This window comes from Zea mays, chromosome 5 (assembly GCF_902167145.1).
Source record: "Zea mays cultivar B73 chromosome 5, Zm-B73-REFERENCE-NAM-5.0, whole genome shotgun sequence".
NCBI lineage: Eukaryota > Viridiplantae > Streptophyta > Magnoliopsida > Poales > Poaceae > Zea > Zea mays.
The window spans coordinates 94,374,277-94,518,455 of NC_050100.1; the positions used below are offsets into that span (position 1 = coordinate 94,374,277).

General features: G+C 46.2%; 1 protein-coding gene, 1 long non-coding RNA gene and 1 other non-coding gene across 20 annotated transcripts; 1 reads left to right on the plus strand and 2 right to left on the minus strand.

The window, feature by feature from the left end:
* Positions 1-78,184: 78,184 nt before the first annotated feature.
* Positions 78,185-105,870, minus strand: LOC118472037 (uncharacterized). 18 transcript variants are annotated; one of them, XR_004849523.1, is made up of 6 exons: positions 104,537-105,806; positions 101,051-101,169; positions 92,554-92,767; positions 92,357-92,476; positions 91,852-92,283; positions 88,636-89,110 (listed from the first exon to the last, which is right to left on the minus strand). It is a non-coding gene; the product is annotated as an uncharacterized lncRNA (long non-coding RNA). The 18 variants fall into 18 exon arrangements; XR_004849529.1 differs by lacking the exon at positions 88,636-89,110 and having other exon boundaries at positions 90,742-92,283; positions 104,475-104,637; positions 104,744-105,870; XR_004849526.1 differs by lacking the exon at positions 88,636-89,110 and having other exon boundaries at positions 90,742-92,283; positions 104,537-104,637; positions 104,744-105,834.
* LOC100285564 (dihydroflavonol-4-reductase) lies at positions 89,837-92,806 on the plus strand. Its single transcript, NM_001158455.2, has 6 exons — positions 89,837-90,080; positions 90,268-90,425; positions 90,555-90,740; positions 90,858-91,213; positions 92,115-92,274; positions 92,381-92,806. The coding sequence occupies exons 1-6, from the start codon at positions 89,972-89,974 to the stop codon at positions 92,450-92,452; spliced, it is 1,041 nt and encodes a 346-aa protein (NP_001151927.2). The 5' UTR covers positions 89,837-89,971; the 3' UTR covers positions 92,453-92,806.
* On the minus strand, positions 105,298-105,416 carry MIR156d (microRNA MIR156d). Its single transcript, NR_121016.1, has one exon. It is a non-coding gene; the product is annotated as a microRNA MIR156d (primary transcript).
* Positions 105,871-144,179: the final 38,309 nt, after the last annotated feature.

Sequence of the window (144,179 nt, forward strand, 5' to 3'; positions counted from 1 at the left end):
TGGGTTCCGACCGTTGGAGCTCTGTCTTGTGGGCCCGCCTGGTTGTCCGGTGGTGCACCGGACAAGTCCTGTAGACTGTCCGGTGTGCCACCCGCGTGTGCTCTGTCCTCTGCGCGCGCAGGCGCGCATTTAATGCATTGCAGTCGACCGTTGCGCGCGAAGTAGTCGTTGCTCTGCTAGCTCACCGGACAGACCGGTGTAACACAGGACAGTCCGGTGAATTTTAGCGGAGCGGATTCCCGAAGCTGGCGAGTTCAGAGTCGCTCTCCCTTGGGGCACCGGACATTGTCCGGTGGTGCACCGGACATTGTCCGGTGGTGCACCGGACAGTCCGGTGAATTATAGCGAAGCGCCTCTGAGAATTCCCGAAGGTGAAGAGTTCAGCTTGGAGTCCCCTGGTGCACCAGACACTGTCCGGTGGTGCACCGGACACTGTCCGGTGGCACACCGGACAGTCCGGTGCGCCAGACCAGGGAGCACTTCGGTTGTCCCTTGCTCTCTTGTTTGAACCCTTTTCTTGGTCTTTTTATTGGCTTATTGTGAACCTTTGGCACCTGTAGAACTTATAGACTAGAGCAAACTAGTTAGTCTAATTATTTGTGTTGGGCAATTCAACCACCAAAATCAATTAGAAAATAGGTGTAAGCCTAATTCCCTTTCAATCTCCCCCTTTTTGGTGATTGATGCCAACACAAACCAAAGCAAGTATAGAAGTGCATAATTGAACTAGTTTGCATAATGTAAGTGCAAAGGTTACTTAGAATTGAGCCAATATAAATTTTCATAAGATATGCATGGATTGTTTCTTCAAAATTTTAACATTTTGGACCACACTTGCACCACATGTTTTGTTTTTGCAAATTCTTTTGTAAATTCTTTTCAAAGTTCTTTTGCAAATAGTCAAAGGTAAATGAATAAGATTTTGCGAAGCATTTTCAAGATTTGAAATTTTCTCCCCCTGTTTCAAATGCTTTTCCTTTGACTTAACAAAACTCCCCCTCAATGAAATCCTCCTCTTAGTGTTCAAGAGGGTTTTAAGATATCAATTTTGAAAATACTACTTTCTCCCCCTTTTGAACACAATAAGATACCAATTTGAAAATCATTAGTTTTAAAATTAGTTGGTGGTGCGGTCCTTTTGCTTTGGGCTAACACTTTCTCCCCCTTTGGCATGAATCGCCAAAAACGGATTTTTTTGAGTGAAATATAAGCCCTTTCTAACTACTTTCTCTCCTTTGCCAAAGAAAACATGAGTGAAGATTATACCAAAGACGGAGATTTGCTCGGAGCGACGGCGAAGGATGAGTTATGGAGTGGAGTGGAAGCCTTTGTCTTCGCCGAAGACTCCAATTCCCTTTCAATACACCTATGACTTGGTTTGAAATCCACTTGAAAACACATTAGTCATAGCATATATAAAAGAGACATGATCAAAGGTATATTCATGAGCTATGTGTGCAAGACATCAAAAGAAATTCCTAGAATCAAGAATATTGAGCTCATGCCTAAGTTTGTTAAAAGTTTGTTCATCTAGTGGCTTGGTAAAGATATCGGCTAATTGTTCCTTAGTGTTAATATATGCAATCTCGATATCTCCCTTTTGTTGGTGATCCCTTAAGAAATGATATCGAATGGCTATGTGTTTAGTGCGGCTATGCTCAACGGGATTATCCGCCATGCGGATTGCACTCTCATTATCACATAGAAGAGGAACTTTGGTTAATTTGTAACCATAGTCCCTAAGGGTTTGCCTCATCCAAAGTAGTTGCACGCAACAATGACCTGCGGCAATATACTCGGCTTCGGCGGTAGAAAGAGCTACGGAATTTTGCTTCTTTGAAGCCCAAGACACCAAGGATCTTCCCAAGAACTGGCAAGTCCCCGATGTGCTCTTTCTATTTATTTTACACCCTGCCCAATCGGCATCCGAATAACCAATTAAGTCAAAAGTGGATCCCCTAGGATACCAAAGCCCAAACTTAGGAGTATAAACTAAATATCTCAAGATTCGTTTTACGGCCGTAAGGTGAGCTTCCTTAGGGTCGGCTTGGAATCTTGCACACATGCATACGAAAAGCATAATATCCGGTCGAGATGCACATAAATAGAGTAAAGAACCTATCATCGACCGGTATACCTTTTGATTGACGGATTTACCTCCCGTGTCGAGGTCGAGATGTCCATTTGTTCCCATGGGAGTCTTGATGGGCTTGGAATCCTTCATCCCAAACTTGTTTAGAATGTCTTGAATATACTTCATTTGGCTAATGAAGGTGCCTTCTTGGAGTTGCTTCACTTGAAATCCCAAGAAGTACTTCAACTCCCCCATCATAGACATCTCGAATTTTTGTGTCATGATCCTACTAAATTCCTCACATGTAGATTCGTTAGTAGACCCAAATATGATATCATCAATATAAATTTGGCATACAAACAAATCATTGTCAAGAGTATTAGTAAATAAAGTAGGATCCGCCTTTCCAACTTTGAAGCCATTAGTGATAAGAAAATCTCTTAGGCATTCATACCATGCTCTTGGGGCTTGCTTGAGCCCATAAAGCGCCTTAGAGAGTTTATATACGTGATTAGGGTACTCACTATCTTCAAAGCCGGGAGGTTGCTCAACATAGACCTCTTCCTTGATTGGTCCATTGAGGAAGGCACTTTTCACGTCCATTTGGTAAAGCTTAAAGCCATGGTAAGTAGCATAGGCAAGTAATATACGAATTGACTCAAGCCTAGCTACGGGTGCATAGGTTTCACCAAAATCCAAACCTTCGACTTGTGAATATCCCTTGGCCACAAGTCGGGCTTTGTTCCTTGTCACCACACCATGCTCGTCTTGCTTGTTGCGGAACACCCACTTGGTTCCTACAACATTTTGATTAGGACGTGGAACCAAATGCCATACCTCATTCCTTGTGAAGTTGTTGAACTCCTCTTGCATCGCCACCACCCAATCCGAATCTTGTAGTGCTTCCTCTACCCTGTGTGGCTCCATAGAGGAAACAAAAGAGTAATGCTCACAAAAATGTGCAACACAAGATCTAGTTGTTACCCCCTTATGAATGTCGCCGAGGATGGTGTCGACGGGGTGATCTCGTTGGATTGCTTGATGGACTCTTGGGTGTGGCAGCTTTGGTTCTTCATCCTCCTTGTCTTGATCATTTGCATCTCCCCCTTGATCATTGCCGTCATCTTGAGGTGGCTCATCTTCTTGATCTTCTCCTTCATCAACTTGAGCCTCATCCTTAGTTTGAGTTGGTGGAGATGCTTGCGTGGAGGAGGATGGTTGATCTTGTGCATTTGGAGGCTCTTCGGATTCCTTAGGACACACATCCCCAATGGACATGTTCCTTAGCGCGATGCACGGAGCCTCTTCATTACCTATCTCATCAAGATCAACTTGCTCTACTTGAGAGCCGTTAGTCTCATCAAACACAACGTCACAAGAAACTTCAACTAGTCCTGAGGACTTGTTAAAGACTCTATATGCCCTTGTGTTTGAATCATATCCTAGTAAAAAGCCTTCTATAGTCTTAGGAGCAAATTTAGATTTTCTACCTCTTTTAACAAGAATAAAACATTTGCTACCAAAGACTCTAAAATATAAAATATTGGGCTTTTTACCGGTTAGGAGTTCATATGATGTCTTCTTGAGAATTCGGTGTAGATATAATCGGTTGATGGCGTAGCAAGCGGTGTTGACCGCCTCGGCCCAAAACCGATCCGAAGTCTTGTACTCATCAAGCATGGTTCTTGCCATGTCCAATAGAGTTCTATTCTTCCTCTCCACTACACCATTTTGTTGTGGCGTGTAGGGAGAAGAGAACTCATGCTTGATGCCCTCCTCCTCAAGAAAGCCTTCGATTTGAGAGTTCTTGAACTCCGTCCCGTTGTCGCTTCTTATTTTCTTGATCCTTAAGCCGAACTCATTTTGAGCCCGTCTCAAGAATCCTTTTAAGGTCTCTTGGGTATGAGATTTTTCCTGCAAAAAGAACACCCAAGTGAAGCGAGAATAATCATCCACAATAACTAGACAGTACTTACTCCCACCGATGCTTATGTAAGCTATCGGGCCGAATAGGTCCATGTATAGGAGTTCGAGTGGCCTGTCAGTCGTCATGATGTTCTTGTGTGGATGATGAGCACCAACTTACTTCCCTGCCTGACATGCGCTACAAATCCTGTCTTTCTCAAAATGAACATTTGTTAGTCCCAAAATGTGTTCTCCCTTTAGAAGCTTATGAAGATTCTTCATCCCAACATGTGCTAGTCGGCGATGCCAGAGCCAGTCCATATTAGTCTTAGCAATTAAGCAAGTGTCGAGTTCAGCTCTATCAAAATCTACTAAGTATAGCTGACCCTCTAACACTCCCTTAAATGCTATTGAATCATCACTTCTTCTAAAGACAGTAACACCTACATCTGTGAAAAGACAGTTGTAGCCCATTTTGCATAATTGAGAAACGGAAAGCAAATTGTAATCTAAAGAATCTACAAGAAAAACATTGGAAATGGAATGGTCAGGAGATATAGCAATTTTACCCAATCCTTTGACCAAACCTTGATTTCCATCCTCGAATGTGATAGCTCGTTGGGGATCTTGGTTTTTCTCGTAGGAGGAGAACATCTTCTTCTCCCCTGTCATGTGGTTTGTGCACCCGCTATCGATGATCCAACTTGAGCCCCCGGATGCATAAACCTACAAAACAAGTTTAGTTCTTGACTTTAGGTACCCAAATGGTTTTGGGTCCTTTGGCATTAGACACAAGAACTTTGGGTACCCAAACACAAGTCTTTGACCCCTTGTGCTTGCCCCCAACATATTTGGCAACTACTTTGCCGGATTTGTTAGTTAAAACATAAGAGGCATCAAAGGTCTTAAAAGAAATGTTAGAATCATTTGATGCCTTAGGAGTTTTCTTCTTAGGCAATCTTGTATGGGTTGATTGCCTAGAACTAGATGTCTCACCCTTATACATAAAAGCATGGTTAGGGCCGGAGTGAGACTTCCTAGAGTTAATTCTCCTAATTTTGCTCTCGGGATAACCGGCAGGGTATAAAATGTAACCCTCGTTATCCTGAGGCATGGGAGCCTTGCCCTTAACAAAATTAGACAATCTTTTAGGAGAGGCATTAAATTTGACATTGTCTACCTTTTGGAAGCCAATGCCATCCTTGATGCCAGGGTGTCTCCCACTATAGAGCATGCTTCTAGCAAATTTAAATTTTTCGTCTTCTAAGTCATGCTCACTAATCTTAGCATTAAGTTGAGCTATGTGATCATTTTGTTTCTTAATTAAAGCTAGGTGATCATGGATAGCATCAACATTAATGTCTCTACATCTAGTACAAATGGAAGTATGTTCAACGGTAGATGTAGAGGGTTTGCAAGATTTTAATTCTACAACCTTAGCATGCAATATATCATTTTTACTTCTAAGGTCGGAAATGGAAGCATTGCAAACGTCTAATTCTTTAGCCTTAACAAGCAATTTTTCATTTTCAATCCTAAGGCTAGCAAGAGAAATGTTCAATTCTTCAATCTTAGCAAGCAAATCAACATTATCATTTCTAAGATTGGGAATTGAAACATCACAAGCATTTGAATCAACCTTAGCAATTAAACTAGCATTCTCATTTCTAAGGTTGTCAATAGTCTCATGGCAAGTGCTTAGCTCACTAGATAGTTTTTCACATTTTTCTACCTCTAGAGCGTAAGCATTTTTAACCTTAACATGCTTCTTGTTTTCCTTGATTAGGAAGTCCTCTTGGGTATCCAAGAGTTCATCCTTTTCATGGATGGCACTAATTAGTTCATTTAGTTTTTCTTTTTGTTGCATGTTGAGGTTTGCAAAAAGGGTACGCAAATTATCCTCCTCATCACTAGCATTATCATCACTAGAGGACTCATATTTAGTGGAGGATTTGGATTTAACCTTCTTCTTTTTGCCGTCTTTTGCCATGAGGCACTTGTGGCCGACATTGGGGAAGAGGAGTCCCTCGGTGATGGCGATGTTGGCGGCGTCCTCATCGGAGGAGGAGTCGGTGGAGCTCTCGTCGGAGTCCCACTCCCGGCAAACATGGGCATCGCCGCCCTTCTTCTTGTAGTACCTCTTCTTCTCCTTTCTTCTCCCCTTCTTGTCGTCGCCCCTGTCACTGTCACTAGAAATAGGACATTTTGCTATAAAGTGACCAGGCTTACCACACTTGTAGCAAACTTTCTTGGAGCGAGATTTGTAGTCCTTCCCCCTCCTTTGCTTGAGGATTTGGCGGAAGCTCTTGATGACGAGCGCCATCTCCTCATTGTCGAGCTTTGAGGCGTCGATTGGTTGTCTAATTGATGTAGACTCCTCCTTCTTCTCCTCTGTTGCCTTGAATACAACTGGTTGTGCTTCCGGCGTGGAGGGGCCATCTAGCTCGTTGATTTTCTTCGAGCATTTGATCATCAATTCAAAGCTCACAAAATTCCCAATTACCTCCTCGGGAGACATTAGTGTATATCTAGGATTTCCTCGAATTAATTGAACTTGCGTAGGGTTAAGAAAAACGAGGGATCTTAGAATAACCTTGACCATTTCATGGTCATCCCATTTCTTGCTCCCGAGGTTGTGCACTTGGTTCACCAAGATTTTGAGCCGGTTGTACATGTCTTGTGGCTCCTCCCCTTGGCGAAGTCGGAAGCGACCGAGCTCCCCCTCGATCGTTTCCCGCTTGGTGATTTTGGTCACCTCGTCTCCATCGTGCGTGGTCTTTAGCGTGTCCCAAATCTCCTTAGCACTTTTCAACCCTTGCACCTTATTATACTCCTCTCGACTTAGAGAGGCGAGGAGTATAGTTGAGGCTTGGGAGTTGAAGTGTTGGATTTGGGCCACTTCGTCCTCATCATAATCTTCATCCCCTACGGATGGTACCTGTACACCAAACTCAACAACATCCCATATACTTTTGTGGAGTGAGGTTAGATGAAATCGCATCAAACCACTCCACCTAGCATAATCTTCACCATCAAACGTTGGTGGTTTACCCAATGGGACGGAAAGTAATGGCGTATGTTTAGAAATGCGAGGATAGCGTAGGGGGATCTTACTAAACTTCTTGCGCTCATGGCGCTTATTAGAAGTGACAGACAGCGTGTCGGAGCCGGAGGTGGATGACGATGAGGTGTCGATCTCGTAGTAGACCACCTTCCTCATCTTCTTCTTCTTGTCACTGCTCCGACGCGACTTGTGTGAAGGGGATTCCTTTTCCTTCCCCTTCCCTTTGTTGTAGGACTCTCCCGATGGAGCCTTCCCGTGGCTTGTAGCGGGCTTCTCGCCGGTCACCATTTCCTTCTTGGCGTGATCTCCCGACATCACTTTGAGCGGTTAGGATCTAATGAAGCACCGACCTTTGATACCAATTGAAAGTCGCCTAGAGGGGGGGTGAATAGGGCGAATCTGAAATTTACAAACTTAATCACAACTACAAGCCGGGTTAGCGTTAGAAATATAAACGAGTCCGAGAGAGGGCGCAAAACAAATCGCAAGCGAATGAAGAGTGTGACACAAGGATTTGTTTTACCAAGGTTCGATTCTCTCAAATCTACTCCCCGTTGAGGTGGTCACAAAGACCGGGTCTCTTTCAACCCTTTCCCTCTCTCAAACGGTCCCTCGGACCGAGTGAGCTTCTTCTTCTCAATCAAACGGGAACAAACTTCCCCGCAAGGACCACCACACAATTGGTGTCTCTTGCCTCGGTTACAATTGAGTTGTTCGCAAGAAAGAATGAAAGAAAGAAGCAATCCAAGCGCAAGAGCTCAAAAGAACACAACAAATCTCTCTCACTTATCACTAAAGCTTTGTGTGGAATTGGGAGAGGATTTGATCACTTGGGTGTGTCTAGAATTGAATGCTAGAGCTCTTGTAAGTAGTTGGAAGGTGAAAAACTTGGATGACTTGAATGTGGGGTGGTTGGGGGTATTTATAACCCCAACCACCAAACTAGCCGTTTGGTGAAGGCTTCTGTCGCATGGCGCACCGGACAGTCCGGTGCGCCACCGGACACTGTCCGGTGCGCCAGCCACGTCACCTGGCCGTTGGGTTCCGACCGTTGGAGCTCTGTCTTGTGGGCCCGCCTGCCTGTCCGGTGGTGCACCGGACAAGTCCTGTAGACTGTCCGGTGTGCCACCCGCGCGTGCTCTGTCCTCTGCGCGCGCAGGCGCGCATTTAATGCGTTGCAGTCTACCGTTGCGCGTGAAGTAGCCGTTGCTCCGCTGGCTCACCGGACAGTCCGGTGTTACACCGGATAGTTCGGTGAATTTTAGCGGAGCGGATTCCCGAAGCTAGCGAGTTCAGAGTCGCTCTCCCTTGGGGCACCGGACAGTCCGGTGAATTATAGCGAAGCGCCTCCGAGAATTCCCGAAGGTGAAGAGTTCAGCTTGGAGTCCCCTGGTGCACCAGACACTGTCCGGTGGCACACCGGACAGTCCGATGCGCCAGACCAGGGAGCACTTCGGTTGTCCCTTGCTCTCTTGTTTGAACCATTTTCTTGGTTTTTTTATTGGCTTATTGTGAACCTTTGGCACCTGTAGAACTTATAGACTAGAGCAAACTAGTTAGTCTAATTATTTGTGTTGGGCAATTCAAACAACAAAATCAATTAGGAAATAGGTGTATGCCTAATTCCCTTTTAGTAGCAATACAAACAAACATGGTATAGACAAAATTAATATCACACCAAACATAAGGACAAACTCCATAATAATATCCTACGTGATGCTACGAGATCGTGGGATCGAGAACCACTAAATTCGGAGTTACAGTTATAAAGTTATGATTTTCTAAAGATTTAGGAGTTTGGTACAAAAGAAATTAAGTACATAATTTAAATTTATGTTTCATAACAAAATAAAGTTACCAGGAGATAAACAATATTATTATGGATTTATTGCAATTGGAATGGATCAAAAAGGAGTTAAAATGTTCAAGTTATGATTTTTTGAAGTTTTATGGGTGATAAGGGCTAATTTGCAAATACCCGGGATCTAACCGTAATCGAATTAAACCTGAGAGGGATGGCGGGTTTATTTTTCAAAAGGTTAGGGGCTCTTTAGCAAAGTTCCACGGCGAAGGGGTATGGACATCACACAGCCGCCCGATCCGATCCGGACGACCCGGATTAGATTAATACTTTAACCATCCAGTATTGAATCCGGATTGCAGGATTCAAAACCAACGGTCCAGATTTTAAATAGCTGAGAACTACTCGCGTTCACTTCATCGGAATCCAACGGTGCGCGTTCTGCCGGCCGAAACGTTACCCAAGCTATGTTCTTGATCACTGATCGTTCATCCGACGGCTAGAAGCTTTCCTCCCTACCCACGGTCAGCCCGCGGCAGCGCACAGGCCACCAGCGGCGGCGCCATCGCCGACGAACATGCGCCGAGGCAGCAGATCCCCAAACACAAGAACGATCGGTGCTATTTGACGAGGAGATTAATGTGAACACGAATGGGGCACCTACCGGAGATAGACGACGGCGCGCGCTGGCCAAAGCGACCGTGGCTTTGCAGCGAGGTACACGCTCCGACGAGCAATTTGCCCAGTTCCTCCCGAAAGCCGCCACCAATCACGCTGCCGAGACTTCCGCCGAGCTTCACGAAACCCCCGAGCGACTTATCGCGGCCAATGGTGAAGCTTGCCTTGACACCAGCGGTGGTGCTGCTACTCTTCACCCTCACGCTCCCATCTGCTCACCACGACGGCTGTAATGGAAACCGGGGCCATGGCGACCTTTATAGACGTTGGGAGGAGCAAGTCCGATCCGAGAAGATCAGTCACGGAAGAATCCAATGCCAGCTTGCGTTGAGCGGATCTCGGTGAGGTTGTTGCGCCCGAAGCTCTGTTGTGTGGGGAAGAAACGGCTGACAGGAGGGCCCCGTATCACAGCGTCCAACGGATCGACGTGCATGGCCGAAAGGTCACCGACAAGGCGGACCCATGAGTCAGCCTGGCTGTGTGAATCGGCCGCGTAGCAGGGCGTTATGGTGAACTGGGCCGAGCGCGCGTATGGTAGTGGGCCAAGGGGAAATTTCGGCCCAGTCGCAGAGATAAGTTTCTCTTTTCTTTTTTTTTCTTTTTCTATTGTTTTTTCAAATTCCAATTTGATTCAAGCTTTAAACTTAAAATTTCGAAAATACTTAGGACTAGGGTTTTAACATGTTTTTGCATAAGTTTTCATTTATTTCTACTGTGTTTATTTAAATATTTTAAACTACCTAGTTAATGAAAGAAATATCCCACTTGTTTTATCACACATGAGAAATCTTATTGTGATTATATATCTAAATCACATGTTTTAAAGACACAATTACATAATTTTGATACTAAAGTATAGTCTTATCTCATCATATCTAGAGAATATTTCTAATTATTTAATCCAAAAGAAGAGTCTAACACATAAACCAAGTATAATTTAATTTCTAAGTATCTTTTATTTTAATCTTTTATTTAGGCAATATATTTATTTTGGGACATTTTTAATTATTGATGTTATAATTTCCAAAGTGGAATTTTCGGTGTTACATATTTGGCATACAAATAAATGTCCATCAATAGTCTTCGTGAATAAAGTAGGATCGGCTTCCCAATTTTAAATGAATTTGCAATAAGGAAACCTCTTAGGCATTCATACCATGCTTTAGGTGCTTGCTCTTCGTCTTCCTCCAGGCAAATGCCGACGTGTTCGCATGGGAGCCGTCACAGATGCCTGGGATCCCCATGGAGGTGATCGAGCACCATCTGAAGATCCACCCTGACGCCAAACCGGTGAGTCAGAAGCCTCGGAGACAGTCCATTGAGCGGCAAGACTTCATCCGTAAGGAGGTCCGGAAGTTGCTAGACGCTGGCTTCATCGAAGAGGTTCATCACCCAGTGTGGCTGGCCAATCTAGTCATCGTCCCAAAGGCAAACGGGAAGCTTCAGATGTGTATCGACTACACCAGCCTTAATAAAGCTTGTCCCAAGGACCCGTATCCACTTCCACGTATAGATCAAATCATGGATTCTACCTCCGGGTGCGACCTCTTGTCCTTCTTAGATGCTTACTCTGATTTCCATCAAATCCAGATGTCTAGGGAAGATAGGAAGCATACCGCTTTTGTAACAGTGGATGGGCTTTACTGCTATGTCGTAATGCCTTACGGTCTGAAAAACGCTTTGCCGACATTTGTGCGGGCGATGAGTAAGACTTTCGGGGACCTGATTAGGGACAAGGTGGAAGTGTACGTCGATGACATTGTAGTCAAGACTAAGAGAGGGTCGACCCTAGTGGAAGACTTAACCCTGGTGTTTGACAAGCTGCAGGCAACACGCACAAAGCTGCACCCGGACAAGTGCGTCTTTGGTGTCTCCGCATGAAAGTTGCTGGGGTTCCTGGTTTCGCACCGGGGCATTACAGCAAACCCGGAGAAAATCAAAACAATTGAGGCGATGAGGCCTCCGGCCCGTATCAAGGACGTCCAGAAGCTTACGGGGTCATTAGCCGCCCTTAGTCGCTTCATTTCAAGGTTGGTTGAGAGGGCGCTGCCCTTCTTCAAGCTGTTGAGGAAGTCCGGCCCAATCTCTTGGACCGAAGAGGCGGACGAAGCCTTTCAAGAGTTGAAGCAGCACCTGGTGTCCCTACCAATACTGGTAGCTCAAGAACCTGGGGAGCCGTTGTATTTATACATCATGGCGGCTGCAGAAGCGGTGAGCATGGTGCTGGTCGTCGAAAGGACGGCACAAGAAGGCCAGGAACCTTAGGGCTCGGGACCGGCTATAGGGGTCCGGACCGTTCAGAGGCCGGTCTACTATGTCAGCGAGGTCCTCCATGAAGCAAAGGCCAGGTACCTTGAGACGCACAAACTTCTCTATGTTGTGCTTATTGCGTCCAGAAAGCTGCGCCACTATTTCCAGGCACATAGGGTCGTGGTGGTGACCTCCTTTCCGTTAAGGGCCATCCTCCACAACTCTAACGCCACAGGCAACATCGCCAAGTGGGCCGTGGAGCTCGTTGAGTTCTAGCTGGACTTTCAGCCTCGCCACGCCGTCAAGAGCCAGGTCCTAGCTCACTTCATCGTGGAGTGGACACCTCCCTCGAGCGCCCTTGGGGGTCCGGATCCCGATTCGGACCCCACACCTGCGGAGCCCAGGGGTCCGGTCTTCACCGAGCCCCACTGGACACTCTTCTTCGAAGGATCTACCAGTCAGCAGGGTGGTAGAGCCGGAGTGGTCCTCATCGACCCAAGCAGAGATCAAGTGAAGTACATGGTGCAGCTTGAGTTCAAGGCCACCAACGATATGGCAGAGTACGAAGCATTGATCTTCGGCTTGCCGGTCGCCCTATCCCTGGGGATCCACCAGCTCCTCATGAAGGGGGACTCCCAGCTAATCATCAAGCAAGCCCACGGGGAATGTAGCTACAACGAGCCTAGGCTCGTAGCTTACCTCCTCCACGTAAGGAAGCTGGAAAAATACTTCACGGCACTGGAACTGCAACATGTTCCTCGGGCTGACAACTCGGCGACAGATGAACTCTCCAAGAGGGCATCAACTTGGGCACCCGCGCCCGAAGGCGTCTTCGAAAGACGGCTGCTGAGACCCACCGCCTAGCCTGCCGAACTGGGCGAAGGGGGCGAGACTAGCACCTCGCAGCTAGCGGTCCCGGTGGCGTCCCATTTACAGAACCCACCGAAAACTGTGTGTGCTATAGGGGGTCCTGCCAACCTCTTAGCGCCACAGCCAGTAGCTCAGAGTGGTCCCGATGCATGGATCTCCGAGATCCGGGACTACCTGAAGGAAAATATCCTTCCTGGAGATCATGTGTCCGTAGAGCGCATAATGCGGTTGGCTAAACGCTACACGGTGGTAGAGGGGGATCTTTACCGCCGTGGCGCCAATGGCATTCTCATGCGGTGCATCACCCGGGAGGAGGGCCGTGAGCTACTCGCGGAGATCCATGGAGGAGAGTGCGGAAGTCATTCCTCATCCCGCACACTGGTCGATAAGTCCTTTCGGCATGGCTTCTACTGGCCAACCGCCCTCCAGGATGCAGTTGAGCTGGTAAAGTCCTGCAAAGCATGCCAGTTCCATGCAAAGCAGATACACACACAGGCTCAAGCTATGCAGATGATTCCACCCTCCTAGCCATTCGCCGTATGGGGGGTGGATATCCTGGGACCATTCCCTAGGGCCTTCGGCGGGTACCGTTTCCTCTTCGTCACCATCGACAAGTTCACGAAGTGGCCTGAGGCCACCCCTGTGGTTAGCATCACCCAGGGTGCTGTTGTTGCCTTCCTCAAGTCGATCATATGTAGATTCAAAGTCCCAAGCCGTATCATTACGAACAACGGGACCCAGTTCAGAAGTTGGCTCTTCCAGGAGTATTGCGAGGGCATTGGCACCCAGCTCTGCTTTGCGTCTGTGGCTCATCCCAGGAGCAATGGCCAGTCGGAATGGGCAAATGCAGAAATCCTCAGGGGACTCAAGACACACACCTATGATTACTTGAAAAAGCATGGTGCAAATTGGGTCAACGAGCTCCCGTGCGTGCTATGGGGGAATCGGACCACACCTAGACGAGCTACCGGGGAGACCCCGTTCTTCCTGGTCTACGGGGCTGAAGCCTGTCTTCCCCCAGAAATCATTATGGGCTCCCCACGGGTACAGTCGTTTGATGAGTCTATGCAGGAACAGCTACGGCGTGAGGACATGGACTTCATCGACGAGCGCAGATGGCGAGCGGCGATCCGAAATGCACGGTACAACCAAGCGCTCAGGTGCTACCACCAACGGTTCGTGCATAGTAGGGAGCTCAGGGTCGGGGACCTAGTCCTAAGGCGAGTACTGAACCGAGAAGGGCTCCACAAACTCTCCCCCAGTTGGGAAAGACCCTTCAAGGTGACGGAAGTATGCTGACCCGGGTATGTCCGCCTTGCCACAACTGAAGGAGTGCCTCTTCCCAACCCCTGGAACATAGAGCACCTCCGTAAGTTCTTCCCATAGAAGCGAAACTAGGGGGTTGAGTTTTCTTCCTTCGTAACTAGGTTGTGCATATGTGTACATCAATCTGGTGAGCTCCGCCCTCGTAAGCCCGGCCTGTTGGCCTGCACCCACGTATATCAAGTTATAAGGAAAGAATTTACCCCCCAGAGGAGCTTTTGTGATGGTTTTATTCTGCTTCAGTTCACAACCATTACTTTTTATCTAACCCACCCATACAGTTTCCCACCCTTGCTGGTATGATGACATCCGAATTGAGTAGCCAGGTTTGCAGTTTAGGACCCCTCTACAAAGGCAGGGGGTCTGGCAGCCTGGGGGCCAGTTCTAGAAAATGGGCGCTCGCTCCCTGTGGTGGTCCGGAGCTGTGTAGCCGCTTAGCTTGGTTGCGTACCCTAGACTGCATGCTCCACCGCTCTGGGACGGGCACCCTAGTATTTGGAACTATAGTCCTGTGGGTCCGGCAACCTAGGGTCCGGTTCTAGAGAATGGACACACATCTCCTGGGGGTGGTCCGGAGCTGTGTAGTCGCTTAGCATGGTCCCGTACCCTAAGCCTGCACGCTCCACCACTCTGCGACGGGCGTCCTAGTATTTGGAACTGTAATCCAAGGGATCCGAGCATACGGCTTGGCTTCCTAGACTAAATCCTGTAGGTCCTGTTGCATGAATCAAAGGATGGCAGATACCAGACGATGGGTCCTATGGGTGTGCTACTAACACTTCCTAGCCGAAGCTGTGTACTGGTCTAGGTCCCAGTCCAGACTGCATCTTGGGGGTCGGGTCACCAACTAATTTTCCCTTAGGAATACTGGTATCCAGCCTCGACACATCGAGCCTACATCCCAGGGGGGCCAAGTACCAGGGAGGAGTTGGTAACGCCACACACAGTGAGGACAAATAGCATACAGATAAGTGCTAATACTGCTTGATAAATAGTACTCAAAAGTATCTTACAAAACCAAAAATTATTACAAAGCCACTTCCCAGCGGGACCCTTGCCTTCTCTCTGCAAATTCGGCTACTCGTTGTCAGCAGGATCTCGCTGGAAGCATTCGGCCACCAGTTCCATGGCGTCTCGTACGCCCTCCCGAGCGGCGTCTTCAGTGTCGGCCACCGTACCAGCAATCACCGGCTCCAAGAATATGGCTAGGTCGTGGCTCTGGAAGCACGTAAAGATGTACTCGATCACCGCCCGAGAGAGCTTGCCACCTTCTGCCTCCAGGCGGGCGCCAAGAATCTGGTCCAGGCGCCGGAGGCGATAGGCGGCAGAGTCCAGCACCGGGAGCGAGTCAGAGATAGATGACGGCAGCTTCGGCACCGGGATAGGGCTCATCCCTAAAGGCACCAGTATCGTGCTCGCCTCGCCAGCCCATGCGGCAATGCGCTGGACCTCGGTGCGGTGCTCCGCCTGAAGATCCTCGAGAGCCTTCCTGGTGGCCTCCATCGCCTAGGAACCTTGCGTCGCCTGTGCCGCATGGAACTGGCGGACCTGCTCCTCCAGCTCTTTTTCCTTCTTCTCCGCCTCGAGCTCGTGCTCGGCTGTAACGCCCCGAATTTTGAGTTGAATTTTTTTGTTTTTTCTCTTTCTATATCGCTCGCTAAATTCGGGCGTTACCTCTCTTTCCTATTTCTTTTCGCTAGAACCCTACCTATTTCCAAAACTCCAAGTAGAATAGTAATAAAACCCTAGGAGTATTTTATTTGGATTGCTGCACCATGCCGGTCCCTGCATATTTTTATTTGTGAACTAGGTATTCTAGTGGTGAACTAGAGCTAAAATAGGAAAAAGGAAAAATCTTTTCTTTTCCTCTCTCCTCCCTTCCTCCCCTTTCAGCCCAGCTCCCCCTCCCCTTGTGGGCAGCCCAACCGGCCCCCCTCCCTTCCCCCCCCCCCCCCCCCCCCCCGCTGCGGGCCTGGCGCGACGGCCCAGCCGGCCTCGGCGGCCCAGCCGCCTCCTGCTGCCTCCCCCGCCTTGGGCCGAATCGGCGCGCGACGGCCCATCCGCCCTCCCCGCGTTCTGCGCGCGACGCGCGTGTGGGCGCAACCGCCGCCGCCGCCATCCCGGGTGGGCCCCACCCGTCAGCCGTTTCTTTTTCTTTCTTCTCTTCTTTTTCTTTTTCCTTCTTTCTTTCCCCTAACACGACGCGTCTTCCCCGCCCGGCTCGCCCGTCGTTCGGAACCGCTGCCCGCCACCGCCACCGATCCCCGCCTGCGGTGAGCCTCTCCCTCCCCTCTCCCCTTCCTTTCCCCCTCCCTCCCCGTTCCCCGAGCTCGTCGGCGCCCTCCCCGCGCCGTGGGCGGCGCTCGCCCCCGACCCCGTGTTCGCAGCCATGGCGGCCTGGCGGCCCGGCGCCCCGTCCTGGCCCCGTCCGCCCCTCCCCTCGGCTCGGCCAGCCATGGCGGCTCGGCATCCTCACGCGGTGCGGCGAACTCCGCCCCGCCCGCGCGCGCTCGTCCGTCGGCCTCGCCGGCCCGTGCTCGGCACGGTGGCGCTCGGCCCGGCTTCGCCGGCCCCGGCGCCCTCCCGCGGCGCAGCGGGTCCTGCCCCGTCCGCCCCGCCCCGCCCCGCCCCTCCCCTCGGCGCGCCGGCGCAGCAGCTCGCGCGGCCATGGCGCGGCTGTGGCGTGCGGCCCGGCGTCGGCCCCCGCTCGGCGCGCGCGGCGGTCCCGCCCCGGCCTTCCCTGCCTGCGGCGCTCGCCCCCGGCCCCTGCGCGGCCTCGGCAGCCTCGTGCAGCCCCGGTCCCGGCGTGGCCTCGGCGTGCGCGCGGAGCCCCGGCGCGGCCCGTGCACGCACGGTGCCCCCGGCGAGCTCGCCGCACCCACGGCTCGCGGCCATGGCGGCTCGGTCCCGCCCGCATTGGCGTGTCCCGCCCCTGCGCAGCGCGGCCCCGGCCCGGCGCAGCTTCAGCTCGCGCGGCCGTGGTGCCCCTGCGTAGCGCGTGCGCGGTTCGGCCCCGGCGTGTGCGCGACTCATTCGCGACACGTCAGCGCGGCCTTGCGCGTACGTGCTCGCGTGGTGCACGGTGCGTTTGCGTGGCTCGTCGTGCCCGCGACGTAACGCATAGCGCCCTGTCGAATCCGCGACACGATCGTCTACCCCGAGCCACCCGTCTACCCCCCCGTGCATTCCGTGCGTAGTGATCGTGTGATGTAATCAATAAATGGGAACCCAAATTAGAAATCGGTTACGTTAGTTAATTCATGTAAGTAATCACCTACCTCACCTAATGTCATCAGACCTGCATCAGACCTGCAGGAACATGGTACTCTAGGAGTATTTTATTTGGATTGCTGCACCATGCCGGTCCCTGCATATTTTTATTTGTGAACTAGGTATTCTAGTGGTGAACTAGAGCTAAAATAGGAAAAAGGAAAAATCTTTTCTTTTCCTCTCTCCTCCCTTCCTCCCCTTTCAGCCCAGCTCCCCCTCCCCTTGTGGGCAGCCCAACCGGCCCCCCTCCCTTTCCCCCCCGCTGCGGGCCTGGCGCGACGGCCCAGCCGGCCTCGGCGGCCCAGCCGCCTCCTGCTGCCTCCCCCGCCTTGGGCCGAATCGGCGCGCGGCGGCCCATCCGCCCTCCCCGCGTTCTGCGCGCGACGCGCGCGTGGGCGCAACCGCCGCCGCCGCCATCCCGGGTGGGCCCCACCCGTCAGCCGTTTCTTTTTCTTTCTTCTCTTCTTTTTCTTTTTCCTTCTTTCTTTCCCCTAACACGACGCGTCTTCCCCGCCCGGCTCGCCCGTCGTTCGGAACCGTTGCCCGCCGCCGCCACCGATCCCCGGCTGCGGTGAGCCTCTCCCTCCCCTCTCCCCTTCCTTTCCCCCTCCCTCCCCGTTCCCCGAGCTCGTCGGCGCCCTCCCCGCACCGTGGGCGGCGCTCGCCCCCGACCCCGTGTTCGCAGCCATGGCGGCCTGGCGGCCCGGCGCCCCGTCCTGGCGGCCCGGCGCCCCTCCCCTCGGCTCGGCCAGCCATGGCGGCTCGGCATCCTCGCGCGGTGCGGCGAACTCCGCCCCGCCCGCGCGCTCGTCCGCCGGCCTCGCCGGCCCGTGCTCGGCACGGTGGCGCAGCAGCTCGCGCGGCCATGGCGCGCCGGCCCTCCCCTCCCCTCGGCGCGCCGGCGCAGCAGCTCGCGCGGCCATGGCGCGGCTGTGGCGTGCGGCCCGGCGTCGGCCCCCGCTCGGCGTGCGCGGCGGTCCCGCCCCGGCCTTCCCTGCCTGCGGCGCTCGCCCCTGGCCCCTGCGCGGCCTCGGCAGCCTCGCGCAGCCCCGGTCCCGGCGTGGCCTCGGCGTGCGCGCGGAGCCCCGGCGCGGCCCGTGCACGCACGGTGCCCCCGGCGAGCTCGCCGCACCCACGGCTCGCGGCCATGGCGGCTCGGTCCCGCCCGCATTGGCGTGTCCCGCCCCTGCGCAGCGCGGCCCCGGCCCGGCGCAGCTTCAGCTCGCGCGGCCGTGGTGCCCCTGCGTAGCGCGTGCGCGGTTCGGCCCCGGCGTGTGCGCGACTCGTTCGCGACACGTCAGCGCGGCCTTGCGCGTACGTGCTCGCGTGGTGCACGGTGCGTTTGCGTGGCTCGTCGTGCCCGCGACATAACGCATAGCGCCCTGTCGAATCCGCGACACGATCGTCTACCCCGAGCCACCCGTCTACCCCCCCCCCCCCCGTGCATTCCGTGCGTAGTGATCGTGTGATGTAATCAATAAATGGGAACCCAAATTAGAAATCGGTTACGTTAGTTAATTCATGTAAGTAATCACCTACCTCACCTAATGTCGATCAACTGGAGTTAGTCATGATTCGAATTATGCATGTAGCTAATCCGTTTGTTAGAACTAATTGGAATTAAGTAGAACTAAGGCACGTAGCGTCTAATTATTCACCAACCCGTAGCGCGTCTTGGGCATAAGCTTTAACTCTCGCGATACCTTTCCCCGCCTCTTTCTAACCATGGTAAATTCATTACTGTATGCGATATTCTATGCATGTTTCATCTACTTGTTCTCTTGTATGGTGTATTGTTGGTTTCCTAATTTCAATGGATGTATGTATGTATGTGTGCACTCGCATAGAGAACGATCCGGTTGAAGAGCCCGAGGAACTCGCAGGAGAAGCCCCTGAGCAGCAGTCGGTTGGTGGAGGCAAGTGTCCCTTGACCTATCTCTGTCCTATTCATTATTTAATTCACCTCCCGCATTACACATCTATACCTAAGGATTGACTAGCTTTTGTTATCCATGTCCTTGTTTACCTATCTGGGTTGGATTATTATTATTATTATTATTTAGCTTTATGCTATTGCTCAACTCTAATCAATGAACATGATGAGATTATCTATGATACGCTGTTTTCCCTTCTCTTATTATGATGTGGTACTTGTGGTATTCAAGGGGGCTCGAGCGGTTTCTCGAGTGCCTCTCCGTAAGGACCTGTTCTATGGATGACCGCCCGGGAAAACAGTGCAACCATGAGGGTGGAATGGGATGCCCTTAGCTGAATAATTAGAGGATCCGGGGTGTAGTTCGCTTCGCCGTCGTGCCGTCAATGGGGCTCGGTGTATGCGGCTTGCTCTGCCAAGGTTGATTTGTCCCTTGGGGAGGAGTGCGGTACATTTAGGAAACCTAACGGGCGGCTACAGCCCCGGGGAATCTTTGTAAAGGCTACGTAGTGAGACCCTGCCTACTCACCTTGGGAGTGTTCAAGGGTCCGTACAACCCGAGGCAGAAAGGGAATCACGGCTTGTGGGTAAAGTGCACAACCTCTGCAGAGTGTTTGAAAACTGATATATCAGCCGTGCTCGCGGTTATGAGCAGCCAAGGGAGCTCCAGTGATTAGTGGTACTTGATCAGAGATACTTTGGTACAGGTGGCTATGAGATCGATGGTTTTGGTTATGACTATGGTGCTGGTAAGTGGTACTCTTTCCGTTTGGAAAGGAGTGCGTTTGGGTTAATAACGTGGGTTAAACCTAAAACTTGGCCTTTCCTACTAGTAATAATAATCTGACCAACTAAAAGCAACTGCTTGACTTATCCCCACATAAAGCTAGTCCACTACAGCCAAACAGGATACTTGCTGAGTATGTTGATGTGTACTCACCCTTGCTCTACACACCAAACCCCCCCATCCCCAGGTTGTCAGCATTGCAACCACTGCTCAGGCGAAGATGAAGCTGTGGAAGGAGACTTCCAGGAGTTCCAAGACTACGACGAGTTCTAGGCGTGGGTTAGCGGCAACCCCCAGTCGGCTGCCTGTGAAGGCCGCGTTTATCTACGTTTCTTTTCCGCACTTTGATTTATTGTAAGAACTATATGGACGTCTCAGACGTATGATGTAATCGACTAATTCCCTTTTAATACTATTTTGAGCACTGGGTGATGATGTCCATGTTATGTAACTGCTGTGTACGTGAATTACTGATCCTGGCACGTACATGGTTCGCATTCGGTTTGCCTTCTAAAACCGGGTGTGACATCGGCCAGCAGCTCGCCTCGTCGGGTGAGCATTTCCTCCCTGAAGGCGAGATCCTTCTCCTGCCTGGCGAGGTCAGTCTCCCGCCTGTCCAAGGACTCTCCTCTAGCTTTAACTTTCTCCTCAGCGATGGCGGCATCGCTGGCCTTGCCCTCGAGCTCTTGCTGCAGCTCTTGCGGCCTCTCCACAGCCATTGACTGCTAGATCCGCTGCTCTTCCAGGATCTTGTCCAGGGCACTCAGCTTGGCCTAGAGCTCTATTGCGAGGGCCTCCCGCTGAGACACGGCCTCCTCCCTCCTGGCCAACTTCTTCTCCCTCCAGGACGCCTCCAGCTCCCGGGCGTACACCTTCTGGAGGTCCCTTTTGTAATCCTTGCGGTCCCGCTCGAGCTCGGACCGCTCGGAGGCGAACTAGCGGGACGTCGCCTTGGTGCGCTCCTCCAGCTGGGTGCGCCAGTCGCTGAGGCGCTGGTGCTCGGCCTCAAGCGCCTCCCACTCCCGCAGGATCGCCGCTTCAGTCTCATGAAGAGCCTGATGGGCATGAGACAGCACCCGGGGGAGGGGAACTGGCGCTGCTTTGGGCTCGGCGCCGGACCGGAGCCGCCGCCCAAAAACCACCTCCGTATCCTCCAAAGTGGGCGGCGTGATGGAGCTAGACGCACCCCCCGCGTCACCCTCAATGGAGGGGGTGGGCGCAGTTGGGACCTCCTCCGCCGCTGCCGACGGTGTACTCGACAGCATCGCCGTCGTTGAGGCTGCGGTAGCCGTCGGTGCAGTTGCGGCAGCCGGGGGCGGACCGCCGGCACCACTCCCAGCAGATGCCTGCTGCTGAGAGCCAGACCCGCCGGCAGGCATGGAATCTGGCGGAGGAGGCGCAACCTTGGGAGCAGAGGGGAAGGAAGCCCTGACAAGCAAAGTCTGGGTTAAGACCCGTTGGCATGATAAATAGACTAATGGAAAAAAGGGGCTACACTCACTTGGGGCCCTGGACTTTCCAGCGACACTGGAAGCGGGGCGACCGCTGTTGTTGTTGTTGTTGCTGTTGCTGCTGCTGCTGGTGCCCTTGGGGCAGATCACCCCCAGGTGGTTGTGGCGACAGCGGGACCGATGGTGGTGGTGGTTGTGGTGGCGGCGGACCCGATGGTGGTGGTGGCAGCGGACTGACATGCCTCTGCGCGCCCTGGGCCTAGGAGTCGGCCTCCTCGGTCCCACCAGTAGTCCTCTGACGCTTCTGGGAGGGTCCGAAACAAATGACCCGTCGACGCGGCGCAGCCGGCGTCGCCTCTCTTCCTCCGACCCCCTGGCGCCACCTGGGGCGGAGGAGCTGCTTGCAGGTCCCTTTCCCCTGTCCATGGAGCTGGGGGCCGCGGAGGGACCAACACTAGGAGCCCCACTAGCGGGCTGGGGACCCCCAGTCGGTACACCAGGGATCTAGATCCCGCGGAGGGGGTCCCGACTGCCGGTCCGACGAACCACCAAGCCAATCTCATCGAGGGTCGGCAGCGTGGCCAGCACCGCCGTTCGCAGCCCTGGATCATCACAGAGCGCCGGGATGTCCTGGGGGAGTATCAAGGATTTAGGGATAAAGGACTCACCAGTAATCCCCTTCACTAGGAGTTGTAGCTCCTCCCAGGATAGGTCGGTTCCCGGCCCGTGCTGGATCCTGCCGATATCATTCAGGACAGTGAACCAGCAGCACAGGCGCGGCCTCCTCTGCAGCGGCATGACTCGACGCTTCAGGAAGTCGCCGACCACATGCATGGAGGTCAGACCACCGGTTGCCAAGGTCTTGATCCTGTCCAGTACGGGCAGGAGCTCTGGTGATATCGATGGCTTGGCCCTCCAGTGCTTCCGGTCGAGTGCTGGCCCGTCGCTCGGCAGGACGAGGCGGTCGTTGGCCTCGGCGCTGGCGATCACCCTGTCGTTGTGCCAGTTTTCCCACCTTGCGCCGCCGAGGGTGGGGATGTAGGCCACGGCTGAATCTGACCTTGTCTGGAAGTAGTAGGCGCCGAGGTGAACCCTTTTTCAAGGAAACCAGAATCCTCGCTCAAGGAAACCCTTCCGCACGCCCCTCAATCGCCGCAAGAGATCACGCGTTACGGGCACCTAGATCCAGGCAGCCCAGTCTATGACACGGGGGCCCGGGTACACAAGTCATACACTTTGCGAGTCGGATTTCGGGGGCAGAAGGAACGAACCGCCGCACGCGCTCGAATAGCGAACCGCCGCATGCGGTAGCACGCCTCTTCATTTCCACCGCAAGAGACAACAGCCCAGTCTATGACACGGGGGCCCAGACCCACGGGTCATACTCCTTGGGTGCTGAATCTCAAGTGCAGAAAGAGCGAACCGCCGCACGCGCTGGTAGTGCGCCGGTAGAGCACCTCCTCGGGGCCGCAACAGAAGACAGAAATTTTTTAAACCAATGCAGCGGTATCGAGGCGCCCTGCGCGTGGCCCGACAAAACCACCAGGCGTGGGGGTCGCGGATCAGACAGCCGCGAGGATAGATATGGCAGTTGGCGTGACCTAAGGTAGATTGACTGTGGGTGCGTCAGCAGACGCGCTGAAACGGCGTGTCAATCTTCAATCACGCCATGTCAAAGCAAAGTACAAGTTTTGGCCCCACCTGCAGGCTCGCATCCTCCCCTGAGGTGGGCCCGAGGACCACTGACAGTACCCTAAAACAGGGGTACCCCCTACTGCTGTATAAAAGCACAGTGCCCACGCGGCTATCTGTAGTCACGTGGTAAAAAGGCTGTACGTGGGATCGGGCCATGACTTGCCCAAGCGTCGGGCAACTACTCTGGGCCAGCAACAGCACTGACCCCACCACCTAGGCAGGTCCGGTACCGCCGCGTGTCCGGAGAGCTGCACACTCTGGGGCATCACCAGCGGGCCCAGACCCCCATGCGGAGTTGCCAGACCCCTGTATATACAGACCAGGCCTCCGGGTAAGGTCAAGGACCTCCACGGGCGCAAACCGGACCCCTAGGATGGGATCCGGACCCCTCTGTGTGGGGTCCGGGCCGCTCACAGCAGAGTCCCAAGATTCTGGGATAGAGAATACCCAGGCCTTGATCAAGGCCAGGCGGGGGTCCGGAGCTGACACGTGTCTGAACCTTATCGTATACGCTTCTGCTCCCCGCCCAGGCGGAGACCCGATGCTGTCGCGTGGTCTACTGCACGTGACGTAAGCCAACAGGCGGAGCCTGACGTAAGGCCTCTGGGCTACGCGGCCTCGACATTTATTGAGGATAAGGCGTGTCGCCTGTCCATTCCACTGGCAGGCGGTGTGCCGCCTCTGCATTTATTGAGACCTGTCCATTCCGCTGGCAGGCGGCGACCTGTCCATTCCGCAGGTGGCGTGCCTGTCCATTCTACTGGCAGGCGGCACGCCCATACTACCGCGTGCACTACGCTCATCATTACTCGCACGTTACCAAGGAAGCAGCCGCCGCATATCAATACTGCGTGGATTGCGGACATCATGACACCCGGAGATTGCTCAGGCGTTACTTGCATTAGTTACTCCTATAATGTATTCCTTCCATTATGCTCCTGGGCCCACATCTCGGGGCTCATCATCCTTGTATGTGCCCCCCTTGAGCTATAAAAGGGAAGGCACACAACGTTACAAGGCAGACCCTTAGACAGGCTCACAAGCTCTCTCAAGCTGACAGACTCGATACAACACACAGACAGTGGAGTAGGGTATTACGCTCCGGTGGCCTGAACCACTCTAAATCCTCGTGTTCACTCGTGTTCATCGACCATCTAGCAGACAGGCAAAACGCTAGGGCCCCTCCTCATCTTAGGATTTAGGGCGGGTGCGTTCCGCCACCCGGCCGGAGATTTTCCTCTCCGACAAAGACATAGTCAGGATACTTATCGTCCTCGAAGCCGGGAGGTTGTTCCACATAGACTTCCTCCTTGATTGATCCATTTAGGAAGGCGCTCTTGACGTCCATTTGAAATAGCTTAAAACAATGGTGAGTAGCATAGACCAATAAAATATAAATTGACTCTAGCCTAGCTACAGGAGCAAAAGTATCATCAAAGTCCAAATCTATGACTTGGGCATAACCTTTTGCCACAAGTCGAGCCTTGTTCCTTGTCACCATACCATATTCATCTTTTTTGTAGTGGAACACCCACTTGATTCCAACAACATTTTGTTTCAAACGTGGCATCAGGCTCCACACTTTATTTCTCTTGAAGTTATTGACCTCTTCCTGCATGGCCATCAACCAGTCTGGATCTTTCAAAGCATCTCAACCCTAAAAGGCTCAATAGAAGACACAAAAGAGTAATGTTCATAAAAATTAGCAACTCTAGAGCATATAGTAACTCCCTTGTTTATGTCTCCTAGGATCTTGTCCACTAGATGATCTATTTGCACCATTTGGCAGACTCATGGGTGTGGCACTTGTGGACCTTGATATTCATCTTCCTTGTCTTGTTCTTCATGAGCTCCCCCTGATCATTGCCATCATATTGAGCTTCTTGCTCCTCGTCTTGAGTAGGGGGGTTGTGCCTATGTAGAGGATGATGGGTGATATTGTTCTTGTGGCTCCTATGGTCCCACATCTCCAATCACCATGTTCCTTATTATGGTTGTAGGAGCCTCCTCATCATCTATATCATCAAGATCAACTTGCTCTCTTTGAGAGCTGTTAGACCCATCAAACACAACATCACAACTAAAAACTTCAATAACTTTATGAGCAAATTTGGAATTCCTACCTTTCTTTACCAAAATATAGCATTTGCTCCCAAAGACTCTAAAATAAGAAACAATGGATTCGTTACCAGTGAGGTGATCGTATGAAGTCTTCTTGAGGAGTCGATGAAGGTACAACCGGTTTATGGTGTGGCAAGCTATATTCACAGCTTCTGCCCAAAACCGGTCCAACGTCTTGTACTCTTCAAACATGGTCCTCATCATATCGATGAGAGTTATGTTCTTTTATTCCACCATGCACATTCTATTGTGATGTATAAGGAGCCAAGAACTCATGTTTGATTCTCTCCTTCTCAAGATACTCTTCAACTTGCATATTTTTGAACTCTGAGCCATTGTCGCTTCAAATCTTCTTGATTTTTAAGTTAAACCCATTCTGAGCTCTTCTCAAGAATCGCTTTAAGGTCCCTTGGGTTTCACTTTTGTCCTGCAAAAGGAATAGCCAAGTGAAGCATGTACAGTCACCAACAATTACAAGACCATACTTACTCCCAGCGATGCTAAGATAAGTAATGGGGCCAAAGAGATACATATGAAGTAGCTTCAATGGTCTTTAAGTCATCATTATATTTTTTCGGATGATGACTTGTTCCAACCTGCTTTCTTGCTTGACATATTGCACATGGCCTATCTTTCTCAAAACACACATTGGTTAGTCTTAAAACATGTTCGCCCTTTAGAAGATTGTGTAGATTCTTCATCCCAACATGTGCTAGGCGATGATGACATGGGCAACCCATGTTGGCTTTAGCAATTAAGCATGCATCAAGTTCAACCTTATCATTCAGAAAATCTACTAGATAAAATTTGCTCTTTAATACACCCTTAAATGCGACTGACTCGACACTCCTAAAGACCATAACACCGTCATTAGTAAAAAGATAGTTATAACCAGTGCAACATAATTGTGAGACAGACAACATGCTATAATCTAGTGAATCCACCAAAAGTACATTGGAAATCAAATGATCGGTGGTGATAGCAATTTTACCTAACCCCTTTTCCTTCCCTTGATTCCCATCTCTAAAAATAATAGTATCTTGGGAATCCTTGTTCTCGGGATAGGATGAGAGCATAAGCTTCTCACTCGTGATTATCAAGCCTACATCGACTCGGTCCTTAAATGACTCAGACGAAGACACTACATCGAGACTTCCTTCTTGTGCAAGTCACCCGCCCGGTCTCATCTTATAACTTTATAACCAAAAACTTGGTACCTGCCAGAGGTACTCTTTTTAGATGTTGAATCCATCACAATCGTGATGGATTCACCATCATAAGTCTTTTCTTTGTAAAAATTTCCATCCTAGTGTGAAGCAGCACCTTTTAAAAACAAAACATTTTGTTTTCTAAAGCAAGGCTAAGCATCATTAAACTTGTTTGAATAAATTAGGTAACAAGGAATGATATTCAATTTCTCAAGGAAGGAAATGCATCAATAGTTAATCACACAATTCCTATCACCTAATGCAACATTCAAAGTTGGTAAAACTTTAAAATACAAGGAAAGGTAAATGCACGGCTTGCTGTGTGTTGTAGGAGTATCTACATCCTCACCACAGATATCGAAGTAAAAGTTATTTTCCACGGGAGGATTCTTAGTCACAGGAACAACCTCTTCTTCTAATATAGATTCTTCTTCGTGTTCTATACGCAATAATACATATATATGAATGTTTATGCTATGGCATGGATATGCAAATTCATAACAAGAAGATAGTAAGTAGTGTCTTGAATACAACTTTCCTTCATGGTGTTTATCAGCCATTAAGACTTCCTAGCTAGAAACCCTTTAAAGATTAACTTAACTAACCTTCTTAGGATAACAAGTGATGGTAAGTTTACTAAGTTCAATATTATTTACAAAACTACCTCTAACTTACTTGGTATTAAAAATGGTTAATCCTTTAGACTTATTACTGATTTCCTGGTCAAACAGTGTCTAAACAAATTTAAACTTCACTCAAAGTCTATAAAAACATATTAAGTCTACCCAAAAAGTTTTATGATTTTTGGGATTATTAAACTATTTCTAAAATTCTGAAAGGCTTCACTTAAGTACCTTTAAATGCTACATAATTTATGGTTTGAAATAAAAATCTTAGAATTATTTTTATTAAATACTACCTAAACTTAGGAGTCTAATAAAATTGGACCCATATTTTTATCATTTTTGTACTATTTTTGATGATTTTCATAAACTATCGGGGAAAAAGGGAAAACAATGAATAGGGTTGGGCTGAATCCGGGACGAACTGGCCCACGGGCAAGGAAAACACGCCCGCGTCTGCGCTCGCTCGTGCGACTTTGCGCAAAGACCCCTGGTGTTTTAAACACCCAATAAAGAGCTTGTGGCACTGTTCACTATGTCACTGACAAATTCACATAAGTCCTCCTACTTCTATTTCTTCATAGCTTCAGTGCCCGACCGCGCACCGATCGAACACCTGGCCGGAATCGTGCGTACTCATCAATGGTGACTCTCTCCGGCGAGAGCATGTACATGGGGTTCATCCCTAAGTCTACCCGAGCAATTCTCTTAAGTTAACTCGGATGGCCTGACTCTAATGCCTATCTGCCACGACAGTGGCGGAGTCCGAGCTTCGGCGAGCCCGTTCCGTGCTACACAAGTCGGTAGAGTTCAATAAATCGATTGGGATGGGGTGCCCCATCGGCCTTATATAGATGACCAGAGGGTTGTCTCTTTACAAGTTGTGATCTAACTCTATCTGAGTCTGTCCTTTTAATGCGGCATGCATTCCTGCTTATCTGGAGTTCAGTTGCCCTTCATTCGAGTTATCTCCGAGTATGTAACACTTTGTGTATGCTCAAACTAACTGCCCGAGGCATCAGCGCACTCGGTCGTCCGATCTTCGCCTCCCCGTGTCGAGCTCATCTAGCTTGTGTAACGCCCTGAATTTGAGGGGTATAATTTTTCTTCTCCGATACTCACCAAATTCAGGCGTTACTCTCTTTTCTCTTCCCGTTTCGCTCCTTCTTCCAATTTTCAAAGCAGTATAGAGACTGGTGTCTGTATCACGTGCAAACAAAAACATAAGTTGACATGGGTGTTGCATCATGCCGTAGCATATTTCTTTGTCTGATGTTGTGTCTGATCGCGTGTCCGTCTCGTTTCGGTTTTTGATTCGCGATATTGTTTTCGTTTTGTGGTCATGCGTGCAGTGGATCTCCGGCCCGACCGGCGGTCTGGCCCGGCCCGTGGCCCAACCCGCCCCAGCCCGGCCCTGGTGCGCGCCCTCTAGCGCCTCATCCCCCATGCGCCCCCTCTTCTCTCAATCTCATTTTCTTTTCCCGCGCAACAACTTCCCTCTCCCTCTCTTCCACTTCCTTTGCCCTAGGTGTGATCCTGTGGATGGTTTCCGCCGATCGTCGGATCCCGAGGTGAGCTCCCGCTTCCCCTCTCCTCTCCCTCCTTCCTCTCTCCCCGTGCGCGCGGCCCCCTGCCCGGCCCCTCGGCGCGGCCCCGTTCGCCCCTCCCCGCGGCGCAGCTCCCCGACGCGGCCCCCTCGGGCGTGGTCCCCGGCGAGGCCCCGGAGCGCCCCGGCGCGCACAGCGCGTTCGCGTACGCGCGCAGTCCCGTTCTCGCATGTGCAGCCCTAACGTGCGTGTCATTTAAATTCCGCTTGATTAGTTTTAAATTTAGTTTAAATTAGGTGCTGCGTCGCGCGCTTCATCGCGCGACGATTCATTTTAAATTTAGATTATTTAATGTGTTGCGTTGCGCGTTTCGTCGCGTGACGTTTTGTTTTGTATTCAGTTTAAGTGGCGTATGCCGTCGTGCGCTTCATCGTGCAATGCTTAACGTTATTTTCATACTTAATTCAAGTGTTTAGTTACGCGCTTCGTCTCGCGATGATTTATTTTAATTTCAGTTTGGTCTAAGTGTTGTGTCGCGCGCTTTGCCGCGCGACGACTCATTTTATTTTTTAGCTTAGTTCGTGCGTGCTATCACGTGCTTCGTCGCGCGACAACTCGTCCCAACTTCCCGTTTAGTTCGAGTGTGCCGTCGTGCATTTTGCCGCGCGATAATCCTTTTAAATTTACCTTGAATTGTTTATAATAATTAAGCGCGTAGCGTAACTTTATTTTATGCATAGCACAATTGTCAAATTAATATGGTTATGTCTAGGCAAGTACTTTAATCCATAGCTGCTTAACATAATCGCCTTTCGACCATAGCCTCAACTGTTGCTTTCTCTTTCTCGCTTAGTCATAGGTGCGAGCCCTGCGCCGAGCGTCTGCTTATTTGTTGTATTCTGTTGTGTGGTGTATTGTTCTTTTTATATTAAATTTGTGGAATGGATGTTTGAACTCGTATAGATAACGATCCGTTGGCGGAGTCCGAAGGAGTTGCAGGTGAAGACCCTGAGCAACAGTTGGTTGGTGAAGGCAAGTGTCCCTTGACCCATCTATGTCCTACTCATTTTATAATTCACTCTCCGCATTTACACAATTTATACCTAAGGATTAACTAACTTTGTTTATCATCTCCTTGTTTACCTATGTGGGTTGGATTATTTTGGTTTAGCTCTATGCTAGTGCTTCACCCTAATCAATGAACATGATGAGATTATTTATGATATGTTGTTTTCCCTTTTGATTATGATGATGATATTGTGACATTTAAGGGGACTCGAGCGGTTTCTCGAGTGCCTCTCTGTAAGGACTGGTTCATTGAATGACCACCCGGAAAATCAGTACAACCATGAGGGTGGTATGGGACGCCCTTAGCTAAATAATTTGAGGAACTGAGGTGTAGTTCGCTTCACCATCGTGCCGTCAATGGGGCTCGGTGTATGCGGCTCGCTCTGCCTGTCACGGAACCTCCCAAGGTATTAGGCCCACCTACAGTTGTCCTTGTCCTAAGGACCTCGGACACTCATGTAGATGCTCATAATCACTCGACAAGTTCAGTCAACTGTATCATCATCATATTTCCCAAGAGCGCTTCACCCATCACGCAGACATTACACACATAATCGGAGTAAGAATAAGCGGAAGGATTACAATAACATAATTTACATTCATAGAAAATATAGAAAGGGTATTTATTACAACACCGGGTGTCTGAGTGCATAACATATTATTACATATCAGGGAGGTAAAACATCCTCCCACCAACAAGTTTACTGATTTGCCTCCTCCTTTGGCACCACCTTCGAGCAGAAACAACAAAACTCGCCTATTTCATCACCTACAACAACATGGGTTCGAAAACCCTGAGTACGGAGTGTACTTTCACAAGTCTTACCCGACAAAGGAAAATACTCTCAAGGATATGCTGGCTTGTGGGATTCAAGGTAAGCTTATCAAGAATCAATGACTCTATTTGCATAAATGCTTACTAACAGTGGATCCTTAAAAATTCAGTTTTATTATCAGGTTAAGTCATTACCTGTATCTAGAGTTCTTTCTACCCTAGTTCAGGCACTTAGCCTATGCTAACCGTCTTTTATCAACCCTTCACTTTACTGGATTGCTTCATGTAGGGCAGTGACCAAGTCTTCATGTTCGAGAAGTAACGACAATCCGAATCGATTAATACCCAGCTGGGGATCTCCAACCACACGACATACGTAGCACTTAACCCTTGCATATGTAAACTCGCCACCGGGTTTCTCAAGACCAGTACGGGTTCACGCCAACCGAGAGCACATATACACCACCTTCTAGCCTCTTGCCACGGAGGTACACGCTACTCTCGCCATCTCTCTACTCCCATTATGTGGTGGCCTTTCTGGTATTGGTCCGACCGAGGAAAATCTTACCCATGACGAGGCATGTGGCCAGTTAAAAGGTCCTCAATCATCAAGCCTACATCGACATGGTCCTTAATCGGCTCAGACGGAGACACTACACCGAGACTTCCTTCTCATGCAAGTCACCCGCCCAGTTTTGTCTTTATCATTTAAAACCCAAAGTTTGGTACCTGGCAGAGGTACATCTTTTTAGATGTTGAACCCATCACGGCTATGATGGATTCATCATCAAGTCTTTTCTTTGAAAACTTCTCATTCCATACGAAGCATCATATTTTGTTTAAAACAAAAAATTTTGTTTTCTAAAGCAAAGCTAAGCACCAGAAAACTTTTAAGTAAAACAGGTATCAAGGAATGGTAATCAGTTCCAAGGAAGGAAATGCAGCAATTGTTTAGCACTCAACTCCTATCACCTAATGCATCATCTCAAGTGATAAAGAGTTTAAAACAGCAAGGGAAGGGGTAAATGCACCAGGGCTTGCCTTGTGTTGTAGGAGGCTCTGGGTCTGTCCCACAGATATCAAAGTAGAAGTTGTTCTCGATAGGTGGAATTTCGGCTTGTGGGGCAACTTCTTCTTCGACGACCACTTCTTCTTTGTTTTCTATACAAAACAATACATATATATGAATGCTTATGTGATGCTATGAATATGCAGTTATAATAGAAGCACACTAAGTTGTATCTTGAATACAACTTTCATTCACGGTACACACTAGTCACTAGAGTTTCCTGGGTTAGTAGTCTATTAGGGTTAGGCACTTATATCCTAGGAAACTAGTGTCTTAGGTTTGGGACCAAACAATGTACAAAGAATATCAAACTTTACCCAAGGGCTTTAATCATTAAACCAAGCTTACCCAAAAATTTTTATTATTTTTAGAGCTACCAAATTAATTCTAAAATTCTAAAAGGCTAGGTTTAGGCATCTTTAAATGTCAAATAAATCTAGGTTGGGACTAAAAATCTTGGAACTATTTTTATTAAATACTAGATGAACTTAGGAGTCTAGCAAAAATGGTCCCATAATTTTACCATTTTTCTAGAATTTCCTATAAATTTCCAAGCCTGGCAGAAAAAGGAAAAAGGAAAAGGATGAATAGTACTGGGCTGAATTCAGCCCGAACCGGCCCACGTCCAGGCAAACGCGCCCGCACGCGCGCCCGCACAGGCAATCTTGCGCAGAGACCCTCAGTGATTTGAATAACCGGTAAAGAACACCTAAGCAATATTCAATCGTCTCACTGACATGTGCACTTAGACCCCTAGGTTTCTATTTCTTCACTGGATAAGTCCCTGGCTACGACGCGCTCACCCGCCGGCTATCTCTTCATCGGAATCTGTCCTAAACGACGACGACTGTCGGAACTAAGCATCAGATCACCATCCCCGAGCCCAGGCGAGTCTAGTCCATGCCCTAATTGAACTAATCTGGCCCTGGATTCTCCTACCCACGATGATGGCGAACACCAAGGACGAATCGAGGCGTTCCCGACGATTAAGCGCGGTCTAGCTCAATTGGTTGAGTTGACAAGCATCACAAGCATGCGAGAGTGCTGAAACACGAATAAGGAGGGCGAGAGCGGACCTGGAGATGGATGTCCACGGCGCGGCGTCACATGGTGGCGCGGACGACCGATTTGGTGGAAAAACTAAATTAGGGCGCTATGGTGGCTAATCGGAGGCGAGGGTTGGTGCTCTGGCTTCGTAACAACCTAGCGGAGCTAGCTGTGCACTCAATTTATAGCATCCCATAGCGGTGGCTCCGAATTTGGAAGAGGAAAGCTAGCGGCCGGAGAGAGGGGGTGAGTCACTGGCGCGAATTACCGTGGCTTTCACCAGGGCAATGTCTCAGGTGATGGACAGGCTACCTACGGTGATCTACTGCGACGTGGTAACTCTTCTAAGTATGTGGCACGACTACGAAGGGCGACGAATTCCAGTGAGGACACCTCAGTCAATCGCGCGGCAAGTGGCACGGTGAACAATCCGGTGATAAGGCTCCAACTCTTCCCTGCGATGAGATCTTTCACCGCCAGCCGTTAACTTCACACCAGGGCAAACGAATCGCGACGCCGGCGAGGATCATGGTGCAGCGTTCACCGACGGCACGTTCACTGCATCTGAAGATCTTTTCATTCACTATATCATGGCTATCTTCGTCAGTCTGTCTGACCGAGCAACTTGTAGGGCTTTGTTCTCAATTTTTTGTGTGGCAACTCACTAATCCATCTATAGCAAAGTTGATCTCCTACAAACTAGCTTCGATTTTGTTATAGCAACCATAATCAAACACTGACTGGGTCCTACTCAAAATCGCTCCGAAAGTTTGTCCCAGTTCACTGTCAGTCAAAATTCAGATTCAGGGGTGACCGACAGCCTAACTTTAAGTCCATTTATCTCCAATTCCTATACAACACCAATGCTTAGTCACTTAATCAAACTTGTACCCCTAACATAGCTCTATAAGTTTATTGTAATGACTTGGGGCAAAATCTTCATGGATTAGGGAATACAAGGTTCCAAAGTCATCTCAATCACACTGGTTTCAGAGTTAGCCATATGGATGACCTTGTGGCTTTTTCACAAATTAGTCCAATTTGTTCCACATTACTTGAAATTCCTCCAATGTAAAAGTTGTTTAGTTTTTGATATTCTACCACTTTTCTATATACACTTTGGTCCAAAAGTGTATAGAAATTGAAATCACCCTATAGGACACAAACTAGGGTTTCTAGGGTTCTCTTTAGGGTTTTGGGTTCTCTAGGGTTTTTATGCCACTTAAATCCATCACACTTAATCTCTTGTGAACATTTCCAACACCTTTTTGGGGGTAATACTTAACTTGGCCTAACCACACCCTTATACCCCAATCCCAGGGTTAAGTATCCTATTCTAGGGTTAAGAACACTTCAAATCACCACATCACAACTTGTTTTGAAGGTTTTGCCTAGTTGATGCATTCTAGGTGTAACAAACATAATGAAATGTCAATGCATATGTAAATAATAATCAACGCGTGTAACATGCTCGAACAACATCTTCAACATATGTAAATAATAGAACATGAATAGCTTCAAGCAACAATTCTTAAAATGGATTACGAGAATGAACACATTTGACATGGATGTAATCAAGTATAGGACACATAAATCAACCAACGGTATAAACCATCACTATTTACTTGCCTTCACCGGGGAATTTAGACAAAGACCTAAGTACGATCCGGAAGTCCACCACCTGTTTTTGACACACAACTTAGTGCACAAATCCACATAACAAACGCTCATAAACGACACCGCACCTACGCACAATTCCAAACCCGTTGCGAGCGACTTATCTCCCCATCACCTACCAACTGCAGCGGCGCTGCTTGACAATTTCATATCTCTAAACTTATGACAGCAGTGGTAACAAACAAAAACTCCAGAAGCATCTACATAAAATTCCCCACAAGTTTTGTATTCAAATGATAATTAAATTCCAACATCTAAATACCTCCAAACAGTCCATAAGATACCCCCTGCATTCTGTTTTTGGACAGCAACCTAGCCGGGTTCAAACAGCGATATCTCCTAAAATACAGCTCCGAATCGAGCGCATAAGTACTCATTGGAAAGATATGACAAAGCTCTACATGATTCTCACACTGATTACCACTAATCACCCACGAAAAATCCCCAGAAACTAATAGTACTTCTGCTGTTTGCCCACCAACAAAATTTCTGGACATCACCTCTACCGATTCGCATAGGTAAACATATAACCAAATGAATTGCAGCACAAATACATAGATAACCTCAAGATCACCTTGAGTTTCTCCTTCCCTCCTTCCTTCTTCCCACCAATTCTCCACTTGAAAGCTTGCACCAACACGAAGAAGATCCAAACAGGAAAGGGCTGCACATGGAGAGGAGGAGATGGGGGTGGCGGCTAGGGTTGTGGGGGGATGGCAGCTGCAAGAACTTGGGAAGGGGGGAGGGCGGCTGCAAGCACTTGGGGAGAGGGAAGAGGGAGGGGAAAATAGTGGGCTCCCCACCGCCGGATCGAGATCAACGGCCCAAACCGCTCTCACGTCTGTGTTCCCGACCCCCGCGTACAAGTCAAACAAAAAATCTACTGTTTTACTGATGTATGCCTCCTAAAACTCCAAACCCCAGTAGCACGAGACCCAAAAGAGAAAAACAAAGAAAAAATAAACTTCAACTTCTCTGTTTTTTTGAAAATTGGGTATCACAACGCGCTCGATGGAGCGCCAGTACGCTTGGACCACGGTGGACAGTCCCATGGAGTCGTCTGAATCTTCGGACAATGTCACAGGAGATGCAGGAGCGGGCGATCGATCATACTTAGAGGATGCTTCCTCCGACTATTCTGAGTCACCGAAGTGCTCCAAGGGAGGACTTGGAGTGCGCCTGCATTTGCATCGGCGTGGCAAGTCCAACCCCTGCTCCTCCTACCACTACCCATGGTCGGTTGGAAAGGGAGGGAGTGAAGAAGAATAAGAGGAAGAAGAAAGCAAGTGATCAAAGAACAAGTGAAGAGAACAACCAGGGTAAGCAGGCTATTTATAGAGGCCACGGGTGACCGTCCACTTCCTACCTCGTTCGCCGAACAGTCTCAAGAATTCAATAAGCAATTCAAGCCGCCTGAAAATGAGTCCGGCAACAGGCGCCGCTTCGCGTAACACGGCACCGGTTGGACCTAAGTCAACTGCTCATGCAAATGATTACACCTCTCTATCACATCAAGTTATTACTCCAGGACAACGCGATAAACACTCTGCACACCAAGACACCCCTTGGGCACACCCATTGGGTGTGTCGCCCAGAATTTTCAAAGATTTTCTGAAGAAGTGATATCCACAAAATATATGCAATGAATGTATCACGACAAAAGAAGGAGATCAGCTGAGATGGAAGGAAATCCAAATGTGGCTACTGAAGCGCAAGTCTAATCAATAGAAGCATTGAAGCACAGAGCAGGGTGATGTCCAGCTGAGAGCCATCTGCCTCAACTAGCCAGACGTCCAATCCGTCATCGATCAAATTGATTTCAGACCTACCAAGGCATGGACAGATGGCGTCGTTTGAATATCTATTCATAAAGTGAAGGCAAAATGTTGATTTCTAAAGCATAAGATGAAGACCTTTGAATGGATTATTTCTAAAATCCACTCAAAGCTCGGGGGCTACACCCAGTGCACCCAATAGATTTATAGTTCCTTGAAAACAAAACGCTGATTTCTAAAGCATAAGATGAAGACCTTTGAATGGATTATTTCTAAAATCCACTCAAAGCTCGGGGGCTACACCCATTGGGTGCACCTTCGGTGCACCCTATAGATCTATAGTTCCTTGAAGACAAAATGTTGATTTCTAAAGCATAAGATGAAGACCTTTGAATGGATTATTTCTAAAATCCACTCAAAGCTCAGGGGCTACACCCATTGGGTGCACCTTCAGTGCACCCAATATTCTACAGTACCGTGAAGACAAAATGTTGATTTCAAAAGCATAAGATGAAGACCTTTGAATGGATTATTTCTAAAATCCACTCAAAGCTCGGGGGCTACACCCAATTGGTGCACCTTCGGTGCACCCAATGGCAGAATAGAAATCAGGCCATATAACGAACCCATAAACTGGACCAAGAATTTTTGGTTCGATTATTTCAAAATCAACTAAAAGATTGGGGGCTTGTGGGGGACAAATATCCCTCGGGTCCACTAGAAGGCAAAAGGTCCTTGCACCATGCCTGGGGCCGGTTACCCCGCAAGGACATCTCTTCGTGGGCCGGGCAAAAGCTACTAGTGGAATGGGCCGATGCAAGAAGTCGATGGATTCGAGCCTAGATGGTCCGTCAAATCGCGCGCTACCCCATGAATCCGCCTGACTTTCCCGCGCCTGGCATCCTCTAATGTCGGGCGGATTAGGGATGAGTCGGCGGGATTTTTGGGAGATCAGTTCAGTCGGTTCACTATTAGTTAGGAGACATGCGATCATCATGTACGTATGGAGTGCCCCACGGTCGTGTATATAAGGCCCAGAGGGAACCTCATCATTTTCATTACCATCTACCTATCTCATTAGCTTCTCTCCATTCAGGAGACACCGCTTGTAACACACCACATATAGATCCACCCTAGGAAGTAGGGTATTACGCCTCTCCAAGCGGCCCGAACCTGTAGAAAATTCTCTCTCTCTCTCTCTCGTGCTCCCAGCACGAACCATTGAGTTACAATCAACAACACCGTCCTACCCAAAAGCACCGCAAGGGTAACCCTGGGTGTGCGGTCGGACTCTAAACACCGACAGTAGAGGTTACCCTTTTCTGACTTAGCAAGAGCATGTAGCGCCAGTGGGACAGACCGACTACCCCATGTTAGCCACATCCATATAGAGTTCATGACACCAGTTACATGAGTGGTGCAGAGATGATCTGAGTATGTGTTAATAACCCAGGAAGATGACGCAGAAGTAGTATGAGTGAATCGACCGTGAAGTATAGATGATTAGGGTTGGCGAGGTGTGATTCAGAAAGATGCGATAGAAAATATAACTCAGCGAAACATGAGATGCAACAAAGAAGATTTGCCTTAGCTAAACATGAGATGCGACAGAAAATAGTGTCGAGGCAGACCATGTGCCTATAAGTAATTCGAGAAAGTATGCAAAGAGTATAGAATGTTTCAACTTACCGATGTATGTAATGCACAGTTTGAATGACCAGAAATAATATGAGTAATATGAAACCTTGAGCGATTCGGAACTAACCTGAGCAATCTAAGGTAATATCACTAATCCAGAAATAATGATGCCGTAAAAAATAATGATCTAGAAATTAATATGAATGATCTAAAATAAAGCGAGTAGTGTAGAGTTGATCCGAGTAATTCCGACGATCCAGCAATAAACTTAGTGATTTAGAGTCCTGGGTGATCTAGAAATACATCGGGTGATCCGAGTATAATCCGAGTGACCCAATGACTTGGAGTGTTCCAGAAAATAGTTCAATAATAGACCATAGGCATCGAGGGCTTCAGCCTCGGAAAATATCATATATTTAAGACTTGGAAAGTGTTGAGTACTTCAGATTCAGAGACATCGAGGGTTCAGCCTTGGAAAACATCGAGTAATTAAGACTTGGGTCATGATGCGGTTGGTTGATGGTGTGTAGCCCTTCGCCAGCAAAGAACTTGCTGTATTTCTGGAGGAAATTTTGGATCATCAATGGTGCTGGTAGATCGCCTCAGCACTGAAAGGGAATTAGGCTTACACCTTTTTCCTAATTGATTTTGGTGGTTGAATTGCCCAACACAAATAATTGGACTAACTAGTTTGCTCTAGTCTATAAGTTCTACAGGTGCCAAAGGTTCACAAAAAGCCAATAAAAAGACCAAGAAAGGGTTCAAACAAAGAGAGCAAAAGACATCCCAAAAGGCATCCTGGTCTGGCGCACCGGATTGTCCGGTGTGCCACTGGACAGTGTCCGGTACACCAGGACACTCGACGCTGAACTCGCTACCTTCGGGAAAATCAGAGGGTGCTTCGCTATAATTCACCGGACTGTCCGGTGAAGCACCGTACAGTGTCCGGTGTCACACCGGACTGTCCGGTGTGCCAGCGGAGCAACGGCTACTTCGCGCGCAACGGTCGACTGCAACCGCATTCAATGCGCTATAGTGCGTGCCAGAGTCAGAGCACGCGCAGGTGGCGCACCGGACAGTCTACAGGACCTGTCCGGTGCACCACCAGACAGCCCAGAGGCCCCACAAGTCAGAGCTCCAACGGTCGAACCTCAACGGCTGGCTGACATGGCTGGCGCACTGGACAGTGTCCGGTGGCGCACCGGACTGTCCGGTGCGCCATGCGACAGCACACTTCCAACGACCATTTTTGGTGGTTGGGGCTATAAATACCCCAACCACCCCACATTCAATGGCATCCAAGTTTCCCACCTTCAACACATTACAAGAGCTATAACATTCAATTCTAGACACTCCAAAGAGATCATATCCTCTCCCAAGTCTAAAGACAACTCCAATCAATAGTGACTAGTGAGAGAGTGATATTTGTGTTCATTTGAGCTCTTGCGCTTGGATCGCTTCTTTTCTTTCTCATTCTTCTTGTGATCAAACTCAATTGTAACCGAGGCAAGAGACACCAATTGTGTGGTGGTCCTTGCGAGACCTTTGTGTTCCGTTTAATTGAGAAGAGAAGCTCACTCGGTCTAGGTGACCGTTTGAGAGAGGGAAAGGGTTGAAAGAGACCCGGTCTTTGTGACCACCTCAACGGGGAGTAGGTTTGCAAGAACCGAACCTCGGTAAAACAAATCCTTGTGTCTCACGCTTTATTTGCCCGCGATTTGTTTTTCACCCTCTCTCTCGGACTCGTTTATATTTCGAACACTAACCCGGCTTGTAGTTGTGCTTAAGTTTATAAATTTCAGATTCACCCTATTCACCCCCCCTCTAGGCGACTTTCAATTGGTATCAGAGCCCGATGCTTCATTAGAGCCTAACCGCTCGAAGTGATGTCGGGAGCATCCGCCAAGAGGGATCTCGGGACCGACGACAAGTCCGCAAGCTCGGGAAGAACACACTCAAGGGAGTCCGCCCACAAGCACAAGGAGGAATCCTCTTCCTCCATCAAGTCCCATCGGATGGGTGACAAGAAGAAGAAGATGAGAAAGATGGTCTACTACGAGACCGACTCTTCGTCACCCTCCACCTCCGGCTCGGAATCGGCCTCCACTACTTCAAAGCGCCATGAGCGCAAGAAGTATAGTAAGATGCCCCTTCGCTATCCTTGCATTTCGAGACGCACTCCATTACTCTCCGTTCCATTAGGCAAACCACCTATGTTTGAAGGTGAAGATTATTCTATGTGGAGTGATAAAATGAGGCATCACCTAACCTCACTCCACAAAAGCATATGGGATATTGTTGAGTATGGAGTGCAGGTACCAAAGAAGGGAGACAAAGATTACGACTCAGAGGAGGTCGAACAAATCCAACACTTCAACTCCCAAGCCACAACTATACTCCTCGCCTCTCTAAGTCGAGAGGAGTATAATAAGGTGCAAGGGTTGAAGAGTGCAAAGGAGATTTGGGACGTGCTAAAGACCGCGCACGAAGGAGACGAGGTGACCAAGATCACCAAGCGGGAGACGATCGAGGGGGAGCTCGGTCGCTTCCGACTTCGCCAAGGGGAGGAGCCACAAGACATGTACAACCGGCTCAAAACCTTGGTGAACCAAGTGCGCAACCTCGGGAGCAAAAAATGGGATGACCACAAAATGGTTAAGATTATTCTTAGATCACTTGTTTCCCTTAACCCTACTCAAGTTCAATTAATTCGTGGTAATCCTAGATATACACTAATGACTCCCGAGGAAGTAATAGGGAATTTTGTGAGCTTTGAGTTGATGATCAAAGGCTCAAAGAAAATCGTCGAGCTAGATAGCCCATCCACGTCCGAAGCACAACCGGTCGCATTCAAGGCAATGGAGGAGAGGAAGGAGGAGTCTACATCAAGTAGACAACCCATCGACGCCTCTAAGCTCGACAATGAGGAGATGGCGCTCATCATCAAGAGCTTCCGCCAAATCCTCAAGCAAAGGAGGGGGAAAGATTACAAGCCCCGCTCCAAGAAAGTTTGCTACAAGTGTGGTAAGCCCGGTCACTTCATTGCTAAATGTCCATTATCTAGTGATAGTGACAGGGGCGACGACAAGAAGGGGAGAAGAAAGGAGAAGAAGAGATACTACAAGAAGAAGGGCGGCGATGCCCATGTTTGCCGGGAATGGGACTCCGACGAGAGCTCCACCGACGAGGACGCCGCAAACATCGCCGTCACCAAGGGTCTTCTCTTCCCCAACGTCGACCACAAGTGCCTCATGGCAAAGGACGGCAAAAATAAGAAGGTGAAATCTAAATCCTCCACTAAATATGCATCCTCTAGTGATGAAGATAATGCTAGTGATGAGGAGGATAACTTGCGCATCCTTTTTGCCAACCTAAACATGCAACAAAAGGAAAAATTAAATGAATTAATTAGTGTTATTCATAAGAAGGATGAACTCTTGGACACCCAAGAGGACTTCCTAATTAAGGAAAATAAGAAGCATGTTAAGGTTAAAAATGCTTACGCTCTAGAAGTAGAAAAATGTGAAAAACTATCTAATGAGCTAAACACTTGCCATGATACTATTGTCAACCTTAGAAATGAGAATGCTAGTTTAATTGCTAAAGTTGATTCAAATGTTTGTGATGCTTCAATTCCCAATCTTAGAGATGATAATGTTAAATTACTTGCTAAGATTGAAGAATTAAATGATTCACTTGCTAGCCATAAGATTGAAAATGAAAAATTAATTGCTAAGGCTAAAGAATTAGATGTTTGCAATGCTTCCATTTCCAATCTTAGAGATAACAATGATATATTATGTGCTAAGATTGTTGAACTTAATTCTTGCAAACTCTCTACATCTACCACTGAGCATGTCACTATTTGCACTAGATGTAGAGATATTAACATTGATGCTATTCATGATCATATGGCTTTAATTAAACAACAAAATGATCATATAGCAAAATTGGATGCTAAAATTGCCGAGCATGACTTAGAAAATGAAAAGTTTAAATTTGCTAGAAGCATGCTCTATAGTGGGAGACGCCCTGGCATCAAGGATGGCATTGGCTTCCAAAAGGGAGACAATGTCAAACTTAATGCCCCTCCTAAAAGATTGTCTAACTTTGTTAAGGGCAAGGCTCCCATGCCTCAGGATAATGAGGGTTACATTTTGTACCCTGCCGGTTATCCCGAGAGCAAAATTAGGAGAATTCATTCTAGGAAGTCTCACTCTGGCCCTAATCATGCTTTTATGTATAAGGGTGAGACATCTAACTCTAGGCAATCAACCCGTGCAAAATTGCCTAAGAAGAAAACTCCTACTGCATCAAATGATCATGACATTTCATTTAAAACTTTTGATGCATCTTATGTTTTAACTAACAAATCCGGCAAGGTAGTTGCCAAGTATGTTGGGGGCAAACACAAGGGATCAAAGACTTGTGTTTGGGTACCCAAAGTTCTTGTATCTAATGCCAAAGGACCCAAAACCATTTGGGTACCTAAAATCAAGAACTAAACTTGTTTTGTAGGTTTATGCACCGGGGGCTCAAGTTGGATCATCGACAGTGGGTGCACAAACCACATGACAGGGGAGAAGATGTTCTCCTCCTATGAGAAAAACCAAGATCCCCAACGTGCGATTACATTCGGGGATGGAAATCAAGGTTTGGTCAAAGGATTGGGTAAAATTGCTATATCACCTGACCATTCCATTTCCAATGTTTTTCTAGTAGGTTCTTTAGACTATAACTTGCTTTCAGTTTCTCAATTATGTAAAATGGGCTACAACTGTCTTTTTACAGATACAGGTGTTACTGTCTTTAGAAGAAGTGATGATTCAATAGCATTTAAGGGAGTGTTAGAGGGTTAGCTATACTTAGTAGATTTTGATAGAGCTGAACTCGACACTTGCTTAATTGCTAAGACTACATGGGCTGGCTCTGGCATCACCGACTAGCACATGTTGGAATGAAGAATCTTCACAAACTTCTAAAGGGAGAACACATTTTGGGACTAACAAATGTTCATTTTGAGAAAGACAGGATTTGTAGCGCATGTCAGGCAGGGAAGCAAGTTGGTGTTCATCATCCACACAAGAACATCATGACGACTGACAGGCCACTCGAGCTCCTACACATGGACCTATTCGGCCCGGTAGCTTACATAAGCGTCGGCGGGAGTAAGTAATGTCTAGTTATTGTGGATGATTATTCTCGCTTCACTTGGGTGTTCTTTTTGCAGGAAAAATCTCATACCCAAGAGACCTTAAAGGGATTCTTGAGATGAGCTCAAAATGAGTTCGGCTTAAGGATCAAGAAAATAAGAAGCGACAACGGGACGGAGTTCAAGAACTCACAAATCGAAGGCTTCCTTGAGGAGGAGTGTGGGGGGACAGATATCCCCTGGGTCCACTGGAAGGATAAAAGACCTCACGAAAGGCCCAAGGGCCCAATAAATCGTAAGGTCATCCCTTCGTGGGCCTGGGGAGGAACGACCAGTGAAGCAGATTGACATAAGGCCGGATCGGTGCAAGCCCAGACGGCCCAATGACTTCGAGCAAGTAATCACAACAATGACCTGACCTTCCCGCGCTGGAACCCCGTACAACGGAACCAAGCGAGGATGGGTCGGCGGAACTATAGGAAGATAGACTCAATTGGTTCACTATCATTTAGGCGCATACTGTTATCATATCTGCATGTAATGCCCCACGGTCGAGTATATAAGGCTTATGCTATCATATCTGCATGTAATGCCCCACAGTCGAGTATATAAGGCCTAGGGGGCACCCCTTTAGAATGATCGAACTCACTACTCAGCCATCCACCTCAACTCTCTATGTTTCCCGCACTAGAGAGCTCCCTTGTAACCAGTCACATAAAGCATTCTCGCCAGGACGTAGGGTATTACGCATTTCAAAGCGGCCCGAACCTATAAACCATTGTCTATTGTTTCTCGTGCATCCGGCACGAACCATTGAGCTACAGTCGGTAACACCGTCCTACTCCTAAAAAACACCTTGAGGGGCAACCCCGGGTGTGCGGTCGGACCCAAAACACCGACAGCTGGCGCGCCAGGTAGGGGGAGTGTCGCCGATCTAAGCTAGCTCAATGGTCGTCACCTTTCAGCACAAGATCATCCTCCGCCTCGGATCTGTGTTCTGCTTCGAAACTATGTCATCTGTAGCGGATGAGGAAGGAACTTTACATCGCATCGCAGATCTGCCAAGGAGGAAGTCTCCTCCAACAACCTCCGAAAATATCAGGGTGAAGCAGGGAAAAGCGCAACCTCCATCGCTCCGAAAAAAGATCGCCTTCAGCAAGCCAGGAGCCGAGCGCCCGCTGACCCGGAGAATTCCACTGTCTACCTCTCCGACGAAAGAATGGACACAAATCGCAAGGTAGAAAGAAACAAATAAAACCGGGAGGAAGCAAGTTGTTCTTTCTATGCCTCTGCCCTCAAAGGAGAACAGAAAGAAGATCGCCATGACAGCTGCACCATTCTACCCCGACGTCCTCTTCATCGGGAGAGTGGAGTCACCCCCCGTCTCCGACGACGAGCCGACTGCACTCGGAGAGGAACCTCCTCAGCGGGAATCCCACCGACGAAGGAACCAACGCCGAAATATCCGGTGACATCACGAGGCCGGAGAGCGGGACCCGGAGCAGCCTATATCACGAGACGAGGTCTCAGAGATAGGAGAAACTCTGGAGGAACGTGTCTTCAGGGAACGAAGGAATTCCCGACGACGTGATCACCGACGGGCTCAGGAACAAGCCGAGCAGGAGGCAAGGCAACGTCAGGAAAATCCACTCTTCGGGCGCAACCTGAACCCCGACTTCGCCCGAGCCTTGAACACGCCGAGTGAAGTCGGAGGGGTGCTGGCTCGGATAGCTGATGGGCTCCCTCGAACTCCCGACGCCGAGGGCTATCGGCGACTGTTCACTCAGGCAGCCAATCACCTTCTACCTCTCGCTCACCCGCCGAACGATCTACGACATGCCATCAACAGTCGCCGGGATGCGCGGAGCTCCATCAATGCCTCGCGTGAACGACGACACGAGAACGAGATCCGCCGCTGGGAAGAGTACGACAGGGACCACGGCATCCCAGCCTAGAGTCAGACCACTAGGACTGAGTCGGCAACGGCTTTGACTGGCGGTACCACTCGGGGACGGTCGAGGCACCACGACAACCACTCCGCTCCCTAGGACAAACATCATCCCCGATGACAGGAGGACACGTGTGGAGTATCTGCACTCACTCCACGCCTCAGGGCCATTCAATGGCCTCCTAACTTCAAGGTATCCAATGTCGACAAATATGAACCTAAGCAGGATCCAGGAGGCTGGCTGGCCATCTACACCACCGCTGCTCGAGCTGCTGGGGCGACCGAGGACGTAATGACCGCATACTTACCCATTGTCCTCGGGCAAGACGCGCTGCAATGGCTCCGACATCTACCCCGACACTGCATCGACGACTGGAGCGACTTCAGTCGGCGCTTCACCGCCAACTTTCAGTCCCTCTCCGACAAACCGGCGCAACCATGGGACCTCAAATCCATCAAGCGTCGGGGGGACGAAACTCTCCGGTTGTACCTCAAAAGGTTCCAGACCATGAGAAATCGTATCCCCGAGGTCACGGAGGCGGCAGTGATTGAGGACTTCTACAGAGGATCCAACGACTCGGCCTTCGTTCGCACCATATTACAGAAGGCGCCGACTACCTCCGAGCAACTGTTCCGGGAAGCCGACCTCTACATCACCGCCGACGAGTGAGCTCAGGACCTCATCGGAGGAGCGAAGCCTGCACCAACAGCACCACGACACGATACGAACCAGCAGCCCGACAAACGCTGGGAGAAGAGGCCTCACGAAGAAGTTCACGCCGCCGGACCACCCACCTCTCGCGCCTAGGGAGGACCTCGAGGAGGCGAACGCACGCTGGACGACATCCTCGACGCTCAGTGCCCATACCACAAAGACATGCGCCACACCCTTCGGAACTGCAGAGACTTCAATCACTCCGTCAGGCACGGCCGACCCTTCCAACCTCTACCTCCTCCTCCACCGCGGGGAGGACCAGGAGAACCGAGACAACCCCAGCAACAGGAGGAGGGAGGAGGTGGAGCCTTCCTGCGCGTCGACAGAGAGGTCAACGTCATCTTCGGTGGACACGGATCGCAGGAGAACAAAAGACAACAAAAGCTCAACGATCGCCAAATACTGGTGGCGACCACCGGTCCTCCTGCTCCGTACCGATGGTCGGAGCACCCGATCACCTTCACTCGAGCAGATCAGTGGCTCAACTTCGACCACCCAGGCAAATACCCGCTCCTCATCGATCCGGTGATCCGAGAGAGCAGGGTGAAGAAGGTATTAGTGGACGGGGGGAGCAGCATCAATGTCACCTTCCCCCAGACACTCCAAGGCTTGGGAGTTCACCTCAAAGAGCTCCACGAGTCAGATACTCCTTTCTTCGGCATCATGCCGACTGAAGGAAAATACCCGCTGGGCCACATCTACATGCCAGTCACCTTCGGAACTCTGGAGAACTACAGAACCGAGTTCCTAAGGTTCGAAGTGGCAAACTTCGACTGTGGGTACAACGCCATCATCTGGAGGCCTGGATTGGCGAAATTCATGGCCATTCCACATTACACATACATGATATTAAAGATGCCAGGGCCGCAAGGGATCATAACTGTGCGTGCTAACTTCCAAGGCGCCGCAGAATGTTTCCGAGTGGCCATCCAGGCGGCCCTCACCACCAAACCATCGGCGACTTCTTCTGTGCAGGCAAACTCTAAGCCTGAGGAAGACCTCGCAGTGCCTGCGAATGAAGCTCAAGCCGCAACCTCTATGCGGCCGACTGAAGAAACTAAAAGGATCAACCTCGGGTTCGCTGATGAACGCAAGACCGCCATCATCAGCTCCATCCTGGACGACAAATAGGAAAGCGCGCTCGTCCAGTTCCTGCAAGATAACCGAGACGTATTCGCATGGCAACCTGCGGATATGCCGGGAGTCTCGAGAGAACTGGCCGAGCACAAACTGAAGGTCTACCCCCAGGCGAGGCCTATTTGGCAAAAGTTACATCATTTCATGCCCGACAAAAGAGAGGCCATTCGCGCTGAGCTGGCTCGCTTGGTCGCGGCTGGATTTATTAGAGAGGTGTTACATCCCGAGTGGTTAGCCAATCCTGTTCTTGTACTCAAAAAGAATAAAGTGGATTAGCGCATGTGCCTCGACTATACGGATCTCGACAAACACTGTCCAAAGGGTCCCTTCGGGCTCCCTAGGATAGACCAGGTTGTAGATTCCACCGCTGGAAGTTCTGTGCTGTCCTTCTTGGATTGCTACTCTGGGTATCACCAGATTAGCCTGGCGAAAGAAGATGAGGAAAAAACAGCGTTCATCACTCCATTCGGTGCTTTCTTCTATACGTCCATGCCATTCGGCCTCAAAAACGCTGGAGCAACTTATCAGAGAGCTATTCAAACATGCTTAGCCGATCACTGGGGCAAGCGTGTGGAAGCTAATGTGGACGATGTGGTAATCAAAACAGAAAATTCGGAAAATTTCATTGAAGATTTACAGGTGGTTTTCAACAGTCTACGACGATATCGATGGAAGCTTAATCCCGAAAAATGTGTCTTCGGGGTACCAGCAGGAAAGTTACTCGGGTTTATTGTCAGCCACCGGGGAATTGAAGCTAATCCAGAAAAGATCGAAGCTATCATGAAGATGGAGGCACCGCGGTCACAAAAGAAAGTTCAAAGACTAACCGGATGTATGGCAGCCTTGAGCAGATTCATATCCAGGCTGGGAGAAAAAGGCTTACCATTTTATAAGTTACTCAAGAAGGTGGACAAGTTTCAGTGGACTTCAGAAGCACAGGAAGCCCTAGACGCATTGAAAAAGTTCTTGACAACACCACCAGTGCTGAAACCGCCAGGATGGGCCACGTCGACTCAACCAGCTGAAGATTTGTTGTTGTATATCTCTTGCACGACTCACGTGGTGAGCACCGCGTTGGTAGTCGAGCGAGCGGAAGAAGGACATGCCTACCCAGTGCAACATTCTGTTTATTTCATCAGTGAAGTTCTGGGTCCCTCGAAGAAAAAATATCCTCAAGTTCAAAAGCTATTATATGCAGTACTTCTAACTGCACGCAAACTACGTCACTACTTCGACGACCACAAAGTCATAGTAGTCACTGGTTTTCCGATAGGGGATATTCTTCACAACAAAGAAGCCATTGGCAGAATAGCCAAGTGGGCTTGCGAGCTGGGATCTCATGACATTGAATTTCGACCTCGCACTGCCATCAAAACTCAAGCACTGGTTGATTTCGTATCAGAGTGGACTGAACAACAAGTACCAGATAACCCAGAAACTGCAGAAGTATGACGAATGTATTTTGATGGCTCGTTAAAGTTGCAGGGAGCAGGCGCGGGGATCCTCTTTACCGCACCTGGAGGCGAGCACCTCAGATATGCCCTTCAGTTGTTATTTCCAGCCTCTAACAATGCAGCGGAATATGAAGCTCTGATTCATGGACTGAACATTGCTATATCACTGGGCATCAAGAGACTGATGGTATATGGAGATTCTCTGGTAGTCATAAGCCAGATAAACAAAGAATGGGATTGTTCGAGCGATTCAATGGGAAAATACTGCACTGTCGTCCGGAAACTAGAAGATAAATTTGAAGGTCTGGAATTTCACCATGTAGAGAGAGATCGAAACACGGCAGCTGATGTATTGTCCAAGCTAGGATCCAGTCGAATTCAGGTCCCACCTGGAGTCTTTGTTCAAGAAATACCACACCCAAGCATCTCACTGGATCAGGCAGAAGAATGTAATACCTTGAGCCAGCTAGAGTCAGATTCCGATGACTGGAGAAAGCTGATCATCAGATATATAAAAAAAATGAAGAGGAACCAGATGACAAAAATGCAGCCGAGCGCATTGCTAGACAGTCAGCTCACTACACACTCATTGGGGAAACACTATACAGAAGAGGCGCATCGGGCGTCCTCATGAAATGCATTCTCTCATCTACTGGAAAGCAACTTCTGGATGAGGTCCATGCTGGGCAATGTAGAATACACGCAGCATCCAGGACACTAGTCGGGAAAGTCTTCAGGTCGGGATTCTACTGGCCAACAGCAAAAAGTGATGCAGCCGAGTTAGTTCAGAGGTGCGAAGCCTACCAGTACTTGTCAAAACAACAGCATCTACCAGCGCAGCAACTGCAGACCATACTAGTAACCTGGCCATTCGCATGCTGGGGACTGGATATGATTGGACCTTTCAAGAAAGCTCAAGGAGGATACACTCATATACTGGTAGCAATCGACAAATTCACTAAATGGATAGAGTTCAAACCCATTGCTTCTTTAACTTCAGCTAAGGCTGTAGAATTCATACAAGACATAATATTCAGATTCGGAATACCAAATAGTATCATAACTGACCTGGGAACCAACTTCACAAGTTCAGAGTTCTTCCATTTCTGCGAACAAAAGAGCATTCAGATCAAATATGCTTCGGTGGCACACCCAAGAGCCAACGGGCAGGTTGAAAGAGCTAACGGGATGATATTGGAGACACTCAGGAAAAAAGTCTTCGATAAAAATGAAAAGTTCGCAGGAAAGTGGATAAGGGAGTTGCCCTACGTCGTTTGGAGCCTAAGAACTCAACGTAGTCGAGCTCTGCATGGAAATACTCCTTTCTTCATGGTCTATGGTTCAGAGGCAGTACTACCTGCTAATCCCAAGTTTGGAGCGCCAAGGTTGATCTTTGAAAACATAGCAGAAGCCGAGGCTACTAGGCTGGAGGATGTTGATGTACACGAAGAAGAACGGCTGAACACGGTAATTCAATCAGCACGGTACCAACAAACTCTGAGGCGCTATCACGATAAGACCATGCGACATCGATCCTTCGCAGTAGGAGATCTCGTCCTCTGCCGAATTCTAACGGGGGAGAGACGGCACAAGTTGTCACCTCTATGGGAAGGACCATTCATAGTAGCAGAAGTCACTCGGTCGGGATCATATCGCCTCACTCAGATGGACGGCACGGAAATTGGGAACTCATGGAACATAGAACACCTCAGGAAGTTTTACCCCTAGCTGTATTTCAAAAGCTATTGGGATGGCAATGTACTCTGTAAACTAGGAAATATATCATCAATAGAAAGGCTTCAACAGCGCTCAAATTATTCATTGTCGACCTGCATTCTTACTTAACTCAGGGTGACCACTATACCCTACTAACGGAGCAATCAGCTTAAGTCGGCAATGACTTAAGACGGTGCAACATGCTCGCGCGTACTTAACTCAGGGTGACCACTATACCCTACTAACGGAGCAATCAGCTTAAGTCGGCGATGACTTAAGACAGTGCAACATGCTCGCGCATACTTAACTCAAGGTGACCACTATACCCTACTAACGGAGCAATCGGCTTAAGTCGGCGATGACTTAAGACGGAGCAACATGCTCGCATTTACTTAACTCGGGGTGACCACTATACCCTACTAACGGAGCAATCAGCACACTCGGCGCAGCACACTCGGCGCGCATATGGTTACTCATCCAGGGGCGGCCTCTATGTCCCATGAAGAAGTCTCGAAACCATCACGCTGCATTTTACTTCTACAAATGTAGATACTGCTGAATTCTAAACAATAGGAGAACAATAGTAGCATTCAATACTAAGAAAGTTTCCTCTAACAAAATATCCGAGCGCGTTAACCACGCGCTCAAAGCATGCAATGTTTTTCTATTTTGCAACATTCTTCTTAGGAGCAACCGATGAAGAAGGGCGACTTGAGGAATCAGGAGCAGCGTTCACATCAGCCCTTATGTCGTCGGGGACAACCACACCAGGTCTCCTCATCAAGATCCGCCCTGCGCGAATGGCTTTCTCCATAGCTCTGTCGCGCTGGGCCCTCAAAGTAGCGGAAGTTTCTTCAGCAACCTTGACAGCCAACTGAGCGGTCTCTAGCTCCTGGGCGACGGATTTCTTGGAAGCACGCAGTTCCTTGATGACAGCATCTTTAGCCGATATCAACTGCCTAAGGCGAATCACGTCATCCAAGGATTCCTGTAGCTTATAACGATGATTGTCTAACTCCTCCCTGGTGAAGCGATGACTCCTCTCTAAGATGGTCAACAAGTTGCTGGAGTCACGGTATAGCCTGTCAAGATTGTCACGAGAAGTAACAAGGGCACGTCTTTCTTCCTGCAAAACAAGAATCAGCTTCTTCAAACGTCAAGCAAGCAATAAGAACACAGCAAAACAAAGCCCAGATTCACAGGTCACCTTTTCAGAATCGAGCTGAGCGCGGAGAGTAGAGTTCAGCATGTTAGCATCATTCAGAGAAGCAGAAACCTAGGCCAGCTCAGTTTGACTTTGGGAATACTTTTCCTCAAGATCAGAGCACCGCCGGACCAGTTCAGCCTGACTTTGAGAATGTTTTTCTTCAAGAACAGAATATTGCCGAGCCATATCTGGCGAGAAACAGTCAAGCAAAAGGGTTAAAGTAAGAAGCAGTTTAATAAAGTAGCCAAAAGGAAGCAGAAGAGCACTAACCAGCATTCGCCGCCTCTAAGTCAGAAACACGCTGCTGAAGCAGCACCAGATTCCAACGCGCCAGAGACAAAGCTCCTTGTGGAACAGAAGCACCCTGCAACTTCAGCTGACTAGCCATCCCGTCCACCAATGCCTGACATTAAGAACAGATGAGTATAATAACAGCAGTCTATCCGGTGTAAAAGTCAGACTAGGATAAACCACAATACCTGGAGGTTGGAGAAGAATGAGGGGACCCCCAAATCGTGAGAGATCAACTGATGGCTCGGCGAAGGATCACCACCCGGAGCAACTTGCAACGAATCAGCAGGAACCAATTCAGTGGCATCAACAGAACCCAAAACTTTGTCGTCGGGTACACTGGCCTCTAAAGCGACTCCTTTACCAAAGGCTTGGGCTATCACCATGCAACCAGAGTGTGGAGGAGAAGACCCTACGTGAACATCCATGGAAGTGCAAGAGGGAGAACCCGCTCGGACACCCTCGGGGGCTGGGTCATAGTTTGCGCTACCCATTCGAGCCAGATCGTCTCCGGCAACACCCTCGAGGCTGGGTCGCAGCTTGCGCTACCCATCCGAGCCGAATCATCCCCGGCAACACCCTCGGGGGCTGGGTGAGCGCCAACACCATCCTTGAGGGCCAAGTTCTCTGCAGCAGCCACCTCTAAGGCTGAAGGTCCCTCAGTCACTTCCATGTGAGCAGGGCAATCCAAGTCAGCTTCCTGACCCTCAAGACCGCGCTCCAAGGTCGATGAGGCGCGGGACGCTGCTCGAGATGACCCCAACCCGGCGTCGAGCACATCAACACAAACATGCATCGCGCCACCATCTGCCGGCTCTGATAACAGATCTTCTGGAACCATGTCTTCAAGAGTTTGATCAAAGTTCGCCAGAGATAATTCTTGCAGACTAATGAGGGCAGACAAGGTAGGAGAAGGAACACCACTACTTTCCCCACTAGCTACGTAACACCAGTTGTTCTTCCGAATCAAAGGGATTTCGTCCTCTTCTTCATCATCCCCATCAACAACACGGACAGCACACCCATTGGGGTCAGCGTCAGACGGGTCACACCCATTGGGATCAGCGTCAGTAAATTCAGGCACGGGCACTTCCTCAGCAGCAGGAGCAGAAGGACCAGCATCCCGATCCAAGCTAGACACTCGCCGAAGACGTCTCTTCTTCTTTTTCTGCCCATCAGCAGGAGAAACGGGCTGATTGGATCGGCAAGGGCGCTTCGAGCGAACATTGTCAGGCCTCTGAATATCCAAGGCTTTACCAGTTTCCGGGAGAGGCGCCACCACCAATGTTCCAGCAGGAGCGGCATCAGAAGAATCCTCGGCTAACATATCAAGCATGACACTTATCTCTGCATCACTGGGATCCAAAGGCACCTCAAAGTGAACCTACCGTTCATCATCAGGAATTTCTTCAAGCGAAGCAACCAAAGCACTAACTTCTTCGGTAGAGGGTCGCACTCTAAGGCCCAAACCGCCATCACTAGCAGGAGGATTTGACACGAAATGAGTAAAGACCTTGGAAGGAGGCAGGTTCCAGGCCGAGTATGCAACAGGGGCACCAACATTTGATACCTTGCCTCTGAGTATCATTTCGAGCCGGCTCACCAAGCCCACAGCAGGAATTCTTCTGTTGGTGACCCGGGTGGAGTCAGCTAGGCCACGGTACAGATAGGCCGGGTATGCCCTGTCCTTCAATGGTTGAATATTCTTGAAGACAAAGTCAGCAACCACAGCCTCTGCAGTCAGACCCCTCTCCTTCAACAATCCAACTTCAGCTAGCAGAACCCCTGCCTCAGCCACATCCTGGTCTGTGGGGGATTCGGTCCAGCTCGGAGTGCGAACATCCGGCTGTCTCCCTGGCCGTGGGGGGAGAGAATTTCCGTGATTTTCAACGATAAACCACTCCAAGCGCCATCCTTTGATGCTGTCCTTGAGGGGGATGTCGAGATAATCAGTCTTCCTTCCACGGCGCATCTCCAAGCTCGTGCCCCCACCAACTGATGCTGTCCTCCGGCCATCCCAGGGCGACAATGATACAAATATTTCCACAGTCCAAAGTGTGACAGGATGCCAAGAAAAGCCTCACATAAATGAACAAAGATGGAGATTTGCAGAATGGAATTGGGGTTCAGATGGGTCAGATTCAAGCGATAGAAATCAAGAAGACCGCGGAAAAAGGGGGAAATCGGAAGAGCAAGACCGCGGAGAAGAAAAGGAACATAAACAACGGATTCGTGGGTGTCCTCTGTTGGAACAGTGACCCTGTGGCAAATCCGCCAAGAACAGAGCTCCTTCGGAGGAAGAACTCCGATGGACACGAGATGGAGAAGGTCAGACTCAGAAACAACAGACATATGGTTACCTGCGAAAGGCAACTGGTTGTTGGGATCGATGGGGGGAATGACAGCAACGGATGAACTTGATGCTTTCCGCTTGGGCGCCATCTCAATCTTGCTGGCGAGCGGTGCGGAAGCAGTATCGCACGAGCGCAAAGAAGGCTTAGATACAGAAAAGCAAGAACTAGGGCACGGAAAGCAGAGGCGCGCAACAATGCAGTACATATGGGGTTTTCCCAGGCCAGATTGAAAGGGAAATGTGCCCTTGGGCCATTTTTAAGTATTTTGGTGATTGAGTGCCAACTCAAGTGCTTAAATGTGAATTTATGCAATGGATGAATAAAGTGCAAATCAAGAGCAAAGGTATGTTTCTAAGTCTTAGTACATTGGTTTGGTGTACTAATATACTTGTCTAAGTATTGGAAACAGGAAGAAAAAGAAAAGAAAAGAGGTGGCTGTGTACAGCCAAGGGGCTGTTTCGGTCTGGGGCACCGGACTGTCCGGTGGTGCACCGGACAGTGTCCGGTGCGCCAGGCTGCCTCGGCCGAAGTGGCCACTCTCGGGAATTCGCCGACGGCGTACGGCTAAAATTCACCGGACTGTCCGGTGTGCACCGGACTGTCCGGTGAGCCAACGGTCGGCTGGGCCAACGGTCGGCCGCGGATTCTGCGCGCGACACGTGGCCAAGCCAACGGTCGGAAGGAGGCACCGGACTGTCCGGTGTGCACCGGACTGTCCGGTGCGCCAGATCTGCAACAGACAGCAACGGTCGGGTGCGCTGTTTATGGAAATAAATTGGGCACCGGACAGTGTCCGGTGTGCACCGGACTGTCCGGTGCGCCCGACGACAGAAGGCAAGGATAGCCTTCCAGATGTGTTCTCAACGGCTCCTAGCTGCCTTGGGGCTATAAAAGGGACCCCTAGGCGCATGGAGGAGGACACCAAGCATTCCTACAACCTTTCTAAGCACCAAGACATTGATCTAGCGCATTCGATTCATTGTGATAGCATATAGAGCTCTTGTGGAGTTGTGTACTCTTTGAGTTGTGTTGCGAGCTCTTATTGCTGCTTGTGTGCGTGTTGCTCTGATCTTTTGAAGTCTTGTGTGCGTTGCTCATTCCCTCCCTTACTCCGTGCTTCTTTGTGAATCTTAAGTGTAAGGGCGAGAGACTCCAACTTGTGGAGATTCCTCGCAAGTGGGATAAAGATAAGCAAGGCAAAAACACCGTGGTATTCAAGTGGGTCTTTGGACCGCTTGAGAGGGGTTGATTGCAACCCTCGTCCGTTGGGACGCCACAACGTGGAAGTAGGCAAGGTTTGTACTTGGCCGAACCACGGGATAAATCTCTGTGTCTTCTCTGTGATTGTCATATTGTGCAAGATCTCCTCCTTAGCCACTTGGCAATTATTGTGCTAACTCTTAACAAGTTTTTGTGGCTATAAGATAAGTTTTTACAGGATCACCTATTCACCCCCCCCCTCTAGGTGCTCTCAATTGGTATCGGAGCCGTTCTCTTCACAAAGGGACTTACCGCCCGAAGAGATGGATCCTAAGGGGAAGGGAATCGTGATCAACGACAAAGAGAAGGAATCTTTCGTCAACGAGCCAAAAGACGACAAGCCTACCGACTCCGGCTCGGGGCATAGACGGAAGGAAGGGAAGAAGAAGAAGACAAGGCGCATCAAGGAGATCATCTACTACGACGATAGTGATGAGTCTACTTCTTCCCAAAAGGATGATGACAACGACTACAAAAAGACGGTCAATTCGAACTTTTCATTTGATTATTCTCGTATTCAACATAGTTCGAATTCGCATTTGCTTTCCATTCCTCTTGGCAAACCTCCACACTTCGATGGGGAGGACTACGGATTTTGGAGTCACAAAATGCGTAGTCACTTATTCTCTCTCCATCCAAGCATATGGGAGATTGTGGAGAATGGAATGAAATTTGATAGCTCGGATAGCCCTATGCTTATAAATGAACAAATTCATAGAAATGCACAAGCTACTACTGTCCTCTTAGCTTCTTTGTGCAGGGAAGAGTACAATAAGGTGAGCGGCTTGGACAATGCCAAGCAGATATGGGACACCCTCAAGATCTCTCACGAGGGGAACGACATCACCATGCTCACCAAGATGGAGTTGGTGGAGGGCGAGCTTGGACGATTCGCCATGATAAGGGGAGAGGAGCCAACTCAAACTTACAACCGGCTCAAGACCCTTATCAACAAAATAAGGAGCTACGGGAGCACGCGTTGGACGGATCACGACGTAGTCCGCCTAATGCTCAGGTCATTTACCGTTCTTGATCCTCATCTCGTGAACAATATTCGTGAGAATCCCAGGTACACGATGATGACGCCCGAGGAAGTACTTGGAAAATTTGTGAGCGGGCGGATGATGATCAAGGAGGCAAGATATGTCGACGACGCGTTGAACGGTCCACTCCACGAGCCTCAACCCATTGCTCTAAAGGCAACGAGGAGCAAGGAGTCGCTACCTAGCAAGGTGGCGCAAGTTGAGGCGGCCGGGCTCAATGATGAAGAGATGGCTCTCATCATCAAGAGAATCAAGACGGCGCTAAAAGGTCGAAAGGGACAGCCAAGCAAGGCCAAGACCAAGGGAAAGCGATCATGCTTCAAATGCGGTAAGCTTGGTCATTTTATTGCTAACTGTCCCGAAAATGATAGTGACCAGGAGCAAGAAAAAAATGGGAAGAGAGAAAACAAGAAGGTTTACAAGAAGGCCAAAGGCGAAGCACACCTTGGAAAGGAGTGGGATTCGGATTGCTCTTCGTCCGACTCCGACGACGAAGGACTCGCCGCCACTGCCTTCAACAAATCGGCTCTCTTCCCCAACGAGCATCACACTTGCCTCATGGCAAGGGAAAAGAAGGTAATCACTCGTAATGATAATACTTATGATTCTTCTAGTGATAATGAATCTAGTGAGGATGAAATTGATTACTCTAGTTTATTCAAGGGATTGGATAGAACTAAGATAGCTAAGATTAATGAGTTGATTGATGCCTTAAATGAAAAGGATAGAATCTTAGAGAAACAAGAAGACCTTTTATATGAAGAACATGATAAATTTGTTAGTGCACAAAATTCACTTGCCTTAGAAGTTGAAAGAAATGGAATACTTTCTGGTGAACTTTCTACTTGTAATGAAACCATTTCTTCTTTAAAAGGTGAAATTAATGTTTTAACTGCTAAACTAGAAGTAGCAAGTAACTCTTGTGTTGAAAATATTACAATTTGCACTAGGTGTAAGGATTTTGATGTTAATGCTTGTAGTGAACACTTAGTTTCAATTTCAAAACTAAATGATGAAGTGGCTAGTCTTAATGCTCAACTTAAGACTAGCAAGAGTGAAGTTGATAAAATAAAATTTGCAAGGGATGCCTACACGGTTGGTAGACACCCCTCAATTAAGGATGGTCTTGGCTTCAAGAGAGAGGCCAAGAACTTAACAAGCCATAAGGCTCCCATCTTCGTCAAGGAGAAAGGGAAGGCCCCTATGGCTAATAGTGCTAAAAGGAACCATGCTTTCTTGTACCATGATAGGAGACATGCTAGAAATGCTTATAATGATTTTGATTCACATGTTTATGATTCTCATGCCATATTTGCTTCTAGTTCTTCATATAAGCATGATAGAGATATGTGTAGGAGAAATATTGTGCATATGCCTAGGAGAAATTTTGCTCATGTTCCTAGAAAAGTTGTGAACAAACCTTCTACCATTTATTATGCTTGCAATGCTCCCTTTGCTATTTGTAGAAAGGGTAAGAAGGTAATTGCTAGGAAGTTAGGGGCAAAATGCAAGGGAGACAAAACTTGCATTTGGGTCCCTAAGGAAATTTGCACTAACCTTGTAGGACCCAACAAGAGTTGGGTACCTAAGTCCCAAGCCTAAATTTGCCTTGCATGTTTATGCATCCGGGGGATCAAGCTGGATTATCGACAGCGGATGCACAAACCATATGACGGGGGAGAAGAAGATGTTCACTTCCTACGTTAAGAATAAAGATTCCCAGGATTCAAAGGGATCATCCCGTCGACCAAATTCTGGGTGATATTAGCAAGGGAGTAACTACTCGATCTAGATTAGTTAATTTTTGTGAGCATTACTCTTTTGTCTCTTCTATTGAGCCTTTCAGGGTAGAGGAGGCCTTGCTAGATCAGGATTGGGTATTGGCCATGCAGGAGGAGCTCAACAACTTCAAGCGCAATGAAGTTTGGACACTGGTGCCTCGTCCGAAGCAAAATGTTGTGGGAACCAAGTGGGTGTTCCGCAACAAACAGGACGAGCACGGGGTGGTGACGAGGAACAAGGCTCGACTTGTGGCAAAAGGTTATGCCCAAGTCGCAGGTTTGGACTTTGAGGAGACTTTCGCTCCTGTGGCTAGGCTAGAGTCCATTCGTATCTTGCTAGCATATGCCGCTCACCATTCTTTCAGGTTGTACCAAATGGATGTGAAGAGCATTTTCCTCAACGGGCCAATCAAGGAGGAGGTGTACGTGGAGCAACCCCCTGGCTTCGAGGATGAACGGTATCCCGACCACGTGTGTAAGCTCTCTAAGGCGCTCTATGGACTTAAGCAAGCCCCAAGAGCATGGTATGAATGCCTTAGAGACTTTTTACTTGCTAATGCTTTCAAGGTTGGGAAAGCCGATCCAACTCTTTTCACTAAAACATGTGATGGTGATTTGTTTGTGTGCCAAATTTATGTCGATGACATAATATTTGGTTCTACTAACCAAAAGTCTTGTGAAGAGTTTAGCAGGGTGATGACGCAGAAATTCGAGATGTCAATGATGGGCGAGTTGAACTACTTCCTTGGGTTCCAAGTGAAGCAACTCAAGGATGGCACCTTCATCTCCCAAACGAAGTACACGCAGGACTTACTAAAGCGGTTTGGGATGAAGGACGCCAAGCCCGCAAAGACGCCGATGGGAACCGACGGACACACCGACCTCAACAAAGGAGGTAAGTCCGTTGATCAAAAAGCATACCGGTCAATGATAGGTTCTTTGCTTTACTTATGTGCTAGTAGACCGGATATTATGCTTAGCGTATGCATGTGTGCTAGATTTCAATCCGATCCTAAGGAGTGTCACTTAGTGGCGGTGAAGCGGATTCTTAGATATTTAGTTGCTACGCCTTGCTTCGGGCTCTGGTATCCAAAGGGGTCTACCTTTGACTTAGTTGGATACTCAGACTCCGACTATGCTGGATGTAAGGTCGATAGGAAGAGTACATCGGGGACGTGCCAATTCTTAGGAAGGTCCCTGGTGTCATGGAATTCTAAGAAACAAACTTCCGTTGCCCTATCCACCGCTGAGGCCGAGTATGTTGCCGCAGGACAGTGTTGCGCGCAACTACTTTGGATGAGGCAAACCCTCAGGGACTTTGGCTACAATCTGAGCAAAGTCCCACTCCTATGTGACAATGAGAGTGCTATCCGCATGGCGGAGAATCCTGTTGAGCACAGCCGCACAAAGCACATAGACATCCGGCATCACTTTTTGAGAGACCACCAGCAAAAGGGAGATATCGAAGTGTTTCATGTTAGCACCGAGAACCAGCTAGCCGATATCTTCACTAAGCCTCTAGATGAGAAGACCTTTTGCAGGTTGCGTAGTGAGCTAAATGTCTTAGATTCGCGGAACCTGGATTGAATTGTAGCATACATGTACTTATGCTTTTGATCATGTTCCTTTTTGCATTTTGTTGCTTATTGTGGTGCTCAAGTTGTACAAACACTCCCTGGACCTCACAAGTCCATTGCAAAGTGATGCACATGTTTAGGGGGAGATGTGTTACAACTTGATCCTTTGAGACTAACCATATGCTTGAGTTTGCTTGATCTAGTCTCGAAGGAGAATTGAAAGGGAAAAGGTGGACTTGGACCATGAAAGACTTCCACTGCACTCCGATGAGAGGGTAATTACTTCCAAGTTCATCTCATGAACTCTTATTGCCATTTGCTCTTAATTGAAAATTTTGGTGAGGCAATGGGGTTCCAGGGCCAAGATTGATCCCGTTTTGGTGCTTGATGCCAAAGGGGGAGAAAATAAAGGCCAAAGCAATAAATGGATCAGCTACCACTTGAGAAATTTTGAAAAAGTATAATAGAGCTTTTGGTTTGTCAAAACTCTTGTATTGTCTTGTATTGTCTCTTTTGTCAAAAGTTGGCTTCTTGTCAAAAGTTGGCTTCTTGTGGGGAGAAATGTTGATTATGGGAAAAAGGGGGAGTTTTTGAAATCCGTGGTCAAATTTCTTTGGAATGACTCTCTTTATGCTTCAACATGTGTGTTTGACTTAGAGATAGAGATTTGAGTTTGATTTGCAAAAACAAACCAAGTGGTGGCAAAGGATGATCCATATATGCCAAAATTGAATAAAACTCAAAGTTAGTTTTTATTTGAAGTGATTTTGCACTTGTTCTAGTTGCTTTATGTTGTGTTGGCATAAATCACCAAAAAGGGGGAGATTGAAAGGGAAATGTGCCCTTGGGCCATTTTTAAGTATTTTGGTGATTGAGTGCCAACTCAAGTGCTTAAATGTGAATTTATGCAATGGATGAATAAAGTGCAAATCAAGAGCAAAGGTATGTTTCTAAGTCTTAGTACATTGGTTTGGTGTACTAATATACTTGTCTAAGTATTGGAAACAGGAAGAAAAAGAAAAGAAAAGAGGTGGCTGTGTACAGCCAAGGGGCTGTTTCGGTCTGGGGCACCGGACTGTCCGGTGGTGCACCGGACAGTGTCCGGTGCACCAGGCTGCCTCGGCCGAAGTGGCCACTCTCGGGAATTCGCCGACGGCGTACGGCTAAAATTCACCGGACTGTCCGGTGTGCACCGGACTGTCCGGTGAGCCAACGGTCGGTTGGGCCAACGGTCGGCCGCGGATTCTGCGCGCGACACGTGGCCAAGCCAACGGTCGGAAGGAGGCACCGGACTGTCCGGTGTGCACCGGACTGTCCGGTGCGCCAGATCTGCAACAGACAGCAACGGTCGGGTGCGCTGTTTATGGAAATAAATCGGGCACCGGACAGTGTCCGGTGTGCACCGGACTGTCCGGTGCGCCCGACGACAGAAGGCAAGGATAGCCTTCCAGATGTGTTCTCAACGGCTCCTAGCTGCCTTGGGGCTATAAAAGGGACCCCTAGGCGCATGGAGGAGGACACCAAGCATTCCTACAACCTTTCTAAGCACCAAGACATTGATCTAGCGCATTCGATTCATTGTGATAGCATATAGAGCTCTTGTGGAGTTGTGTACTCTTTGAGTTGTGTTGCGAGCTCTTATTGCTGCTTGTGTGCGTGTTGCTCTGATCTTTTGAAGTCTTGTGTGCGTTGCTCATTCCCTCCCTTACTCCGTGCTTCTTTGTGAATCTTAAGTGTAAGGGCGAGAGACTCCAACTTGTGGAGATTCCTCGCAAGTGGGATAAAGATAAGCAAGGCAAAAACACCGTGGTATTCAAGTGGGTCTTTGGACCGCTTGAGAGGGGTTGATTGCAACCCTCGTCCGTTGGGACGCCACAACGTGGAAGTAGGCAAGGTTTGTACTTGGCCGAACCACGGGATAAATCTCTGTGTCTTCTCTGTGATTGTCATATTGTGCAAGATCTCCTCCTTAGCCACTTGGCAATTATTGTGCTAACTCTTAACAAGTTTTTGTGGCTATAAGATAAGTTTTTACAGGATCACCTATTCACCCCCCCTCTAGGTGCTCTCACAGATACCGTTTCCAAAAAGCGCCCAGTCATCACCCGGGGGTTATTTCTAAAACGCTGACGTGCCATGTCATCACTCGGCCGTTATTTCCAAAACGGCTGACGCGGCCCGTTCTAACTCGGCTGTTACCTCTAAAACACCGACGTCACCATCAGTCACTCGGCTGTTACCTCTAAAACGTCGACGTCACAATCAGTCATTCGGTCGTTACCTCTAAAACACCGACGTCACCATCAGTCACTCGGCTGTTACCTCTAAAAACGCCGACGTTGCCATCAGTCACTCGGTGGTTACCTCTATAACGCTGATATCACCAGTAACCACTCGGTCGTTAATTCTAAAAACACCGATGTGGCCCTGCCATCATTCAGACACTACTTCAGAAGCGCCAATGTTGTCAATAATAACTCGCCGTCACCCCAAAAGGTGACAATGTGACCCCGAGTGACTCGGCCACTACCTCCGAGGCACCAACGTCGCAGCAATCGTCAACTGACCGGGAGGCAAAGTAATTAACACAGGAGGAGACGAAATCATTCTTCATAAAAGGGAAGCTACAGAATTTACAAATCAACTCGTTATGAGTTGATGACCTCCCTACTACTACATTACACTTCACTACTCTATACTACTAACTACTACTACATTATTTCATTATACTACTTCTAATCTATACTAACATTTAAAAAAATCAGTGGCATCTAGCCACTGGCCTTGTTGCTGCCCTTGCTGCTGCCCTTGCTGCCGCTGCCATTGCCGCCCTTGCTGCCGCCGTCACCGCCCCTGCCGCTGTCGCTGCCGCCACTACCGTCGCCTCCGTCGTCGTCGTCATCACCGCCATCGCCGCCGCTGCCCTCCTCGAACGAGTCCGAGGAGTACTCCGACTCATCCGAGCCTTCGAGCCCAGAGCGCTCGACGGCGCGGATGTAGGTCCAGACCTCCACGGCAATCCCCTGGGAGTCGTCTGAATCATCAGACGACGCCGGGGGAGAGACGAGAGCCAAAGATCCTTCGGACTCGGAGGAGAACTCCTCCTCCGAGTACTCCGAGTCGCCGAAGTCCTCCGAAGGAGGAGTCGACTCATGTTTGTGCTTGTCACCAGAGCGAGGAGAAGAACCGCTACCTTTCTTACTCTTGCCCATGGTGGCAGTGGAGGGAAGAAGAGGAGAGTAAACAGCAGCAAGAGATGTGAAAAAACCGGAGAAGCAAAGGCACTATTTATAAAAGAAGAAGGCAACCGCTCACCTCCTATCACGGCCACTGAACAGTCGTAAAAATTCAATATGCACTTCAAACCGTCTGAAGACACGTCAGGCGGCTGACGCCGCTTCACGCAACACAACACCCATTGGGACTCCAGTCAACTGCGCGGGCGATATGATTACACCCGCGGTCACATCAAATTACTACTCAAAAGCAGTTTGCTAAAACACTCAGCGTACCAAGCCATCCCTTGCCTACACCCATTGGGGGGGCGCCCAGGAATTATCAGTATATTTTTCAAAACTGTCACATACGTGCAGTGCATGCAATGAATACCTCAAGATAAAAGTGAGATATCAGCAAGGATCAAAGGAAAGCCAAATATAGCCGGTGAAGTACAAGTCTGACCGACAGAAGCGACATAAAGACTAGCCAGGGGACGTCTATCGAACGTCCAATCAGTTGCAGATCAAATAAATTGCACTACCTAGCAAGATATGGGCAGATCATGAACTTGGACTCAAAGACAAAATATACACTAACCTCTAAAGCATAATATCAATAACATAATGCTGACCTCTAAGGCATTCGGCAAAAAGAAAGGATGATTCTCGGAAAAAGGGCATGAAATGAAGACCTTCGAGTGGATTATTTTCAAAAATCCACTCGAAGCTAGATCAAGACAATGCTGACCTCTAAAGCATAAGGTAAGATCAAAACAAGGCTGACCTCCGACAAAGTACAAGTGGAAAATAAAAGTGATTTCTGATAATACTCGAAGTGAAGACCTTCGAGTGGATTGTCTGCAAAAATCCACTCGAAGCTCGGGGGCTACACCCATTAGGTGCACCTTTGGTGCACCCAATGAAGTTCGAAGTCCTACAATACGAAATGCTAACCTCCGAAGCGTGATTCTGAGATAGAACACCAATTTTTGAGTAATAAAAGCAGAAGGAGACAATAAGAAATCGTTTTTACCGGATTACCTAGAAAGCACTTCCTGTTACAAACAAAGACCGCAAGCTGGACCTAGGATCTTTGGGTCGATTATTTCAAAATCAACCCAAAGATCGGGGGCTTGTAGGGGACAGATATCCCCCGAGTCCACTGGAAGGATAAAAGACCTCACGAAAGGCCCAAGGGCCCAATAAATCGTAAGGTCATCCCTTCGTGGGTCTGAGGAGGAACGACCAGTGAAGCAGATTGACATAAGGCCGGATCGATGCAAGCCCAGACGGCCCAATGACTTCGAGCAAGTAATCACAACAGTGACCTGACCTTCCCGCGCTGGAACCCCGTACAGCGGAACCAAGCGAGGATGGGTCGGCGGAACTATAGGAAGATAGACTCAATTGGTTCACTATCATTTAGGCGCATACTGTTATCATATCTGCATGTAATGCCCCACGGTCGAGTATATAAGGCCTAGGGGGCACCCCTTCAGAACGATCGAACTCACTACTCAGCCATCCACCTCAACTCTCTACGTTTCCCGCACTAGAGAGCTCCCTTGTAACCAGTCACATAAAGCATTCTCGCCAGGACGTAGGGTATTACGCATTTCAAAGCGGCCTGAACCTGTAAACCATTGTCTACTGTTTTCTCGTGCATCCAGCACGAACCATTGAGCTATAGTCGGTAACACCGTCCTACTCCTAAAAAACACCTTGAGGGGCAACCCCGGGTGTGCGGTCGGACCCAAAACACCGACAAGGAGGGCATCGAGCATGAGTTCTCTTCTCCCTACACCCCACAACAAAATGGTGTAGTGGAGAGGAAGAATAGAACTCTATTGGACATGGCAAGAACCATGCTTGATGAGTACAAGACTTCGGATCGGTTTTGGGCCGAGGCGGTCAACACCGCCTGCTACGCCATCAACCGGTTGTATCTACACCGAATCCTCAAGAAGACATCATACGAACTCCTAACCGGTAAAAACCCCAATGTTTCATATTTTAGAGTCTTTGGTAGCAAATGCTTTATTCTTGTCAAAAGAGGTAGAAAATCCAAATTTGCTCCTAAGGCTGTAGAAGGCTTTTTACTAGGATATGATTCAAACACAAGGGCATATAGAGTCTTTAACAAGTCCTCTGGACAAGTTGAGGTTTCTTGTGACATTGTGTTTGATGAGACTAACGGCTCTCAAGTAGAGCAAGTTGATCTTGATGAGATAGGTGATGAAGAGGCTCCGTGCGTTGCACTAAGGAACATGTCCATTGGGGATGTGTGTCCTAAGGAATCCGAAGAGCCACCACATGCACAAGATCAACCATCTTCCTCAATGCAAGTATCTCCACCAACTCAAGATGAGGATGAGACTCAAAATGATGAAGGAGAAGATCAAGAAGTTGAGCCACCTCAAGAGGAGAGCAATGATCAAGGGGGAGATGCCCATGATCAAGATGAGGAAGATGAACAAGTTCCAAGGCTGCCACACCACCAAGCAATCCAACGAGATCACCCCGTGAACACCATCCTCGGCGATATTCAAAAGGGGGTAACTACTCGATCTCGTGTTGCTCATTTTTGTGAACATTACTCTTTTGTTTCCTCTATTGAGCCATATAGGGTAGAGGAAGCACTTCAAGATTCGGATTGGGTAGTGGCGATGCAAGAGGAGCTCAACAACTTCACTAGGAATGAGGTATGACATTTAGTTCCACGTCCTAATCAAAATGTTGTAGGAACCAAGTGGGTCTTCCGCAACAAGCAAGATGAGCATGGTGTGGTGACAAGGAACAAAGCTCCACTTGTGGCCAAGGGGTATTCACAAGTCGAAGGTTTGGATTTCGGTGAAACCTATGCACCCGTAGCTAGGCTAGAATCAATTCGCATATTACTTGCCTATGCTACTTACCATGGCTTTAAGCTTTATCAAATGGACGTGAAAAGTGCCTTCCTCAATGGACCAATCAAGGAAGAGGTCTATGTTGAGCAACCTCCCGGCTTTGAAGATAGTGAGTACCCTAACCATGTTTACAAACTCTCTAAGGCGCTTTATGGGCTCAAGCAAGCCCCAAGAGCATGGTATGAATGCCTAAGAGATTTTCTTATCATTAATGGCTTCAAAGTGGAAAGGCCGATCCTACTTTATTTACTAAAACTCTTGACAATGATTTGTTTGTATGCCAAATTTATGTTGATGATATTATATTTGGGTCTACTAACGAATCTACTTGTGAGGAATTTAGTAGGATCATGACACAGAAATTCGAGATCTCGATGATGGGGGAGTTGAAGTACTTCTTGGGATTTCAAGTGAAGCAACTCCAAGAGGGCACCTTCATTAGCCAAACGAAGTATATTCAAGACATACTCAACAAGTTTGGTGTGGCAGAACCACCCGAATTATTCCAGCTTAAGTGCCCATGTCACGCCTTAGGGGCCGTAACACACTTAAATCGGAATAACCCGTCAGTCCTTCAGATCTAGTCTGATAGAGCCACTTAACCAGGATCAAATTCCACAATCTCACTCAATGGTGAGTCACAGAAGAAATACAATAAAACAGGAAACCTCAAATTAAGTGCGGAGTTATTACATAAATCGGAGTTTTTGAGTAGCAAATAAAGTTCACAAAATAAAGTGCAGCGGATAATCGATGTCGTCGGTAATGAGGAAATGGGCAAGGCCTAGCCCACTACTCCTCGTGCTCCTCTCCTGCCGGAGCAACATCCCACTCGACCGTCCAACCCGGTGGCAGGGTGGTAGGCCAAGTCACACCGTCAACCATTTCCTGAATGGTACCTGCAAAAATTGTGCCACAAGCAAGGCTGAGTATACTAATACTCAGCTAGACTTAACCGGTGTGAGAAGTCTACTCCTCTACCTCTAGGCTATGCAGCTGTTTGGCTGAGGGGTTTGGTTTGCCAAAAGCACTAGCTGTTTCTAAAAGCAAACTTTAGCTTTTCCAATTCTATCATCATTAACTTAGCTAGATTTGCTCCTTCTAAGCATACATGGTAACAATCAATTAGTTCAATCATCAAGTTATCTCATGTAACCACATTTCACATCTTACTCGATGCAGTACAAGGAATCAAGCAGTCTCATTAGCTGCGAGAAGCAGACGATTCGAATCGAGTTTTAACCTTGCAAGGTAAACCTAAACACACGGCATGTCAGGGTACTCCGACCCCACACATGACAACCGTCCCCATCGATTCCCCGTTCGCGTCTAGGCCTCACCGCCTTGGCATACAATGCTCCACTGACCCCGGCTGCCGCCGTGCAGTGACCGCACTTGTACCCACCATAGCTAGCATGGGAGACCCAGTCTCAGGTCGCATGAGGGATAAAGTCCACGCCCGGCTTCAATCAGGTACTAGGTTTACCGGTTACCATTTTTCCCGGCATGTGCTTAGTACGTTCAAAAGCTTGACTCAGGTATCCACACATTAATCCTTAATTCAATTTTTCCCGTCTCATGGGCAAGGCATCCTCCCTGGATCCAAGTCCATAGACCAAACATATATCCCATTATCAAGATGAATACAATCAATCCCTGACCTCGCGCGAGTGCTAGAAAAATCACTCGTCTTCTACCGAGATCCTGATTAGCAAGCAGCTACTCGACCTAGCATACTAGTATTCATCTCAAAAAGGAATCCTAAGTTCATGCAACTAGAGGTTTCAAGCAACTCCTACACTTAAGTGCACATTGCAATCCTACAAGCATTAAGTGTAGTAAAGTAGCATATAATAACATGGTTATGCATAAAACCGGGGCTTGCCTTCAATTGCTGGGGCTGCGGGGAGATCCTCAATAGCAGCTTCTGAAGCCTGCTCCTGGTCCTCCTCTTGGACAGGTCCTTGCTCGGGGATGAGCACGTACTCTCCGTCGGCAAGATTACAATCTAATGAATGCAATGCGTAATATATATGCATGATATGATATGTGCTTTTAGAAATTACAACTTTAAAGGTGTATGATCTTTCTTGAGTTAAACAAGGTTAACTTTACTTATGTAAGACCCTTGGGTGGTGTACTTGGTAAATTGGTTTAAACTTAGCTAAGGTAAGTAAATTAAACTTTGGGGTTCCACTGAGTTCCTTTTAAGTCTTAGTGAGAATTGATAGGTACTCAAGTTAGATTTATTGAGGTGGGCTTTATTTCTTCTTCCCTTTTCTTTTATTCACTTTATTGTTTTGGAGTAGGTTTGAACTACAAGTTGCTTTTATAAAATTCTAAAAATTCTGCAAAAATTACAGTAGCTTGTTACTGGTATGTGTTTCTCTGTCTCAAATTTTGGGGATCAGAAAGTGAATAGTTTTCGCTGGACAAAATTATTAAACTCTAGGGCAGAAGGGGTGCTTTGAACTACAACTACTATTTAACAGTGGACGATTCTCCAAAACTTATTTTTGCTGGCTTTTAGGTGTTATAACATGACTTGATACAAATTTCTAATCATTAATACTTTTTAATCATTTTTCTATGGTTTTCTCAAGTTTCTAGCCAAATGGGTGCTTTCTACTACCACTATATTTGAAAAGCATCAAACAACAGAGTTATCATTTTTCTTGGTTATCATTTTGTGCAAGAGCAATCATTCTGAAGTTTGGCCTCTTTTTGCTTAAGGGAAGGGGTGGTATGCATTATTTGGATTAAGTGGTCTTTCTCTTAAATCATTAGCAATAGGTGTGAGTTTGCTTCTTTTTCATGGGTTTGCAATTTTTTCTCTGGTAGTTTATCTCCTCATGGACTTAGCAAAATTTTGGTTGCCCATTATCATATTATTTGGGGTTGTTCATGATTTATTTGGAAAATGCCTTATTATCACTTTGTATTTATTTTCCTTACTTAAAAAGTTGGGCTGAGGTGCTCTGTATTTTTGTAGTGGGGCTCTGGTGGTTGTAAGTCCACTGGATTTTTATTATTCATTTTGGTTATAGTTTTGCCTCTCTAATAATTGATTTTCAGTCTATATAAGGCTAAATAAATCATTTTAATTTAAAACTGGTCCAAATTAATAGTCTATGTATTTTTCCTAGGTTCTCTGTTACATAAGTAAACTAGGAAAAATAATCTTAATCACTGTTCAATAATTTTTAATGCCTTTCTGATTTTCTCTAAGTTTTGGACAAATTAGCTTTAAATGAATAACTACATCATATTTTTCAATGCTGGGGTTCCTACTATTTTTAAACAGTGTCTAAATAAGGTTTGAACATCTACAAATTTTCTTAAGTTCAGCACAGAAGAAAAACTAATTTTCCTTAATTAAACAAGGTTTGGTGGGTTTCTGTTTTTAAATTTAAACTCTAAAATTTAGAACAGAAAGCATAGGGTTTATTATTTTTAAATGATAGTTCATAATATTCAGAAGCTAGCAAAATTGGTTTGACAACTTTTATGAAGATTTCATCAAGTTACAAGTTTTCTAAGTTCTCTGGTCATTTTAAAAAGAATAACAAAATTGGTTTAAATGGAAATCCACTTTGCACTGGGGTCCCTGGCGGGTTTTTAAGTTTTCTTCGCGGATCAGTCCTTAAGCCACTATTCACATGAGTCACTGACGTTACAGAAAACCCCTCGGGTTCTACAAATCCTAACCCAAGGTCCTTCTTCTACCTTAAACAGTAACCGCGGCGGAAGAAAGGGCGGAGGGGCTTACCGGCGGCGAGATTGCTCCGGTGAAGTGGTCGAGGACGAAGGGGAGGTCTCGGGGATCACAACGGTGTGCGGGTCGCCGTCGGAGATGTCCGGAGTCGGTCGGTCCACGCGCGCAGGCGGGGATGCTCGTCGGCGGCGAGGAGACCGGCCTGGTCACGGCGAGATAGTTCAATCAGATGGGTCAGGGAGGTCCACGGGATGCCAGAGAAGACATGAGCGCAAGGAATTGGGCGGAGACTCACTGGATAGCTCGGTCCACACGCGGCGGCGGAAGACCGAAGTCCGGTGAGGTCGATCTCGGGCCTCCGGTGAAGTCCGGTCGGGTCCGAGGGCTTGGCAAGCTTCACGGGCTACTGGCGGAGCTAGCCGAAGCACTGGCTTGCCCAGAGGATGGCTGGAGTGGGCTGGCCACGATGGCCGAAGCTCTGGCGGCAATGGCGGGCGGAATTGAGCTCGCCGGAGCTAAGGGAAAGTGGCTGGCCGGTGAGGGTGAGTGCGGGGCGAAGTGGGGCGCGCCTGGGAATGCTTTATAGGCGCGGCGCGGTGCACGGGCGGTCGTGGACCGGCGAGTGCGCGCGGGCGTGCACTGGGAGGCGCGGTGCGCGAACGGGCGTGAACCGGGGGTGTCAGCCACGGTCGAACACGTGTTCCCGTTGCCTCTGCCCCTGTTCAAGCGCCGATTGGGAGCAAATCTTCGCAAATTTGGGCAAGATCGCTCTGAAGGATTTGTTCACCTGACCAAGTTTTGTCTTTTGTGTATGGACGTCGCGCGGTTTTAGGCTAGGGACAGGGAGTTGTAGCGTCACCAAGGTGCCAGTGTCAGAATGCCTGGTCCCGAGGTCAAGCTGCGCCAAAACCAAGCCAAATGAATTTGGTTTGAGTTCAAACTTTTCCAGGACGTGTTCAAGGGAATTTGGCACGACTTTGATATTTGGATCTCCTGGATTTGAGTTTCGAAAAGCAGAGAACGCAGATGATCTTTGGGAAGAGGTCTGAAATTCAGAAATTCAGAAATCTGAATTTCTCTAAGGGTTCATAGATCAAGGGCTGATTTGGGGATTTATTTGAGTTATTTTGGCTAAGCTTTCTCAACCTTTCTTGTTGCTCAATAAATATACTTTAACTTATATAATTGGCTCAAGTCAAAATTTTAAACTTTTCATTCCCTTTCTCTTATTTTCTTGAATTTTGCTCATGGGGCTCACTTAGGGTTTTTAATTAGGGTTGCACATTCTTACCTTTTTCAAAGACTCAATTGTTTTTATCATGACACTTTTAAGTATATACTTGGTGACTTCTTTATTACTTAAGTTATTTGATGCTCATGCTTACTTTGGTTCACATAAAATAATGGTTCTAGGTTTGGCATTTTAAGAGAAAACCCTAGGTGACACTTGGGGTATCACAGCCTTCCCCCCTTAAAGGAATCTCGTCCCGAGATTCGGGCCAGAGTCCTTCCAGGGTGAAGCGAAGGGTGAGACTTATAGGAAATGGGTGATTATTGTTATTATTAGGGTAAAACTGCTCTTCGAATGTCATTCTCTTTGCAACTTCAGAAGGAAGTCCTTTTAAGTTTTACTTCATAGTTTCTTCATTCTGAATTAAGATCATATTTTTGGAAATTAGGTTCGAAAGGCAGGAGGAGGGGTTGGGGGTGATTACGTACCAGCTTCCTTAGGTAGGCAATCGGGGAAGTTGGATCTTAAGAATTTCTCGGTTTCCCAAGTAGCTTACTCCTCTGAGTGATTACTCCACTGGACCTTGTACATCTTGATCGATTTAGCCCGAGTTGATCTTTCTTTGCAATCCAGAATCTTGGAGGGGTACTCTTGGTATGATAGATCTGGCTCTATCTCCAATTCTGGCTCTGCTATGATCTCGGTCGGCAATCGAACACACTTCTTCAGCTGAGATACATGGAATACACTGTGAATGGCAGACATCTTTGAAGGTAACTTCAGCTTGTATGCCACGGGTCCACATGCTTCTATGATCTCATAAGGTCCGATGTAACGAGGGGCTAGCTTGCCTTTGATCCCAAACCTCTGCACTCCCTTGGTGGGTGATACCTTGAGGTATACAGAACTTCCCACCTCGAACTGGAGAGGTTTCCTTCTTCTATCATGATAGCTCTTCTACCTGGCCTGAGCAGCTTCTAGATTCTTCCTGATTAGCTTGACCTTCCTTTCGGCTTCAGTCACTAAATCAGGTCCAAAAACTTCTCTTTCACCAGGTTGAGACCAATTGAGTGGTGTCCTGCACCTTCTTACATAGAGAGCTTCAAAAGGTGCCATCTTTAGGCTGGATTGATAACTATTGTTATAAGCAAACTCTGCCAAGGAGAGGTGCTTATCCCAGTTCTTGCCACAATCGATCGCACAAGCTCTCAGCATATCCTCCAGGATTTGGTTTACCCTTTCCGTCTGACCATCAGTCTGTGGGTGGTAAGCTGAACTCCTGATTAGCTTGGTTCCCAAAGACTCTTGCAATTGTTCCCAAAATCTGGCAACAAATTGGGCTCCTCGGTCAGAAACAATGGTCCGAGGTAATCCGTGCAAACACACGATCCGGTCAATATACAATTCTGCATATTTCTGAGCCTTATCAGTGGTGTGCACAGGAAGAAAATGTGCCACTTTCGTCAATCGGTCCACAATAACCCAAATTGAATCATTATGATGAGAGGTGTTGGGCAGACCCACAATGAAATCCATGCTGATGTCGTCCCACTTCCACGAAGGTACGGACAGTGGTTGCAAAGCTCCAGCTGACTTCAAGTGGCTTGCCTTTATCCTCTGACAGGTGTCACACTCTGATACATACTGGGCTATCTCCCTCTTCATTCTGGTCCACTAGTACAAAGGCTTCAAATCATGGTACATCTTGGTGCTTCCCGGATGCATAGAGAATTTGGAGAGATGAGCCTCATCCAAAATTTTCCTCTTGAGATCCTGGTCCTTAGGAATCACCAATCTGCTTTTGAACCATAACACACCCTTCTCATCTTGGCGGAAACAATTATACTTCTCAACCTTCTGATGGAGATTCTTTTTGATAATCTGCACTCCTTTGTCACTGAGCTGGGCCATGATAATCTGGTCTTGCAAAGCTGGCTCAACAGAAATGTGAGACAAAGAACCAGAAGGAATCACTTCGATTTGCATCTTGCTCAACTCATCACACAAGGTGTTTATGCGAGAATCCATCAGAATACAATTGCATTGCAACTTCCGACTCAAGGCATCTGCTACCACATTAGCTTTTCCTGGATGATAATGTACCTCCAGGTCATAATCCTTGATCAGCTCTAGCCATCTTCTCTGCCTCATGTTGAGATCAGCATGAGTAAAAATGTACTTAAGGCTCTTATGATCAGTGAAGATGTTGCAGCGGGTTCCCATTAGATAGTGCCTCCACATCTTCAATGCATGAACCACTGCTGCTAACTCAAGGTCATGAGTGGGATAGTTTTGCTCATGAGGCCTGAGTGCTCTTGAGGCATAAGCAATGACTCGGTTGTCTTGCATCAAGACACAACCTAGCCCGGTGCCAGAGGCATCGCAATACACATCAAAAGGCTTGCTGCTGTCGGGTTGCGCCAATACTGGTGTTGTGGTCAGATGCTGCCTTAATGCATGGAAGGCATCTTCGCACTTCTGACTCCACACAAATTTGACTTCTTTCTTCAGCAACTCAGTAATAGGTTTCGCAATTCGAGAGAAGTCCGGAATAAACCTTCGGTAATAACCAGCTAATCCCAGAAAACTCTGAATCTGGCGAACAGTTGTGGGTGGCCTCCAGTTCATTACCTCTTGCACTTTATCAGGATCAACAGCTATTCCAGCCTGAGAGATAGTGTGACCCAAGAATTTGATTTCCTTTAGCCAAAAATCACACTTGGATAACTTGGCATAAAGGTGGTGCTCTCGTAGACGTTGAAGCACTACATGCAAATGCCCGGCATGTTCTTCTTCGTTCTTTGAGTACACCAGAATATCATCGATGAAAACCACCACGAACTTGTCCAATTCCGGCATGAAAACAGAATTCATCAGATACATGAAATATGCTGGTGCATTTGTCAGCCCGAATGACATCACCAAGAATTCATATAGCCCATATCTGGTTGAGAATGCCGTCTTCGGAATATCACTTGCTCGTATTTTGATCTGATGGTAGCCAGAGCGAAGGTCTATCTTGGAAAACACCTTGGCCCCGACCAACTGGTCAAAGAGAACATCAATACGAGGCAAAGGATACTTGTTCTTGATAGTTACCGCATTAAGAGGGCGGTAATCTATACACAGCCTCAAGCTTTCATCCTTCTTCTTCACAAACAGTGCTGGACATCCCCAAAGCGAAGTACTTGGGCGAATGAAACCCTTATCCAGCAACTCTTGCAACTGCTTCTTCAACTCTGCCAACTCAACGGGTGGCATTCGGTAGGGCCTCTTGGAAATTGGGGTCGTTCCCGGTTGCAACTCGATGGCGAATTCAATATCCCGGTCCGGTGGCATTCCTGGCAATTCATCAGGGAAGACATCTGCATACTCACAGACCACTGGGATCTTCTTCAGGGGTAACTCCGTCATAGAGAAAGCACATGACTGAGTAGAACCCTGACTAGGCAGAATCAAAGTGAAATTCCCGCAGAACGGAGAATTAACTTCCACGGTACGACTGGCTACATCAAGCACAACTTGGTGCAAGGTCATCCAATTTTCTCCTAGAATAATGTCCACATTTTCCAATCCCAACACAAGAAGAGTGGTTTTGACAATGTGACTTCCCAGTTGAATAGGCACACTTTGGTTTAATTGATTAGTTGCAATTTTACCCCCAGGTGTGACTATCATGAATGACCCTTTTGAGTGAGAGAATGGCAGTTTGCATTTATCACTGAACTTTTGGCTAATGAAACTATGAGATGCACCAGAATCAAACAGAATTAAAGCAGGTTGATTATAAACTGAAAAGGTACCGGTCATGATAGGAGCTCCTTCAGGTACTTCCTCCAGAGTAGTGAAGTTGAGCTTCCCTTGCCTGACTTGCACCTTCTGCTTTCTTCCCTTGTCTTGATTTGGTGCTGGCATCTGCCTCTGCTGGTTCCTGGGACAATTCTTGGCATAGTGGCCCACATTGCCACAAGTGAAACACTTGTTCTCATTGCCCTGGTGGAACTGCTGCTGCTGCGGAGGCTGATTGTTCCTTGGGGCGGGAGCTGGGTAGCGGTTAGGTGCCGGCTGCTGCTGCTGCTGAGGTGGCCTGATCACCCATCTGCCTGCCTGTTGCTGAAAACCCCTGCTCTGATTGTGAGAAACAATCTGGAACCTCTGAGCCTGAGCGGATGGTGCTGCCATTGGTGCCTTTCTCTTCTTCTCTGCCCGGTGAGCAACAATGCAATCCTCCTGGGAGATGGCCATATTGACCAACTCATTGAAGCTATCAGCCCGGACAGTGTTGAGTCGTTCCCGCAGCTTGGTATTGAGACCCCTGCGGAAGCGATCCCTCTTCTTTTCATCAGAATCAGCATGATACCCTGCATACTAGCATAAGTCATTGAAGGCTTGTGCATACTGCAGTACCATGCGGGTTCCTTGATTAAGGGCCAGAAATTCATTCAACTTCCGATCAAGAATGCCAGCTGGGATGTGGTGTCCTCTGAAGGCAGTCTTGAATTCCTCCCAAGATACTTCACGATCAGCGGGGAGCATAGCACGGAAGTGGTCCCACCAAGTCCGAGCTGGGCCGCGAAGCTGCTGTGCGGCGAAACGAGCCTTGGCCTCATCAGGGCAGTCTCCCGTGAGGAGGGGAAACTTGGACTCGACGACGCGAAGCCATACGTCGGCGTCCAACGGATCCTCTGCCTTGGTGAACAAGGGCGGCTGCGTGCTCAGAAACTCCTGGTATGTTGCCATAGCCGGAGGTCGCTGATGCTGGCCTCCACCATGCTGCTGAGGGTGGGGCTGGCGCTGCAAGAGCTGTCGCAGAATCTCATTCTACTGGGCCATCAGCTCCTGCACTGTGGGAGCTGGAGGAGGTGGCGGGGGAACCTGCTCGTTCTGCCCGCGACGCTGCCTAGCTGCCATCTAAAAACAGAGATTGTCGCCATTGTTATCCCAACTCACAGTTTCGAACGGCAAGATATCATCTCATATGGAAGTAAAAATGCCATAATCATAATATTAGGTTCGAAATGAAGATAACATGGTGACAAAAGATCCCACAGATTTCAAAAGTTTACAGGGTTACATCAATTAGGGGAAAGTACCCATAAGCCTAGTCCAAAATGTGATATTTCTAAGCTCGCATAGGTTTCTATCCGCCTAAAAGTGTCGAAGTGACTGCTTAACCCTGAGCGGTGGAAGCGACACTGGATACGGGTGAAGGAGGCATCGCGGAGGTAGTCCCATTGGCACCAGGGGCTGGTCCTAGCTCCTCGGGAGCCTCTTCTCCCTCGCTTCCTGCTTCATTGGCCTCCATCTCCAGGTGGTGCATGTCCAAGTGGTCATTTGCCTCTTCGAGTTCCCTCTGCACATCGTGAAGCTGGTTCTCCAAGACATCGATAGTGTTGCCTCGGATCTCCACCTGCTGCTCCAAGGTGGTGATGCGCTGGTTCAGCCTTTCCACCTGCAGATCCTTCTCCACCAACTCCGTGGATAGGTCGACCACAAAATCTTCCCGACTGTCGAGAGTGAGCTTGGCAGTTTGAGCGGTGTTAGCAAGAAGTGCCATAGCATCGCTCTGAAGGGCCTGAAGGCGGTACAGCGCACTCATGCACTAAACAGTGACCCTCCCAACCAAGTCAGGATGCATTGCCCACACATCCTTCACATGGCTCACGCGGTTACACCACATGGGATCATCCTTCTTCTCAGCAGGGAAGAGTCCCAAGGGGTGCATCACCATCTCCAGGGGATGGTAGCCACAGAAAGTCGTTAGAGTCTTCATGGCTGCTGCCTCAACGGTGTCGTCCGTCCTGAGTCCAATCGTCTCAGAGTCAAGAGAACGCCAACCCGGCTGAAGGGGATGAGCCTCCAAAGTCAACCAGACATGACAACGAGGTACCCGATGCTCCTCATACAACTGCACCGTGTACAAAGGGGGCGTAGGGTAACCGGCGGAGTTAAGCACTTCCCACAAGATGGAAGGAAAGCCATCGCGCGAAAGGAAGTCAGAACTGAAACGAGAGTCTCCTCCACTGGCGGGGGTGGGTGAATTCATCTACGGAAGGGAATCAAAGATAAAGATTATGGTGGAAGGAAAAAGAAAAAGAGAGCCCAGATGGTTTTAAGAAAGGGGGTTAGCTCAAAATTTTAATTCCTCTTTATGTTTTATAATGCATGCATGCTGGAAGAAACGTCGCCTCTCAAAAGAAAATAGGGTGCTTTTTAGGGCATCCTTAAAATATAAGTACTGGCCCACGGGGCCTAATTAATTAGCCACCTATTTCTCCCTCTATGCCTAAGGCCTTTCGTCTTAGGTCTAGCGGTCTAGTCCTGACGATCTGTAGTAGTTTCTAGGCAAGTTTTAGATTTTGAAAATTGGTATTCATGGTTTATTGTCCTTCTCTGTGGTGGAATTTGCTCCGATACCAGCTGTGGCAGAACCACCCGAATTATTCCAGCTTAAGTGCCCATGTCACGCCTCAGGGGCCGTAACACACTTAAGTCGGAATAACCCGTCAGTCCTTCAGATCTAGTCTGATAGAGCCACTTAACCAGGATCAAATTCCACAATCTCACTCAATGGTGAGTCACAGAAGAAATACAATAAAACAGGAAACCTCAAATTAAGTGCGGAGTTATTACATAAATCGGAGTTTTTGAGTAGCAAATAAAGTTCACAAAATAAAGTGCAGCGGATAATCGATGTCGTCGGTAATGAGGAAATGGGCAAGGCCTAGCCCACTACTCCTTGTGCTCCTCTCCTGCCGGAGCAACATCCCACTCGACCGTCCAACCCGGTGGCAGGGTGGTAGGCCAAGTCACACCGTCAACCATTTCCTGAATGGTACCTGCAAAAATTGTGCCACAAGCAAGGCTGAGTATACTAATACTCAGCTAGACTTAACCGGTGTGAGGAGTCTACTCCTCTACCTCTAGACTATGCAGCTGTTTGGCTGAGGGGTTTGGTTTGCCAAAAGCACTAGCTGTTTCTAAAAGCAAACTTTAGCTTTTCCAATTCTATCATCATTAACTTAGCTAGATTTGCTCCTTCTAAGCATACATGGTAACAATCAATTAGTTCAATCATCAAGTTATCTCATGTAACCACATTTCACTTCTTACTCGATGCAGTACAAGGAATCAAGCAGTCTCATTAGCTGCGAGAAGCAGACGATTCGAATCGAGTTTTAACCTTGCAAGGTAAACCTAAACACACGGCATGTCAGGGTACTCCGACCCCACACATGACAACCGTCCCCATCGATTCCCCGTTCGCGTCCAGGCCTCACTGCCTTGGCATACAATGCTCCACTGACCTCGGCTGCCGCCGTGCAGTGACCGCACTTGTACCCACCATAGCTAGCATGGGAGACCCAGTCTCAGGTCGCATGAGGGATAAAGTCCGCGCCCGGCTTCAATCAGGTACTAGGTTTACCGGTTACCATTTTTCCCGGCATGTGCTTAGTACGTTCAAAAGCTTGACTCAGGTATCCACACATTAATCCTTAATTCAATTTTTCCCGTCTCATGGGCAAGGCATCCTCCCTGGATCCAAGTCCATAGACCAAACATATATCCCATTATCAAGATGAATACAATCAATCCCTGACCTCGCGCGAGTGCTAGAAAAATCACTCGTCTTCTACCGAGATCCTGATTAGCAAGCAGCTACTCGACCTAGCATACTAGTATTCATCTCAAAAAGGAATCCTAAGTTCATGCAACTAGAGGTTTCAAGCAACTCCTACACTTAAGTGCACATTGCAATCCTACAAGCATTAAGTGTAGTAAAGTAGCATATAATAACATGATTATGCATAAAATCGGGGCTTGCCTTCAATTGCTGGGGCTGCGGGGAGATCCTCAATAGCAGCTTCTGAAGCCTGCTCCTGGTCCTCCTCTTGGACAGGTCCTTGCTCGGGGATGAGCACGTACTCTCCGTCGGCAAGATTACAATCTAATGAATGCAATGCGTAATATATATGCATGATATGATATGTGCTTTTAGAAATTACAACTTTAAAGGTGTATGATCTTTCTTGAGTTAAACAAGGTTAACTTTACTTATGTAAGACCCTTGGGTGGTGTACTTGGTAAATTGGTTTAAACTTAGCTAAGGTAAGTAAATTAAACTTTGGGGTTCCACTGAGTTCCTTTTAAGTCTTAGTGAGAATTGATAGGTACTCAAGTTAGATTTATTGAGGTGGGGTTTATTTCTTCTTCCCTTTTCTTTTATTCACTTTATTGTTTTGGAGTAGGTTTGAACTACAAGTTGCTTTTATAAAATTCTAAAAATCCTGCAAAAATTACAGTGGCTTGTTACTGGTGTGTGTTTCTCTGTCTCAAATTTTGGGGATCAGAAAGTGAATAGTTTTCTCTGGACAAAATTATTAAACTCTAGGGCAGAAGGGGTGCTTTGAACTACAACTACTATTTAACAGTGGACAATTCTCCAAAACTTATTTTTGCTGGCTTGTAGGTGTTATAACATGACTTGATACAAATTTCTAATCATTATTACCTTTTAATCATTTTTCTATGGTTTTCTCAAGTTTCTAGCCAAATGGGTGCTTTCTACTACCACTATATTTGAAAAGCATCAAACAACAGAGTTCTCATTTTTCTTGGTTACCATTTTGTGCAAGAGCAATCATTCTGAAGTTTGGCCTCTTTTTGCTTAAGGGAAGGGGTGGTATGCATTATTTGGATTAAGTGGTCTTTCTCTTAAATCATTAGCAATAGGTGTGAGTTTGCTTCTTTTTCATGGGTTTGCAATTTTTTCTCTGGTAGTTTATCTCCTCATGGACTTAGCAAAATTTTGGTTGCCCATTATCATATTATTTGGGGTTGTTCATGATTTATTTGGAAAATGCCTTATTATCACTTTGTATTTATTTTCCTTACTTAAAAAGTTGGGCTGAGGTGCTCTGTATTTTTGTAGTGGGACTCTGGTGGTTGTAAGTCCACTGGATTTTTATTATTCATTTTGGTTATAGTTTTGCCTCTCTAATAATTGATTTTCAGTCTATATAAGGCTAAATAAATCATTTTAATTTAAAACTGGTCTAAATTAATGGTCTCTGTATTTTTCCTAGGTTCTCTGTTACATAAGTAAACTAGGAAAAATAATCTTAATCACTGTTCAATAATTTCTAATGCCTTTCTGATTTTCTCTAAGTTTTGGACAAATTAGCTTTAAATGAATAACTACATCATATTTTTCAATGCTGGGGTTCCTACTATTTTTAAACAGTGTCTAAATAAGGTTTGAACATCTACAAATTTTCTTAAGTTCAGCACAGAAGAAAAACTAATTTTCCTTAATTAAACAAGGTTTGGTGGGTTTCTGTTTTTAAATTCAAACTCTAAAATTTAGAACATAAAGCATAGAGTTTATTATTTTTAAATGATAGTTCATAATATTCAGGAGCTAGCAAAATTGGTTTGACAACTTTTTATGAAGAATTCATCAAGTTATGGGTTTTCTAAGTTCTCTGGTCATTTTAAAAAGAATAACAGAATTGGTTTAAATGGAAATCCACTTTACACTGGGGTCCCTGGCGGGTTTTTAAGTTTTCTTCGCGGATCAGTCCTTAAGCCACTATTCACATGAGTCACTGACGTTACAGAAAACCCCTCGGGTTCTACAAATCCTAACCCGAGGTCCTTCTTCTACCTTAAACAGTAACCGCGGCGGAAGAAAGGGCGGAGGGGCTTACCGGCGGCGAGATTGCTCCGGTGAAGTGGTCGAGGACGAAGGGGAGGTCTCGGGGATCACAACGGTGTGCGGGTCGCCGTCGGAGATGGCCGGAGTCGGTCGGTCCACGCGCGCAGGCGGGGATGCTCGTCGGCGGCGAGGAGACCGGCCTGGTCACGGTGAGATAGTTCAATCAGATGGGTCAGGGAGGTCCACGGGATGCCAGAGAAGACATGAGCGCAAGGAATTGGGCGGAGACTCACTGGATAGCTCGGTCCACACGTGGCGGCGGAAGACCGAAGTCCGGTGAGGTCGATCTCGGGCCTCCGGTGAAGTCCGGTCGGGTCCGAGGGCTTGGCAAGCTTCACGGGCTACTGGCGGAGCTAGCCGAAGCACTGGCTTGCCCAGAGGATGGCTGGAGTGGGCTGGCCACGATGGCCGAAGCTCTGGCGGCAATGGCGGGCGGAATTGAGCTCGCCGGAGCTAAGGGAAAGTGGCTGGCCGGTGAGGGTGAGTGCGGGGCGAAGTGGGGCGCGCCTGGGAAGGCTTTATAGGCGCGGCGCGGTGCACGGGCGGTCGTGGACCGGCGAGTGCGCGCGGGCGTGCACTGGGAGGCGCGGTGCGCGAACGGGCGTGAACCGGGGGTGTCAGCCACGGTCGAACACGTGTTCCCGTTGCCTCTGCCCCTGTTCAAGCGCCGATTGGGAGCAAATCTTCGCGAATTTGGGCAAGATCGCTGCGAAGGATTTGTTCACCTGACCAAGCTTTGTCTTTTGCGTATGGACGTCGCGCGGTTTTAGGCTAGGGACAGGGAGTTGTAGCGTCACCAAGGTGCCAGTGTCAGAATGCCTGGTCCTGAGGTCAAGCTGCGCCAAAACCATGCCAAATGAATTTGGTTTGAGTTCAAACTTTTCCAGGACGTGTTCAAGGGAATTTGGCACGACTTTGATATTTGGATCTCCTGGATTTGAGTTTCGAAAAGCAGAGAATGCAGATGATCTTTGGGAAGAGGTCTGAAATTCAGAAATTCAGAAATCTGAATTTCTCTAAGGGTTCATAGATCAAGGGCTGATTTGGGGATTTATTTGAGTTATTTTGGCTAAGCTTTCTCAACCTTTCTTGTTGCTCAATAAATATACTTTAACTTATATAATTGGCTCAAGTCAAAATTTTAAACTTTTCATTCCCTTTCTCTTATTTTCTTGAATTTTGCTCATGGGGCTCACTTAGGGTTTTTAATTAGGGTTGCACATTCTTACCTTTTTCAAAGACTCAATTGTTTTTATCATGACACTTTTAAGTATATACTTGGTGACTTCTTTATTACTTAAGTTATTTGATGCTCATGCTTACTTTGGTTCACATAAAATAATGGTTCTAGGTTTGGCATTTTAAGAGAAAACCCTAGGTGACACTTCGGGTGTCACATTTGGGATGAAGGATGCCAAGCCCATCAAGACACCCATGGGAACCAATGGGCATCTCGACCTCGACACAGGAGGTAAATCCGTAGATCAAAAGGTATACCGGTCGATGATAGGCTCTTTACTCTATTTATGTGCATCTCGACCGGACATAATGCTTTCCGTATGCATGTGTGCAAGATTCCAAGCCGACCCTAAGGAAGCTCACCTTACGGCCGTAAAACGAATCTTGAGATATTTAGTTCATACTCCTAAGTTTGGGCTTTGGTATCCTAGGGGATCCACATTTGACTTAATTGGTTATTCAGATGCCGATTGGGCGGGGTGTAAAATTAATAGAAAGAGCACATCGGGGACTTGCCAGTTCTTGGGAAGATCCTTGGTGTCTTGGGCTTCAAAGAAACAAAATTTCGTAGCTCTTTCTACCGCCAAAGCTGAGTATATTGCCGCAGGCCATTGTTGCGCGCAATTGCTTTGGATGAGGCAAACCCTTAGGGACTATGGTTACAAATTAACCAAAGTTCCTCTTCTATGTGATAATGAGAGTGCAATCCGCACTAAACACATAGCCATTCGGTATCATTTCTTAAGGGATCACCAACAAAAGGGAGATGTCGAGATTGCATATATTAACACTAAGGAACAATTAGCCGATATCTTTACCAAGCCACTAGATGAACAAACTTTTAACAAACTTAGGCATGAGCTAAATATTCTTAATTCTAGGAATTTCTTTTGATGTCTTGCATACATAGCTCATTAATATACCTTTGATCATATCTCTTTCATGTGCTATGACTAATGTGTTTTCAAGTATATTTCAAACCAAGTCATAGGTGTATTGAAAGGGATTTGGAGTCTTCGGCGAAGACAAAGGCTTCCACTCCACTCCATAACTCATCCTTCGCCATCGCTCCGAGCAACTCTCCAACTTTGGTATAATCTTCACTCATATTTTATTCGCCAAAGTGAGAGAAAGTAGTTAAAAGGGCTTATATTTCACTCAAGTATCCGTTTTTTGGCGATTCATGCCAAAGGGGGAGAAAGTATTAGCCCAAAGCAAAAGGACCGCACCACCACCCATTTTCAAAAGGTTTTAAAATGATGAATTTTTCAATTGATATCTTATTATATTCAAAAGGGGGAGAAAGTAGCACCTTCAAAAATTGGTATCTTAAAACCCTCTTGAAACACTAAGAGGAGGAATTTATTGAGGGGGAGTTTTTGTTTAAGTCAAAGAAAAAGCATTTAAAACAGGGGGTGAAAATTTCAAATCTTGAAAACACTTCTCAAAATCTTACTCATTTACCTTTGACTATTTGCAAAAAGGACTTTGAAAAGAATTTACAAAAACAAAACATATGGTGCAAGCGTGGTCCAAAATGATGAAAATATAAAGAAACAATCCATGCATATCCTATATGAATTTATATTGGCTCAATTCTAAGCAACCTTTGCACTTACATTATGCAAACTAGTTCAATTATGCACTTCTATACTTGCTTTGGTTTGTGTTGGCATCAATCACCAAAAAGGGGGAGATTGAAAGGGAATTAGGCTTACACCTTTTTCCTAATTGATTTTGGTGGTTGAATTGCCCAACACAAATAATTGGACTAACTAGTTTGCTCTAGTCTATAAGTTCTACAGGTGCCAAAGGTTCACAAAAAGCCAATAAAAAGACCAAGAAAGGGTTCAAACAAAGAGAGCAAAAGACATCCCAAAAGGCATCCTGGTCTGGCGCACCGGACTGTCCGGTGTGCCACCGGACAGTGTCCGGTGCACCAGGACACTCGACGCTGAACTCGCTACCTTCAGGAAAATCAGAGGGCGCTCCGCTATAATTCACCGGACTGTTCGGTGTGCTAGTGGAGCAACAGCTACTTCGCGCGCAACGGTCGACTGCAACCGCATTCAATGCGCTACAGTGCGCGCCAGAGTCAGAGCACGCGCAGGTGGCGCACCGGACAGTCTACAGGACCTGTCCGGTGCACCACCGGACAGCCCAGAGGCCCCACAAGTCAGAGCTCCAACGGTCGAACCTCAACGGCTGGCTGACGTGGCTGGCGCACCGGACAGTGTCCGGTGGCGCACCGGACTGTCCGGTGCGCCATGCGACAGCACACTTCCAACAACCATTTTTGGTGGTTGGGGCTATAAATACCCCAACCACCCCACATTCAATGGCATACAAGTTTCCCACCTTCAACACATTACAAGAGCTATAGCATTCAATTCTAGACACTCCAAAGAGATCAAATCCTCTCCCAAGTCTAAAGACAATTCCAATCAATAGTGACTAGTGAGAGAGTGATATTTATGTTCATTTGAGCTCTTGCGCTTGGATCGCTTCTTTTCTTTCTCATTCTTCTTGTGATCAAACTCAATTGTAACCGAGGCAAGAGACACCAATTGTGTGGTGGTCCTTGCGAGAACTTTGTGTTCCATTTGATTGAGAAGAGAAGCTCACTCGGTCTAGGTGACCGTTTGAGAGAGGGAAAGGGTTGAAAGAGACACGGTCTTTGTGACCACCTCAACGGTAAAACAAATCCTTGTGTCTCACGCTTTATTTGCCCGTGATTTGTTTTTCACCCTCTCTCTCGGACTCGTTTATATTTCTAACACTAACCCGGCTTGTAGTTGTGCTTAAGTTTATAAATTTTAGATTCGCCCTATTCACCCCCCCTCTAGGCGACTTTCAAGCACGTTGTAGATGTGGGCTTTGCGCTAGCATTAAAATGTGTTCCTAAAAACAATAATCAGAAAATAACCCAAGCATCATTGTTTACAAAGAGAATGCTTAAAGATGAATAATATTTGAGACCGAGCCCATCGGATAGATGAAAATTAATTGTCATAAATAGATGCGTGATTTAAATATGACAGCTTAGCTTTTTGAGGAACACCAAGGATAGCCGGTTCCAACTGCTGCAGGTAACTCGGACATAGTGGAAGATCTTCACTTGTGTGTGTATCAACAACCACTAATAATGATTTTTTTTCTTCCTCGCCGTGCGGGAACAGGGGCAACAACATGCATGTTGATCCAACCAAAGAAATAGATCGGTGCAGAGCAGCACTTCTCGACGGACGACAACAACAAGAAAGCATATTGATTTTCTCCTCTTCTCGATCCACGTGCAGGAGAGGGATCCAAAGTGGAAAACCTCCCCAACGTTGAAGATGATCAGGGTTTTGAAGACGATAGCCATGGAGTCATCGTGAATCAACGTCGCACCCACTACCTAGCGTGCCAGCTATCGTGTTTATGACCCGACTACGCACCACGTGGTTCCCCACGTGACGCTTTTGAGTAGGATAGCATCGTTGATTGCGACTCGATGGTACATGTGGATGCACGTCGGATCACACGAGGGTTTATATAGGTTTGGGTCGCTAGAATGTGTAACACCCTACTTCCTGTCGAGGCTGAGTATTTGAGTATCACTGGTGTACAAAGGTTACGGACAAGATGTGGGCGGTGGAGGGTGAGTTCTCCCGTCGATCTAGTGGCGGCGTGGTTGCTGTGAGAGGGCTAATGAGCTATAAGGTGGTGATGGGATGTGACGAGCTGAGAGAGGTGAGATGAGACGAGAGAGATGAGATGAGACATCCCTTCGCAGGGTACCCCCTCATCCTTATATAGATGACCAGTGGGTTATCCCTTTACAAGTCGTGATGACTATCTGACTCTATCTGAGTCTGTCCTTTTAATGTGGCATGCATTCCTACTTATCCGAAGTTCAGTTTCCCTTCACCTGAGGTATTTTCGAGTATCTAGCACTTTGAGTACGCTCAACCTCATTGCCCGAGGCATCAGCGCAAGACTTAGACATCCGGTCTTCGCCTCCCCAGGTCGAGCTCATCCAGCTTGGTTGTGGCTCGAGGGCATGCCTTGCTAGGCATGTCATTGGAAGGCCCATCAAGCGGCCCATGAAGCATTTCTGTGCTCTCGCCTGAGATCAGCCTTAGGCGAGTCGTGACTGCATCTCCCGTCCGAGGTTGGCCTCGGACGAGTCGTGTCTGCTTCTCCCGCCCAGAGCTGGCTTTGGGCAAGTCATGACTGCATCTCCCAACCAGAGCTGGCTTCGGGTGAGTCGTGACTACATCTCCCGCCCAGAGCTGGCTTTGGACGAGTTGAGATTGCATCTCCCGCCTAGAGCTGGCTTCGGGTGAGTCGCGACTGCATCTCGCGCCCGAGGTTGGCCTCAGACGAGACGGAACAACGTTTCTCGTCCAAGGTTGGCCTCGGGTGAGACAGAACAACGTCTCAAGTCCGAGGTTGTCCTCGGGCGAGACGGAACAACATCTCTCGTCTGAGGTTGGTCTCAGGCAAGACGGAACGGTGTCTCCCGTCCGATGCGGAACAGTGTCTCTCATCCGAGGTTGGCCTCGAGCGAGGCGGAAAATCGTCTCCAGTCCGAGGTTGGCCTCGAGCAAGATGGAACAGTGTCTCTCGTCCAGAGCTAGCCTCGGGAAAAACGGAACAACGTCTCCCGTCCGAGGTTGGCCTTGGGCGAGATGGAATACCGTCTCCCTCCCATTGCTAGCCTTGAGCGAGACGAAACAACGTCTCTCGCCCGTGGTTGGCCATGCACAAGCCATATCTTGAGATCTTTTGAAAGGTCAAAAGGCATCTAAACACTAAAATAGAGCCCTTAAAATTAAAATACGACCATATTTAGAGTGTTTTAAGGTCTCAAAAGATTTTTTACTCCACAGTTAGGCCTTAAATAATACTATTTAGAAATAAATCGTGTTATTAAGAAATAAATAGTTGAGGATTAAGAGAAAACGAAGATAAGGCTATAATATATAAGGTACTATATTTAGGATCGGGAAGACCGAACCCTATAATCATTTGATGAATTTTTATAAATTAGGGCTATTGTTGGATGGTGTTTTATAGACTCAAGCCCTATATTTTAAAATATAACCACGTTTAGAGTCTTTCTTGGAGATGCTAAATTAAAAAAATACAAGAGATGGTCTCTTCATGGAGAATCTGTCCCTGTACGAAGTGCATGTTTGTATATGACTCTCCATACATATTGTCTTTTAGCTATATTTATGATTTTACTGACTTTAAATATACCATATTGTATCATGTATCATGCAGTCTAGATATGACAATAGGTATCCGAAACCTAAATATCTGATTGGTTTTCCCTGATATGAAAGGTAGGTATCAAATGCTTTATGTAGGTATGTTAATGAGCAAGAATCTCTGCATGTTGAGTGGATAGATATATGTATGGATGGATACTACCCATACCTGTGGGTAAATATGCACGCATCATATTATTGTTACCATCTAATAAATCACATCTTACTCCAATAAAACACCTAAATAAACACCCGAACTCAAATTAGGTACTCGATGAGCAATGTAGCGACACCTAAAGCTCTCCAGTGGGTGACCCAAAAGCGATATTAATTTTGGATGCAGAGAGAAAACATAAATATGGGTATTCTCTCTCAGAACCCATTATGTGTGATGTAAGTGTGAGAAGAGCGAGAAAGTGGACCTAGGTTGGTGGGATGGAAAGAAAAAAATGATATTTTTTATTTAAATGGGTGTCTAGATGGCCGATTTTTTTTGCATTTTAGCACTTCCTCGGAAAAAAATTCACGTTTGGAGTCTAAAAAATTTTAATATCATTTTTGGACTCTTTACTCGGCGTCGTAGCCTATGGCGCCGAGGTAGCACAGCTTGACGCCATAGGCTATGGCACCGAGGTACGTGCTGCGCTGGCACAAACGGACGTCGTGGCGTCGACGTGGTACCGAGCTCGGCGCCATAGATCTTGGCGCCGAGCTCCATTCTATACAAAAAGCTTGTCTAGCTTAGTCAGTAAAATACAAGGCTCTTAACCTTGTGGTCGTTGGTTCGAGCCCCACGATGGGCGTTTTTTAATACTTTTTGTCTTTGTCACTTATTTGTTTTCTTTTGTCCAGATTTTTCGTTTATGTCGCTGATTTGTCCGTCCATCTTTTTTTTGTTTTTGTGACTAATTTGTTTATTCGTCCAGATTTTTTTTATCCGGTCAGCACAGCGGCTGTGTGCCATAGTGGTCGCAAGCCGTCAACTCCTCCCCTTATTTGCTCAACTAACCACAATAAAAATCGAATAAGAACACTCTTACTTCAATCGTGACCAAATAAAAATATTATATTTTCATTGAGTTCTTTTGAACATAAATTCTAAATACATAATAACATATTCCCAGTAAAAAGAAGCACACATATTTATCTTTTTTTCCTCTGCACTAAATAAAAGTATACTTATTATATACTTGTCTCATGGATGATATATTTTAGAATTTACTACATAAATTACTCCACTAGGTGATACCTAATTCCATTCCCTCCATTTACCATGACGTTTTTCAAACAAATTTAAGTTTTTCAAGTGGACAAAATACTTTGTGAGCTTGTGTCTGTGTGTAGGGGGACTGTACAGTCCCTCACTTTTATATTTAATTTACATACTACTAAACTAAACAGTATAGTTAATCCGCAGATTTAATTAACCTTTCCATTCAATGCTGAGTTCCCATCAAGGGAACGATGCATAGATCTAACCATGCTATTATTTTGTAGGTCACTTTTTGGTTGATAAAGAGAAACATAATTGTTATTCCTATGCTAATCTTCAAATTGCATTTCCAAAAGAAGTTTTAAACATTATAGTCTATTTGCGGTTCAGTTTGATTTTCCTAGGTGTAGGTTAGCTGAGCAAACAAGGGGGAAAGTTGACGGCTCACGGCCACTGTGGCACACAGCCGTTGTGCTCGCCGGATAAACAAAAAAAATATCTGGACGAATAAACAAATTAGTCATAAAAACAAAAAAAATATAGATGAGAAATAAATCTGGACGGACAAATCAGCGACATAAACGAAAAATCTGGACAACAAAAAAAAATCAGTGAAAAAGACAAAAAGTATTAAAAAACATCCACTGTGTGGCTCGAACCCACAACCACTTGTGCTTTACCGACTGAGCTAGACAAGTTTCATGTACACAACTAAGCTCGTCGCCAAGATCTATGGCGCCGAGCTCGATATCACGTCGCCAGCGCAGCACGTACCTCGGCGCCATAGCCTATGGCGTCGAGCTGTGTTACCTCGGCGCCATAGGCTACGGCGCCGAGCAAAGGGTCCAAAAATGACATTAAAATTTTCTAGTGTCTAAACGTGATTTTTTTCCGAGAAAGGACCAAAATGTAAAAAATTCGGTCTAGATGGTTATTGTTAGAGATAATGGTAGTCAAATAGAAGATGTATTTTTGGGTGGGTACGCAAAGGATGTAATGAGTATCCAAAAATGGATGGGTATTAGAGAAAATCCAAAAGAGATGCTAAAACAACCTCAAAATATTTTTTAAGAAAAAAGGACGATAACTCCTCTCCAACAGACGCCTATTGTTTTCCCATTTTTTCGCTTCCCCCGCATCGATAGCTTCCCTCCTGCATATTTGCGGGAACCAGGACTCTCCCTAATCCATTCGCGTGCGTCCGTAGCAGTGGTTTCCCGCGTCTTCTCGCCGTGTGCTTCCTCACTGATATGATATGATCCTCTCCGCCTTCCCTGTCCTGATATGATATGAACCTCTGCCAACTAATATAATATAGGATGTATCTGTATTTTGTTTTAGAAAACCGAATCAGAAACATAGGATTGTAGGTAACAAAAGTCTATCAGTTTAGATGTTTTGGAGTTAGCAAAGATTTGCGTCGGCAGGCACCGAGGATTCGTGCCGACGTGGACGTCGAGGGCCCAGCGATGCATCACCCACTGGCCACTGGTGGCTCCGATCCTTCAGCGCGTCGCACAAGGCCGCGACGTTTCCCTCCCTTTCACCGACCCCGCACGACACTGGCAAGTGGCATGAGCGGAGCCCCACCAAACAACTGCGACGTGTCCGGGCACGTGATCCCTGCTGTGCTTGCAGGGCACCATTTTTTCAGCGTGATTATTATTGCTAGTACTATTACCAGCAGTACAGAAACAGCTGCTGGTGGCTGGTGGCACTGGCAGTCATAAACAAGAGATTAGAGACGGCTTCCTGCACTATTACCTGTACCACACGTTTAACACAATAGGCAGAAAATGATAATGGGATGACGGTTCGCCGTTGGCATTTGTATTCAAGGTTGACAGACACACACACCAGGCGCGGTATCCACTGGTGGTGTTGGTCTTCGTCGCCGTCAAGGTCGTAGCACTCGCGTTTCACATGACGGCCTGGTGCGACCGCGACCGCCTTGAGACACCCGCGTTCTGTGCCATTTCCGCCCCTTCACCGTACCATTTCGTCCCGATTCCGCGGATAAATGCTTGCCCCTATTTGCTCAGCCCGCTCTCGGACGAACCCATTCACCCGTCCGGCCGTCCGTGCGCGGCGCACCCACCCGGCACCGGCACCAGCATCACCGCCCGCCCGGCGCCCGTCACGCTCGAGAGGAGGAGGAAGAAGAAGGGACTGGGCGACAGCGCGCGATGGCCGCCGTCGTGTGCGTCACCGGCGCCGGCGGCTTCATCGGCTCGTGGATCGTCAAGATCCTCCTCGCCCGCGGGTACGCCGTCCGGGGCACCTCCCGCCGCGAAGGTTGGTACGCGCTGGTCGCTGCCTGCTCCTCCCCTCCCTCCCTCTCTCTCCGTTGTCCGTTCCGTCTCCTCTCCTCCTCGCAATCCCAACAAAAGCGCCGGAATGTCTCTGACGTGACGGGTTGTCTTTGGCTGTCGCTTGTGGCGGCGGCTGGATCTCTCGAATCCCGACTCGGCTGGCGGCGCAGCTGCTGACCCCAAGAACGCGCACCTGTGGGCGCTCGACGGCGCGGCGGAGCGCCTCACCATGCTGCAGGTGGACCTGCTCGACCGCGCCAGCCTCCGCGCCGCCTTCCGCGGCTGCGACGGCGTCATCCACACCGCCTCGCCGATGCACGACAACCCCGTAAGCACCGCCGCCCGCCCGCCCGCCCGCCAATGACGAGACCTCGCCTCTTGCCCTCTCCTTGGAAGCAGTACAACACGAGAGCGCAAGGATTAAAACTGAAGCTTCTCATTCACCCCTGGCTTGCAGGAGGAGATCATCGAGCCGATTATCGCCGGGACGCGGAACGTCGTGGAGGCGGCGGCGGACGCCGGCGTGCGGCGCCTGGTGCTGTCCTCCACCATCGGCACCATGTACATGGACCCGCGCCGCGACCCCGACGCCCCGCTCGGCGACTCCAGCTGGAGCGACCTCGAGTACTGCAAGAGCACCGAGGTAAACAAAAAACTCTCGCCCGGCCTGCGAATCAATTAGTACAAAAGAAAGAACCCCCGCTCCGGCGCGCGGCCAGTCCTGAGTCCTGACGCCGTTGGAATGAATGAATTCTCACAGAACTGGTACTGCTACGCAAAGACGGTGGCGGAGCAGGGCGCGTGGGAGGCGGCGCGGGCGCGGGGGCTGGACCTGGCGGTGGTCATCCCGGTGGTGGTGCTCGGCGAGCTGCTGCAGCCCAGTATGAACACCAGCACCCTGCACATCCTCAAGTACCTCACGGGACAGACAAAGGAGTACGTCAACGAGTCGCACGCCTACGTGCACGTCAGGGACGCCGCCGAGGCGCACGTCAGGGTGCTGGAGGCGCCCGGAGCCGGCGGCCGCCGGTACGTCTGCGCCGAGCGCACCCTGCACCGCGGCGAGCTCTGCCGCATCCTCGCCGGACTCTTCCCGGAGTACCCTATTCCGACAAGGTATGGGCATTTTAATAATGGTTTCGTCGTTTCGAACAATGTGCTATCAAAGGAAATAGTGGTGGACTGCTCCAAAAATTCAACTTGTGCACGATGATATTTGAAGAAATCCATGGCCAGGAGGGTTTATGACGAGTAGCCTAGTTGGTCTGCTCAGTAACGACTAGTTAATGTCCTTTGGACAAGGTCAAGAATAGCTCTCCATGGATAGAAAAGTCCATCTGATGATGCTGCACAGTACTTTGTTAGCTACGAGTCAGATGATGGGTATCCATGCTTAGATAAGCCAAGATACTCCACGTAATAGAAAACTGAAACCCGGAGTGCATTTTAGTCATGTGAATGATCATGCGGCCCAGTCTTTTCTTACTCTCTCCGTTCTAATTTATAATTCGCTTGATTTTTTACTCTAAGTTTGACTGACTTATCTTATTTAAAAAATTTATAATTATTGTTATTTTTCGCGGTGATATTGTTTTACTTTAAATGTGGCATTGAATTTTTCAATTTTTCCAAAAAAAATGAATAGGACGAGCCGGTCAGAAAAAACCGAATGAATTTTAATTTAGTAACTGCGCTTGGCTTGCAATTGCAAATGTTATGCTGATAAACTGAAGAGGTAGGTGTGACCGACTGACCGGTGCCTTGGACGATTCCTTAAAAGCAAAGCAATGCCTATTCTTTCCTTTGAAGGCAGCACATGGATGGACGACCCTAGGGGTACCTCAAGGCAAAAAAGAAAAAAAAAACATCACCTTGTTTTGAAGATATAGCAACAACAACATATATACATGGTGTCTGCCTGTCTGGAGTCCCAAACTGCTTCGAGACAAATGCATTTGCTCTTTGCTGTTGCAGCACTACACTGATAGCATGCTATTTTTTTGTTTTGTTTTTGCAGGTGCAAGGATCAGGTGAACCCACTGAAGAAGGGCTACAAGTTTACGAACCAACCTCTGAAGGACCTTGGCGTCAAGTTCACGCCAGTGCATGGGTACCTGTACGAAGCAGTGAAGTCCCTTCAAGACAAGGGGTTCCTCCCGAAGACATCTGGCGCCAAGGTAATAACACTAAAAAAAGAGAACACCCCTTGAAGATCACTTGAACACACAGAGCTTACGTTTCATGTGCACATATTCTTACTGTTGCCTTTTTTTGTTGTTCCAGGTGCCTGAACGACGCAGCTGCCTGCCTCAAACGACATCACAGCCACCACCCGAAATCGTTTCGAAACTTTGAGGTGGATCTGCACACGTGCTCAAACTGGCCATGTGTTTTTTTGTCAGAACAAGCCGTTCATTTGATTGGTTATTAAAAGATTTTGGGCAGTCTGTTCTTACATAGCAAAAATGTCTTGTCTCTGTCTATGGTGCATCCTGTTGCTTTTGCACTACAACTATACACATCCTTGTCTGGGTAGTCTGTTCTTTACATAGCAAAATGCGAAGTCTGCAGGGTGATTTCAGCGATGATGGAAGCATGCCCGCCCACCTCTTGACTGCATGCGCTGGTCAGCTGCGGCTTATTCTACACATCTTGCTTGTCTGTACTAGCCTGAGTTCAACAAGGAACAAGTCAGTCTACGCATCGGTTCAGCAGAAAACCCGTTTCTACGTGTCCTGTTTCTCGGAATACAAACTGAGATAGAAAACGGTATTTTACATGATCTTAGGGCTAGTTTAGGAGCCACAAAATTGGAGGGATTGGATGGGCTAGAATTTCCTTCTTATTCAAATTTAAATAAGAATAGGATTTTAATTCCGTCAATTATCTTCAGTTTTGTGGCTCTAAATTAGCCCTTAGAGGAAGAATAAATTGTCGGAAACTTCTAATGCATGCAATCATATGTGATAGACATGTAAAAATCATGCATCTAAGATCCATGAGTTCCAATTACCGTATTGGGCAGGACTCCGACTCCTCTAAAAATAGCTCCGGCTTCGGCTTCTCTAGCTCCCTACGTCGTCACTAAAGGTCACACTGGGCATAAAACCCGAGCCCGAAGCTCGAAACCCGAAAAACCCGAACCCGTATAGCCCAATACCCGATACCCGAAACATTTATGCGGGTAGTAAAACTTAAAACCCGATATTATTTCGGGCTTAATCGGGTAGCGACATCCGGTACCCGAAATACCCAAATACCCGAACTATATAAATATCACCACATGCGTCTATAGTACCAGTACTAATGTTGTTTTTCTTTGCCCAGTTGACATACTAATGTTGCTCTTCCGTCCAGTATGCCAGCACGCCGTGGTGCAGTACTGCCGTAGCACCTGGCCGGACTGCCACAGCTAGCAGTCCATCACCCAACCGGCCAACCATTAGTCATGCTTCTGGTTCTAGAGTTTGCTATTTCCTCAACTAATCAAGATCAGTTTCACGGTGAAATATTTCCTAGTTTGCTCATTTTCTACTCTCACTGCATGCTTATGGCTCAAAAGCCCGAACTGCATGCTCATTTTCCAGTGTGCTTCCTGTTCTAGAGTCTAACTGCATGCTCATTTTCTAGTGTTTGATTCCTGATATTTTTGTAAAAATACATGTGTAAATATTTGATGTCACATTGATCTGCAATGAAATCGGGTAGAACGGGCTACCCGTACCCGAACCCGAATTTTTCGGGTACCCGAATTTTTGGGTTTTGCTTAAATTGGATACATATTCGGGTATTGTTTCTGAAAGCCCGAATTGTCAAAAGCCCAAACTACCCGACCCGAAAATTCGGGCTAACCCGAATGCCCAGCGTGAACTAAAGGTGTTAGAGCTGTTTAGCAATTCCGCGAAACAACTTCTTTGTTTCTTTGGAATGGTGTATGAGGATAAGAAGTGCCGATAGAAGTCAGATTTTTGGTGTTCTGACTTCCAACAAAAAAACAGGTCCAGCTCTTGAAAGTCTCTCGACGAGAAGTCGCTTTTTGTAACCGTTTGGTAAGGCTTTACGACGAGCCAGAGCTAGAGCTGCCCAAAAAATCATAGCAAAGGGGCTCTAAACATGACCTTTTATCTCCCTCTAGGTTCTAGTTCATAGTATACTGGGAATGATCCAATTCCATATAATATAAACTCGGCCGGAGAGGGAAAGACAACCCTCCCTGTATTATATTAAGAAGAGATCGAAATATGGTTTTAACTGAGAAAACTCCCGAACCCTAGGCCCCATCACTAACGGGCTGATTAATTACTCACTTTTCAACGGCCTAGTTGTAGGGTGACGCACAGGATTTCGTTCCCCGAGAGGCCGAGAGCGGGTGAGCCACAACGAGGGAATTTTTTAACCAAGTCCGAAAATTCGCTTCCGAGTGGGATCGAACCCGGGCCTAGATGTTCTACTCGAAAACCATAACCATTACGCTAGAGGACTCTTTCACCAAATTCCATATAATATAATTATAATGAAAATTCGCATGTTTCAAACACCCCCCGGATATATGGGTGCACTAACTATACGTTTTCCATGTCAAAGAAAAAAACTAAAACACAGTAACACATACACTGGTGTGTATTAACTGATGGTTGGAATTTCAGATCACACAATTTTGCACTCGTGGTTTAATTTTAGTCATCCTCTCGTAAGTTTCCGTTGCATAACCGAAGCTAACCATCTCCAACAATAAACTCTAAAATAGAGTCCTATAATTTGAAATACGGTCGTATATAAAGTATTTAGGGGCTCAAAAGAAAATTTAACTTCAACAATTAGACCTTAAATAATGCTATTTAGGAAATAAATGGTTGGAGAATAAGAGGAAATGAGGATATGGCTTCAGTATATGAGGTACTATATTTAGAATCCGAGAGAACTAACCCTATAATTATTTGATGAATAGTTATAAAATAGGTCCACTGTTGGAAGAATATTTTATAATTTTGAGCTCTATATTTAAAATAGTGCCACCTTTAGAGTATCTCTTGCTCTAAGGCGAATAATAACAATAATAATAATAATAATAATAATAATAATAATAATAATAATAATAATAATAATAAAAATAATAATATTTTATTCATCATTCTAGATGATTATCATCAATCCTAAAATGGTTTCACAAAAATTAAAAATGGTTTACAAATTAATAAAGATTTGTTTACCAATTTCAGGGTGGGGGATCAGGTGGGTGCTCCTACAGTCAACAAACTATAGGTATTTGTACTAGATCATCAAGACATCAACACTTTGGTGTGCAAAGATTCCAGCAATCGTTGGCAAGTACCACGAAAATACGGCAAGCAGTAAAACACCTTGGCAGGTAGTCTGATGCGTGACTGCCACACGTACATACTCATCAACTGGGTTGAGCGGGCAACTGTACTATCGGACCTCTTGCTATCTCTATTCAAAAGAATACAACTCGGTGCTAACAGTGTTGCTATATTAATCATTTTTTTAAACTTAACTAGATTGCTAACAATATTAGCAATATTTATATTTTAAATACATTTATTAATATATATATATATATATATCAATAGATTTAGCTTTGTTACCAATTATACATGATAAATAATAATATTTTTTTATATTTAATCAAAGATAAAATATTTATCTTCCCAAAAAACGAGGGTGGTGTTATTTTCTGGAGATGGAGTAGGCACATGTTAAATTATTTCTGTTTTGGCCACAGTTTATAAAATTATTTTTTACACTACAAAATAAGTATTGTCAGATTTATGAAGAAAATATTGATTTTAGTAGGTATTTTTGGAACAAATTAATTCATAAAGTAACATAAAAAGTAATATGACATACATGATCAAAATTAACAGTATTATTCCATATGTGACTAATTTAGAGTTCATCTCAAAGGTCGCACACAAGAACAAGAGAAAAGCAAATGGATGAAGATACTCTATAGCAGGTCAGTGGCAAGAACTAGAGAAAAGAAAAGTAAGGGGATGAAGATATACTATGTAGCGGGACCAGTGCCACGCGGGCACGGAGGCACTGTTCTGTGTGGAGTTGCTATCAATTTTAAATTGATCGACATTGATGGGTCGATAGAGATTGTATGTTGTGTAGTAGTGAGAATGCATCGAAAATGTAATAGAATGAAACAGATTATGAAAAAGGAAACAAGTTAGAACAAGGGACCACAAAAGACATACAAAAATAAAAAGCACAAAGATCGAAGTGCTGACATGCATCATCACAAAAGATATAAAAAATAGCTAGCAACAAAGAAGCAAGGCTGGAATGGAGAGCTCTAAGGGACTCCCCAAGTTAAGATATTTCTTAGTTTTTTCTACTTTGGATTGGCTCAATTCATGGATCAAAAATCAAGACCGAACCTAACACGATACACCCATATGTATGTTTCTTTCGGACAAGTTAGAGCAGATGACCCATGATCAGGTCTACCCATCACCAGTCTTGCAACACACCTTAGCTAGCGTGCTAAAGTGATTCATCATCATGGGAAAAGTTGGGTATAGTCAAGGAAACAATATCTTTAGGAAGGAGTCATCCAACTAACATTAATTCAAAAGAGCATGGACTCCCTATATCAACCCAAATAAAAATATGGGCATGAACAAGGTTTGAACAAAAACATTCAACCCTAGACAGTAGGTGGACCCAAGTTCACAAACTAGTAGTGTAGGCCAACTAGAGCCACCACTTACAACATGCATGAACTTGAGATTGATATATATACTCAAGTGTTGCTCTACGAATGCAATCAGGCCCTAATGAGGGTTTTGGTGTTGATGACCACCGATTTAGAGAACTAATGATATTTATTGATATGACAAGCATGGAATCAAATAGGAAGGATGTTATACAAGTTGAAGGACCCCCAATCACTAATGGAGGCTTTGCCAACTCAATGTTTTTAAACTCTTTTATGTTTTGTATCTTGAGTTTATAAAAAGTCGTAGGGAGACTCAAGGATAGTTGGTCAAACTATTAAACCATATTCCCTTTAAGAGTGGTAGTGTTGCCCTTAACATAACCGTTAGAACTCTGAGTATAAGTACTCATCTGTTCACGCACAATGGCTACTACTACTTCTTTCTCGCATTTGACCATCACATAACAGAAAAGTGTTCAACCCTCTCTCCAATGTTCTCTCTCAAGCTTCCAAGCAAATCTTTGATTCCAACCATAAAAACTTGAGAGAAAAGATAGCAAACATCTATTAGATTAGAGAGTGGATCGATTGATTTCCCCTCTCAAATAGCATTTGGTTCACGTTTGGTCGGTGGTTCTAGGGTTTGTTACTCTTGGAGCTTGCTTCTAGCCGGCTAGGTGTTGCCCTACTTGCCTAGGGGATGTTTGTAACACACAAATCGTAGCTAAGAAATCACCCTCACTTCAAGAGTTTGGTCACTTGGTTTGAAAACAAGAGAAGGGCAAGCCTTGGTGGCAAGCCTAAGCCTTTTGTGGCATCCTCATCAATGTGGACTTAGGCAAGCCTTAGTGGCAAGCTGAACCACATGATAAATCCATGTCTTGTGTGCTTCACTTACATTCTTATAAGTTCATATTATTGATTTAGGATTTATGGTCGATCTACTAGCTCACTAGTGATATACTTGATTTATCTCTCGATCTATGATCTATATACCTACAGAAAGGCTACAAGTTTAGCTCTTCTAAGTTCTGCTAGGTGCATTTCGAATTTAGTTTGAATTCCTCTATGTAGGTCGGTAGTGCTGCCCTTTACTCTGATAGAATTTCAAGTTGAATTTTTACAGGCCTATTCACCCCTCTAGGCCTTCATCCCCTTCCAGGAGATCCTACATGCTCTTGGAACAACATGTCTTTGCACATGATCAAGCACGATATGCTTCAATCATGTTTGATATTGCGCAAGTAGCCAATTGTGTTGATACTCATACATATAAATAGACACATAATTTAGATTGAAATATTATCTAAGTGTTATAAGTTTTTAGTTGTCTCATTAAAAACTTTTCTAGATTAAACATCATGAGAAAAAACTAGAAAGAAAAAGGGCACACCCTAGCTCAAATGTTTAATGCATACATTACATGCAATTATGTAACAACCTACATGCTAAGTGAGCCACACATTAATAATACCAACCCCTTATGCTTTTATCCTTGCTTCATTTAAAAGGATTATCCCAAGAATGGTGGTATGGAATATATAAGCCATATATATTGGCCTAACCCACACTCAACATCCAACACTACTTCATAACACACATATCCACCTATTACTGTTAGGATTGCTAGAGCCAGTAGTGAATTTAGTTCATTGTTGGGTTCCTAAGACTAGGATATTGACAATGATTGGAATCCATTGACCCAACAGTAAAGCTCATTGTCATTGTCAAGTCAAACCATGACCTAGCAATAATATATACCTAGTAGGTTTAGCCATGAGCCAGCAGTGGTATGGAAGATCACACTATCAGATCAATCCATAGACCAATTCTGATAGGCCAATAGAGTCATGGCTTGACCCAATAGTAGGCACACGATGACGGTGTCATGTTGTGGATAGACTCGACAATGTCCTAACTATAGTGTAAAACCTAGTCCCCTTCTTGTTCCTCTTTCCTTCTCATACCAAGAATAGTCATTTAGTTTTCCCCACTATTCTCTCTAGTGTTGGATCCATTTTTCACAAAAATGTTTATGAACAAGCTTAGTTTTAATGGATGGACATGCTCTCCTACATTAAGATGGGTAAGTAGCATACCTTGAATTTGTAGTTTGTTTTATTGGTTAGATTGTTTTTATTCTCATGATTGTTTTTTCTTCATTACAGAGAGCATTTTTGTCGATTTTTTATGAAGACTGTTGCGCTTTTGTGAATCTACGTGGTACCTATGAATCCATTTTATTTGTATCTAGTTTTCTTCATCTTGTTTTTTGATTGTCTACTTCAATAACAATAATTATTATACTTGATGCCACATAAAAATATAGAGGCTAATTACAGAAACATAAAAATTAGAGGCTTAATGAACAACAGTTGTAGCTAAAAAGAATAGATTGCTAGATGTTACATGGACAAGTCCATCAAATTAAAAAACCCTATTATACTTCATGCAAGAACTAAAGAATCACATTATAACACTTATCAAAACTACCATTTAATTTGGTAGAAATTAAATGGTTAACAAACATTAACCTTTCGAAAAAAGATTCACCATAATTTGAACACCTTCCTCAAGATCTAATTCAAAAGTGATCTCTTGAATGAAAACAAATGGCTAGAGAGGGATGAATAACCTATAGAAATTTACTTACACAACTAATAATTACAATTATAGCAAATATAAAAGATATACGAAAGCGATTACTTGCTCTAGTTTTACTCAAGATTATTTTCCTTAAATAAATAAATAGTGGGAAAGGGATATGTATGAAAAAGATAAGCTATGTACTAAATAAGATATGCTTGATAAGTGGATGAGCTAGCAACAAGTATATGTAAAAGGGAGGATACTTTGGGAAGTAAATCACATCTGGCAAGATATGATATGATATTTATCCTCGAAGTTTAGTTGCTTCCTCAATGTGGCAAATCTAAACCAAATGATTCATGTGCTTAATTCGTATAACAAGCCAAGCCTATAAAGGGTGGCGTAAGCATTACTCTAACAAGGCACTCCAGCAAGCCATGATATCACTAGGATGTTTGCGAATCTCACGTGGGGTTGACCACAAAACCCCTTACAATATGATGATCGGAGTCAACAACAATCACAAAAATCTTTCAATGATCCTCCGCTATCTCGAAGCCATATAGGTGGCAACAACCACCAAGAGTAATAAGATTCTCGCATCTCAATATGATCACTAGTATCACTAGATGCAAAAACTCTATGCAAATCACTAAAGATCACTCCCAGCCCCACTTTGGATAAATCACTATCACTGGATGTGAGTGAAAAAGTTTCCTTTGGGCTTACTAGGGTGCATATCAAGTTGAGAAGCCTAGATTCTCACTGCAAGCCCACATAATCTCTACTTATAGGATCCTAATGGCCAACTAGCCGTTGGAACCATTCTTGTGCATTTTGCAAGGTTGTCGGACCATCCAACACGTCACCATTAGACCAAAGCTCAAGGTCTGACGACCATAGATCGTTTCATGTGTACTAGGCATTTGAATGTTACCATTGTTACCACCAACTTCTATCTTAGTGTATGGTCTAATGCCCTTAGTGTGACGACCATCAAAACATAGAATACATGGTATGATGTCTTTCGTTAAGTGACCGGAGAGCAACCAGTAATGTTGAACTGGTCTAATGCCCTTCATCGGACCAATCTTCATGGTTTGACAATCTTGTTCCCAATCACATGGGAGAAGTGATAGTGGGACCGATTTAATAAACAATGTATTCATTCGGTTCGATGTGCTCATTTCCTCACCGTCGAACCAAATCCCTAGGGTCCAACACTCTCTAGAAAACAACTAGAGAGCAATTGTGAGCATTGAACTAGTCCAACGACCTCCATCGAACCATAGCACAGAGTTAGATAATTACTCTGATCGTGCAACTATGGTTAGCCATTGGACTAGTACTATTTTGGTATGATGTCTCTATCTATTAGAGTCTAACGCCTATTCTAGACAAGCATTAGTTTTTTTCATCTAACCTTTGCACGTGTGCTAACTCCAATGTGTTCTAAACTCTAGAGTCTATGAGATAACCTTTACTTAATGGTGTATAAGATGGAAATTTATAACTTTACAAGTTCTAATGCAAATGCATGAGTTTGTTTAATCTAGTGGTATATGAGTAACCATTTTGAACCTTGGGTTCCCCTCTTTATAGCACAACTACTTATACAAAATTCAGTCACACACTATTGCATCTTGTCTGGTAAAACAAAATACCTTAGCTTATACCTTTGCATCGTGCCTTCGTATTATGCTTTTCTCCTTTCATAGTACTTATTGACCTTTGCGGCCATCATCATCATTTTCATGATAGGCCACCTTGCCCAATCTTGGGTATGGACTTAAACCTATATTATTCACAATACTTAGAGTAAATATTATTCTATTAATTTGCATTACCATAACCATGCATGAAGATTCTTCTATAAAATAGAGAAATAACTAGCATGAGAATTAAAATCTACAAATTCTAAGGAGTGATGCATGCTACTGACATTAAAGCAAGAAGATTGTATCCATCCTTCAATATCTAAAACCTTTTATGAGCATTTTGGTGAAAATAGCCACAACAATGGAGGAATATGTGGAGAAATACACCTTCTTGAATGAGTCTGCTCGGGATGGAAAGAATGGGAATTTTGTACTGTGTGGCTATCACTACTGGCTCAAGCCATGAGCCAACAGTAATATATCACTACCGATTTAAGTCACCAACTAGAAATTATAGTCTCAATATCCCTGTCGATTCTTGTATTAAACTCACAATGATATATTACTATCGGTACATGGCATGAGCCAACAGTGATAGATACCTTTGTTGTTGGTTCTTTAGGAACCCAACCATTTTTTGATTTTTATGTTATAAACCAATAGTGATGATTATTACTGTTAGTTTAAGACCAATTAGTATGGATGGATAGACAATAAAGATTGGTTTTGTAGTGATAATTCATAGAGGAAAATGCACAAAAATAGACATGAAAATTTTTGAATTAATGTTAGACCTCCACCATTTAATATTTTCTTAATAATATGGTTGTACGAATCAAATCGAGCTCAAATAATTTCATGCATAAAGTGCACATTAAGAGATGACAAGCAATTAGTTGAAATTAAGCATATTGTATGCCTCTTGGTGATTTACTAAATGCTAGGGGTATGCACAATAATGTCACATTAGCTATTTCATGACGTAACAACATCAGTGAAATATATATGGGGATGTCAGGATGTGAGACAAATACAACAATGATAGAGAATGTAGTCCATCTCTTCACTAAAAGAAGCATGTCTTGGAGATTTGTTGGGTAAAGGATGGGTGTTTGTGATATAATCAGAATCCGTGGGCTTAATACTCTCTAAGAACACTTTGCACATTCAATACTCCTTGCCAAGCAATGTTAAATTTATGATTATTTGTAGCATGGTTAATATAATCATGCAAGTCGATTAATGAACTTTATTTATTAGCCTCTTCAAATTTTATATACAATTTTGATAATAATAGCTAGATTCTAAAAAAAGTAATCCTTCGATCAGATTTCAAATGGTTTGACTCCTCAATAAGTGAGAATTGTGTCTTTTTTGACAGAGAGTACCAAATAAGTATTATTGTATTAATTATACACATATTTTATAATAGACTTATCAAGAGACATAAATATTGATATTATTTTCTATAAATTTAGTCAAACTTAATAAAATTTAATTTATCTCAGATTTAAAATTTCATTCTTTTTAGGTGGAGGAGGTATTAAACTAAAATATGCCAAATCAAAATGGGTCACATGCATAAACTTCTAATACACCTTATCCCCTGTTCCCATTCTGCATGCTCACACATGCATACACACAATATATGCGGCTCCACATGGCTTGGTAAACAATAGACAGATTATACTGCTCGGGTGGCTCATGAAAGAAGCATATATGTTTGAAGGATGATCACACAGTCAGTTATTAGATAACAGAAAGGTTAGCTCACATTAATATTCTGATGTCTCCTAATTATATTAGATTTAGCCGTGCATTTTGTGCAGATAAATCATAAAAAGCAGTAAAAACGATACTGAAAAAAGAAACAGGGTATCGTCTGCCATTTTTTTTTCTGAACATGTCATATTTTGAAAAAAAAAATGGTTTCATCTTAAATGATGATACATGCCAGTGCGAGCTCATATGCAGGGAACTATTGGCAAGGTAATTGTAAACAAATAATGCATGCTAAAGACCCTCGGAGCACAAACATACACACCCAAAAAAATATTCCATGTGGTAGCTCTTAGGCTATTTACATCATGCAAAGGGGAAATTTGTTTTGATACTGCTGAAATGTGCACACACATGACCACATAAAATAAAATGGTGAAAATTCTCAAGGGCAATTCTAGATGAGGTGGAACTTTTGGTTAGAATACGATAAGTTCCTCTTCTGCTTGCATACATACATTTCTTTGAAGGGAGCCAACACCTTCCTTATTGCACACATTATTAATAAATTATCATATGCTTACTCACATATATATCCAAAGAAAAAAGGGCAAGTAAATTAACATGCAAAAAAATTATGAGAAAAGTGTGCACTGAACAAAAATATACAAAAGCACAAATTAATTGTTTGAAAGATCAATTGCTACAAAACCAATGCCACACATTATAAAAGATATTTAAGACATGAATCTAACTATTGTACCGTTTTATTATATACTCGCTCTGATGATGACTATGCGTATATATTGACTAATTGTTGATAGAATTTATCAAATTTTACTTTTGGAAAGCAAATGAAATAACGAAAGTAGTTTACCCCTCCCCTCACCTACGGCTACGACATGGAAGAAAGGGACTACTACACATTTGGTCGTAGCAGTAAACTTTTCTAAAAGCACATCCATCACCTGAGTCATATCAGGTCGATCCTACTACTAGCCTAGCTAGCGAGCTAGTACTGCTACTAGAGAAAGTTTTTACCACGTGTCACACGTTTCTCCACGCAAATTAATTCGACATTTCGGATTGGATATTCTCTTATTGAACGTATATATAAATCTTTTTGACGAACGTAGCCTAGCTAGCTAGCATATGCGTACCAAACAGTGGATATACAATGAAATTGCAGGGTTTTTTTTTTAAATGTGGTAGAAGCTTTAATTCGATGCACATACATATGTTCTCCATCAAAAGATGAATTAATTTATAGTGTTATCCCTGAATTTTTGTAGCCAATAGCAAGCACGAACTCATCATCATCCGACATATATATATATATATATATATATATATATATTATAGAGGAGAAAAAAATGACGGCAGCAATAATCGGTTCCTAATTATTATTGGCAGTAAAAAGAGGACCACACAAAGCTAGCAAGACGCAAAGCTAACAACAACAAGGAGGAGGAGGAGGAGGCCGGCAAGTAACTCTCGCTCACCACAGCAAAGTAACAAGGGCAAGCAAAATTCCAAGCGATATAAAACCAAACGGAATGCGAACAAAGAGACGTACGGCCGGACACACACACACACACTCTCTTATGCACCCCACGCATCAGTAAAGGTAGCTGCAACACGTACAACACCATGCTCGCTTTTGCTTCGATCTGTAGGCTAAAACGATGTGCACGAGAGAGAGAGAGAAAGGGGCGGCTATAACCTAGATGCAAGCTTATCAGCTGGCATGGCACGCAGGGGGCCGGGGCGAAGTGAGGACACTACCTTCCTTGCTAAATATGGCTCGTCTCCGTGCTCCATTTTCGACCCAACAACAAGAACTTGATCGACCCCACCCACCACCATGAGTCGTCCTCGTCCATGACCTGCACACAGAAAGAACAAAGAAACCTTGAAACTAGCAGAGAGAGAGAGGGAGAAGGTAGAGAGAGAGAAGGAGCGCGCCAACGTAGTTTGTACTCCTTTGGGAACCTCTCAGTGTTGCAGTGTACTGGCCGGCCGGCCGGCAGCATCTCCCCATGCTTTCAGCTCCCAAGGCGAAGGGTACCACTGCAAGATGAAAAATTTGGGGATAGGGGAAAAAACTAGTAGCGCCAATCATTTACTCCGGTACTACAAGGCCAATAGCTAGCTTCTCATGACCAGCAGCAGCATCGGTAGCAGTCCCAGCCAGCATGACTGAAAAGACCACAGAACAAAATAGGGAAAAAAAACCATGGGTGTGAAGATCTAGGAGATAAGGAGGCGGCAGTGTGTAAAGCAGGAAAAAAAGCCACGGCCATGGAGGCATGCCGCATGCATGCTCTGTCTCTTGTGATAAGAAAAAAAAAGGTACTACAACCCCATCAAATTAAACCGGTTCAGTTGAATCGAAATCAAACCTGGACATCAAATCAGGCTAATTGAATCGAAACCAACTAGGACACCAAAGCAGCCTTTAATTGAATTGAAATCAAACACGGATTTTGCCCGGCCCCCCACCAGACTAAGAGACTAAGACTAACAACGGATCTAGACGGGAGATAAGCCATCGAGAGAAAGAGGCTGACAGAAAGAGAAGTGAGCACGCGGCGAGGACGGCATACATGCTATGTCGTTCGTCGCGCCGTGTGCTCACTCTCTTCTGTCAATCTCTCGAGAGCCTCTCCGCATCTACAGAAACGCCGCCGTCGTCGTCGTCGTCGTCGTCTAACCAGCGACAACACAAAATCAGGGTTCAGAAGTTGCGGAACCACCAAAGCGAAGAGGGACAAACCAACCCTCCAAGCACGAATGAAGACAGAAGAACAAGAAAGAGAGAGATAGAGGGGGCTTCGTTGTTCTTGGATCCGGTGAGCGCTCGTCGCCGTACAGGGAACGAAAGGAGGAGGTGCTGCTGAGACTGTCCTTTCTTTCTTTCTTTCTCTCCCTCCCTCCTTCCCTGCCTGTGCGTGTGTGTGCGCCCTCTTGGTGATTGGTTTTTGGAGCAGAGGAGATGGATGGGATAGATAGGCGGTCGTACCTTGCCCCTCTCAGTAGTGCTGTAACCTCACAAGTCACAAGGTTAAAAAGTACTACTGGTGGTGATAGTAGTAGTACTCTGCACCTGCCGAGTAGTAGTTCCAATCAGCAACAGTTCACACTGCACTCCTTTTATTATTGGAGAGGACGAGACGCCAATGGCCCAGGTAATAACTACAGTAATAAATAAATAAATATAAGGGTTAGTACGATTGTACAGCAGCTAGATAGCACCCCAGACGAGATTTGCTTATATATATCTGTCAGCTTGGAGCCTTGGACACAGCGCTGCTGTCCGTGCATGTGACACCACCTCCTCTTCTAGAGAGAGAATCATGCTTGTATGCCTAGCCCAGGGAAAAAGAGAGGCTGATCAATTCGTTCAATTGGTTCACTCACACTATGTTAAAGATCACATAAGGCTTTAGAGCAAGTATAATAAATTGATATAGGTGAGTCATAAGAAATACCACGTCAAATTTTTATGATGAAAGAAAGAACAATTGAGGTAGAAGGGAAGCGGACTGCTCACTAAAAACGATCTAAAAATTAGGCTGCTCACGGACTATAAGGTACTATGTGAGAGAGATGGACCAAATATTAAATATGCAATTTTTATCATGAGATAATTATTATATAACTAATTTTTTAGTTGTCTATACGTGACATGTTAACATCATAAGAGCAATAATGTTAATAATGTAGACAACAGGAGCTAGAAAAAATTTAGTATGGACTTAATTAAAAGACAACTACGTATAATCTTATTAAATCACTCATAATATAGATATATATATATATATATAATAGTAAATACAGAATAAGATTATACTATATACGTTTTTAGGTTTAGGTGGGGCTTTAGTGAAGCTCTATAAACTTGGGTGTGGTAGGAGACTTGAGCTAGATCTGTGCCTAATAGCCGTGCTAGTTGTAACGATTTTTACGGCATACATCTTACCACATATATATAGTAGTTAGTCTTTCACTATTAATGTATGGCCTACTCTCTCATAAAACTTCTTAGTTTTTGTGTCTAAGCCAGGTGTAAGTTTACAAACCATATCTCTTCTTTCTATCTTAATATTTAGTCTGCTTGCATAGGAGTCGTTGTCTTGCTCTAAGGCAACGACTGTTATGCAAGCAGTCATTCTTTGCAAGCGTGCAAGCAAACCATCTGATCCATTAGATTACGATCCAACCACAGATACAACTATGGTTTGTTAGGGTTTTTTTATAAAAAATATTAAGCTGGTGGTGGAAGGATTTAAGTGTTAAATGTGACATACGGTTCGATCACGATCTAATGGATCAGATAGTTTGCTTGCACGTTTGCATAGAAGGACCGCTTGCATAGGAGTCGTTGCCTTGCTCTAAGGCAACGACTGTTATGCAAGCAATCATTATTTGCAAGCGTGCAAACAAACCATCTGATCCATTAGATTACGATCCAACCATAGATACAATCATGGTTTGTTAGGGGTTTTTATAAAAAATATTAAGCTGGTGGTGGAAGGATTTAAGTGTTAAATGTGACATACGGTTCGATCACGATCTAATGGATCAGATAGTTTGCTTGCACGTTTGCATAGAAGGACCGCTTGCATAAGAGTTTTAGAGCAACGACTGTTATGCAAGCAGTCATTCTTTGCAAGCGTGCAAGCAAACCATCTGATCCATTAGATTACGATCCAACCACAGATACAACCATTGTTTGTTAGGGTTTTTTTATAAAAAAATATTAAGCTGGTGGTGGAAGGATTTAAGTGTTAAATGTGACATGCGGTTCGATCACGATCTAATAGATCAGATAGTTTGCTTGCACGTTTGAATAGAAGAACCGCTTCGTTGCCTTTTTTTATTAGTCTTGCTATGGACTATATTATTAGTCTTGCTCTTGATGTCGGTAGGTATCTACGGTTCTAGGAGGTAGTAGCAGTAGTCGTTGTTGTCGTTGCCTGCAAGTCAATGAAGTAGGTTAGATTAAATCAGCGCCTATAGTTAGCAGGGTGTAATAAGAATAAGAGTTCTGATGAAATCGTGCCTCGAAATTTCTGCACAGCGCCGCACCGATCTGTCTCCTGATATGCGCATAGGTACGTACGGTTTTAGTGAAATGTGCTTTTATTAATTTGATTTCATAGATTGGTCACTCCCAGCTGCTGTCTCGGAGTTTTGCTAGGCGCACATTCCTTGCTGTGCACAGGGGATCGGATCGGATCCGAGAAGGGAAGCTCGATCACCTCAGCCGTCCGGCGTCCAAGCACTGATGATGGTTGTCTCCGGTCTGTCGTATTTTTGAAGCTTCGTTGTACTGAAATCTACTTGCACGTCTACAGTTTGAGTCGCCGAATCAACATAAGTGCTTGCATTGTCGACTAAAGCCAGGTGCGTTTGGTTTGGTTTTGGCTATGATTTTTTTGCTTCTGAAAATCGAAATACGAACATAAAGTTGAATTGTCTCTTGTCGTTTGGATTGTTAACGGGTAATGTCTCTGATTGAGTCGTGGACTAACCGAGTCATGAGTTATTATGTTGTGCAACCATGTCTCTCGCCTTGTGTTGTGCAGACGTGGAGCACAAGTACGGTGGTCGACAGCAAAAGTGAAGGTCATGCAGGTTCGTACTGATGGACCAAAAGCGACGAAGGACGAGCGTTGGGACTTGACTGCGGAACTGGAGTCGTCGGTTGACTAGGGCTGACACCTAGGACACACACTCGCGCGAGGATGTGGCAGAGTGGGCCCACTACCGGAAACAACTTCTTTGCCGAGTGTCTCACGCACTCGGCAAAGCCTAGAAAACACTCGGCGAAGGCTGACACTCGACAAAGAAAGCTCGACGAACTGTACATCGGCAACGGCTTCTTTGCCGAGTACTTTTTATCGGGCACTCGACAAAGAAAAGTCGCTGTCGCAGCGCTAGGTAACGGCGACGGAGCCTTTGCCGAGTGCCCACAGAGCGGCACTCGGCAAAGGCTCTCTCTTTGCCGAGTGTGCACTGTATTGACACTCGGCAAAGAAGCTCCCCGTGGGCCCCTTTACCAGGTCCTTTGTCGAGTGCTCGACTGACCAGCACTCGGCAAAAGGATCACCCGCGGCCCCTTTTGTCAGTTCCTTTGCCGAGTGCACTAGGAGGCACTCGGCAAAGCTTGCTTCTTTGCCGAGTCCAAGGCCACAACACTCGGCAAAGAGGCTTTACCGGTGCCCAGGTGAGTGCTATGACCTTGACACTCGGAAAAGTACCTCTTTGTCGAGTGTTACACTCGGCAAAGCGACCCGAATACTACTTTTTATTTGTTTTTGCTATTCCATCCAAACAGACAAAAGATATATCACATAATAATCACATATACATCACATATATCACATACATCAAACACACGATATAGCTCACAAAGAAGGCATGTTTCTTCACATACATCACAAAGTGACAAGTACCACAAAATAGTTCACAACACTAACAAGTACTGACATAAATAAGTCCACAAACATCCAATATATGGCATAGACATGTGTCACAACTAAGTTTAGAAGAACATCAACGAGTAGTCTTTGTCGAGTGCTCGAAAAAGCACCCGACAAAGTGTCGAGCACTCGACAAAGAGCCGAATTTCGGTAGTGGTCGTGTTGCCGGCACAATCGAGAACTAGCAGGACACGTGTCCAGTACGTGGGGATGTGCATGTGTTGCGCTACTTGTGGTGGTTTGGTGGTTGATTATCTAAAAACCACCTAGCTCTACTTGTGGCGAGTCTTAGGAATATTTTGAAATCATGAGATTACTGGTTTGCTTATGTGATTTTGTTTTGAGTACTTTCTTCATCTCAATTGATGTTAAGTACATAATTTTAGTCTTTAGTAGCAAAATTTGATTGCCTCCCATTCACCCCCTCACATCGCCTCACCCTTCAATTGGTACCTAAGTCGGTTAAGGCTTTCCTTACCCTAATTGGTCTGAAATCCATGAAGGCGACATGGAATGAGGACTTGACAAACCTTCGTTCTTTAATGGGACGAATTACCCGTACTAGAGGATCCAAATGTCAGCATATTTTCATAGTATTGGGTATCGCATCTGGGAGATTTGTCTCGATGTTGCGGTCGATGTGGCATGTGCTAAAATCACTCCGATTTAGATGGAGTTCCATGATTCAAACAACAAAGCTTAAAACACTTTATTCTCATGTCTCTCGCTTGCTGAGTCTAAGCGAGTTAGACATTTGGCTATGGCTCACCAGATTTGGTCCACCCTCGAGAGATTCCATGAGGGAAACGATCATGTAAAGACCAGAATGTTTGAGACATACCGCCGAGAGTATGAGAACTTTGTGTAGATGGCTGGAGAGACCGTAGACATTATGTTTTCTCGGTTCTAGTCGATTTTCAACAAGATACGTGCCAACAAGGCGCAACTTACCTATGATGATCATGAGAGAGCATTGAAGTTGCTACATGCTCTAGATCATAGGGTTTTGGAGGTGAAGGTCTCAGCAATCATCGAGTCACCCAATTATGAGACTCTCACCATGGATGAGCTATTCAGCAAGCTCATGTCCATCGAGATTGACCACTAGACCCGGACCAAGATCGAGAACCCTGGTGCACCCACCATGGTCGTGATCTCTAGAGGTGGTTGTTCCTATAACCCCTCACCTTCTATGTTTGATTTGTCTTCTTTGTTGACCATCGAAGTGGAGCAGAGGAGAGCCTCAGGGATGACGGGGTGGCGCTTTTAGGGGCCAGTCGGTTCATATGGTTTCACAATAACTATCAGATTTAGAGGCATGGCGAGTCGAAGGATGGATGCTTTAATTGTGGTGTGGGGGACAAATATCCCCCGGGGCCCCATAAACACTAAATTGTGTCATGGGCCATGTTGGGGACTTGTTCTCAAATGCTATGAGTTAAGAACAAGGCAACACAAAATGTTAAAGGTTAATATCCTTCGTCCTTCAAAGCATTATCTCCCTTAGGATATAATGATCTTCAGACGAAGGTCATGAAGGACATACCTTCATTACAGTTTATGTTAATGAGAGAAGAAGCATATGAAATATAAGAGACAACATGAATAATCATATGACATTATTAATATGTCTTTATTATATTATTATGGATAAACAGAAACAATATTGAATTACATTTGTACCTTCGGCTTGACAGAAGGCAAAAGTCCAAGCGTGACACACGAGTGAATACAAATCAGCGTGAACAGTACGAGGGTACTGTTCACCTATTTATAGGCACGGGACGCAACCCGGTCAGAATTACATTTATGTCCTTGATGACTAGTTACAATCATGACACAAATCATCATGGACTGATCGGTCTTTTCCTCTTTAAGTCGGTGCAACCCTTCATCTCAAGGCATGTCGCTATGCCGAAGCTCCCTGGATCGTAGCTTTGGCGTGTACCTTCGTTCTGTGTTTGATTATACGCTGATCTTTCGAAGGTGCTTCTTCTTAAAGGACCTTCAGCGATGAAGCAGGCCCCCAACAGTAGCCCCTTTGCGGTGCTAGATCGTTTTTCGTAACGAGCTTGATCCGTGAAAAATCTTAGGCTTCGGAATGCTGAAGATCCGAAAAACACCTTCCCTGAGCTCGTTGCCGAGAAACGATTAAAGTATTTCAGGCGCGAGGTGGGCCACCACACAGCGGGGTAGTGGTCCACCGTTCAGCGGGTGCGGGTGACTGTTCGGCGGGTGCGGGTGACTTGGCGATTCACCTTCCCACCTGTAGCACTATATAAACAGACGGGTAGGTGTGAAGTTACCACAACATTCATTGCAATTACACTGTTATGCTATTGAAAAATTTGACCATAGCTAAAGCTTTTTCACCGCATTCTTGAGCGAACCATCACTTTGAATTAGCTTCGTCAAAAGAGGGAGCTTTGTCAAAACTGTAAAAAACATCAGCTTCGTAAAAACTATAAAAAGATCCATCAGATGGCCAGAGTACGCTCGACTGCGACGGTGACCAGTGAAGGAGAGGAGACTGAAGCCACCGAGACAGCTCTAATCTCCAAAGTCATGAGACAATCAGGGTTAGTTGTGACGGAGGGAGCCATTGAAGAAGGTGCACCTGCTGCCGAAGCTGAACAAGCTGATGTTGAGGAAGAAAATGCTGATGAAGAAGAAGATTATAGCATTCTAATCCCATCAAAACCCAGCCACTTGGATTTTGAAAAATCTACTATGTCTGAAGCTGATATGCCCATGATGATAAAACTGGGCTACTTCGGAGAAGCTGAGAAGAAGCTTATTCGTTTTGCTGGAGAAGAAACCACTCCAAAGCCGAAGGATGACGAAGTAGTGGTTTTCAAAAGCTTTTTCAGGGCAGGATTGCGATTTCCCTTGAACGAGATGATTGGAGAAGTTTTGGATAATTTTGAGATTTTTCTTCATCAACTGACTCCTAACGCCATCGTTAGGCTCAACATCTTCATCTGGGCTCTTCGAAGCCAAGGGATGGACCCAAATGCTGAAGCTTTCTGCCGAGTACATGAATTGCATTACCAAACGAAGGCCAGAGAAGATGGGCTACATGAAAATTTTGGTTGTTATAACTTCGCGTATCGCAAGGATACGAAGGCTCCGGTCCTCAGCTATCGCACCAAGTGGCCAACTGGCTGGAAGAGTGAGTGGTTTTACATTAAGGCTGATGAGAAGAAAAGGGGGAAACTGATGACGATGGTGATGAGCCCGCTATCCTTAAGCTTCGGGATGACCAGACCCTTGTGCAACATGAAGCCAGGGTCAGCATGCCCGCTGGCCATAGCAGAATTCAGAGTGGTGGCTGAACAAATTAGCACCAGAGATTTAGTGCAAGAATACCTGGCCAACAGGGTATCTCCAACGCTAAGTGACTGGAGCATGCCGAAGCTTAAAGGAACAAAGAAGAAGAATGAACTTGTTCGATTGCCTTATAGGTTTAAATTTGAGAAACAGTTCAAAGAGCCCTGCCAAGAATGGCTAGAAATGATTGAGACTAGGTGCAACGAATTTTTGGGTAATTATACCAAAAAAGAAGATCAACTGATGATTGCAGCCTTCGGCACCCAACCAAAACGAAGGTTGAATCGGGTAATGGATGCTTTAAACTTTGAATACCCTAATTATGAACGACTAAGCAAGGGTGCCGAAGGGACGAAGAGAAAGAGGGTTGTCAGTGTTTTGAGCAGACATGCTACTAGGATGGTGAAAGAGGACGAAAAAGCTCTTAAAAAGAGAAAATCCAGTCCTGAGCCGAAGGTGGCGACCTTGAAGAAGAGAAAAACTGCAACTCCAGAGCCGAAGATGGCTGAGATAGAAGAGGAAACTCCTTCGACGCCTTCTGCTGCCGAAGTAGAAAAAATTTTAAAGGTAATGATCGAATCCTTACCTATCAAGCTGCTAAGTCCTCTAGGGCCGCATCTGACGAAGCTTTTACAGAAGAAGGACGAGCCTTTGGCAGCGAAAAAGGCGGTTGGGCCAAAAAGCAAAGAATTGTTACTGTTATGCAAGCCATTGAGGAAACTCCACCGCCGATCTCAGCATCAAAAATGACACCAGCTGCCGAAGCTGCTACTTCTGCCGAAGTTGCGACTACCAAAACTACCAATCTGGAGAGTACATTATCTATTATTGATGAAGTGCTCTTGGATTTGGCCGCGGAGGAGACTGCCACAGCTACAAAAGGAGTCCTGGCAGTAGAGGAGACTGCTGCGGTTATAGAACAAGCCCTGGCCGCAGTGCCTGGAAAAGGGAAAGAAATTGCCGAAGATACTTCTGAATAAAAAAGCTTCAACTTTCAAAATCTAGTTGGTCAAGAATTATCCAAGGCCGAGAAGGAGGAGCTGCAGGAGTATGCTATATCCTGTGGCTACCAACTAGGAGCCATGCTCTTTGGTGGAATCAACGAAGAAGCCTTACGATGCATTCGAGACCGCACCGGTGCGAAGATTATCAGCACTCTGTCGAAGAGTGTTGGTTTTCCGAAGCTTGAAGCTGACATCAGCAGCTACCGACGACAGCATATCGTCGGCAGCTTATTCTACTCCAACTTTAAGGTAAAGCTTTTTTCCTCAGTTTTTATTGTTTTGTGATGAAGCAAAGATTTCTAACGAAGGTTATTTTGCACAGATTATGCTGCTAAGCAAAGCCTTGAGAATGCAACAAGACCTCAAAGATAAGAAGAATGAGGTTATAATCGAGGGCTTGAAAAATAAAATCAAAGATCATAAAGCTTCTCTAGAAAAGAAAGACTTCCTTCTTTAGACAATGGAGGGTTCATTGGCAGAAGCCCAAGCCGAAGTTGCCAGATTAAATGATGAACTCCTCCGAAGATCAGAAAGCTTCGAGCAAGAAAAGAAGAATTTCAATGCGAAGCTCGAAGCCGAAGTCGAGAAAAGTTCGAATCTGCAAAAATCCTTAAAAGAGCTTCATAACATATGCTTGAACTTTGGCAACCGGTGCGTGCAGTGGCTGAAACAGGTCTTCAACTCAGTGGGAGCCAGCTCTGAAAAATTTGAACCTTCGGTTGAAGACCTGCCAAGCACCTTCGAACATATTGAGAGCGAAGTTGAGGCGCTTGACGAAGTAATAGCTGGGCACGGGTACTTCTATGCCCTGCTAGCTTCTCGCGGCACAACTGTAGCTTTTATGAAGGCTGGTTGCACGCACAGAAAGATTGTCAACAGACCGAACTTCAGCTTATCACTAGCAGACCTAGCCGATATCCCCAGCCTAGCCCGAAGTATTGGGAATAGATTTATAACACAAATTTGGACGAAGGGTGGGCAGGACTTACCTGGTGACGAAGCTCGAAGTCATCTTAAGTCGATATTAACCTTGTACCTATTTGCTTACCTTTTCCTGAGATTACTTTTTTACCTTATGCTGCTTTGTTGTGTACAGGATGATGATGCCGAAGGTCAATAATCCGAAGCTTGACGGAGACTGATGAAGCTGCTGCACAAAGCTTTAGAGACATTCAAATTATCTTTGCAAAAGATATTGTAATTTAGAAATCAAACATTTCTCTGTAAATTTGTTAATGCCTTGTAATATATTTTTACCTTTTCATCCGTGTGTGAATTGCTTTGATGTGGACGAAATTTGTATCTTTTGAGCCGAAGGTGAAAAACACCTTCCCTTCTTTTCGTACACAACGAAGCATATCTTTGCTTCTCTATAGTCGTCGAAGCATTGTCATCAAAGCCAAAGCATCTGTTTGTACTCTATGTTATGATGATGATGATCCTACAAATGTCTACATGAATGTGTATGAATGCAATGAATGATGTGATGTAATGTGTAAATGAATGTCCAAACACATGCGCATGAAGCCACACCCAGACTCTGCATCCCCTTAGGAATGTCTTTTGAGTCTTAAGCTCTGCATCCCCTTAGGGACGTCTTTTGAGCTTCTTCACCTTCTATTTTGGTGGTATAAGTTCTGCATCCCCTTAGGAACGTCTTTTGAACTTCTTCGCCTTCTATTTCGGCGGTATAAGTTCTACATCCCCTTAGGAACGACTTTTGAACTTCTTCGCCTTATATTTCGGCGGTATTTGGCTCTGTATTCCCTTAGGAAGGACTTTTGAGCAGAAAACTTACGTCGCGCTCCCTTAGGAACGACTTTTTGTAGCTTCGTCATGCTCTGCATCCCCTTGAGGACGACTTTTGAGCTTCTCCCTGCTTTTCCCTTTTTTTCTCTCTCTGCACTCGATGGTGCATGCTTAGATTTTACATTTTACATCCTTTTGGGGGATTTGGCTCTCATGGAGCTAAATAAGAAAGGAAAATTTACAAGCTATGGCCCCATTAAAAACCTTTCTCCCCCTTTGGAAAGGATAAGGGCGCCATAGAAAAAATGAAAAAAGATTACATCAAATTACACATAATATCGTCGAAGCTCATCTGCATTCCAAGATCTGGGTATGTCCTTGCCGTCCATATCATTCAATCTGTAAGAACCGAGCCTCGATGAAGATACCACCAGAAAAGGTCCTTCCCACTTCAGCTGCAATTTGCCTACTGTGTCCGGATTGGCCACTCTGCGAAGCACCAAATGCCCTGGCTTAATATTTTTCAACCGAACTTTTCTGTCACGCCATTTTATTGTTTTGGCTTGATATTTATTGATGTTCTCTACAGCCTGAAGTCTGGTCCCCTCTATAGTATCTTTTGCTACGTGATAATCAGCTTTGTCTTTTGCCGAAGCTACTGTTCTTATTGATCCTGCTTTAGCTTCTTCTGAAGTTATAGCTTCGTCACCAAATAATAGTTTGAAAGGTGTAAATCCTGTTGATCTTGACATGGTTGTGTTGTGGCTTCACACCACTTTGATCAACTCATCTGGCCACTTTCCTCTGGGCTGATTGAAGATTAGCTTCATTATTCCTGTCATTATAATGCCATTTGCTCTTTCTACCAGTCCATTTGATTATGGGTGCCTTACTGATGCAAAATGAATCTTCGTGCCATTTGGTCACAGAAATCTTTGAACGTTTCAGCATCAAATTATGTTCCATTGTCCACAGTTATAGCCTTCGGCACGCCGAAGCGACAAACAATATTTTGCCAGAAGAATTTTTGGACTGTAACCGAAGTTAGTATAGCCAAAGGCTTTGCTTCAATCCACTTAGAAAAATATTCTACAGCCACCACAACAGAATTCAAATTACCTTGCACTGGTGGAAGTGGGCCTAACAGATCCAAGCCCCATCTTTGCAACGACCAAGTAGGCTGTATCAGCTGTGTGAGAGACGAAGGTTGCTTCTGATCTCTTGCACATTTTTGACAATTCTCGCACTTTTGAACTAACTCCACTGCATCCGATGCTGCCTTCGGACAATAAAATCCTTGTCTAAACACTTTTCCCAACAAGGGCCTAGACCCAATGTGAGATCCACACAGACCTGTATGTATTTCCTTCATTAATTCTATACCTTCAGTTCTGGATAAACACTTGAGTGGAGAACAGACTCCATGCTTATATAATTTCCCTTCTATCATCACATACGGTCTTGTCCTTGCCTCCATTCTCTTATTATAAGCTTCGTCATCCGAAAGACAATTGCCTTGGAGGAAAGATATAATTTCAGTTCTCCAATCTTCACTATGTACAGGGGAAATTGTAAGCACTGCTCTCTCCGTAAGTTCAACCGAAGGTGCTTTTATTGTTTCGAAGAATACTTCCGAAGGTAGAGGGAGCCCCTATGTCGAGATTATTTTCGAGCTTCGGATCTCTCGCCTTACTACTTCTGTCTACATGACCAGAAATGACTTGAGAGTCAGTTTTAAGGATGGCCCTTGTTATTCCCATTGCCTTTAACTTCTGAAGACCCAACAGAAGTTCTTCGTATTCAGCAATATTATTTGTACAACCGAAGTCAAGCTTTGCTGCATAACATGTTCTGATTTTGGAAGGCGCAATTAGGACAGCAGCTGCTCCTGCGCCGAAGGTTCCCCAAGAACCATCGCAGAACACTGTCCAAGCTTCGGCGTCTTTATTTGTTTCTTCTTCCTGAGCCCCTGGCGTCCAATCAGCAATGAATTCGTTAAGTTCCGCAGCCATTTTCCAATCCTTCCAGTAGCTTCTCTGTTCCTCATTATGTCCTTCAGAGGCTGTGACGAAGGAACAATTATGTGATATGCTTGAAAATAATGCCGAAGCTTCCTGGAGACCATTAACACAGCATACAACACCTTCTCCAATTCTATATATTTTTTCTTTGATAAACTTAAAACTTCGGAGACGAAGTACACTGGAGCTTGCTTTTTGATTTGGCCATCTAACTTCTCCTGTACAAGAGCCGCACTAACTGCAGAGTGCAAAGTTGCCACATATAAGAGTAATGGAGCCCCTAGCGAAGGCGAAGTTAATGTTGTTAGATCGATCAAGTATTGCTTGAGCTCTTCGAAAGCTTTTTGCTGAGGCGGACCCCATTGAAAAACTTCGGTTGACTTCAGTATTTCAAAGAATGGCAGATTTCTTTCTGCTGATCTGGATATGAATCTGTTTAATGATGCTAGTCTTCCTGCCAGCCGTTGGGTCCCCTTCTTTGTGTTTGGCGGCTCCATCCGAAGGATAGCTTCAATCTTGCTCGGGTTGGCTTCAATTCCCTTCGTTGATACCAAACAACCAAGGAACTTGCCCTTCTTCACCCCAAAAACACACTTTTCTGGATTTAACTTCAGGCCAACTTGCCTGAAATTGGCAAATGTCTCTTGCAAATCAGCAATGTGATTTTTTTGCTTCGTGCTTTTCACTATGATATCATCAACATAGGTCAGTACATTTCTGCCTATTTAAGAATGAAGGACCTTGGCTGTCATTCTGCTGAAGCTTCCTCCAGCATTCTTGAGCCCCTCAGGCATCCGAAGGTAGAAATAGGTGCCACTGGGAGTTATGAAGCTAGTCTTCGGCTCGTCTTCCTTCTTCATCCAAATTTGATGATAGCCTAAGTAACAATCCAGTAGACTCATGAGCTCTGAAGAAGCTGCCGCATCTACTAGAGAGTCTATTCTTGGCAATGGGAACTCGTCCTTTGGGCATGCCTTGTTGAGATCTGTGAAATCAATACACATTCTCCATTTACCATTGGCCGTCTTCACCATAACAATGTTGGCTAGCCATTCTAGGTATTTTACCTCTCTAATGACACCGGCACTAAGAAGTCTCTTTACTTCATTCCGAGCACCTTCAGCTTTGTCTTCAGACATCTTCCGATGCCTTTGTTTTCTTGGCCTAAAGGATGGATCCACATTGAGTGAATGTTCAATAACATCTCTATTGACACCACAGAGATCATTGGCTGACCAAGCAAAGACATCTTTGTTGTTGAATAGAAATCTTAGCAAAGTCTTCTCTTGCTCATCAGATATTTGAGACCCCAGTAGTACCCTTTGTTCTGCTATATCTTGACATAGAAGCATAGGCTTCGGCTGATCCGCTAAAGAAGCCTTCTCTCTTTTGTATTTGTAATGCTGACAAGCTTCAGCTCCATCTATGTTATGGATTGCCTTTGAATATGTCCAATTCCCTTCAGCTCTTCTAGTAGCTTCTTGACTCCCATGGACAGCAATGGGCCCTTGTTCCGAAGGTATCTTCATGCATAAATATGCTGGATGAAGTATTTCTTCGAAGGCATTGAGTGTCCCTCGACCAATGATTGCATTGTAGGGGTATTCCATGTCAACAATGTCAAAGACAACCTGTTCAGTCCTTGTGTTATGGACGTAGCCGAAGGTAACTAACATTGTGATTTTACCAAGTGTAACAATCTGCCTTCCTCCGAAGCCACGAAGAGGATGTGTAGCATCATGAATCTTGTCTTCTGGCTCTTGCATCTGTCTAAAGGCCTTAGCAAATATGATATCCGCTGCACTGCCTGTGTCAAACAGAACATTATGGACCAGAAATCCCTTAATGACACAAGATATGACCATAGCATCATTATGAGGGTAATGTTTGAACTGAAGGTCCTCCTGGGAGAAGGTGATTGGAATGTGAGACCATTTGGACTTGATGAAGGGTCCCTGCACTCCAACAAGCTGCACCCTTCTCTGCGCTTTCTTCTTCTGCTTCTTGTTAGCCGGCTCTGAACTTGAACCGCCTGTTATCGGGAGCACCAGCTTCGTAGCCGAAGGTGCTACGACTTGGTTGTTGAACGAAGCCATCAGCTCAAAAGTGGAAGTGAGTTCACCGGAGGTGGGCACCAATGTTGGGGACTTGTTCTCAAATGCTATGAGTTAAGAACAAGGCAACACAAAATGTTAAAGGTTAATATCCTTCGTCCTTCAAAGCATTACCTCCCTTAGGATATAATGATCTTCAGACGAAGGTCATGAAGGACATACCTTCATTGCAATTTATGTTAATGAGAGAAGAAGAATATGAAATATAAGAGACAACATGAATAATCATATGACATTATTAATATGTCTTTATTATTGTTGGAGACTTGTTCTCAAGTGCTAGGAGTTAAGAACAAGGCAACATAGAAAATGTTAATCGTTAACACCCTTCGTCCCCCGAAGCATTATTTCCCTTAGGATATAATGGCTTACGGACGAAGGCTATGAAAGACATATCTTCATAAATTCATCAAACAATGACGAAGGATAAAATATAAAGAATGTAAAAGAACACATGAACAATCATTTATTATTATTGAACATAAACAAAAATATTATTAAACTATAAGTGTACCTTCAATCGGAAGGAAACGATAGTACAAGCGTGACGCAAAAAGCGAATGCCAAGTCAGCGTGAACAGTACGGGGATACTGTTCACCTATTTATAGACATGGGACACAGCCCTTACAAAATTACATTCATGCCCTTTACATTTGATAATAACTCTATAGTAGTCTATCGAGGTCTGAATAGCCTTTTCATCTTTAAGTCGGTTCCACTCTTTGCTGTTACGCCGAAGCTTTCCTACTCAACACCTTCGGCTCTGTATCAAGCTTCGTATTATTCCGATCTGCTGCAATGCCGACTTTAGTCTGAGGGTACCTGTTCACACATTGTACTACAGAAATACTGTTAAATCCTGTTTTTGAGGACCTTCGGACGCCGAAGGTCCCCAACAATTATATTATTATGGATAAACAGAAACAATATTGAATTACATTTGTACCTTTGGCTTGACAGAAGGCAAAATTCCAAGCGTGACACATGAGTGAATACAAATCAGCGTGAACAGTACGGGGGTACTGTTCACCTATTTATAGGCACGGGATGCAGCCCAGTCAGAATTACATTTATGTCCTTGATGACTAGTTACAATCATGACACAAATCATCTTGGACTGATCGGTCTTTTCCTCTTTAAGTCGGTGCAGCCCGTCTCATGGCATGTCGCTATGCCGAACCTCCCTGGATCATAGCTTCGGCGTGTACCTTCGATACGCTGATCTTTCAAAGGTGCTTCTTCTTAAAGGACCTTCGGCGACGAAGCAGGCCCCCAACAGGCCGCCAGGCAGGTTTTCTCCTGGGCTGTCCTATAGGACGGGCCAACTAAATACAGCCAAGCCAAGCGGGCTCGACCTTCGGGATGTGTAGGGATACAGTGTGGTACAAACTAGGAGACAAACGAGTAGATAACTATCATCATCTGTACGGGATGACTCTCCTTGATTGAGTATATAAGGCCGGGAGGTACCCCCAATCATTTCATCTCATCCTAGCCCACCGCACTCACAGTTCCCAACTTGTAAACCTCATCTCAATATCAGCATCACCACAAAAAGTAGGGTATTACGCAACTCTACGGGGCCCAAACTTGTATAAGTCTGTGTGCCATTCTATCGTGTTACAAACACGAACCAATGAGTCACGATCAACGATGCCGTCCTACCCAAAATCACCTTGTGGGTATCCACGTAGTGCGTGGTCGGATCACAAACACCGATAGCTGGTGCGCCAGGTAGGGGTGCGACATTGATAAACGCTGACTCCATGGCAGTCACCTTCAAGGCCATGATCACCTTCAATCCTGGAGCGATCTTCTGATTCAGGACCATCTCCTACATCATAGACCAGGAGGGACCTTAGTGCCACATAACAACATCATCTGGGATGAAACCTTCTCTACGATCGCCAAATGTGGCTATAGGGAGGTCACAAACTGCACCAGCGAGGATCCCGCCAGCACTGCAAAGGTCCTTGGTCCTGCACAAGACCATGCCCAGGAGCGCGTCAACGCCTACGACCCGGTCAGCCACAACCTCTCCTCCAGCACAACGAACTCCGTTGTCCATCTCACCCACCTGGGTGTGGACACGGATCACTCAACGGATAGAAACAGATGCTCCTGGGCCTAGCAAGACCCAGGAAGCGCCACCAGCAATCATCCTAACCGCTCTGCCCACAAAGGAGATGGGGGAGGACGCACTACACCAAGCTCCTTCTTCCCGGACATCCTCTTCATCTAGGGAAGACTAGAGGCAGCACCCATCTCCGACGATGAGCCCATCGTGCTGGGGCAGGTGCCCCTCCAGCGTGACGCACGACAACACCTGTATAGACACCGCAATGTGCAGTGTCACCATGAAGCTGGAGAGCGCGATCCAGCTCAACCTATCTCCCGGATGAAGCTTCTGAAGCTATGGAAACCCCCGATGAAAGAGAGCACCGAGAGCGCCGCAACTCCCGCCGCTATGATCGTCGCCACGCCTAGGAGCACGAGCGGGAACAACCGAGCAGGACGCCCGACTCCGTCATGAGAACCTGCTTCTCGCCCGGAACCTATTCCCTGACTTAGCCCAGACACTGAATACGCTGGGCAAGGTCAGAGGGGTCCTGGCTCAAATTGCCAATGGCCTAATCACACCCCAGATGCAGAGGGCTATCAGCAGGTGCTCACCCAAGCGGCAAACCATCTTCTCCCCCTCGCTGACCCGTCGAACGACCTATGCCGTGCCATCAATAGTCAGTGAGACGCGCGAAGTTACATCAACGCTTTGCGCGATCGCCAGCACGAGGAGGAGATGAGGTGGCGAGAAGAATATGATAGAGATCATGGTGCACCGGTGCATAGCCGTGCAACCAGAACCGAGTTGGCAGCAGCTTCCACCAGCAGCTTGGCCCCAGGACAATCGAGGCAACATGACGCTCGTTTGCCTCCCCGGGACCATCAACACGATCACCGATGGGAGGATAGGGGGGCGTGTGGAGTCTCTGCCTCCGAGCAATGCAATGACCTCCGAACTTCAAAGTTTCCAACATCGATAAGTACGAACCCAAACAGGACCCGGGAGGCTGGCTGGCAGTCTACACGACTGCTGCTCGAGCTACTGGGGCAACAAAGGATGTCATGACAGCATACCTGCTCATTGTCCTGGGGCAGGATGCGTTGTAATGGCTCCAACATCTACCATGACACTGTATCAACGACTGGGATGACTTCAGTCGTTGGTTTGTCGTGGAATTCCAATCCCTCTCTGACAAACCGGCGCAGCCGTGGGACCTCAAGTCCATCAAGTGACAGAACGACGAGACCCTCCGCTCATTCCTTAGATGATTCCAAACAATGAGGAACCGCATCCCCAATGTCGCGGAGGCAGTTGTAATCGAGGATTTCTACTGGGGATCTAATGACTCAGCCTTCGTCTAGGCCATCCTCCAAAACGCACCTGTCACCTCAGAACAACTATTCCGAGAGGCGGATATCTACATCACCGCCGAAAAACGAGCCCAGAACCTTATCGGAAGCGTGAAGCCTGCACCTCTAGCATTGAGGAAGGACATGAACCAGCAACCAGACAAGCGCTAGGACAAGTGGCCTCGGGAAGAGGTGCACGCTGCTGGGCCACCAGCTACCCGGTTCCACGGCGCGCCCCGCGGTGGAGTACGGACGCTGGACGAGATCCTCGACTCCTAGTGTCTGTACCACAAGGAGATGCACCACACCCTATGGAATTGCCGGAACTTCAAGAACTTCGTCGAGCACGACCGACCATTCCAACCATTACTACCTCCCCACCTCGAGGAGAACCCACCGAACAGGGTCAACCTCAACAGTAGGGTAGAGGTGGGGCTTTTTCGCGCATCGACAAGGAGGTCAACGTCATATTCGAAGTCCATGGGGCACAGGAAACAGGAGGCAACAGAAGCACACTGATCGGCAGGTCCTAGTGGCTTCCAACAGTGCCCCGCCCCATATCTGTGGTCAGAACACACCATCTCCTTCAGTCGAGTCGACCAGTGGCTCCACTTCGATCACCCTGGCAAGTGTTGAGGGTCTCCTTCTCTGCCGAAGGTCCACAAGACGGAGATACTGTATGTAAGCAACAAGATCGAATACCAAAACTACAACGAACATGTGTAAAGAGACGAAGGATGACAACTTCAACTTAAGGTAGTGACGAAGGTCAAACATAATGATGAGCTGAAGAGCAAAAGACTAGTTAATCCCTGTTGTTTTGTATTATGATTATGTGCACATGTTAAGGTCATAAATGTATTTTTGCTCGGGCTGTGTCCCGTGCCTATAAATAGATGAACAGTACCCCCATGTAGTTCACGCTGAATGGTAATTGCTCTTGCGTCATTACCTTCAAACAAGCTGAAGGTATTAATGTAACATGAACTTTGATAATTTTTATACATTTATTATGAAATAAATATATAACATGACATCACATTTTGCATATATATTCTTACTTTTATGAATGATGAAGACCTGTTCTTCATGACCTTCGTCTGAAGACCATTATACCCGAAAGGAGATAATGCTCTAAAGGGTGAAGGTCCTTAACGTTTAACAATTGTGTTGCCTTGTTTTTGGTTCACAACAATAAAAAACAAGTGACCAACAACAAGTACCCCTTGCTTGTCTACCCAGTGATCAGAGAAAGCCGAGTCAAAAAGGTGCTGGTGGATGGCGACAGCAACATCAACGTCACCTTCCCTTGGACACTCCAAGCCCTGGGAGTTTCAGTCGCCGACCTCACCCACTCGGACACCCCCTTCTTCAGCATCGTGCTGACAGAGGGAGAATACCCGCTGGGAGACCTTTACATGTCCATCACCTTCGACACCCCATACAACTATTGAACCGAGTTTCTACGCTTTGAGGTAGCTCAGTTTGATTGTGGATACAAAACCATCATTGGGAGACTGGGACATGAAAAATTCATGGCCATCCCGCACTACTCGTACATGATCCTAAAGATGCCAGGTCCCTAGGGCATCATCACCGTCCATGCCGACTTCTAAGGAGCTGTGGAGTGCTTTTGAGGGGCCATCCAAACGGCTCTCAAGGCTGGACCCTCAGTGGTACTCCCTGCATAGAGCGACGACACGCCAGCAGAGGATAGCCTCAGAATTCCCTCGAACGAAGCATCCACTGCTACCTCTATGTGGCTAACTGAAGAAACAAAGAGGGTCAACCTTGGGTTCTCCGACGAGCGCAAGACCACGGTCATCAACTCTAGCCTTACCGACAAATAGGAAAGCGAGCTCATCTAGTTTTTGCAAGACAACCGAGACGTGTTCACATGGCAACCTTTGGACATGTCGGGAGTCCTGAGAGAGCTGGTCGAGCATCAACTCAAGGTGTATCCTCAATCAAGGCCGATCCGATAGAAACTATGTCGTTTCACACCCGACAAGAGAGAAGCAATACGGGAAAAATTAGCACGCCTGGTATCAGCAGGCTTTATTAGAGAAGTATTGCATCCCGAGTGGCTAGTAAACCCTATTCTTGTACTAAAAAATAATAAAGTTGAATGTCACATGTGCGTCGACTATACCGATCTCAACAAACACTGCCCGAAGGGTTCCTTCCGCCTCCCTAGAATAGATCAGGTAGTCGACTCAACTGTTGGCTGCTCTATGATATCCTTCCTAGATTATTACTCGAGATATCACCAGATCAGTCTAGTGACTTACTAGAGTTCATCACGCCCTTTAGGGCCCTTCTGCTACACCTCCATGCCGTTTGGCCTAAAAAACACAGGAGTGACTTACCAGAGGGCTATCCAGAAATGCTTAGCTGATCACTGGGGCAAGCATGAGTAAGCTTATGTTGATGATGTGGTAATAAAAAATTAAACTCAGACGACTTCATTGAAGATCTCTAGCAAGTCTTCAACATCTTGAGGCACTACCGTTGGAAGCTAAATCCAGAGAAGTGTGAATTCAGGTACCTGCTGGAAAGCTACTCGTGTTTATTGTCAGCCATCGAGGAATCGAGGCTAACCCAAAGAAGATTGAAGCCATACTGAGGATGAAACCACCACGATTGTAGAAAAATGTATAGAGGCTCACGGGATGCACGACAACGCTAACTCGATCCATCTCAGGCTCTGTGAAAGAGGGATGCCATTCTATAAATTGCTTAAGAAAGTGGATAGGTTCTAGTGGACTCCAGAGGCTCAAGAAGCACTAGATGCACTCAAAAAGTTCTTGACCACCCCACCGGTCCTCAAGCCACCACATCGAACTACGGCTAGTCGGCCAGTTGAAGACCTTCTATTGTACATCTCCTGCACGACTCACGTGGTAAGCACTGCGTTGGTGGTCGAGCGGGCAGAAGAAGGTCATGCATACCGAGTTCAGCATCTTGTGTACTTCATCAACGAAGTCCTTGGGCCCTCCAAGATAAGATATCCTCAAGTCCAGAAGTTACTGTGTGCGGTACTCCTCACCGTGCGAAAGATGCGTCACTACTTCGATGTCCACAAAGTCATAGTAGTCACGGGTTTCCCAATAGGAGACATACTCCGCAACAGAAAAGCAGTGGGATGGACAACCAAGTGGGCATGCGAACTCGGAGCTCACGACATAAAGTTTCGAACCCGCACTACAATCGATACCCATGATCTGGTGGACTTCATATCAGAATGGATCGAGCACCAGGTTCTCGAGAACCTCGAGTCAGCCAAGGTTTAGAAGATGTACTTCGACGGATCATTGAAATTGCAAGGGGTAGGGGCTGGGATCCTTTTCATTGCCCCTAGAGGGGACCAACTCAAGTATGCACTTCAACTCTTGTTTCTAGCCTCCAACAACGCAACAGAGTATGAGGCCTTGATACGTGGGCTCAACATCACTATGTTGCTCGACATCAAGAGACTAATGGTATACGGTGACTCCCTAGTCGTCATCAGCTAGGTCAACAAAGACTAGGATTGCTCCACTTTTTCAATAGGCAGCTATTGCACTGCGGTCAGGAAAATCGAAAATGAATTCGAAGGCCTAGAATTCCACCACATAGAAAGGTATCGAAACACAGCAGCAGATGCACTATCAAAACTAGGGTTAAGCCGGTCGCAAGTTCCACCTGACATCTTTGTCCAAGAGATACAACAGCCAAGCACCACACCTGGACCAGCAGAAGAATGCAAGGTAGTGGAGCAGGCAGAGCCAAATCTGAAGGACTAGAGGGAACCGATTATCAAATACATCAAAAATGAGGAGAACCAGACGACAAAGCCGCTGCTGAGTACATTGCAAGGCATTCGGCCCATTATGCCATCATAGGATTATTTCTATATAGGAGATGGGTATCTATAGTCCTCATGAAATGCATTCACTCAACTTTGGGAAAGCATCTGCTGGAGGAAATCCACGCAGGACAATATGGAGTACATGTAGTGTTGGGGCGAAGGCGGACTGCCCCCCTCGCTCGGGTCATTTATAACAAGAGATAATTCATGATGGAGAAGCAAAGGCCCTAAGGCGAAGGGAAGCGTTTGAGGCAGGCGAACACATACCTTCGATCGGTCTTGAGCTAGGTGTCGTGCAGCGAGCCCTAATTGGCATGATGGTCAGTTAGTTCAAGAGGGGAATTGGTGGCCTTGGTTTAGGCTTTGCTACTAAGGATGGGAGTGTCGTTTGTTTTGGTAAGGTTGGTGAGTGTAGTGGCTTGAAAACCCCAAAGAAACTTTTAGCCACCCCCAAACTTTTCAAACTCACTCCACCTAAAATTGTCACTCCTGCTGTAAAAAATTGAGTCATTGAGGAGCCTATGAGAACCCCTCCTCAGATAGAAGTGTGGTGTCCAAAACCTAACCACCTTAGGTACACAGTTAACACCCTTCCCAACATCTCTAATGTCCCCCTTCCAAGAGCTCCTCAGCCACCCCTCCCCCTTGGCATTTGGGCCCAGTCGGCCCATCCTAGACACGCCCTCGCCTTCCCCTTGTCTCTCTACCCGGCGGGTCCGCCCAGTCGATGCCACTCCATCGCCCATGCTCTCTCTCTCTCTCTATGTGTTGTGGGCCTCGCCATGTCGGCGCCTATTGCCCTCAAGCCCGCACTAGCCCGCTGACACCCCAACCCCACCCGTCAGCCCCGTCCCCTCCAATTCTCCGCCCACCTGCTCCGCGCACACGCCGAGGACCCAGCGCACACGGTACGCATCATGGCCAGAATTGTCCCACCCCTGGCCACTAGAACCCCTTCAAAGCGCCACTCACTCTCCCCCTCTCTCATTCGCACACCCGCAGAGCCCCCTGTCCTAGCCCCGTGCTGCGTGCATGACAGGGAGGAACCACTGTCGTTACATGCCCGTTCTTCCACTGACATTGATGCCCCGTTGTTCTCTGTCACAATGAGCTTTGCCACGGTGCCAGCCACTTGGAACTTGCCCCTAATTCCCCATTATTCCCTAGATTCACTATGTCTGCATTCACCCACCGTCCTCTGCGCAGTCCCAATGCTGCCTTGAGGATATGAACCTCCCCTGCCCCCTCGATTTCCCTCCCTTGCTCTCTGTTGCACTCGATTTCTCATCAGAAATAATTAACGCCGCCGCCGAGCCGCCTCGTAGTGGGTCGCCACCCTCTGATGCCCCAACCTTAGTTTGGCCCCCACCATTGGGTTCCCCATACCCTCCCCAATCTTCCCAGACTGCCCTAGCTGCCTTAAGACCCCTGGAGCGCCTGCACCCATTGTCTTCGGCAAGCTGCTCGTCGTGAACGTGGGCGGTGTCGTCGCTGGTGGCTAGAGGAAAGGGCTAGAGCCGGTTGCCCTATCCCCATTGTTCACCACGAATCCAATAGTTCGACATTAATTAACTCGAGCCTAATCCTAACTGTCTACCCAAGATCTAACGTCTCAGCCATCACGCCTACACACCCACCCCCTTCTCTGTAAGAGAAATTAGGAAATAAAGTTATGACACGTTTCCTTTTCCATTACTTACCTTAGAGCCTTAAATATCAGGACGAGATTCTTTTATGGGGGGAAGGATGTAACACCCCTGGTGTCACAAGAACTAAAACTTTGACATGACATCATATGCATCAGTATTTTGTTATGTATGTTACACCTAGAGTGCATCCACTAGGTAAAAATTTCAAAACAAGTTTGTGATGTGATGACTTAACTTGGTCTTTGACCCTAGGATAGGATACTTTCCTAAGGATTAGAAGCATGTAAGGGTATGAGATGAGAATTAGAGTATGATCTCAAGGTTTAGTAAAGATGTTGAAGAAAGACCAAACTTAGAGAATTTAAGTGCCACTTAAACCCTAGAACACTTAAAACCCTAATAGAGACCTTAGAAACCTTAATTAGTGCTCTATAAGATGACTCCTATTTCTATGCACTTTTGGACCAAAGTGCATATATCAAAGTGGTAGAGTACTAAAAATTAAGAAACTTTTACATTTGGAGATTTCCAAGTCTTGTGGAACAAATTGGAGTAAATTGCAAAAGATCCCAAAAGTACCCCTATACTTAACCCTGAAATGCAGTGTTAACTGGCCAAATTCAAGCCTTAACAAATTTGTAGAGTTACTATAGTAGTCCAAGTTTGATCAAAGGATTGAGCCCTACAACTATACAGAAATTGGAGAAAATGGACCTGAAGTTGGACTGTTAGTCGGGTCAAGCGTTGAAACTCGAATGTCAGTGAACTCTGATGAAGTTTGGGGCCTAATTACGCATGATCCAGTGGGTATCCGATCAAGAACTTTATAACAAAGTTGAAGCTGGTATATTGGGCAACAACTTTGATGTAGTTGGATAAGATGTTTGTCACATGAAAATTTGAGAACGAAGCTCCTCAACTTGCTCTGTCAGGCGCACTGAATAAACTTTGCATGGTATAGTACCCTGAAGAAGATCCTAGGTATAGTGCACCCGCCGCCCGTTGAAAGTTGCCTAGAGGGGGGGTGAATAGGGCGAAACTGAAATTTACAAAGTTAATCACAACTACAAGCCGGGTTAGCATTAGAAATATAATTGAGTCCGAGAGAGAGGGTGCAAAACAAATCGCAAACGAATAAAGAGTGTGATACGCGGATTTGTTTTACCGAGGTTCGGTTCTTGCAAACCTACTCCCCGTTGAGGTGGTCACAAAGACCGGGTCTCTTTCAACCCTTTCCCTCTCTCAAACGGTCCCTCGGACCGAGTGAGCTTTCTCTTCTCAAATCAACCGGGAACAAAACTTCCCCGCAAGGATCACCACACAATTAGTGTCTCTTGCCTTGGTTACAATTGAGTTTTGATCCCAAGCAAAGAATGAGAAAGAAGAAAGAAATCCAAGCGCAAGAGCTCAAAAGAACACAATAAATCTCTCTCACTTAGCACTAAAGCTTTTGTGAAATTTGGGAGAGGATTTGATCACTTGGGTGTGTCTTGTATTTAATGCCTAGCTCTTGTAAGTGGTTGGAAGTTGAGAAACTTGGATGACTTGAATGTGGGGTGGTTGGGGGTATTTATAACCCCAACCACCAAACTAGCCGTTTGGTGGAGGCTGCTGTCGCATGGCGCACCGGACAGTCCGGTGCGCCACCAGACACTGTCCGGTGCGCCAGCCACGTCACCAGGCCGTTGGGTTCCAACCGTTGGAGCTCTGACTGCTGGGCCCGCCTGGATGTCGGGTGGCACACCGGACATGTACTGTAGAGTGTCCGGTGCGCCACTTCGCGCGTGCCTGACTTCTGCGTGCTCTGGCACGCATTAATTGCTTCTGCAGGTGACCGTTGGCGCGAAGTAGCCGTTGCTCCGCTGGCTCACCGGACAGTTCGGTGTACACCGGACATGTCCGGTGAATTATAGCGGAGCGAAATCCCAAAGCTGGCGAGTTCAGAGTCGCTTCATTCCTGGAGCACCGGACACTGTCCGGTTTATACCGGACAGTCCGGTGAATTATAGCGGAGCGCCTCTAAGTTTTCCCGAAGGTGAAGAGTTTGGCTTGAAGTCCCCTGGTGCACCGGACACTGTCCGGTGGCACACCGCACAGTCCGGTGCGACAGACCAGGGCACACTTTGGTTATCCCTTGCTCTCTTTGTTGAACCCAATTCTTGGTCTTTTTATTGGCTAAGTGTGAACCTTTGGCACCTGTATAACTTATACACTAGAGCAAACTAGTTAGTCCAATTATTTGTGTTGGCCAATTCAACCACCAAAATCATTTAGGAAATAGGTGCAAGCCTAATTCCCTTTCAATCTCTCCCTTTTTGGTGATTGATGCCAACACAAACCAAAGCAAATGTAGAAGTGCATAATTGAACTAGTTTGCATAATGTAAGTGCAAAGGTTGCTTGGAATTGAGCCAATATGAATACTTATAAGATATGCATGGATTGTTTCTTCATTTTTAACATTTTGGACCACGCTTGCACCACATGTTTTGTTTTTGCAAATTGTTTTGTAAATTCTTTTCAAAGTCCTTTTGCAAATAGTCAAGGGTAAATGAATAAGAGTTTGCGAAGCATTTTCAAGATTTGAAATTTTCTCCCCCTGTTTCAAATGCTTTTCCTTTGACTTAAACAAAAACTCCCCCTTGATAAATTCCTCCTCTTAGTGTTCAAGAGGGTTTTAAGATATTGATTTTGAAACTACTACTCTCTCCCCTTTTTTGAACACAAGAAGATACCAAATTTAAAATCATACCAATTGAAAAACTCTTTCTAAAATTAGTATCAGTTGAAAGACCAAGATTTTAAATTGGTGGTGGTGCGGTCCTTTTGCTTTGGGCTCATGCTCTCTCCCCCTTTGGCATAAATCGCCAAAAACGGAATCATTAGAGCCCTTTTAAAGTTACTTTCTCCCTTTTTGGTAAAGGACAAAAGAGTGAAGATTATACCAAAGACGGAGTCCTTTTGCTTTGTACTTAGGCTCTCTCCCCCAAAGATGGAGAGTTGCCTAGAGCGACGGCGAACGATGAGTCACGGAGTGGAAGCCTTTGTCTTCGCCGAAGACTCTAATTCCCTTTCAATACACCTATGACTTGGTTTGAAATAGACTTGAAAACACAGTAGTCATAGCATATGAAAGAGACATGATCAAAGGTATATGAATGAGCTATGTGTGCAAATTAACAAAAGAAGTTCCTAGAATCAAGAATATTTAGCTCATGCCTAAGTTTGTTAAAAGTTTGTTCATCTAGTGGCTTGGTAAAGATATCGGCTAATTGATCTTTAGTATTAATGTATGAAATCTCGATATCTCCCTTTTGTTGGTGATCCCTTAGAAAATGATACCGAATGGCTATGTGTTTAGTGCGGCTATGCTCCACGGGATTATCCGCCATGCGGATTGCACTCTCATTATCACATAGAAGAGGAACTTTGGTTAGTTTGTAACCATAGTCCCTAAGGGTTTGCCTCATCCAAAGTAGTTGCGTGCAACAATGGCTTGCGACAATATACTCGGCTTCGGCGGTAGAAAGAGCTACGGAATTTTGCTTCTTTGAAGCCCAAGACACCAAGGATCTTCCCAAGAACTGGCAAGTCCCCGATGTGCTCTTTCTATTGATCTTACACCCCGCCCAATCGGCATCCGAATAACCAATTAAATCAAAAGTGGATCCCCTAGGATACCAAAGCCCAAACTTAGGAGTATAAACTAAATATCTCAAGATTCGTTTTACGGCCGTAAGGTGAGCTTCCTTAGGGTCGGCTTGGAATCTTGCACACATGCATACAGAGAGCATAATATCCGGTCGAGATGCACATAAATAGAGTAAAGAACCTATGATCGACCGGTATACCTTTTGATCGACGGATTTACCTCCCTCATCGAGGTCGAGATGCCCATTGGTTCCCATGGGTGTCTTGATGGGTTTGGCATCCTTCATCCCAAACTTGCTTAGAATATCTTGAGTATACTTCGTTTGGCTAAGGAATGTGCCCTCTTGGAGTTGCTTTACTTGAAATCCCAAGAAATACTTCAACTCCCCCATCATAGACATCTCGAATTTTTGTGTCATGATCCTACTAAATTCTTCACATGTAGACTCGTTAGTAGACCCAAATATAATATCATCAACATAAATTTGGCATACAAACAAGTCATTTTCAAGAGTTTTAGTGAAGAGTGTAGGATCGGCTTTTCCGACTTTGAATCCATTAGTGATAAGGAAATCTCTAAGGCATTCATACCATGCTCTTGGGGCTTGCTTGAGCCCATAAAGCGCCTTAGAGAGTTTATACACATGGTTAGGGTACTCACTATCTTCAAAGCTGGGAGGTTGCTCAACATAGACTTCTTCCTTGATTGGTCCATTGAGGAAGGCACTCTTCACGTCCATTTGATAATGCTTGAAGCCATGGTACGTAGCATAGGCCAATAATATACGAATTGACTCAAGCCTAGCTACGGGTGCATAGGTTTCACCGAAATCCAAACCTTCGACTTGGGAGTATCCTTTGGCCACAAGTCGGGCTTTGTTCCTTGTCACCACACCATGCTCATCTTGCTTGTTGCGGAACACCCATTTGGTTCCTACAACATTTTGATTAGGATGTGGAACCAAATGCCATACCTCATTCCTAGTGAAGTTGTTGAGCTCCTCTTGCATCGCCACCACCCAATCTGAATCTTGTAGTGCTTCCTCTACCCTGTGTGGCTCAATAGAGGAAACAAAAGAGTAATGCTCACAAAAATGTGCAACACGAGATCTAGTAGTTACCCCCTTATGAATGTCGCCGAGGATGGTGTCGACGGGGTGATCTCGTTGGATTGCTTGGTGGACTCTTGGGTGTGGCGGCCTTGGTTCTTCATCCTCCTTGTCTTGATCATTTGCATCTCCCCCTTGATCATTGCCGTCATCTTGAGGTGGCTCATTTGCTTGATCATGTATTTCATCAACTTGAGCTTCATACTCATTTTGAGTTGGTGGAGATGCTTGCGTGGAGGAGGATGGTTGATCTTGTGCATTTGAAGGCTCTTCGGATTCCTTAGGACATACATCCCCAATGGACATGTTCCTAAGTGCTGTAACACCCCAGGTGTTACTCAGGGTGTCCATACTAGAGTTTCCCCTTTTACCCATTATCACATGAAGATTGAATTGGGCAAAGTATACCACACTTGGAATTCTAGGTCCTAAGCAAGTGTAATCCACTTTGGATGTCATGCCCTAGCTTATCATGCACATCTAAGTGGGGATCACGCAAAACCCTAGAACAAAACCCCCATAGGCAATTATAACCCTAATTGAAGCCATGATCAAAAGATCATGTAAACATCATGATCATGGTTTGGGCCAAATATAAAAGTTGTAATATACTTAATAACCTACAATTAATAGTAAGGAAGTACCCCCAAAAAGTTTTCAGAAAAGTCCTAAAAAGATCACCAAAGGTTGAACACAAGGGAAAAATGCAGATTTTGTCTAAGTCAAAAACCAACCCTTGAGCAAAGATCCCTCATGTTCACCTTGATCCCCTTTTCAAAACCAGTCGACCCAATTAACAAAGTGGCGCCAAATGAACCCTAGAATGCCCTGGAAAAATTTGAACCCAAGCCAAAACCTTTTGACACGAGTTGGCACTGGTTTTGTCTCGGTTTGCACAGAGCAGACAGACAAGACTTGGCGCTACCATATCTCCTCAACCAGACCACATCTACTCTTGGAACTTACATGAACTAGGTAGCCCTAGGTGCAGGGAAGAGATCTCCCACAGGCGGTAGGGCAAGATTCGTACGCCTGGCCACGTGTTCGACGCGCTCTGAGCTCGCCAGAGCACGCCCGCGCGCGCGCCCTGCGTGCCCGCGTCGCGCCAAACGGTTGAGCCGGCGCCCCGGCCGCGTCCGCGCCTATAAAACCCGCCCCAGCGCTCGGTTGCCTTCCCCGTTACCTCCTCCGTACCTCGCCGGACTCGCCCGAGCCAGCCATTGCCTCCGACGACCTCCCCGCGACCCGCCAGTGCCGCCCGAGAGCCACCGCCGTGGCCAACCCCTCTCCATTCCCCCCCGATCGATTCAAGCACCCAGATAGCTTCCTAGTGAGACCGTGAGCCTGGCTCAAGCTTGAACCGAGGGCCCGCGTCACCGGAGAGGCCAAATCGCGCTCACCGGAGTTCAAGAACTCGCCGGCGCGCGTGGACCGGGTAAACCCCTTCACAATTTCCTGATTCGTTGCGCGCATGGCCTCTGTGTCATCCCGTGAAGCTCCTCGTGCCCCTTAATTGAACTCTCCCGCCGTGGTTTGGCCGGAGCAGGCGTCGCCGTCGATCCCCGCCGCCTGTGTTCGTGGCCAGGGGAGCTCCGACCACCTCTGACGCCGACCCGCACATCGACGTGACCGTCGCGACCTCCTGAACATCTCCGACCACCTCGCCGGACCTCCCTCGCCGCCGGTAAGCCGCGCCACCCTTTCTTTTCCCGCGGCTACTGTTTCAGTTAAGGGAGGGACTGCGGGTGAGAGGGAGAGAAATCCAGGGGGTTAAGTGAAAAGTCAGTGACTCAAGTGAATAGTGGCGTAAGGGTAGATCTGCGAAGTTTGATTCGGTGTAAACCCAGGGACCTCGGCGCAAACTGTTTTTCCAGAAAAACTTAATTAAAACCTGATTTAAATTCAAACAGAAACTTTAAAAACCCATAACTTCTGTTTGGTTTACCCAAATTTGGTCAAACTAATTTTGCCAGACTCTAAATAATGTAACCTGTCTAAGAAAAATATAAAACCCCATAAGTACTATAGAAAAATGTAAGGTCCTGATTTAATTACAGTTTGAACCAAAAGCTTAATAATAGCAAGAAAAATGGTTGTACTATTTAAACAAGGTTAGAAAAATTTGGAGAAGTTTATATCTACCTACTAACCTAGTTAAAAATGTTAAACACCTCTGTCCACTCCATTTAAGTTAGTTTTACCCTTTACTCTATAATATGCTTAAAGATAAGGAAAATAGAAAATGTAACTTAATTAATGAACCAGAGAGTACTTCTATTTTTGTTAGGTTACTTGTTCAATAGAGTTCACTGGAAAAATATATCATACCCTGGATTAGTACAAATTAAGTAAGGTATCTTTTATTTTAATAAAACAAGGATAACTTAGAAAAACCCTACAAAAATGACCCCAAGGTAAAAACACCCCCACCCTTGGGATAACTATTGATTTATCAGAAAGAACTTAGGAAAAATAAGAAATCTGCTGTTTGACATTTTTCAAATAATAATGTAGTAGAAAGTGCCTTTTTGACATTAAACTTGAGAAAATCGTAGCTAAATAACCACCCCTTAGTTTCCTGTGATTTTTAGCACAAAGACCTATTATTACCAGAGGATGCCAACAAAAATAACCTTTAGGACAGAACCTACCCCTAACTAGGAGGTGTAGTGTAAAGTGCCCCTTTTTGCCTAACTTTTGTTATTTTTGTTTAAGGCCTAACTTTTATACTTTAAGCCTCAAATTCTTAAAACAAGCTAAAATAGCCAGTGACAACCCACTGTAATTTTTACAGAATTTTTGGAAATTATTAAAACCCTGTTGTAGTTCAAACCTACCCTAGAAACCCTAAATGGGAATTAAGGAAAGGAAAAAGAATAATGTGAATTAAGGTTATCCTAAAACCTTTGTAATCTGTCCACTAAAATGTATCAAGGCAATACCAATCCACTATGTTATCCTAAAAGAAAACTGTTGGGGACTTGTTCTCAAATGCTATGAGTTAAGAACAAGGCAACACAGAGAATGTTAAACGATAAAGTCCTTCGTCCTTTGAAGCATTATTTCCCTTAGGATATAACGATCTTTGGACGGAGGTCATGAAGGACGAACCTTCATCATCACAGTATACATTAATGAAAGACGAAGTATATGAAACATAAAAGATAGCATGAATAATCATATAACATCATTCATTTAACTTTATTATATCATCATAGAGAAATAGAGACAATATCGAATTATAAATGTACCTTCGGCTTAGAAGGAGATGAAAATACAAGTGTGACGCAAAAGCAAATGCCAAGTCAACGTGAACAGTACGGGGGTACTGTTTACCTATTTATAGGCACGGGGTACAACCCATACAAAATTACATACATGCCCTTTACATTTGGTGATAATTCTATAGCACTCTATCGAGGTCTAAATGGCCTTTTCATCTTTAAGTCGGTTCCCTTTTCTGCGAACATGCCGAAGCTTTCCTGCTTCACAGCTTCGGCGCTGTGTCAACCTTTGTATCTTTTGAGCTTCTCCCTTTCTGATACGAGTCCGAAGATACCTGCTCACACATTATAAAGCCGCTTCTCCCTTGAAGACCTTCGGCGACGAAGCATAGACCCAACAGTAGCCCCTTTCGCGGTGCTAGATCGTTTTTCGTAACGAGCTTGATCCGTGAAAAAAGTCTCTTAAGCTTCGGGGAGCCGAAGGTCCAAAAAACACCTTCCCTGAGCTCGTTGCCGAGAAACGATTTAATTTCCCAGCACGTAGCGGTCCCACCTTGCAGAGTTTACTGTTTGTCCCTGCGGTCCACTGCGCAGCGAGCGCACGCGGGTGTGCGCCTGGTGTAAAAACTCTGGCGCTTCGCCTTCTTACCTGCAGCACTATATAAACAGACGAGTAGGTGTGAAGTTACCACAGCATTCATTGCTATTTGCACTGTTTTCCTGCCAAAATTTTTAACCATCACCGAAGCTTGTCTGTTAGAACCGAACGAAGCTCCAGTTTGAAACCTGCTTCGGAGGAAGAAAATTTTAAAGTTTCACAAGTTTATAATTGAATGGCCAGAGTCCGCTCTACCGCCAGGGTTGAGCGCGAGGGAGAAGAAACTGAAGCTTCGGAGACTCTCCCCATCTCCGAAGCCATGCAACGATCGGGTCTAGTAACTTCGGAAAAGATCCCTCATGATGATACAGAACAAGCAAAACAAGCAATCGCTGAAGCAGAGGAAGAAGATATCGAGGAAACTGATTCCGAAGATGATTATCGCATTGCCATGCCAAGCAAGCCGAGCCACTTGGACTTCGGAAAATCTACTGTTTCGAAGACTAATCTATCCAAGATGGTAAAATCGGGCTTTTTCACTGAAAATCAGAAGAAGCTTTTGCGCTTCGGGGGAGAAGAGACTACCCCAAAACCGGAGAAAGATGAAATTGTTATTTTCAAGAGCTTTTTAAAGGCTGGACTAAGATTCCCCCTACATGGGATCATTGGAGAGGTGCTGAAGAGGTTCGGTATCTATTTTCATCAGCTGACCCCTAATGCTATCGTTAGGCTTATTGTTTATATCTGGGCACTCCGAAGCCAAGCAATGGAACCATTTGCGGACAGCTTCTGCCGGGTTCACGAGCTGCATTATCAAACAAAGGCTAGAAAAGATGGATTGCACGATAATTTTGGTTGCTATAACTTTGCCTATCGGAAAACTACAAAGTTCCCTGTAATTAGCTACCGAAGCAAGTGGGCAGCAGGCTGGAAATCAGAGTGGTTCTATGTCAAGGTTGATGACGACAAGGAAAAGCTTGTACAAAGCCCGCTGGAATTAATCTTCGGAGAAACCCGACCTCGCTGCAATATGACACCCGAAGGTCCAACACAACAAGCAATGAGTGAATTCAGAATTATTGCAGAGCATATCAGCACAAGGGACCTGGTTCAAGAGTTTTTAGCATTCAAAGTTTTTCCCAGTTTGAGAGAATGGGAAATGCCGAAGCTACAGGGGGAAAAGAAAGAAGGTGAACTCGTACGTTTACCTTACTATTTCAAGTTTAAAAAGTACTTTAAAGCACCTTGCCAAGAGTGGCTAGATACGATTGAAGCAATGTGTAATGAAATACTTGGCAATTATTCCAAAAAAGAAGATCAATTGATGACCGCAGCCTTCGGCACTCGTCTGAAACGAAGGCTAAATCGAGTGTTGGACGCCTTGGGTTTCGAATACCCAGACTACGAAAATCTGAACAAAGGTGCCGGAGGCCAAAAAAGGAAAAGGGTAACTGAAGGCTTAGATGAAGGTGAAAAAGAGCCAGTAACGAAGAAAATTCCGAAGAAAAGGAAAACTTCTTCTCCGAAGCAACAAATATCCGAAGCAGAAGAAACTCCCGCATCACCTTCTGCTGCTGTTGTTGAGGAAATTCTGAAGGTAATGACTGAATCCTTACCTGCGAAGCTAAGTCCACTGGGTCCTCAACTGACAAAGTTTTTTCAGAAGGACAAGGAGCCCGAGAAATCGAAGAAAACAATCAAGGCAAGGAAACAAAGAATCATTACCGTGACAGAGGTAATTGACAAAACGCCGCCAAGAGCTTCGGCCCAAAAAACACGAGCAGCTGCAGAGGGGGCAGATATTGAAATTGCACCTTCGGAGGCCGCAGCCGCCGAAGTTACCTCAGCTGAAGATTTGAATTTAGAGAGCACAATTGAACATATTGACCAAATGCTGCTAGACATGGCTGCAGAAGAAGCTGCCACTGCTGCCGAAGAGACTGTGACCGCAGCGTCAAAGAAAGGAAAAGAAATTGCCGATGAAGCTTCAGAAAACGAAGCCTTCGCGTTCCAAAACTTAGTTGGAGAACATCTAACAAAAGCTGAAATAGAAGAGCTTAAAGAGTATGCCCAATCCTGTGGATACAAACCTGGGGCACTCCTCTTCGGAGGCGTTGATGACGAGAAATTAGAGTGTATTCGGGACCAAACAGGGGCCAAAGTTATCAGTACTCTGTCCAAGAGTATTGGATTCCTGAAGCTAGAAACAGACATCAGCCGCTACCGACGACAACATGTCGTTGGTAGTTTATTTTACTCCAACTTCAAGGTGAATGACTTGTCCCTTAACGTTTATTGCTTCTAATAAAAACATGTCTGACGAAGGTTGTGTTTGTGTAGAGTATGTTATTGAGCAAAGCCTTGCAAATGCAGCAAGATCTTGAAGATAAAAAGCATGAAATTATAATCGGAAATTTGGAAAACAAAATAAAGGAGCAATCAGATGCTTTTGAGAAAAAGAACTTTGAGCTCCAGGCAGCCGAAGGTTTACTGGCGGAAGCTGAAGCAAAAATATCAGAACTGAACACGAAGCTTCTCCGCCAGTCTGAGCAGTTCGAACGAGAAAAACAAGATCTCAATGCAAAACTTGAAGCCGAAGCTCAGCAAAATTCGGATTTGAGAAAACTACTGACAAATCTTCAAGAAAAATGCCTGGAATTTAGCAACAAGTGCATTCAACGACTAAGAAAGATTTTTTACTCAGTTGGAGCCAGCAGCGAAAAATTTACCCCCTCAGCTGAAGATCTACCAAAAACCTTCGAACACATTGAGGGGGAGATTGACGAGCTCGACGAAGTCATAGCTGGGCATGGTGACTTCTGTGCCTGGGTGGCTTCTCGAGGGACTGCTGCAGCCTTCATGAAGGCTGGCTGTGATCATGGAAAAATTGTCAACAGGCCAAATTTCACTTTGTCACCATCAATCCTGGATGACATCCCTGATCTCGCCCGAAGCATCTCGAATCGATTTGTAAAAATGATATGGACAAAAGGTGGTCGAGAGAAAGCTGGAGACGAAGCTCGTAGCCACCTTGATCCAGTAAGAAATCATACCTTGTGCTTACCTTTTCCTGTAAACTTGATTTTGACTTCCAACGACCTTATTCATGTAGGATGACGAAGCCGAAGCTGATGATCAAAAATAACGCCGAAGCCGAAGCTCCTTGGAGATTTAGACAGTAGACTGCAGACAGTACTTGAAAAACTTTTGAGATAACTTTAGTAAATGTAAACAAAACTTGTTTTTAATGTATGCTGTTCATACCTTGTAATATATCCTTAACCTTTCACTGATGTATGAGAAATGCTTTGATGTGGACGAAATTTCCTTTTTTTTTGAGCCGAAGGCGAAAAAACACCTTCCCTTCTTTTCGTACGCAACGAAGCATAGAAAACAACATTTTCCTTTTTTCCGAAGCTCTCCTTCATAGAAAACAACATTTTCCTTTCTTCTTTGTGCACGAAGCTCTTCTTTCCCTTTCTTTTTTCTCTTCTTGCCGAAGCAACCATTTTATGCGATGAAGATGATTATCCTACATATGCCTAGATGAATGTTTATGAATGCAAATGCTATGATGTAATGTGATGTGCAAATGAATGGCCAAACACGTATCCGAAGCCATATTCATAGCCATTGTTTTCTTAAAAACAATCACACCTCAGCTCTGCATTCCCTTAGGAACGACTTTGGAGCTTCTTCGCCTTTACTTTTGGCGGAATCAGCGTTGACTTTTCGCTGTAAGCTCTGCATTCCCTTAGGAACGTCTTTGGAGCTTCTTCGCCTTTACTTTTGGCGGAATCAGCGTTGACTTTTCGCTGTAAGCTCTGCATTCCCTTAGGAACGTCTTTGGAGCTTCTTCGTTTTTACTTTTTGGCACTCGATGGTGCGCTCTCAGCTTTTACATTTACATTCTTTGGGGGATTTTGCTCTTATAAGACTAAAAAAGGAAATTACATATGCTGGCCCCATTAAAAACCTTTCTCCCCCTTTGGAAAGGAAAAGGGTGCCATGAAAGAAAAAATAAAAATGTGAAAAATTACATCGAATTATACATAATATCGCCGAAGCTCATCCGCATTCCAAGACCTAGGAATGTCATTGCCGTCCATATCTTTCAATCTGTATGAACCGGGTCTTGACGAAGATGCTACTAAGAAAGGCCCGTCCCATTTCAACTGCAATTTGCCCACTGTTTCCGGGTTGGCCGCCCTCCGAAGCACCAAGTGCCCTGGCTCAATATTTTTTAGCCGAACCTTTCTATCCTGCCATTTGACTGTTTCAGCTTGATATTTATTGATATTCTCCACGGCTTGCAGTCTGATCCCTTCTAAAGCATCTTTTTCTATAGAATAAGCAGCTTCGGAATCTGATTCTGCCGAAGCTACTATCCTTATTGATCCGGTTTTAGCTTCCTCTGGAGTTATTGCTTCGTCACCGAATAATAACTTGAATGGAGTGAAGCCTGTAGACCTTGATGTTGTCGTGTTGTGGCTCCACACCACTTTGGTTAACTGATCTGGCCATTTTCCTCTGGGTTGATTGAAGATTAACTTCATTATTCCTGTCATTATAATGCCGTTGGCTCTTTCAACGAGTCCATTTGACTCCGGGTGCCTAACTGATGCAAAATGGATCTTCGTACCAATTTGGTCACAGAAATCCCTGAAAGCTTCGGAGTCAAACTGTGTCCCATTGTCCACAGTGATGGCCTTTGGCACCCCGAAACGACAAACAATATTCTGCCAGAAAAACTTTTGGACGGTGGCCGAAGTTATTGTTGCTAAAGGCTTCGCCTCAATCCATTTAGAAAAATATTCCACAGCTACTACAACATATCTCAGGTTCCCTTGGGCCGGTGGTAACGGACCTAACAAGTCAAGGCCCCACCTTTGCAATGGCCAAGTGGGTTGTATGAGCTGTGTTAGGGACGAAGGTTGTTTTTGATCTCTTGCACATTTCTGACAACCTTCACACTTTTGAACCAATTCTGCTGCATCCGAAGCTGCCTTCGGCCAATAAAACCCTTGACGGAAAATTTTTCCGAGTAACGGCCTAGATCCGATGTGAGATCCACACAGGCCTGCATGTATTTCTTTCATTAACTCTATACCTTCGGTTCTGGATAAGCATTTGAGCAGCGGAGCACAAACTCCATGTTTGTACAACTCCCCTTCTATCATGACATATGGACGAGCTCTTGCTTCTATCCTCTTGTTATAAGCTTCGTCATCTGAAAGAAATTTACCCTGAAGGTAAGAGATGATCTCGGTTCTCCAATCTTCGCTAAAAACAGGAGATATATTAAGAACTGCTCTTTCAAGAAGTTCCACCGAAGGTGCTTTTATTGTTTCGAAGAACACATCCGAAGGTAAAGGCAGCCCCTGTGCTGCTGACTTAGCTAGCAGATCAGCATGCTCATTTTGTCCTCGAGGGATATTCTTGACAGAAAACCCTTCGAAGGAAGCTTCGACTCTTCGAACCATATCCAGATATTTTTCAAGCTTCGGATCCTTAGCCTTACAACTTTTGTCAATATGACCCGAAACAACCTGGGAATCAGTTTTAAGTATGGCCCTTCTGATTCCCATTGCTTTTAACTTCCGAAGACCTAGAACCAATGCTTCGTACTCAGCAATGTTATTTGTGCAATTAAAATCAAGCTTTGCCGCATAACAAATTTTGACTTTGGAAGGTGAAACCAACACAGCAGCCGCTCCTGCTCCGAAGGTTCCCCAAGATCCATCACAAAACACTGTCCAGGCTTCGTTGTCTTTATTCGTTTCCTCCTCCTGAGCCCCTGGCGTCCAATCAGCAATAAAGTCTGCCAGCGCCTGTGACTGAATCGAAGATCTATGAACATATTCAATACAAAATTCATTGAGCTCTGCAGCCCATTTTCCAATCCTTCCAGTAGCTTCTCGGTTCCTCATAATATCCTTCAGAGGTTGTGAAGAAGGAACAATTATGTTGTAAGCTTGGAAATAGTGCCGAAGCTTCCTGGAGGCCATCAAGACAGCATACAGTACCTTATCCAACTCTGTATAATTTTTCTTTGACAAACTAAGAACCTCGGATACAAAATATATTGGGGCCTGCCTCTTGACTTGACCATCAAGCTTCTCCTGGACAAGCGCTGCACTTACCGCTGAGTGCGAAGCTGCCACATATAATAACAAAGGAGCCCCTGGCATTGGTGGAGTCAATGTAGTTAGATCTATTAAATACTGTTTTAGCTCTTCAAAGGCCTTCTGTTGGATTGGTCCCCATTGAAAGACTTCGGCTGACTTCAGCACTTCGAAGAATGGTAAGTTTCTCTCTGCTGATCTGGATATGAATCTATTGAGAGATGCCAATCTTCCTGTCAATCTTTGAGCCCCCTTCTTTGTAGTTGGTGGCTCCATCCGAAGTATAGCTTCAATTTTACTTGGATTAGCTTCAATCCCCTTCGTTGAAACCAAGCATCCAAGAAATTTCCCCTTCTTCACTCCGAAGACGCATTTTTCTGGATTTAACTTTAAGCCAGCCTGCCTGAAACTGGCGAAGGTTTCCTGCAGATCAGCAATATGATTCTCCTGCTTCGTGCTTTTGACAATGATGTCATCAACATAAGTTAGCACGTTTCTGCCTATTTGAGATTGGAGAACCTTCGCAGTCATTCGGCTGAAACTTCCTCCAGCGTTTTTGAGCCCCTCAGGCATCCGAAGATAGCAATATGTGCCACTTGGAGTTATGAAGCTAGTCTTCGGCTCATCTTCCTTCTTCATCCAAATTTGGTGATAGCCTGAATAACAGTCTAACAGACTCATGAGCTCTGAAGAAGCTGCTGCATCAACTAAAGAATCTATCCTTGGTAGTGGGAATTCATCCTTCGGGCAAGCTTTGTTAAGATCTGTAAAATCGATGCACATTCGCCACTTGCCATTGGCCTTTTTTACCATAACAGTGTTAGCCAGCCATTCTGGGTACTTCACTTCTCTGATAACTCCTGCACTGAGGAGTCTTTTGACTTCGTTGCGAGCACCTTCGGCCTTATCATCTGACATTTTCCGAAGCCTTTGCTTTCTGGGTCTGAAGGATGGATCGACATTGAGCGAGTGCTCAATAACATCCCTATTAACTCCGCATAGATCATTGGCTGACCATGCAAAAACATCTTTGTTATTGAACAAAAACCTTATCAAGGTTTTTTCCTGCTCTTCAGATAGTTGAGAGCCTAACAGCACCTTCTGC

Coding starts and splice junctions, on each gene's coding strand:
- LOC100285564 (NM_001158455.2), top strand. CDS start 89,972: ATGGCCGCCGTCGTGTGCGTCACCGGCGCCGGCGGCTTCATCGGCTCG. Junction 90,741..90,857: donor AGTACTGCAAGAGCACCGAG/GTAAACAAAAAA, acceptor GAATTCTCACAG/AACTGGTACTGCTACGCAAA. Junction 91,214..92,114: donor GAGTACCCTATTCCGACAAG/GTATGGGCATTT, acceptor TTGTTTTTGCAG/GTGCAAGGATCAGGTGAACC.